This window comes from Thamnophis elegans, chromosome 7 (assembly GCF_009769535.1).
Source record: "Thamnophis elegans isolate rThaEle1 chromosome 7, rThaEle1.pri, whole genome shotgun sequence".
Classification (NCBI taxonomy): Eukaryota; Metazoa; Chordata; class Lepidosauria; order Squamata; family Colubridae; genus Thamnophis; species Thamnophis elegans.
Window position 1 is genome coordinate 62,140,878 of NC_045547.1, and position 144,179 is coordinate 62,285,056.

Below are 144,179 nucleotides of genomic sequence, written 5' to 3' on the forward strand. Positions count from 1 at the left end.
TTGGTAGCAGTTTAGCTTAAAAACACTTTCAGAAATTAAGGATATTAATTTTCTAATACTAGGATGCAAGTTGTGACCATGCCAGGGGGAAAAAAGAGAGAGAGAATAGCAATTAAGATAAACCTTAATTCTATTGCTAAATTCACAATTTTTCTAGATTATTGGTTTATTTATTTTTTGCAAAATGGGATTTTCAGATGGTTTTGATGGAAATTGGGCTCTGAATTATTATGGGGTCTTGCTCATGAAGTCATTTTAGATAACGATGGAATTTAAAAAAAAAAAAGCATTAGGCTACAACCCTAATGCTTATGCGGAAGGAACATTATTACAGTTCATTGAACTGGCTGCCTGAATGAGTATACTATAAGGTTCTGCTTGGAAAAATCACCCAGGAAATTAGGTAGCATATAAAAGCTTTGGTTGATCAACCTGCAGAACCAATACCCACAAAATAGAAATTTATTTATATGCAGTAAAAATTATGAATTTAGGATTACAATAAAGACTACCAGTAGACTCATCAATAGCATAGCAACCTTGATTTAAACAATAGGGAAGAAAATGAATTTGTATGTGTATATGGCCATACTCTATAGCAGGAGGGTCAAACTCAAGGCCTGGGGGCAGAAGTGGAACCAGTTCGTACTGGTTCAGCCAAACCGGTAGTGGTTTGGCAGCCTGGATCGCTGGAACCAACAGCAACCCAAGCTTGTCACACCCCCGAACCAGTTCCCCGGGCAGCACCATTGGTACTGCCATCTTGTTTTTCAGTTCTGTGAATGAGCAGAACAATTTTAATTGCACTGCGCATCAAACATGCTTGCACACATGGGTGAACCGGCAGTAGTGCCTGCCAGACCCCACCCCTGTCCGGGGACCATATCCAGCTCATGGGGTGCTTAGATCTGGCCCGTGGGGCCACCCTGGAAACAGTGAAGGACCAGCCAGCAGTGCCTCTTCCAGCATTTTCATTGGCAGAGAGCTGCAGGAGACCATCCCAGCCGAAACCTGAGCTTGGGAGCCCGTTTTCACTGGCAGAGCGCTTGGGCCACCACAGGTGCCCCCGACATGAGTGATATTAAGCTGTCCATGCCCATCCCAGCCACGCCCACCTCAGCCCCCCAAGGTCAAACGCAACCTGATGTGGCACTCACTGAAATCGAGTTTGACACCCCTGCTCTACAGATTCTACAGGTTGGAAATTGGCAAAAAGAAAAAAGAAAGGATGCCCAACTTGATGTTCTCCAATTAAATTAAACAAAGGAGCAAGCATTTTATTTATTTATAAAAAATTTATACCATCCATCTTGCCTGGATGATAAATAAACATGACAGTTTTGGTTACAGGGATTTGTTTTTTACATGCTAAATGCATTTTGTTTAATAATCTTGAAGTTCAATAAACCATGTTTAAGGAATCTAAGTTTCTTCAGTTTGTTAGTTAAATACCAGCCCTCTCTCCTGGGCTAATATCTAGATATATTGAAATACATGTCCCATTATTCTTCGGCAAAAGGATCTGGCTATTATGGCATTTAGTTAGACTGGCAATAGGCACTGTTGGAAGACCTGAAGAATCATACTACAAACAGGTAGTTATGGAGAAAATTTCTATGCAGTCACTAAAGTTGACAGTGACCGAATTGTAACTGTGCAACAGATACAAGTTTATTAAACAAGGAAACTCTTATAACCCCCCCTCTGTCTGTCTGTCTGCCCTTCTGTCTGTTTTTGTCTCTGTCTCTTTGTTTCTCTGTCTCTGTGTCTCTCTCTCTCTCTCTCTCTCCCTCCACCCCTACCCCAATTTCCTTCAGGTTAAATCAGTGCTTTCTGACTGTTTAAGCTACTGTAGATTCCACTTTGGCAATCATTTGCCATCGATAAGTCCCCCTACAGCAGCCATTTTACAAGAGGAGCCATGCCATGGTCCCAATGTTCAAAATAAGCTCAGCTGTCCAAAAAGTTGGGGATATTGTCAATTAATACATTGCATATAAGTTGGGGTTATGACAAGTGCAGTGCTTTCCGAATAATTGTCATGTTGCAGGCATGCATTTTCAGAACAGTACCTGTTACTGTTCACTGTCTAATTACTTCTTTTGTGCAAATAGTGGCAGAAAATTAATTGGGGATAGCAAAGAGCAGATTTTGCTAATTTGTTCCAGTCCTGTTCTTCAGCAATTTTAGCTGAGAATTTGGTGGCTATGCATAAATAGCTATTTCACCTGAGCAGTAAAAAAATTACTATGTTAGAAGAAGGGAGAAGTTGCCTGGACTGAAAGAGATTCAGAATAGGTCAAGTTAGTGACATTATTTGCTCAGATCGGAAAAGCTCAGATCTGGGACCAACAAAACACCATTCTGGTATGGTGGCCACTGCTCCCAGCTGCAACCAGTATGCCCGTACTGGGGCATACTGGCCATAACCCACCACTGCTCTAATGGCATCACCATTGCAGTTTTATTTTGAAAAGATGCTTTGCTTGAGGCTTGGTCGAATGAATTCCTTCCATGATTATCATCTCCATCCAACTACCTACCATTTCTTTTCACCAACATAATAGTTTTCTTATTTAGTTTAATGCATCAATGAGAAACCACACAGGCATACAAATGACACCAATCCCAATTAAAAGATTAGGATACAAACTCAAGAACTCACAATATCAGAATCCATACTCTAATGCCATCTAGATTCTTTCCCCTGTGCTACTATTCAAGGTGGGTAAATAAATAGAGTGTATCAAAGAAAGCAAATATAATTTCCATAATATTAATATTTTAGGATGCAGTACAATAAATCATTTAATGAAATCTTTGTCACCACTTCTTACTTCATCCTACCTAAAAGATAATGGGATTCTTATATTTAGGCATTATTATTTGGTCTTCTTAGACCCAATATGTCCCATTTCTCTCTTTTAATAGGCAGATTGCAGGCTGGAAACGTTTGACTGCTTTTCAGTAAGATGCAAAATTTTCTTCTCTTTCTGTTTTTTTTCTTTCTCTTTTCCTTCCTGCATGGTCTTTTCCCAACACTGAACGAAGACAGATACTATTATTTACCGGTATTATTTTGGCTGCAGGGAGGGAAGTATGGTATTTTTTCCAGCAAACTTTTCATGAAAGGTAAGATTCAGTTGGCTTTGAAAGAAAAAATGGCAACTTTCCTGAGCATCCCTTCTTTCTTTTTCAGGTTTTCTTTTGAAATCCTTTCATTTGTAGTCATTTGCATAAATGCAGGCATGTGTTTTCAAAAAAATGATAGGGTGTCAGTTTTAGATATTTGCATTGTTAAATGTGTTATTATAAACTGGAAATGAAATGAGCTTCAATTCTTGTCATGATTGGGACAAAAAAAAGAGGAAGGAGCTGGGAGAATTGTAATGATCTTAATAGCTTTGGAGCTTCAAAATGTCATATATTTTCCTGTTAAATGAAAAGCTGCCTTTTGTCAGGAGGCAGAGTAGATTTGTGTTTAACCTGCCCAAGGGACTTTAAAGCATTCTGTGCCAAAGGAGATATAAATAAAGACTTTATCACCTCATCACATGAAAATAGCATTTTTCTATTATCTTGGATCTATTAAAAGCTTTCCCCCCAGTTGTTTCCAAAGATAGCACCCATAAGAGATGTAATGGCCCACAGAGTGGTTGTTTAAAAATAGCTTCAGAGTCCCCGTGTCATGAATAATGGAGGTTCTGCTACAGGAGTCACACTTTTGTGACTGCTGACTCTGTGCTTTCAATTTCAACTTCCTAGGACTCACAGAAAATCAAGGGCCCCCGTCCTCAAGAGAGCACCAAGAAAATTGAAATTAATTAGGAATCACCCCGTCAGGAATAATTATCTCTTCCTCATGAAACTGAATATAATGGTAGTGCTGTTTGGTGGGACAGGACTTCTTGTGTTAGTAGCAACAAACACCAGTAGCTGTAGTCATAACAGCAATAGTAAAAAAAACAAAAACGAGTGAGAAATTATGAGAGGCAGGAAAAGAATCTTACTATCCTATGGGAATATCACTACGATCAATGGATGGAAAAGAAAGTGGCACTAAACCAACACCAAAGCAACTTCTTCGCTTTTAGAGGAACTTTTTTTTTGTAAATCTTTTATAGAGAGAGAAAAAAAGAGAGAAACATGAAGATTGGGTGAATGCCAAAAAGGAAAGTATTTAGAATAAAGGAGTGTTCCTTCATTTCTGATATAATAAAAGTACAAAAGAGATGGCTCATACTCATCCTTTTGTTAAAATACCATTATCAAAGAAATGTCATTGTTATTCAAACAGTCCCTTGTACTAACAGAAGAATATCATTTACTGCACTGACCTTTCTAGTGTTGAATGCAATGTGGTATTTATTTAATTTCATAGTGATAGAAGATGTTAAGACCATAAAAATACTTACCTAGGTTACTTTGTTAAGATTATCAAGCACCAGCAATTATCTCTCTTCTAATTATCTATCTATCTATCTATCTATCTATCTATCTATCTATCTATCTATCTATCTATCTATCTATCTATCTAGGTTCATCATACTAGTTTGCAAGATAGGTAATAACCCTTGTGTAACAAAAAATCCCAATTGCAGAAGCAATTGATTCTTCAACCTGAATATTTATGATCATATAAAGATGAAATGAAATGTTTATTTTTAAAGAACTAGGTAGGATACCAAATTGACCAGGTGATATAATCAATGATTCTAGTGAAAATGATTGGTATCATTTATGCTATTTTACAAACTTCAGATTAAAAATATTATACATTTTTCCGACCCCAGGGATATGAAAAATTGGCATAGCCGATGGCAAAGATTTCTGGGAAGTGTAGTTCAGCAAAATTTGAATGGAGAACTATAGACCTTTACCAACAGAACATATACCTGGATGTGGAAGAGTTTAAGGACCAATCATCAATATGTCATAACCGGAGTGACTAATTTGATGCAATTTTCTGTGGAAATGACTACCCAGTGAACATATAACTCAACAAATCTTATCTACAGGAATCTTATAAAATATTGAAAACCAAGGACAAGATTCTTCCCTAATTCACTGCCTTTCCTTAGCATAACCATCAATATTTGTACATGGCAATTTTTTCAGTGCACTGTTTTTATTCTTTTTTATTCGTTTTTATTTTGCCATTATTTTCTTTTATCCTTCTTTTCTATAACTATGGGAAACCACTGTGGATTTTTAAAAGTCACATATATTACCTTAAGTAAAGGCATCTGTTAATAACACATCTGTAATCTAGCATTCCCATGCGTTCTGAGGATACTAAACAGGAACTGTCATTTATAATGTACAATCTATGAAGGATTATTTTAATTATTTTACTAAAGTCTCTTCTTGCCTTTGAATAACCTCCTCTTTAAGCAATAAGGTAGTTCAAAAATACTGCTAATTTGTCAAATACTTCAGTGGATTAAGATCAGGGGTGGGTTCCTGCCAGTTCTAACCTCTTCTATAGAAGAGGTTCCACAAATCTATCATGCCATTTAAAACTGGTTCCAGCTCCCTCCCCCCACCCATCCACACCACACTTGCCCCTCCTGCCGCTCACTGATTGGCTAGCTCACCAATCATCTCACCCGCCTCTAAGAATTCTAAACCTTAAAGTCTTAAAGTTGTCAAGTTTGAACACCCCTGGGTTTTTTTTTCTAAAGGGTTAGGGGTGCGAGGGTCTTGTAACTTGACAGCTTTAAGACTTGGGGGCTTCAAATGCCAGAGTTTCTGAGCCAACATTTTGGTTGCTAAGCAAGAGCGTTGTTAAGTGAGTTTCACCACATTTTACAAGTTGGCCACGCCCACCCAGTCACATGACTGCCAAGCCACTCCCACCCAGTCACATGGCCAGCAAGCCACTCCCACAAAGCAGGCCACACCTACAGAAGAGGTTCTAAAATTTTTTGAAACCCACCACTGATTAAGATGTTCTCTTTAATTTCATTTTTGCTTTCTTCTCCCCTTCTGCTTCTTTCCCTTTCTTCTTCAATGCTTTGTAGACTTAAAAATATAGTACAGAATCATTCAGTCTTGCTAGTCTCCTATAATTTCCAGTTTCCTAGATATCTTTGCTGTATCACATTGTTCGCTAAGACTGGAAAGTTAAATCTAGATATTGTCAACATTCTGATGATACTTCACACTGTGCTGGTGGATGATTTCACCCAGCAGCTTCACATAGATATTAAATGGGAATGTGCTGAGCCTTGAAGCATTCCACAAAGCAGAGGGCATGGGTTAGACCTCTTTACTCCATCAATATCAAGTAGTGGAAGGAGGAGAGTCAATAAAACAAGCGTTGCCTAGTCCCAACATCTGAAGCTGGTCACGGAGGGTTAACATGATCAGTGGTATTGGAAACCAATGAAAGATCAAAAAGAAGAAGCATGTTTACATCATCTCTATTCCATTCCTGTCAGAGATCATTTACAATCATTGTAATCAATGCTATTTCAAGCATTGAAATCAAATAAATAGCATTGTAATCAATGCTATTTCAATCCCATACCTAGGTCCGACAACTAACTGGGAAAATAATCCACTTCTTTCATAGTTCTCTGGACCTGCTGCAAGACCATCTTCTCAATGACCTCAATGACTAGACTAGTCTAGTCTAGTGAAGAGAAGGACCATGGAAGACATGATAACAGTATTCCAATATTTAAGAAGCTGCCACAGAGAGAAGGAGGTCAAGCTCCTTCTCTCAGGCTGGGGGGACTCAGGCTGGGGGGACAAAATTTATACCCCTCAGACAGGGTCCGCAACTTGGGAGTCCTCCTGGACCCACAGCTGAGTTTTGACCACCATCTTTCAGCTGTGACCAGGGGGGCATTTGCCCAGGTTCGCCTGGTGCGCCAGTTGCGGCCCTACCTGAATCGGGAGGCCCTCACAACAGTCACTCGAGCCCTTGTGATCTCTAGGCTGGAGTACTGCAACGTGCTCTACATGGGGCTGCCCTTGAAGAGCACCCGGAGACTTCAGCTAGTCCAGAATGCGGCCGCGCGAGTGATCGTGGGCGCACCACGGTTCACCCACATAACACTGATCCTCCGTGAGCTGCGCTGGCTACCTGTTGATCTTCAGGTGCACTTCAAGGTCCTACTCACCACCTATAAAGCGCTCCATGGTAGTGGATCTGGCTATCTGAGAGACCGCCTTCTGCCAATTACCTCCCTGCGTCCCATCAGATCGCATAGAGCTGGCCTCCTCCATATTCCATCCGCCAGTCAGTGCCGACTGGCGACTACTCGGAGGAGAGCCTTTTCTGTAGCGGCTCCGACGCTATGGAACAATCTCCCCATGGAGATCCGCACCCTCACCACCGTCCAGGCCTTCCGCACAGCCCTCAAGATCTGGCTAGCCCGTCAGGCCTGGGGATAAGTCTTTACTTTAGCCCCTCCCGAATGTCGAGTGAATGTTGTGTTTTAGTGTTTAATTTATTTTTGCTCACATTTCTTTTTGTATTTGTCCTACACTCCCCTTCCCCTTTTATTGTAAGCCGCCCTGAGTCCCCTCAGGGAAAAGGGCGGCCTATAAATGCATAATAAAATGAAAAAAAAATGAAATGAAATGAAAAGCTATTTTCCAAAGCACCTAAGGCCAGACAAGAAATAATGGATGGAAACTGAACAAAGAGAGATTCAACCTGGAAATAAGGACAAATTTTCTGACAGTGAGAACAACCAACCAATGGAACAGAAGTTGCCTTCGGAAGTTGTGGAAGCTTCATCACTTGAGACTTTCAAGAAGAGATTGGACTGCCATTTGTCAGATATAGTGTATTGCTTGGGTGGGGGTAGACCTACAAGTTTCCTTCCAACTCTGTTAATCTGTTAAATCTGTTAAACCTTACCTAAAAAGAGGAAATTGGAGCCTGGATGAAAATTGTCAACCATATTTGAACCTAGGTATGGCTTCCTGAGAGTAGGTATATTATCCCCCTTTTAAGGAATGGTGAATTCATTCCCTCTCTCAAAGAATTCACCACCACTGGGTTCCAGCTGCACATCACTTCCAAGTCAATCATAGACAACTAGTTGGGCTATGAATCTAATATAAAAGTGATTGAACTAATTGTCCCAAAACTCATGTCCACTTGAATTTGAATTTATCAGGATTGGCAGGTTCAAAAATCTTTTCAGGCAGCAAAACTGGACTCAGTCTCAGTCACTTTCATTGGATCTTCTTCAAGTTAGAATCCAAGTGGGAGTAAATCTGAATGATTTAACATTGTCAACAGTGATACCTTGTTATTTTGACAGTCTTGGGTGAAAAGAAAGAATTTTTCAATCAGAAGAGCTTTCGTAAAAGTACTATTTTTCTTCTGAACCAAAAGTGTACATGATTGACTGGCAAATAAGCAGGTGTAATCCTCTCAAATTGTAAATGTGGAACAAATCAATCTTCATGCTAATGTTTAATGAGAAGTTAGTGATTTCTAAGTAATGGATCCTGGTTAGGAAAGCAATAATTGAAAAAATAATTAAAAAGTAATAAATAATATTTTCTTGGATAAAAGCACTGAAAGTTCACAAAATATTTCCAAATAGATGAAAGGACCAATAAATTGTCTTGGTCATGGGTTAGTTATATATAGCTAACTCTTGGTTAAGAACTTCCAAAGTGAATAGCTTATTAAGCTGTCGCAGCCAAAGATACAGAGTTCTATGTTACTTGAGAAGATTAATGAAATGGAACAGGCCATTTAGATAGCAATAACAATAGCAGTTAGACTTATATACCGCTTCATAGGGCTTTCAGCCCTCTCTAAGCGGTTTACAGAGTCAGCATATTGCCCCCACAGTCTGGGTTCTCATAGATGACCAAGTTAAACCCTCTTTTCTCAGTGGTAGAATCCAAATGAGACTACCTCCAACAAATTACTTTCTGCCTGCAGTGAATTATCTATCTGCCATCTCTCATAGTAGAAGTCAGGTTTTTTTCCAAGCAGGTACCCTTCAATTATTATGGACTACAATTCTTAATTTTATGAATCAATATTTAGACTATCAGGCAGGAAAAGTTGGCATATGAGTTCATGGATTAAGAAGTCATCTTTATTTGGTAGGTATCCTACTGAACATGAAACTGTTGAAATATTCTAGTCCAATAATTAGTAGTAATGCAGAGAGATGTTGCTTGATTACTTCCTCAAATATCTGTATCTATATCTATATTTAACTGAGATCTGAACTCACACGTTTTACGTGAACTCAACCCACACTTTCATATACTGTATTTCCAATTTGGGGGATATTGAACACTATTGGAGCTGTCACAAATGCTACAGCATCTGCTTCCATGGTGTTGCCAGTCCCATTTCAAATGTCAGATTTGTTTGACTTTGTCATCCAATACCTTGGAGAGAAGTTATATGAGTGTAGTGATTTGAAAGGAAGAATTTGAATTGGCAATGAAGCAACAATTTCAAGCTGATACAAATCTTTTGATAACTTAAGGACAGGTGGACTTCATGTGGGGGGAAATCCTTAACTATGCTGGCCCTTAAGCAATTCCTAGGCCTTTTAACATCAAATGTCATAAAAATCTCCAAAAGATTTTTGGATAAAATAGATAAGAATAAAAATCTCCAAAAGCACAGGACCCGAAGTATAAGGACATACCAGATGAACAAAATTGAAATCTTTATTTTATTTCATTTATTTGTTTGTCAAACATGTACAAGATAGCAGGTATAGGTATAAACATAAACAAAGGAAGTAAATACAGCAGAGATTGGATTCAAAAAAATTTTATTACTGGTTCTGTAGGCGTGGCTTTGTGGGTGTGGCAGGGGAAGAATACTGCAAAGTCCCCATTTCCTCCCCACTCTCAAAATTTCCACTATCAGTTCTCCAGAACCTGTCAGAACTGGCTGAATAACACCTCTGAAGTACAGCTAAATGGGGACAGTAAGATAGGGATGGTAGGCACATTGGTGAGCTTATTCACACCCTCTTTATGGACCTCTTTGGAATGGGGTGAGGTCCACGGTAGACAATTTGAGGTTGAAGCTATGAGGGTTTGAGGTTGTAACAACGGAGTCGGGTAGAGCATTCCAGGCGTTGACTACTCTGTTGCTGAAGTCGTATTTTCTGCAATCGAGTTTGGAGTGGTTTACCTTGAGTTTGTATTGATTGTTTGCCTGTGTATTATTTGGTTGAAGATGAAGAAGTTGTTGACAGGTAAGACATTGTAGCAGACAATTTTGTTTACTCTGCTTAGATCGGACCACATGTGGCACAGTTCCTGATTGTCCAAGCCCAGAATTTCAAGCCTGGTGGCATAAAGGATTCTATTATGAGTAGAGGAGTGGAATACTCTTCTCATGAAATACCTCTGGACCCGATCAATTGTCTTAATGTCCGATATATAGTGTGGATTCCAGGTGGATGAGTTGTATTGAAGAATATTCTAAGAATCTAAATCTAAGAATATTCTCTTTGATGAGGAGAAAAATAGTTCTAAGAAACTAATTATATGCTTCAAAAAGGAAGCTTGTACCATGTCAATGCCTCAGGTCCATGGAACTCAGTAGGAGGTCTGCTGTTTTCCTCATCCACTGGAACTCTCTCACTTTTTGCAATACTTTTTGCATTACTTCTTGCGTTCTTTTTCTTTCTTTAAAAAGAGAGAGGGGGCCTATATAAAATAACTGTATGTAAACACTTCTATATAAAATAAAAGTGTTTCAATGATGGCACTTAGAATCTTTCATCCAACAGGATTATTGGATAAGAAAACTAGTAGGTAGGAAAAGAGATTTTTCTGGAGATGGAAGGTAGGCTTTATGATTTAGTTGTAATGCAACATTATTTGCTTTGCTGAATACCCAAATTTAGTTTTATATCCTATGCATAAGGATATATAAAAAAAGGAAAAATATATAAAAAGAATCAAATGAATAATACATCTACAACAAGCTGTACTCCACGCTAGGCAATCATTTTTCTGAGTGCAGTGTTCAGAACTTATCCAGGATGGGTTGATTTCGTTTGAAAGGAAACCATGGAAGACTTCTGGAACTCTGGGTACCTTTATTTTATTTATGTATACTTTTAGGATTGTGTATATGTTGAAAATGCTTCAGGGTAAAAGCTTTGGGGTGCATGCAAGCACAGCACCTGATGCCTGTTCATTAAAGCAGCCGAACCTTTTATTTAGACTTCTGTGCAAGCATGAAAAAAATGTCAGTGCTTCAAGGAATTCATTTATTAAAGAGATGGCATCTTTAAGACCCTGTGACAAAGCCTTCTTTGCTGATGGCTTGTGCAGAGTTTCTGAGGGCAGGTTAGGATATGTGAATAAATATGCTTATTTTAATTTAGCACAAGAAGCCTTTTTTTTAAGGAGCTAAGCCTTATTGTGAGTTAGATGGGAACTGTGACTTGAAGGAACACATAGCATCAAATAATTCCTGTGCTCTGAAAAATCTTTTAAACTTATTTTCAGTCCTAAGAATGGGTCTATAAATTGAAATAATAATATAATATTAAAATAGTAAATAATATATACATTAACTTTTAATATGTGATTATCTATCTATCTATCTATCTATCTATCTATCTATCTATCTATCATCTATCATCTATCTATCATCTATCATCTATCTACAGATCTGAGAAATAGGATCACTACAACCAATATGAACAGATAAGATGGTGGGATATGAGTAAATTTTATATATTCATGGACATTTGCCAAAGTACATAGACCCTGAGGAATTTCCTTGTGGAACTAGAACTGGATGTTGTTCATGTTGTTTTCTTCAGAATTTCAGGTTCCATTTTTGAGTCATGATTTTCCTTATTCACCTTTATGATTCCCCCCTTCCTTGGCATGTCAGAACAATAATAAATTTTAACATTTTTATGAATTGGACATTGAGATAAGTTAGTAAAACACAACCTATTACTAAACCAATGGATTTTAAAAACATCTTTCTGATAAGAGAAAGATGGTTTAAATATATGGGTTGATGGGTATATTAATTATGATGATAAAGTAATAGTAAAGTAAGGTAATGTTTAAGAATAATAATAGCATCACAATTGACGTGTTTTCAACTTTTCTTTTTAATGTGATCCATATTTTATTATGAACCTCAGCCATTGCTGGATTCTTAATGTTATTCTTGTTGGAACTGTGATTCATTTGATCTCTCCTTTTAAAAAAAATAGCTAAGCCTTATTGTGAGTCAGATGGAAAACGTTGCATTGAAGGAACATAACAAATGTTCTTTGGCAAATCCAGCAGGTTTAGGAACATGGAGAAAAAAGCTTTTCAGGGGTATTATAATGCAACGTGTAAGTTGCTCTTGAATTTCAGGAATGAATGCTCCTGAAGACAGGGTGGTAGAGTTATTTCTCTTACCAATGCCACCTGCTCACTTCCATACTCTGAATGAGAAAACCAGTACTAGTTGAAAGTTCCTAAATTACTGGCAGGGCAAGAAAAATCTGTATTAAAAAGAGGCGGTGTATTTTATAGGTCTATTGAACAATAGACTTGCTTTGGTTATTGTAATTATATCACCCTTGTTCAATGTCACAGCTGTTGTGCATTATTATTCATCTGAGTACAATAAAAGAGCCTTTAAAAAAAGATTCCCTACAATTAGCATGTTGATCAGTGTGTTCTTTACAGCAACAAGAGTTTGCTTCCTTATAACCTAACATTTCTTAAGGAATAGAAATAAGTTATTCACAATGCGCCTTAAAGATGCTTTAAAACTCCACAAAGGTGCTCGGTTGGCTGTTCCTTAACATATTAATATGTGTTTGAAATGGCACCACGTACACAAAGCATTATAACTTTCACGATGTATTGATTTCAGCAAAGGTTACAAATATGATTTTATTTTGGTCGTTTAGATGGCAATTTTTTTCTCTTTGGCTTTTCTCTTCCCTACACCTATCTAATGCACCAGTCTTCCTTTTAGATTCCTTTTAGACTTTTGCTTTTTATGTATAATTTTGTTTTATATATTTTAGCTTTTTATTGATTTTGAGCCTTTAATGTATTTCTGTGCTTTTTAATTGACTATATTTTCCCTCCTTATGCTGGTCTTTGTCCATAATAAAGATTTGATCTCTTTGACTAATTGTACTTTTTTTATCCTCTTTGCCAAATCGATACAAGGCAAGGATGTGAAAAAGAGACAGAATTGGATTGAACCATGCCACATCCAGCTTTCCCACAAATCTCCTGTCTTAGCTGTCTTCAGCTAAGCCCGATTGAATCTTCTTCCTCTACAAAAAAAGAAGCATAGATTATATTGATTAACAATCAATGCAATATTGGTGATGGATCCTGAGTTGAAATAAAAATCAATGAAACCCACCTTCACTTTACTATTAAGAGAGGAGACACCTCTGCTCTTAACACAGAATCTTGATACAGGATACAAAGGCAGAAGATAATTTAATACTTTTTGTTAGTAAACGGCTACCAACATGTATCCTGCTAGTGAACATTACCTACGTCCACAAATAAAATGCTGATCAGTTACTGCTGATAATATTTATTTGATTTCTATATTCTAATTTCAGTTTCAGATGTTGGCCCTTCCCTAGTAACATGAGCCTGTGGTTGGGTACTTTTGAAAATGAATACAGTGTTTGCAAAAATATGGTTGGGTCAGCTCTTACCTCTTAGCATGCAAGCTGCTGCATTCTAGGAGATGCAGGTTTTCATGCCTATAGGCCAGTGATGGCAAACCTTTTTTGGCTTGTGTGCATAAACGGGGGGAGCGCAGGGGGGTCGTGCAGTCGTGCCGCACCGATAATGCAATGCATGACCCCCAAGTGCGCATACATGCATGACAGGTGTGACCCCCATTTTTTGCATGCTTTTTTCGCCCTCCCCAGGCTCCAGAGGCTTTATAGGAGCCTGGAGAGGGCGAAAACAGCCCCCCCACCCTCTGAAGACTCTCCAGAGGCTTCAGGAGCTTCCCTGAAGCCTCAGGAGGACAAAAAACGAATGTACGAGCAAACCATTTCCAGTTTGCTCGTAGGGTCATTTTTAGTCTTCCGGAGCATTCAGGGAAGCCTCCGGAAGGCCCCTGAAGGCTCCGGAGGGCTTAATCCGGCCCTAGGAGCAAACCAGAAGTCCATTCCCAAACTTCCAGTTTGCCCGTAGGGCCAGTTTTTTGTGCTCTGGAGGCTTCAGGGAACCTCAGGGAGGGTAGGCTGTGTTTGCCCTCCCCAGGCTCCTATAAAACTTCTGGAGCTTGGGGAGGGCAAAAAATGCCTTTAAAAAAGACTGAACTCAGCTGGCCAGCGCGCCTTGCGTACCCTGACAAATGACTCTGTGTGCCACCTGTGGCACGCGTGCCATAGGCTCGCCATCCTGGCTATAGGCCATGCATTCTATCATTAGCTTTTAAGCCTTTGGAAATTCCTGGTATCTGTGCTTATGATTCAGATTTGGTTTTTTCATCCTTCACAGTGTGCAGTAAAATTATCAAGGAGAAGGAAAAGGAGATTTCTAATATCTCTCAGGAGCAAATTGAAATATAAATATTTATAAGAACACTGTCATGACCAAGCATATAACCTTTATATACTGTTGTTGCTCTCTAGCCCCATCTATTGGCCAGCGAGATTATTACCAATTATATTGTTTGAAGCTGAGCTAACCCTTACCCATCAGCCCTCACTCTCAAAAGTGCACCCTGGGAAGCCAGACTCAATTTCCTTTAGCATTTGAAAAAGGCAGAAGCACAAAGAATCCATCTTAATCTGTGGCACATGGTCTCCAAGGACAAACCCACATCCCACACACACAGAGCACCGCTGGTGAGATTTAGATTGCTTGTATTTATTAATTGTTATGTTCAGCAGTAACCCAATACTGTCTATCTTATTTGGTTCTCATTGTATGTATTCCTATTTTCCCCAGTTTCACAATATCCTGTTATTCCAATAAAACATTCAGATCTACGCACTCTGTTTTATTGGAGGATAGGTGGGTTTAGCTACATGTCGAGCTGCACCCAGACTAACATGTAGTAAGGACAGAACAAACACACATTTGGCAAAAGAAGCAAACGATCTTGGGCATTGTTCTTTTTGCATCAAACTACTCCACTTGCACTTAGATTTTCTAAGAAGGCCACTTCAGTGTTTCGTTATCTTCCCAAAAGACCTGGGATATATGAAGGGAGAGTGGAACTTCCATAGTTATTCAGGAAAGTTCATAGCTATGCTGGGATTTAAAGACCTGGGATATATGAAGGGAGAGTGGAACTTCTATAGTTATTCAGGAAGGTTCATAGCTATGCTGGGATTTAAATTTGTATTTCCCATGTCTTCATTCAGTTCTCTAATCATGGAATCATACTGACTATATTTCACATTTTTTAAAAAATGTATTGTAAATCCAAATTTGTTCCTGTGCTAAATCCAAACTGTAAATTACTGTAAAGCACTACTTTAAAATATTTTATACTTTACCCAGGAATGGCAACATAAACTTGTAAACAGGTAAAAAATTCAGTCTTGATTTATTGCCTTGTACCATCTCACCTTATATTAGGATTGTGAACTTGATCAAGTCCTCTTTACTTAATCTAGAATAATAATTTTTAAAACAATAACCAACATAGCCCTTGTTTTGAAGACTTGAATTCAACAGGAGCCCTAGAGGATGGACTCCAGAATATATGCAGAGTGCTCAACGACATCCAATAATTAAATAGCAGCATAACCCATTTATAAAGAAGATTGCATTTATTTCTTTGTTCCATTTCTATGATTGCCACTCATCAACTGATTCTTCCAAAATGCTCATCATATATTTGTCTTGAATACCAAGTATGGGCTTAGCACAGTTATCAATCAATGCAGGCAGACATTCATTATATTTGAAGTAAATATAAATTTATTAAGATGTTTATAGGGTAAGAACTGTTTCTTGAAGACAGAAAAAGGAGAGGAAGTTTTCTTTTATCTCTTAAACCTAGAGATTCATTTAAGTAATAATAGACCAGCTGACAAACAAATGCAGGAACAACTATCTCTATTTCTATCTCGAGTAGTAAAAAAAGGGTAATGAATGCAAAAAAGGTAATAAGGTCTCCCACATTTGGCCGTGTCTTGAGTAGCAGAAGCTTTTGTCTTGATTCTCTTTCACCTTCAGAGTGTGCAGTATAAAACTAGAAAATTTTCTTTTATGAAATCTGTCACAATGGTGTACCGCGAAACACAGAACAACCTATACTTACAGACCCAACAATTCTCGATTTTAATTACCACTTTTTCATTGTATTTCTCATATACAGAAAAATGTTTGGCTTCAATACTGTGACCTTTGTGGCTAACACACCATGTAGAACTTTATATATCCTACAGAAAGAATACTGCAAAGTAAAGTTTAGCAATAGCAGTTAGCAATAGCAGTTAGACTTTTATACCGCTTCATAGGGCTTTCAGCCCTCTCTAAGCGGTTTACAGAGTCAGAATATCGCCCCCACAATCTGGGTCCTCATTTTACCCACCTCGGAAGGATGGAAGGCTGAGTCAACCTTGAGCCGGTGAGATTTGAACTGCCGAACTGCAGCTTAGCAGTCAGCTGAAGTGGCTGCAGTACTGCACTCTAACCACTGCGCCACCTCGGCTCTAAAGTTTGACAGGACCTTGCCTCTAGGTTAATGTAGAGAGATTCACATTTCCTGGCTACGTATTCTTCAGCACTTAGATTGTTGAATGCCTCAGCAATGGGATTCAAAAGATGGCAGGAATTCATGTGTAAGATTTACATACCGAGCGACCATCAGTGTTACACTGTGCCCTGAGGTAAATTATTGTTTGGGTTCGGTGCCAGCTCACAGTGAGGGCAATCTGGGAATGAAAATGTCCTTCACAATTTGAGATCCTTGCTGTCAGCTATGTGAGGAGGTTCTTGTTTACGGTTTGCCATTTCCTGACTGGCAATAAGAACTCTTAAATTTGCTTGTCATGATCAGATTAGTCATTTTAAATCAATTTCATCGCCAAATGTTGCAGAACAAATGTATAAAGACATCTTATTTCAAGATCATATGATAATTTACATTTTCATTACGCTGAAAAGTCTTTAATGGAAATCTCAAGGGGTGAGTCGAGTTATGCCTACAGTAATCAGTTCCTGTTGGCAAGATTCTCAGGGCACAAAAGGAAATAGGAAGGGAATTGCCTGAAATTATATAAAAAAAGACCAGATCTGCTAAGATGTTGGTAATCCTACCCTGAGATCTTGCAATAATACCCCCATTTTAGGCAACATCATTAAAGTGTGTCAATTTCAGCAAAAAATTAATGGGGTAAGGAATGTCATTCTGGAGCTTAATGAAATTTGTCACCCACAGAAGTTGTATTGCCCATCCTGAAATAATAAAAAGAGGTTGCATCAAAAATGTTGACGTTGCTGGTAGTAGAAAGTACCTTTATTGATTAGGCCTTATTTATGATAACTAGTGTACAGAATGCACAAAGCAGACATTATGTTCTATTCTTATACTCAAACTCAACACTTTCTCATTAAGGTTTTTCAGCAGTCCATGAAAATGGCTTCAACTTGTCAGCTTATGGAAGGAGAATGCTTTCTGCCACTTTTAGTAATAGTAATGTTTGTGAATTCAAATTCTGATTTACATACAATTTTGAGTTAAAGGCAGTAAAGACTATAGGGACTGTCTCTATAGACAAAAACTCCAAACTCCATCCAAAAAACAATTACTAATTCGACCTATCCTTTCTTTTAAGGAAACAAGTCATATGTATGTACAAGTGATGAGGACTGCTACAGTTATTCTTCATAATCCTTCATTTTACATCCTTATCATATTTGTCAAGTCCTCCTCTTCTATTTTTTTAATCTTTCCTCATAGAAAAAAGTAGATGATTCAGAAAATTAATACAATTCTAATATTTGCCTTTTTGGTGGAAAATATTCTCCTTTCATATACTGGATTTTTGAAATAATAAATGAAGCAACAAGGAGAAAGCCTCAGTCCATGGGCCTGATTCAAATTAATCTTCTGTTCTTGTATAAGGAAATTAAAATCAGAAATGAGACTAATTGGTAAAAACTGTAAGTACCATTTCCCTATCTGCAGGGTTAGAGGTGTGGATTTTTTTTAAAAGAAAATCTATTTTGACTTAAAATTGCAGTGTAATATAAAAAATAATAATTCTTAGTTTAAAATCAAATTATCTTCACCTGACGATATTTGGCTCAAAATTGTATTTGAATAGAGCTAAATTTCAAAAACAGTATTTGTTTCATTGGTAATCTATATTGCTATTTGGATGCTATTTTCTTTGTTACAAAGACAGATTTGCATAGTTTTACATTGGCTTACTTGATAGGGTTGTTGCTATGAGAATGATTTCTTATTAAATTTGTAATATTTTTAGCACTCTAATTATAATTCATGTTTGATTTTTAAAGCAATTTACAGTCTTTATTTCACAAAGGCTGCAAATTGCTTCAATCACCAAAATGCATTTCAATTAGAGTACAAAAATTATTACTAAACTCAATAATTAATCTAATTTAACATTCCAGCTGCAGAGGGATACACAGGACATCGGTTCCCCTACGTTTTAACATACATCACATCCATTTCTTTACTGATATATGGTAAAAAGGTGTTTATTTAAGTGGAAACTGTGGTGGCGCATTATTTAATTGGAAGATTTTTTTTCCTTTATACAATACAATAGCAGAGTTGGAAGGGACCTTTGAGGTCTTCTATCCAACCCCCTGCCTAGGCAGGAAACCGTATACTGTTCCAGACAAATGGATATCCAACAAATGGCTATCCAAGTCTTCTTAAAGACTTCCAGTGTTGGGGCATTCTCTGGAGGCAAGCTGTTCCACTGATTAGCAATAGCAATAGCAGTTAGACTTATATACCGCTTCATAGGGCTTTCAACCCTCTCTAAGTGGTTTACAGAGTCAGCATATCGCCCCCACAGTCTGGGTCCTCATTTCACCCACCTTGGAAGGATGGAAGGCTGAGTCAACCTTGAGCCGGTGAGATTAGAACTGCTGAACTGCAGATAACAGTCAGCTGAAGTGGCCTGCAGTACTGCACCCTAGCCACTGCGCCATCTCGGCTCTGATTAATTGTTCCAACTGTCAGGAAATTTCTCCTCAGTTCTAAGTTGCTTCTCTCCTTGATTAGTTTTCACCCATTGCTTCTTGTTCTACACTCAGGTGCCTTGGAGAATTGTCTGACTCCTTCTTTGTGGCAACCCCTGAGATATTGGTACACTGCAATCATGTCTCCCCTAGTCCTTCTTTTCATTAAACTAGACATACCCAGTTCCTGCAACCATTCTTCATATGTTTTAGCCTCCAATCCCCTAATCATCTTTGTTGCTCTTCTCTGCACTCTTTCTAGAGTCTCCACATCTTTTAAAGGAATGTATCACATAGTGAGCTTTTTAGAATGAACATTAGAAAAAAGTTATTTTCTTTCAATTTATTTTAATTTATTTTATCACTCCTTCATAGAGTACAATATATTTTGCTAATGTCTTAGCAAGCAGACCTTGCGCTATTCCCTGTGCCTTTTCCCCAGTTGACTCTAATATCAAAGCCAATGAAACCTTGCCGAAAAACCCAAAGCTGTGAAATTGTCCTTTATTGGCAGAACAAAACCCAAGAATTATTGTGAGACTGTAAATAAAGCAATACAAACTAAAAGCATTTTATACCTATTGTAAGTAAATAAGGAATAGACCAGAGAAGCATCTAAAATAGGGTGATTAAAAAGCTGAAGGCATCACAATTGTACAGTTACAAAAAATATTACTAAAAGGTTAAAAATAAACGCCCTCCAAAAGCTACACATTCCTGGAACAAAAATGAGATAACATTAGAACACCAAATTAATACTGATTCACCTTTTTCCAATCAATATAAATGAGCTAAGTCCTATTAAGGTCACGTTTCTGCTGACCTCTGTTAGTTCAGAAGTTAAATATCAGTTAAGAAAATTTTCCTCAAAATTGGATGAGGCAAGAAGCAATAAATCTTAATCCTCATCACATAGAAAGTGAGGAGAAAGATCCAGAAGTTGTAGGATGATATTGTAGCTTGACTATGTGAATGCTCAGAAAGAAATAATTTATTTCAGAAAAGAAATAAATCTTTTCAATGGTGTTATCACCTTTGTAATCAAAAAGGGTAGAAGTGAAGAAGACACCAAAAAGGACAGCCAAAATGTTGAATGGGCAAGTGTTATTCCTTTTCATCACTATAAAGTTTAGAACCAATTAAGGCAAGAAGAATTCCAGGTATATGTAACTAAAACTTGACTCTAGCAGAATTTGTAGAAAATAATTAGTACAATGAAGCTTCAATTTAATAGTTTGCTATGTGGTGAACTTCAAATGAAATGGATAAAAGTTCGACCGAAATAAGTTTCCCCCAAACAGCAGCTATTAAGTTTGCATTATTTGCAACAATCTTCTCTATTTGCATAGTGTTGTTATGCTAATGGCACATATGCCATCATTACTATAATAACAGGTTTATGCAAATCATACAAGCCATCACAAATGCAGTAAGCTTCTTTCCTGCTCTCCTTTATTGTATTATTAACAGTGCTCACAAATGATATTAATTCATATTTTCAAGAACAGTCGATCTAAAACAGTCCCCCTGAACAGTTGTTAAATTTTTGTTCTTTGTATGGCTTGGTTGTTAAAATCTGCAAACAGCCATGATTAGAGAACATTAGAAAATCAACATAACAAAAAACCTTAAACAGTAATCTGAAAAATACAGGTAGATATTGTAGGATCCATTCTGGGTTGGTCTTTGGAACCAGAAATGTAGTCTTCCAAGTTTTTGAATTCCATCCTCAGGGAATTTCACTCCAGCAGAGTATGTGCTTTAGGCTGTTCTGTGTGTTCTAGCTGGGAGAACGCGGTCAGACAACAGCAGCGAGCCAGGACTTCAAGTCAGCTAACAGTTTATTTCTAACAGGTTTCCTAACGCGGCACTTCACATTTCACACGTATTAGCTAACTGGCAACAGCTGAGCCCTGTTTGACAGCTCTTTATATACCCCAGCTGTCAAACAGGTAACCAATCAGTAACAAGGACACGCCCCCCTAGCCAAACGGACCAGAGAGGAAACTGTAGTACACAACACTGTGTGTGGTATTTATATGGTGCTTGTTGTGTGTGGCTTTTAGGTAGATGTTGTTGAGCCATTACTGGTATTCTGATTATTACAATTTTATAAAATCAAAGAACAGAGAGAAAATATATCCCACTTACCTCATAACAGGCAATTTAAGATTCAACCATGATGCCCACTATTTGTGACTGAGGCATCTTTTGGAAATGAATTTTTAAAGAGGGATAAAGTGATTGAGGATAAAGGTATAAATGGTTTACAGTTTTGGGTGTCTGTATACTGACTGTGGGTCATTTCTCTTCTATGATGCATGTGAAGTTTCTGGATGTATCTGATTGGTTGCAATGTGATTGTGATACTAAATGCTGGTCTAATTCAAAAGGGCTCTTTCAATCCTTAAATATTCATAGGACTGTAGGTGTAGGTGGAAATTTTTCTCATTCCTTATAATATGAATAGTGCAATCTCAGTAAAGAGCACCCATATTTCATTAAAATGTCTTATGTTACATTCTTAAATATTTGCCTTTCAGATTTGCTACCTAAAATCTCTGTACTGTACAATGTTTTTAGGTGGTTGCCATAGCTACAAATTTTTTTTCCTACAGAGGTCCATCAAAGTTGAACCTCAGCATGATGGGGGGGGGGGGAAAGCTGAATGTTAATAATGAGTAGGTAGGTGGTATGAACTGATTTTAATTTATAGGATCTAAACATTCCAGACATCTTTTTTTAACCTTCTAGTGTTTTGTTCAAAATAATTATAATCATCCTTGATTGGCAAATTGCATTAAAGGTAGCTTCCCTGAAATCAAGCTCAACTCTTGGTGACTTCTTGGACACAGTTCTTGGCAAGAGTAGCAGTTTACTGTTGCCTTATTTTAGGATGCTTTAAAAATCTCACTCAGGTACCTTGGTATTCTCTGGAAATCTGCAATCCAAGAAGTAATTTGGCCCAACTAGGCCCTTTCACAGTGAATAGAAACAATATAAACAGATAAATATTGAAGAATCTTGGTTCTAAATGACAACAGATTGAACACAATTAGATAAGAAGAACTTCAATTTCTAGATGCTTAGCAAAAAAATAATGGAAATGAAGTAAAGTATGGTAAATAGTTTAGTTACTTAAAAGTTGGTTATGGTCATAGATCAGAATCTGGCCATTTTTGTTTGGTTGTTTTCTCTTGAGAATGTTGATGGTGTAAGTTTCTTGACATTCACAATTCACAGGAAAATAATTTTTTGGCTGAAAGTACAAACAATCTTAATGTATATTAATATAATGTGATGTATTCTTCTACATCAAGGTTTCTTAATCTCGACAATTTAAGATGCATGAGTATCAACTCTCAGAATTCCCCATCCAGCATGAGGCATTGTCTGTCTCTCTTCCAATATTTGAGGGGCTGCCACAAATAAGGGGGAGGGGGCTTTACCTATTTTCCAAAGCACCAGAATAGACAAGAAGCAATGGATGGAAATTAATCAAGGAGGGAAGCAACCTAGAACTAAAGAGAAATTTCCTGAGACTTAGAATAATTAATCAGTGGAACAGCTTGCCTCCAGAAGTTGTGGATGCTCCAACCCTGGAGGTTTTTAAGAAGAGATAGGAAAACCAGTGGTGGGTTGCAGGCAGTATGCCCCGGTACGGGTGTACCGGTGCCTGCCGGGAGCACCGGGTACCGTTCCGGTATGGTGCTCCAGAGAGCCTGCCCGCCCGCCATCCTTACCTGTATTTGAGTTCTTTGGTGCTTCCACGCATGGACCGTACAGTGCCTGAGTAATGCTCTGCCGAGAAGCTGGAGCGTCATGGAAGCATCGTGGAGTGTCACAGGAGGTAAGGATGCATACGTGCATGTTCACGCAAGTTCATGTGTGCTGCACACATTCATGTGGTCGCCGGGCCTAGTTGCACCGTATTGGTTGCAACGGGATGTAGAACCCACCACTGAGGACAACCAATTGTCTGAAATGGTGTAGGGTTTCTTGCCTGAGCAGGGGGTTGGACTGGAAGATCTCCAAGGTCCCTTCCAACTCTGTTATTCTGATTCTTTTTTGTTTTGGCATTCAAAACCTAATAAAAATTTAGATGATTGGAAAGGAATTGTTGGAGATACAGTTCCAGAAGATAAACATATTGCACCTTGTGTCCAATTGACCAGCATAAGCATTACAAACAAAGATAGTAAACAAGGTGTATAGATTTTGTTCAGTTATTTTTCTGCTCTTCTTTTTTTTGACTGGAAAGATTTGTATTCTGAGCCCCTTCCTATGAAAATGCAGATAGCATCCTTTCTTCTTTGCATTCTTTCATTATGATAATGACAACAGCAAAAAATATTCAGAAATTCAGACTTTCAGAGCATGTAACTCCCTAATAAACTTGACATATTCCTTTGGAGTTTAAACTATATATTCATGATGAGCTTGGTTTTATTTAATTTTGCATGCTCTGCTGAATATGCTAAATGGATAAATGAACTAGAAGAATCCAAACATTTCCCTACAGCAGTATTTCTCAGTCTTGGCAATTTTAAGAAAAGTGGACTTCAGCTCCCAGAATTCCCCAACCAGCATGCTAGACAAGGAAATCTGGAAGCGGAAGTCCACATGTCTTAAAGTTGGCAAGGTTGGGAAACATGATCTACAGGAATTGCATGATACAGTGTTTGTAATAGCATTATAATACTCATTAGCCAAGGGAATCTACAAAATTCACAGTAAAATAAAATAAAAAACATAATAAAAACAAAAAAAAATAGATTTTATTTATTTTACTATAAATTTTGCTTATTAGAATTTATAACTGCCCAATAACCAAAACTTTCTGGGGAATTTATAATCAAACAGATTAAAATGTCATCTGAATCAAAGCATAATCAACCAATGGAACAGAAGTTGCCTTCAGAAGTTGTGGGAGCTTCATCACTGGAAGCTTTCAAGAAGAGACTGGACTGCCATCTGTCAGAAATAGTGTATGGTCGTGATGGCGAACCTATGGCAAGCGTGCCACAGGTGGCACCTGGAGCCATATTTGGTGGCAACCAGCTGTCAACTCTGGCATGCATGCGCTTGCCAGCCAGCTGATTTTTCACCCGGCCCAGGCTTCAGGAAAGCCTCCAGAGCCTGGGGAGGGGGTCACACATGCATATGCAAGGGGGTCATGCAGGCATGCACAGGTGGGCGGGGAAATTGAATGGGCATGTGTGTGATAGCACATGTGTGTGCAATTTTTCACGGTGTAAGAAAAAGGGTTGCCATCACTGATGTAGGGTCTCTTGCTTGAATAGGGGATTGAACTATAGATGAGGTTGCTTCCAACTCTTAATTAATTTGTTAATTAATAATATAAACTAAAATCAAAATTTAAAAATTTATATTAGGGAGAAATAGTGCAAGTCATTCAAAAATTAAGAATTAAATTAATTTAAAAACAATTAAAACTCAATTATAAAGCCTGGGAAAATAAAAGGGTTTTTATCTGATAATGTATCAGTCAAATCCCTGAGTGGTTTAGAATAAAGCACAGTAAAAAAAAAACAATTTGAATAACAACATGTAAAACACAATGCTAAATTAAAACATCATATGAAGTAGGCAGATGCAAAGTGGTCATGAAAAGGCAGTTTAAAAAATCCCCTGTGAAAATGAAAACATCTTCACTTGGCATTGAAATGACGCTAATGTGGGCATCAATTAAGCCTCTCTGGAGTGACTAAATGGGGTGTCACCACAAAAAAGCTCTGTCCCTCATAAAGGCCCACCTCCAGAGGTGGGTTGGCTACCAGTTCGTACTGGTTCAGGTGAACCGATAGTGGAAATTGCGACTGGGTTGCCAAACTGGTAGAGATGGCAGGCTCGCCATGCCCCCGAACCAGTTTCCCAGTCACCGTGGCATGTTTTGTTTATATTTGTAATGTTCTGTGCATGCACAGACTTATTTACAGGCAACTGCACACTGTTAGGTGCATGTGCAAGCATAGTGAGCATGCACATGCAAATTGCATGCACACCGAACCAGCAGTAATGCTGGCAGAAACCCATCCCTGCCCACCTCCCCTTTTTTGAAGAATGAAGGGACCTGGAAAAGGCCTTGCTGGATGATCTTAAAGGTTGGGAACATATAAGGAGAAGGCACTTTTTTGGGTAACCTGGTATTAAGCTACTTATGGTTTTAAAAAACAATAACAAAATTTTGAATTTAATCAATAAACAGACTACCTACCAGTGTAGATGGCAAAGAACTGACATAATAGGTCACATCAATAAGCCCTAGTGAACAGTTTACCCACTCTTTCCTAATTTAATTTTCCAGGCAGGCCACCACATAAAACATATAATCCAACCAGAAAGTCAACAATATGAACAACTGTTGTGAGGTTGTCTCTATCCAATTCTATCCACAAATATTAAATTAGCCAAGCTATTAAAAGGCACTTTATGCCTTCAAGGTACCAGGGTGTATAAACTGGCTCCTTTAGGCTGAGTGTCTTCTGGGATAGGTGGGGCACCACTCAACTGGACAGATGTATTACCCACAAATAGTAGTTATCTAGATTGAGTCTCCATTTATTGGCACTTATCCAGTACATTATTTTATCTGAGTCCTGGTTCAGAACACCAAGACCTCTGAAAAAGATCAGTAGATAGTAGAGGGCATCGTGTATATATTGATGACTCCTCAGCTCATATCCTCAAATAATCTCCCCCAGTAGTTTTGTGTAGACGTTTAAGAGAATATGGAATAAAAGAGAGCCATAATCCAATCACAATAAGGCAGAAGAGTAATCCAGTATCACTTTCAGAAAACAGACATCTAAGTAGAAGTAGAACCACGATATTAGTGCCTCCCACTTTGTATGACTTTTGTGGAAAAGGGATGTCATCACATCCAAAATCTACACAAGATTTCTTCTGGATAAGACTTTGACAGCTGTCAATTTGATAGTTGTCACTACATTCTATGATGACAAATTCCATAGTTTGAAAAATTATTCTTTTCTTATGAGTACTGATTTTCTTAACTTTTAGTTCCTCTGAGTACAGGTAACCCTCACTCTAGTATTACAGGAAATGAAGATAAATGTTTCCATATTTTGTATAATTTTGTGTTTCGTTATTATCTCTCTCTTTTTTAAAAACTCCCATTAAAAAGTCACAACTCTAGGACTTGCATAGGATATGACTCATTCATCTGATAACCTAATAATTTTGGACTGAACTTCCAATTTGTCCAGGGATCCATGGCTAGATAATTTGGGGCAAAGAATTTTGGTCTGATTGCAAGGCAAGACTTTAAAAAGTAGAAGGCTTTAAAAAGTATAATTTAATCCAGAAGGGAACCAAAGTAGAATAATCATAAGTAACTTCTCAAAAGAATCCAGATATTTCTATTCATTTTATGCTGCCAGAAAGTTGTGTTGCATCAAAATCTGTAATCGTGATGAATAGCTCAGCAATGCATAAGGGCATCTATATTATTGGTTTTGTAGACCTCCCCATTTCTCAGTAGGGAATTTATACCATGCTAATATTTGTTTTTTGAAGTATGCAAGAAAATGACAGCTTTATGATGGGCTAAAAATGTCAGGAGACGAGTGAAATTTACTCCCCAAAGTCCTCTGGCATGCCACCAAGGCATTTGTTTTGGATCATTTCACAAAAATAAAATATTATTTAGGGAAATCAATCATGCATGACTGAATCTAATGAAATATTTTGCTTAAATTAGGAAGTCATCCATAATGAAGTGAAAGCAAATAATGAATTGCTGATATTGCTAGAAAAGTTTCAATGTTTCACTTGGCGGATGGGGTAGGTTGATGGGTAGGTAGATAAACTGAGAAACGCTTAAAGGTTTGAAGATACATCCGCAAAACCTCCTTTGATGGTTCTGTTACTATGATAGCACCAACTGTCTGGCTGGTAATAGTTGATCAAAGAGTGTCCTCGTTTGCTGATCAGGAAATGCACATTCTCTTTCATGGCGTATGTGCTTTGAATAGAGTCTTCCCTGAGAACCAGAGAACTCCCACCTTGATGGCATTCAGGAAGGACTTAAAAATCTGGTTGTTCTCCTAGGTTTCATGTTGCCTTCTCTCTACAGTTGAGAGAGATTGATTGGTCAAAGTCACACAGCTGGCTTTGTGCCCAAGGTGGGACTAGAACTCACAATCTTCCAGTTCCTAGCCTGGTGCCTTAATCACTACACCAAACTGGCTGCTCTCTCTCTACTTTCATAGAATGTATATTGTGAGGGATATTTTCAGCTACTTTGACCACCAGGAGAGGAGGCACAACATGACTGGTTTCACCTTTGTTCAGATACGGGTGGCCGGATATTATCCTGTGGGTTTCTAACCCTGGACTGGGAATTGAATTAGAGACCCTTGCCCTTTTAGATGAATATATACAAAATATTGGTTTTAGGAATTGTCCAAGTGCTGGTACTCAGGACTCTTCCTGCCAGAAGAGATATCTAGAAGCGCTATCAGAATAGAATACGCAGACCACTGGAACCTGGATGGTGATACATAATTTCATTTTGGAAAATGGACCACAAAGGCTAGAATGTCACAAATATCATGTAAGAAACTTTTCTGAAGCATTTTATAGATGAGTGAATGAGGAATGTATTGAAAGACAGGAAAAAGAGAGAAAAACGTTTTTATTAACTTCTTTTAAAATGGCTGAAGGGAGAAGGTTCATTGATGTTTCTGTTGCTAAGCTTTGGATATATTAATTATTAATGCCTAGATCATGTTCTGAAGAATTTGGGAACAACTATTTATAAAGATGATCATAAAACACAGGGACAGATTGTCATCCGGATTATTAAATTATGCAAAAAGAAGGGGAGAGGGGTGATATCAGGGTAATTTTGCCTCTTAAGATATCAAGAAAATATCAAGAATATTCCTTTTTACATCATATCTATATAAATGTATGCAAACTTTGATTCATGAAAGTAAAATTCTTTGGCTGTTTATATTTACTATGATAGTAACAACTGGAAAACAATTTCTTGGGGAAAAATAAAGTGGCACTGTTATATGGAATGAAGATAAGGAAAGGCATGCATGGTGGCCTTTCCATCCACTGCTGAGCTTCTTATATTAAGTGGGAAGGTCTTACAAAGATTCTATCTTTATATGCTGAATGTGATTATAGACTAAGGTGACCAGATTTTCAGATTGGAAAAGAGGGACGCCCTTGACCCGGGGGGGGGGGGGGGCTTGATTAAAAAAATTTTTTTTTGTCAAAAGGTCACCCCAGGACACTGAAACCAGCATAAATACGAATCTGTTGCCAAACAAAATTTTGATCACGTGACCATGAGGATGCTGCAACGGTCGCTAAGTGTGAAAAATGGTCGCAACGGTCGCTAAGTGTGAAAAATGGTCATCAGTCACTTTTTTCAATGCCATTGTAACTTTGGTCACTAAATGTTTTCCCCCTCCTCGAGACTCCTCACTTAGCGACCATCAGAAATACGAATCTGTTGCCAAACATCAACATTTTGATCGCGTAACCATGAGGATGCCACAACGGTCGCTAAGTGTGAAAATGGTCGCTAAGTGTAAAAAATGGTCGTCAGTCACTTTTTTCAATGCCATTGTATCTTCCTGATTATTAAAAGTGCAAATTCACTCAGTGTCAATCATGACTCCTGAGTCCATTTCAAAGTATTGTGCATAGAAATTTTAAAAATGGCTTGTTTCAATTTATTTTGGATAGAATCTTTTTTAAAATAGTCTAAGACAATTTAAAAAAAGAATCAACACAGAATACCACTATTTTAAAAAATCATATGCACAATAAATAAAATATTATTTTAAAATACATTGAGCCTATACTCCTTACAGTAAATGACTCATCTGGAAACAAGCCAATAGCATTTTTTGTGCTTTCAAATTTACAGATGTTCCAAAATCAGCTTAAAGTCCAAATATTTAAAGACCACCCCCCTCAAAGCTATCTTACCAGAGCTTTAAATATCTTCTGGGGAGGCCCTGCTAGTAATCCCATTCATGACAAAGGTAGGGCTTTCTCAGGAGGAAGGTCTCAGCTGGTGTCCATCCTTTGGAAACCTCCTCCAGAGCAGGGAGCCCTAACCTGCTGTCCATTCAGGAAGGCTGTACAAATTATTCTGTCTTCTAGAGCCATTGGGATTTAATATGGTTTTATCACTGGATTTTCTTTTTATTGTTTTTGTGGAATTGTTACAATGATTTTATAATAATATAATTTTATTTGGCATTTTTGTTGCTGTAAACTGCTGAAAGCCCCTGATAGAATACAAATTATTTAATAATAAATTAAAAAAGCTGGATGCAAGATATGAAAACACTGCAAACTATTGTTCAAGATAATTTGAGAAAAGGGAATCATTCACCAAGAGTGCTAATAACTACTGCTAAGTTATATAGCAAATCAGATACTAAGGCCTAATGCCACAGAGGGGAGAGAAATTCATAAGTTTTCAAGATTTCCTGCACTGCTTCAAACATATACACTTAATACCAATGAATCCACAGCTATTATTTGATACAAGAAGATGGGTATGGAGAACGGAAAGAAATTTAAATTAATAAAAAAGATGCCACTGAAATCATCTGTTTTAAATTATAATCCCTCTTCCTGACAGTGGATCAATAAAAAAAGATTATGCCCAATTCAAACTGGAAAAATACATTTAGCTCAAAAAAATAAGATCGTCATGGTGATGAAAGAACATGGCAAGTATCCCTAGGAATTATCTATCTCCAGGCAAATAAGGAAATACCTGTTGCTCTGGCCTTTAATGCAATTCTTGCTTAAGGCAGAGCCCTCCCCCCCCCAAACGACGAGGCAAGCCACCTTGAAGCAAACAGCCTCCGCCACAATTTTCTCTCTCTCTCTCTCTCTCTCCCTCCCTCTCTCTCACACACACACTCACTCTCTCTCTCTCTCTCTCTCTCTCTCACACACACACACACACACACACTCTCTCTCTCTCTCTCACACACACACACAGATGAAAGAACATGGCAAGTATCCCTAGGAATTATCTATCTCCAGGCAAATAAGGAAATACCTGTTGCTCTGGTCTTTAATGCAATTCTTGCTTAAGGCAGAGCCTTCCCCCTCCCACCCCAAACGACGAGGCAAGCCACATTGAAGCAAACAGCCTCTGCCACAATTTTTTTTAAAAAAAAACCATGCAGTGGCAGAAATGTCAGTTGTAGGAAAGCCGGGCAAGAATGGCTGGAGGGGGAAGTGATTTTATGAATTACCTCTCTCTCTCTCACACACACACACACCCACCACCAATGAGTAAGCGCAGCTGCAACCCCAACAAGAAAGAAAGACGAAATAAAATGTAGACTCGCGCAGGCGTCCTCAGCTAAGGAGTCCAGCCAATCAGTGAGCTGGTTGGGATGGAAAATTTTCAGCACATGGCGTGCTGAAAATTTTCCATCCCAGCCAGCTCACTGATTGGCTGGAGTCCAGGCCAATTAAATCAGTGAGCGGCAGGCTGGGCTGGCTTAAATTTGTAGGTACATAACGAAACGATGAGCCAGCCCAGCAAGCTAGCTAGCAGCTGATGGGCGGGGGAGGCTCCCCCGCCAAGGCTGGCTCATCGTTTCGTTATGTACCTACAAATTTAAGCCAGCCCAGCCGGGGAGGGCGGGCGGGGTGGCGGCTGTTTTTCACCTCGCCCAGAGAACTTCCACGTGGCTTCTGCCGGGCTGCGAGAGCCGCGGAAGCCGCGGAAGCCACGTGGAAGTTGTCTGCACAGCTGAAAAACGGACTCTGTTTGCTGGGCTGGGGGGAGGAGACAGCCCCCTGCCTTCTCCCCCTTTGGCTTTGCGGAGTTCACAGCCAGCCCCTGTGCTGAGCTGGCACGGGCGGCAAGTCTGGATGGAACCACGTGGAAGTTCTCTGCACGACCGGCAGCCGCTTTTTACTCCCGAGTAAAATTTTTACTCGGGAGTAAATTTTACTCCCGAGTAAAGTTTTTACTCGGGAGTAAAAAGCGGCTGCCGGTCGTGCAGAGAACTTCCATGTGGTTCCATCCAGACTTGCCGCCCGTGCCAGCGCAGCACAGGGGCTGGCTGTGAACTCCGCAAAGCCAAAGGGGGAAAAGGGGGCTGTCTCCTCCCCCAAGCCCAGCGCCTCCCAATTCCCACGGTACCAAATAAGACAATAAGAATAAAGTAAGTACATTATTTACAAAACATGATTTATTTTACTCACCACCAGTAAGCGCAGCTGCAACCCCAACAAGAAAGACAAAATAAAATGGAGACTCGCGCATGCGTCCTCAGCTAAGGAGTCCACCCAATCAGTGAGCTGGTTGGCCAGCTCACTGATTGGCTGGAGTCCAGCCAATCAAATCAGTGAGCGGCAGGCTGGGCTGGCTTAAATTTGTAGGTAGCATAGAACAGAACGATGAGCCAGCCCAGCAGCTGATGGGTGGGAGCTGCGAGCGCCAAAAAAAGCGTGCCTTTTAAAAAAGCGGGCGGGATGCGGGAAAATGCATCAAAAAGCGGGGGTGTCCCGCCAAAAGCGGGACGTCTGGTCACCTTATTATAGACTCTCATGTGTTCCACAATCCTGTATAATCCTGCCATACGTTTGACTAGCATTGGTATAAAGCACTGGCAGGGAGGATGTCAAATCTCATGAACTGGGGAGGAATCTGTGCAGATTGTTAAGAAGTTGGTAGTGTAATTTCTTCTCCAAGCTGTCTTCTCAGGAATCTGCACTTCCTACTCCGGGTGACCCTGTTAATTGTGTGAATCCATTTGCTCCCTTTAAGAACCATTAGAACACAATCATTGTATTGCTAAGGCTTGCTTTGGCCAACTGGCCTTATGAGAACTGGTGTGATCTAATTTGGGATTCTTTCTGCCATGGTCTATTGCTTCATCTCATTCTCTCACATGAAGTCTCAGCCCATCTGGCATCCTCTCTTGCCATCAGGGCTCCTTGATGGGTTAACACCAGGGGTGGGCTGCTATGGATTTGCCCGGGTTCAGGAAAACCCATAGCTAATGTTATAACTGGTTTGAAGAAACTCCAAATCCCACCCCTGATTGGCCCCACCCAATCTGTCTCTCCTACCCCACCCCTCCCAGGAGTCTCAGTCCATTTTGGATGTGAGGTAAGTGCAGGAGGTTTGGGGAGGGGCGGGGAAACAGGCCTCACGGAAGTTCTGGAAGGCTGGAAATGGGCCTGTTTCCGGCCTCCAGAGCCTGTGGGAAGCAATTTTCGCTCTCCCAGAGGCTTGAGGAAAGCCTCCGGAGCCTGGGGAAGATGAAAATGGGGCTCTTCCATGGTGCAGGAGGCTGACTAGGACACGTCCACCATGGCCACACCCACCCAGCAACCGGGCAGAGAACCCATTGCTGAAATTTTGGAAGCCCACCCTGGTTAAGACCAATGTGTTACTTCACTGTCTACACTGTTGACCCTTTTCAATAAGCCATATGATCCTCACATTAGGAAAGAATAAATATATGATCTGGATGAAGAAGTAATTAAATAAAATGTGGTTTAATATAAAGAAAATAATTGTATTATTGTGCTATTGAGCAATGCTATTGAGAAATATGAAAAAAATGCTTGGTAGAATGATGGAGTGAAAATATGCATATAAGAGAGTGACTGCTAAAAATTGAAGATGAAAGACATTGTATATACTGCGTACAAAGAGAAGTAAGTAAGTCTGAAGAATACAATCGAAGAGAAGAAGTAATGAGAGGAAAATCACAGGAGAAAAGAAAATGCAAGGGTGATTTTGGAAATGAGTCCAAAGGGTCCCAAAAAGGAGCCTCCTATAGAATCAATGAAAATTTAAAAAATTAAAGTAATGAAATGATTTAGGATAAAACTAAAATGGAGAAATGCTGGAAGAGGTATTTTAGAGATTTATATGGGAATTATAATAAATATGTCAAAAAAAACAGCACCACTAGAACTGAAATGAATGCTTTAAATGTTAATATCTGAGAAGAAATTGACAAAGAAGTAATAGATGCTGTTAAAATGTTGAAAAATGGTAAAACTGGAGATGTAGGTATTGTGAGTGGCATTAAGGGACAAAATATCAAACATGGACATGGTTTGCTTATGGAGTGGTGTGTAATATGTTTAATGTTTGATTGAAGACTACATCTGTACATCACAAGTGGAAGAATTACATTATTTTCTCCTTTAAAAGTAAAAAAGAGAAATGTTAGATCTGTCATAGGATTAGTTAAGTGTGTCTGGGGAAGCAAAATTATCTGTTGCAGAGGTTGGAAATGTGACACTGGAGATGTCAAAAGTGCAATATCAACTAGGTAGCATCAATTCATAACAAATTTATGACAACAATGCATATAAACCCTTCATATCAATGTTCATTCCATAATCCCAAAGAGGTTGTCACCTATCTGCTCTAACACAGAGTTGAGACAGTTTCTGCTTGTGGGTAAATGACAGAATGACGACAGCCATTGCTGTAAATTGATGGATTGCATTTGTAACAAAATGTGTCATCTCCAAAGTCTGGTTAAGGATGCATTTAATTAAAAGTCATTCATGAAGATGGAAAACATTAACCCCTTAAGGAAAACTGTGCCATCATCAAGGGAAGTAACAAAATTCCTAAATTCCCTTTGAACTGTTAGAATTAATTTGATCTGTTCTATCATTCTCAGCATATCTTTCTGGGTATTATTTATAGAAAGTTCAGGAGCAAATTAATGTATTAATGTAGCAGAGTCACGTGGAGGACAGATGAAAGCCTTAGCCCAATTAGTTTCAAAACTTGGTTCATATATTTATCAATGGATCCATGCTCTAATTTGGCACAAACTCTTCATGAAATTCAGAGCACTTTTTAATGTCACTCAGAAGTGGGAATTGAGACTTCAGTTCCCTGATTCAACATTTTCTATGAACCACATCCAATACGTAGTTCAGAAGCTTAGGATGCTAAATATCCAGACAGCCCCAGCTTGTCCAAAAATCTATTTTTTTTAAAAAAAAAGTACTATCTTTTGGTGTTTGCTAATGCACTAAAATATCTTAGAAAAGGAGAAGTAGTCTGAGATTCAGAAAGTGACAAGTCTGCCTGCTCACAAATGAAACTAACACTTTCAATCACCTTACAGTTTCTTGTCCCAATGCAACATCTTGTGGATTATTGAAGGAACGTGAGAGTGAAGTTGTGCTTATTGATTTACTCACTGTTTCATATTACCCATTCCAGAAGTTGTGCTTTGCAACTGCTACATATTGTTGATTGGTTTAAGGATTGTTCTTTCTTAAATGCATATGATAAATTGATTAAACTTGCCTGCCCTCTATCCATGACAATAACCTCTGATTTATTTGCAAAGACGCTTCATTATTCCTCCCTCCTATACTTTTCCTTTCTGCCCCCCATTTATTTGACTGTAACTACCCACAAAAAGTGTATTTTGATTGATTGTGTACCATCAAGTTGGCACTGACTCTTGGAGACCACATAAATGAAATTTCTCCATGACAGTCTTTCCCTAATCTGGTTTTCCAGGGCTTCCAACAGTGCATTGATCACTGAGTAATTGAGTTCATTCATCTGTGGCGGGTCATCTTCTTCTCTTTCCTTCCAGGTTATTCAGTATTAAAGCCTTTTTCAAGACTAAGTTGTTCACATAACATGATCTGTTTCTTTAATATTCATTAAATTTAATATTCATTTGGAGTCTTGCCTATCACCAAATTTCAAAGCTTATTAAAATTCAAACATCTTGTGTGAGAGGTGATGACGATGACAATTATATGCCATCAAATTATTTTCAATTTCTAGCAACCGCATGGATAGATTTTCTCTAAGATAAACTATCCTTCGCACCATGTTGGTGAACCTATGGCACGTATGCTGGAATTGGCACACATAGCCATCTCTCTGGGTACGCGAGTCGCCTGTTGCTCTTCTGGGTTCCGGAGCACCAGCCAGTTGGTGTTCACATGAGCAGGAGTGCCAGAAACCAGAAGAACAGCCTCCCAGTGCGTATGCGCACATTGGAAGATGATCTTCCAGTTTACAGTGCATGCATGCACACGGCCAACTGGTCTTCTGGTTTCTGGTGCACACGCACACGTGAAAACCAGCTAGCCTGTGCACATATGCATGCTGTAAACTGGAAGATAATCTTCCCAGCACATGCATGTGCACTGGCCACTGGTCTTCCGGTTTCTGGCGCTCCCGTGGGTGTGAACACCATCTGGCCAGCGTGCTAGAACCTGGAAAATCATCTTCCCAGCGCACGTTTTGGCACAAAAAGGTTCGCCAATACTGCCCTAGCATGTTCTTTCAAGTCTCCAATGCTGCGCTCATTTCAACTATAACTGAGTCCATCCACCTTGCTGCCCATCATTCTATTTTTCTCCTATCTTCCAATCTTTATATAAAGACAGAATTTAAAGCAATTTGGTTTTAAAATCATTGAACTGCTTTCTTTTACTTCATTCCATCATGGCAATGTTGTTTTCCTATAAGTGAGGAGCAATTCAATGAACAAATTCAAAAAGCAAAACCCATGACATTGAGTGTGAAGTTTTACCTACTTTGCAAAATGACAATCCATCCTGGTAAAAATGAGACAAAACAAAAGTGTCTATTAAGCAATATTTGTCTGTTGCTAGACAAAGGTGAAAGATTGAAGCTTAAAGAGTTTTTGCAGTAATTGGAAGTGTAGACCCTGTTATGGGGAAGAAAGAGAGAAAAGAGGGAGTAGGAGTGGAAAGTGGAGAAAAGAAGATGCCAGAGAGAAAGAAAAGACGATCTCCCAAAATGAAATTCTGAACATGCATCCCTTGCTTTATGATTATATGTTGTATTTACAAGGAGAATAGCATTTTGAATCGGATAAGCCTCTGGATCTGGTTTGTGCTTAGTACTACTACCTGCTTATTTTTCCCTGAAACTCTTGGATGAATCCATCCACTTGAAGTTAATATATGTTGTCACTGAGATTGTTTTTAATGCTTTCAGTGCTCAGAAGAAATCTGCAAAACAAGGGTATTCGTGATAAGAGAATACCTGGGTAAAGGAGGTAATGTAAGAATCCTTCACAATATCTCATGGGTCACCCTTGACCTGATTGAAGTTACATTTCATAGGATAATAATAGAAGCAAGACATACTGTATGTCATCTATTGTGTGTCCTCATTACATATCCAAATTCAGACTGCCATGCTAGACACAATGCATAAGGATTTAAAATAAATAAACTTGAATTGGATTTAACAAATGACCTTCAGTACAGATCAGTGGTGGGTTTCAAAAATTGTTCGAACCTACTCTGTGGGTGTGGCCTCCTTTGTGGGAGTGGCTTGCCACCCATGTGACTGGATGGGAGTGGCTTGCCACCCATGTGACCGGATGGGAGTGGCTTGCCACCCATGTGAGCGGATACGAAGATCCCGACGACACTTGTCAGAACCACCTTAAATGACCTCACACACAGCACTGGCATGCATAAGAATATGATGTAAACTTTGTTTTTTAAAAGGCATCTTTGGTTTGCGTTAAAACAACTTCAACACACGCAATGTTCTGATTGCACCACAAACGCAGTAGTCATCCTTACCTTTCACAGAGGCACTGAGTTTTATAAATATGAGCATGACAGTGTAGAATAATCATATCCAAGGACCAGTGGTGGGTTTCAAAAACTTTTGGAAGCTCTTCTGTAGGTGTGGCCTGCTTTCCGGGTCCACTGGTGGAACCTCTTCTAACCGGTTCGGTAGATTTGACGAACCAGTTCTACCGAATAGGTGCGAACTGGTAGGAACCCACCTCTGGTACAGATCCTAAAATTGACATAGTGTTTTTCTATACAAAATAATGTCATAATTTGGATAACAACATTCTGGTTACCATGCCTTTTGGTGAATGTTACATGCAAAGATCAGTACTTTTATTTATTGTTAATCTGGTGCACTTTTTGGAAGCAATAATATTGACAAACATTCAATTTAGTTGATTCTTTTATTTATTTGCACAGGTGTTAGATGCTGTACTTGCGATTTTCCTGCATGTTCTTTGTATTGTATATGTTCTGTTATGCAACTCCTGACACCTGTATACTTGTATGTGTACATCATACTTACATTTTAGATGAGTGAAAATACAAATGCAGGAGCCATATGGCATGCACTGATTGAATGAAAAGTAGTTTCCAGACTGAGAGCAAACAGTTGTAGCATCTGGCTCAAATGTTTTCACAGATGCTTAGACCAGCAGAACATTTACTTTGGAAAGAGAAATGAAGTATGGAGATAGCTAGCAGACTCGATATAAAGAACTGAGATGAAGTCATCAGATGTATAAAACACTGATAGCATCAAAGCAAAGTGAAGTTTTTGATAGAGGCAGTAACCAGCAATGTAAGTAGAGCATATTCTTATTGTTTCATTAGTATTTAAAAAGCTGCAAAAATGTATGTGATAAATATTTGGGTCTTCAAACCATATAGGAGACATAGTTTTAGCTTGAGCGATATCCTCTATTAAAATGTACACAGACAAGCTTGAGACTATACCCTCATTATCACTCTTGAACATGGATTCCATGAAGAAGAGGTCAGTGTACATGTGGGTTGCCCACATAATCATCAGACATTCAATCCAATCATTCAAGCCATCAGGTCCTTCAAGGGGAGCTCTCCACACCTTCTCTTCTTCACCTTTTGTTTGTAGCCAAGCCCAGGATCCTTCTTGGGCATCCAATAGTAACAACATTATGTAGTGCAAATTTCAGGTGTGTGAAAGACCATACCCTTGTCCAGAAAATGAATGATGAATGTCTCAGGATGATTAATAATAATAGTGTCAAGCATGCCTCCTTAAATATCCAAGAAAGGAAAACCTCAACTCTATTTTAATAGAGATAAAGTACATTTACCCAGATATGAAGTGAAAACAGAAAAAGGAAAGCAAGATCTGAGCCAGAAAGGCGGGAACATATACATATCAAACGTTTACCCAGTACCCTCCCCCCAATTTCCCAACCCATTGTCCAATCTGCAACTCCCTAAGGTGTCATGTGGGGTGCATCTTCAAACAGCCTCATCAAGTTGGTATGTGAAACAGTTGGCCTTGACCAAGTCCCAACATCAGCCACCAGCATGCGCAGAAGATGGTGAGAACAAGACTCCTCCAGTACAATATCATTCCCTTCCCCATTACTGTGCACCTTCCCCCCCCCCCCGTTCCCATGGCAGCTGAAGCATAGCAAGCAAAACAGAGGCTGACAAATAGTTTCTGATGTCCTTTATACCCAATTCAGAGCAAAGTCCTTATGATTTAGATAGAATGGGGTACTGATATTGCCTCCCAGTCAAGAACACTCAATTGTTCGCAAACAAACAAAAACACTCAGACAAGTTGAGATAGAACCATGATGGCGAACCTATGGCACACGTGCCACAAGTGGCACACAGACCTCTCTCTGTGGGCATGCAAGCCATTGCCCCAGCTCAGCTCCACCATGCATGTGTGCACATGTCCCACCATCCAACTGGCTTTTGGGTCTCTGCCGCACATGCGTGGGAGATGTATGTGCATGCTGGAGGTTGCATTCCTGGGCTCTTGTGTGCATGCATGGGAGGCAGGGGGAGCGCAGGAGGATCACACACACATGCTCGGGGTGCACGTGGGGGGTTAGTAGTTCGACATATACTGCTTCACAGGGCTTTACAGGCCTCTCTAAGCGGTTTACAGAGTCAGCATATCGCCCCCACAGACTGGTTCCTCATTTTACCCACCTAGGAAGGATGGAAGGCTGAGTCAACCTTTGAGCTGGTGAGATTTGAACCACCAAACTGCAGTTAGCAGTCAGCTGAAGTGGCCTGCAGTACTGCACTCTAACCACTGCGCCACCTCGGCATGTGCGGGGGCACACATGCCGAGGTGGCGCATGTGCATTGCACTATGGGTGTGCGTGCGCGTGTGCTTTCAGCACATGGCAATGAAAAGGTTAGCCATCACTGGAATAGAAGGTAAAATCAAAACCATAGAAAGAAAAAAATATATGCCTATTTGGACTGACGGGAAAGCAGTGATGACATCCTTACTAGATATGGTGACTCAAAAGTTTTGTGCACCATATACTTTGGACCTATTTTCCAATGTATGATCCACACATTTGTTGGCCGAACAGTCCCTCATAGCTATTCTTATTCTATAATCTACAGGCAGGCTGAAGTAAAGCTCGCATAAGAACCAGTTTTGTTCAGGGATTAAGATGTTGCAGTAGAAACCAGGCGATGGTGAGTTCTAGTCATGCTTAGCCATGAAAAGTGACTGGATGACTTTGGGTCAGTCACACTCTTTCAGCCAGTAGTGAAATCTACATCATTTTGCCACTGTTTCTGTGGGCGTGGCTTGGTGGGGTCATGTGACTGGGTGGGCATGGCCAACTTTCCCCACTTTTTAAAGCATTTTTTTCTTGCTGGTTCAGACAAATTGGTAGGGAAGAAATGCTTTAAAAAGTGGGAAAAAATGGTTCTGATGATCCTGCCGCACATCTGAATGTCACAGAATCTTTTAAAAAACTTTTTAAAGCCTTTTTTTTTTTTTACTACTAGTTCAGACAAACCTTAGCATTTTTTGCTACTGGTTCTAGCGAACCGGTCAGCATTTCACCCCTGCTTTCAGCCCAATTCATCTTGCTGTGCTGCTGTTGTGGGAAAATTAGAAGAAGAGGAAAGAATATTAGGCAATGTTCATTGCCTTGAGTTATAATATAGACAGGATACAAATAAACAAACAAAATAAATAAATGTCTATCTTCTTAATTTCAGGGATTTGTTTGGCTTTTGGGTCTGGGAATATAGGCAAAGAAACGATTGTTCTTTCCTTAGCCAAAAGGCACTGTTGTAGTTATACCAATTGATCTCCCTAGACCTCTATTTCTCAACCTTGGGTACTTTAAGACTTCAACTCTGAAGAAGTTCAACTCCCAGAATTCCCTAGCCAGCATGGGAATTCCGCTGCAAGGGAATTCTGGGAGTTGAAGTCCACATCTCTTAAATTTCGCAAGATTGAGAAACACTGCTCTACATATAAAGTGAACACAGTTTAGAAAAGTCATGCACATTTTTTTAAGTTCATTGGAAAAAAATTGCATCCAGATTCAGAAGCATGCCTGAAATAGAAACCATTTCATAATAATATGGAACTCAAAGTAATCTTTTCTTTTTACTGTTGCATTGTTCAAGAAGTATAATAAGTACATCTGTTTTCTGGGGGAGAAATTATTTTTGTTTGAAGAAAAGAAAGCATAATTACAAAATGTGGAAACAGAAATTGTTGGCTTCTGAGAGCAGGCATATATCTACCCCAAGTGTTTTTCACTATAACTAAACACGATATTGTGATATTTAAATTATGCAAGTTACTTTAACTAGTTGAGTAAAAAGATGGGATACAAATAATATAAGATGTATAAACTGAAGGAAGAGGGAAAAATTATTTACTTTAAAATGTGATCAGTTTTATTTGCTATTAGTGCTTGAATACATTTTAGCAGTGATGGGATTCAACTTTTTTTACTACCAGTTCTTGTGGGCATGGCTAGGTGTGTGTGCAGGTCATGTGACTGATTGGGCATGACCAACTTGACATCACTCATGGCCACAGCCACTCAGTCACATGACCCACCACCACCAAGCCACGCCCACAGAAAAAGGTAGGAAAAATATTGAATTTCTACCTATCTACCTATTTTCTGCCCAGGCCTGGTCTAATCTGTCTTCATGCTGCCTCCTCCTGCATGTTGCCCTGCCCTCCCTTCGCCAGTCACTTAAGTTGCTCCGTTTCCCCTCCTTCAGTGGCCCCAGCCCCGCTTCCTCCCCCACCACTGACTCTTTCTTTGGGCTGCTTACCTTCCTCCCATAGCGGCTGGTTCGGACTTCGGAAGGCAAGCTGACCTCCGGTAGTTTTCAGCAGCCTCCAGTCAGCTGTTGCTGCTGGGAAGCGGCTGGCAAAGAGGCAGCGGCTGGGAGGCTTCTCACAGTTACATCAAAAAAGAGAGTTTGCAAATCGTCTGAATACCCCCTCTGGTTTTAGCAAATAAAGGCCTGCCCATTAACTCTCAGCAAGCAAATAATACAGAAGGAACAAACTACAGTTCAGGTAGTCCTTGATTTACATCCACAATTGAACCTCAAAGTTCTGTTGCTAAGTAAGAGCACTTCACATTTGTTAAGTGATTTTTGCCCCCATTTTCCAACTTTTTTTGCCACTTCTATTAAGTGAATCACTGCAGTTGTTAAGGTAGTAACATTAATTGAATCTGGTTCCCCCCATTGACTTCGCTTGTCAGAAGGTTGTAAAAGGGTGACCCGGGATATTGCAACCTTCATAAATGTGAATAGTTGTCAAGCATTAGAATGTAAATCATGTGACCATAGGTATGCTACACAGTCATAAGTGTGGAAAATGGTCGTAAGTCATTTTTTTCAGTGCATTCGAACTGTCACTAAATGAACTGTATAAGTTGAGGATTACCTGTATGGTATTATAAATATGCAGTATGTCTATTAAAAGGATCTTTAAAGTGGGGAAATGACAACTCAGCATTTTTCAAATGACAAGTCAACTTTTCAATGACTGCTTTAGGGCAGTGTTTCCCTCACCTTGTCCACTTTTAAGATGTGTGGACTTCAGCTGCCAGTATTCTGGGAATTAAAGTTTGTCGCAACGTAAAATTTCTAAGATTGAGAAACAGTAATTTAGGAAATGTATATGTGCAACTGTGTAACATTTTGCTATGTAAGGTAGTAACATCTGGAGCCAACCACACTGCATTAGGTCATGCTTACCCTTGAAGCTATAAATACCATGATCTTTTTAATCTCATCATCTGTCTGATGGAGCAGGTCTTATGCTACTGTAGCTATTTTTCCCCTTTCTTTTCTATTCCACAACATTGATTATTCCACAGCATACACACAAATCAGAGACACTGTTCAGAATTGACAAATACTATTTTCTATTTTTAGCATTGTGTTAAGTCTGCTAAAAATTAAATTGCTGGATGTCAAAAAAGGAAATTAACTAGCTGTACTACAGAGGAATTTCATCACTATAACTGCATTTGTTAAAAGAAACAAGAAGACATTAGCAAACCAGAATTAAATTCTATTTGGGTGCCAGGGATCTACTTAGATCAGCTTCACAATTCCTGCTGAGTTTTAGATTAATATTTACTTTGTCACCCTTGATAATTATCCATCAATGCACAGTTCTAAAGGCACACTTTTATTCCATCATAATTGAAAACAGTTGTGTTTGGATAACAGAAATATCAGCGCTGTTTTCCCAGACATCAGTTTTATTGTTATCTATCCTACAAGGGTGTGGATAAAACTGAATATTCAGTTCCTTTTGGTATTGTCAGCAATAACGAGAAAAAATAAATTTCAGCAACAAAGTTTTATGTGTTATTTGAAAGTGTTTTAATTCAAGTGTATGTATGTATATGTATGTCACTGAGTTCATGATTAATTGAAACTAACGTCAGAGACACAATGATCATGTGTTTTTATCCTGGAGAAAACCTTTGTCAATTTGTTCATCCTTCCATGGGCATATTGAATATCTAAGAACCAACAAAAAGTTTTTGGAATTGCAGAATAGTCATCAGGCCACAAAGCAGCTAGATGACTAAATCTAGAGGCAGGGACTGGTCTCAAGAATATTTATTTATTTATTAACATTATTGGCTGATCAGCTTGCCACAGGGTAGTGAATAGATGAAAGAGTGAAATTTTAACAAATATACAGGATGTGTATCATTTATTTCCCAGGAGCACTCAAAAATACTCACCGTTTGGACCACAGTTCTTGCCACAAAAATGGAGAAGGACCTTGAGATAAGCTCTATGGAATAACTGACCAGCCTGTAAGGACATATTAGGCGCAGACTTAGAAGTTCCTTATCTCTGGTATAGTCACGAAGAACTTTTTAATGAATTCAAGTCCAACGAAAGGTTTAAATGGAATCATCCTGTATTTACAGAATGAAAAGGGAAATGCTGTACCAAGAGGCTAAGATCTGTTCTATAAAACTTAAAAAGAAATGTTTTGATGATTTAAATACATTGATCTTGAAATGTATTTGGCAAGGGAAAAAAGCTAGAATTAAATTGAAAATGTTACATGAATCTAAAGAAGATGGATGATTTGGACTACCAGATTGGTCTTTATATTACCAAGCATGTGTTATAACATTGTTAAAAGAATGGATAACCCCCAGACACAAGAGACTGTTATATTTAAAAGGACATGATCTACACTTGGGATTGCATGCTTTCTTATGGTATGAGAAGAATAAAATTCACAGATACTTTCAAAATCACTATGTAAGATACTCACTATTATCTATCTGGGGAAAAATAAAAGCTAAGATCTATTTGAGGATCCCAGACTGGCTCTCAACGATGGAAGCATTTACATATCCAAATCTGGTGAAGTTTGAAAAAATTGTGACATATAAAAACATTTTTGACACTGAAGGAAAATTAAAATCTAAGCAAGAACTTGAAGTCTAGAGTATTAAATTATCATGGTGGCCTCAATTGCAAATATAATCTAGATATGATAAAGATATGAAAATGTGCAGCTTTTATAAAGGACAGACAGCCTTTTATGAGATATTGTTGAATTCCGATGAAAAACTAAGAAAATATCTAATTCTTTTACTAAATTGGAAAATGGAGGATGAACATATAAAAGACACAATGATACAGTGGGCAAAAAACTTTAGATATACTATAGAATTAGAGAAATGGCAAAACTTAAATTAATTTTAAATTAAATTAAAGAAACTATAAATTAACAACGGCAACTTCTTATAAGGAAAACTTATATAAAATGTTTTATAGATGGAACTTAACACCTGCTAAGTTAGCTAAAATGCTTAAAAATATGTCAAGCAAATGTTGGAAATGTAACCCCCCAAAAAGGCACATATGTGGAGGGCCTGTGTTAACGCAAAATGTTTTGGGTAAAAATACTTAATTGGCTTGAAAAGATGATAGGAAAACATGTAGATTTTAAACCTGAACTTTTTCTATTAGGTATAACACCAGAAAAAAAATGATAAACAAAATATATATTTAATATTGCATATATTAACATGCACAAGTAAGGATTGTATTTTCACAATGTTGGAAAATGAAGAAATACCAGATGAAGAGATAATTAGGAAGATCCTGGATTGTCCAGAAATGTACAGACTTACATTGAAAATTAAACAGAAAGATGATACAGAATATTACCAAACATGGAACTCATTCTACTAGTGGTTGGAAAAAAGGGGTGGAAAATAAGAATGTAATTTGTACTGCTAAGAAAATAAAAGATGTACCAAAAGATGATTGAGAAGCAGCTTGAGAGATTTGTTAGTAGGTTCCTAGAGATCTTTGGCTGCCAACAGTGAATGCAGAAAAGGTGGAGCAGGTCATCTTTGGTAGATCCCAAAGGAGGCCTTCACCTCTCTGAGAATTCTATTGGCTGTATGACTCCATCTAGAGTCAAAAGTCACCAACTGCCAGTGGTCCCTGAGGGAAGTGAATATTAAGTATTCATGAGCCATGCAAATGGCTCAGTTGGTTAAACCTAGTTCAGCACCATTGTGGAGGTCAGCAACAGCCTCCCCCGTCCTGATTGGTCGGGACGCGGAGGAGGCTGTTGCCGGCCGAACGATAGCTTGGATTGGACCAGGGACTTGACAGCTGTTGCTGCCCAAGTCCCGGGTTCCTATTGGCCGCCTTGTTCATATATATAGTTTGGCGCGCACCGCGTTTCCCTCGAATCGCTATCATACTTTACCAGTTAATAAAGAAATAGTTGTTGTTCACCCTGTGGTCGCGTCCCTCCTTTCAGTCTTCAAAACTGGCGACGAGGATGGGATTTGCGATTCCGCGACGCTAGGGTGAAAAGAGAGAGACAAGCAGTTAGCTGCCGCCGAGTAGACCGGCAACGGATACTGCCTGGAAGAAGGAAAAAAATTTTTTTGTGTGTCTTCTCATCGTCTCTCCCTTCACTACGGTCAACATGACGTCTGCTCTGCCTCCCTTTGCCCCCTTTGGTTCTGCCGGAGAATCATGGGAGGGTTTTATGGAGAGGTTTGAGTGTTATTTGATTGCTTCAAAGAATCAAGCTCAGACCGAGGAAGAAAAGTGCAGCTTCTTCCTCTCCTGCTGCGAACCGTCAATGTTCGCGTCTGCCAGAGCCCTGGCCGCTCCAAGGCCGGCGTATAAGCTGGGGTGGGATGAGCTTATGGCGAGACTTAAAAACCATTACGCTCCCACCCCCTCTGTCATCGCACGCCGTTTTGCCTTCCGCCGGCGGGTCCAGAAACAGAATGAGTCGATCAGCCAATTTTTAGAGGCTTTGCGGATGGTGGCCGCGCAGTGCGAATTTTCAAATTTAGAGGAGAACTTAGTGGAACAGTTCGTGTGCGGGGTCCGCGATGTCAACCTGCGGAGCCGCATGTTCCGGAACCACCGCATCACCCTGCTTCAGGCCGTGGAGACTGCCAGGGCAGCAGAACTGTCAGAGCAGTCCACGGCCGATATTGAGCGGCTGCAGGTATCTGCACCGGAGCGACCACCTCCAGAAGTGTCAACTCAAGCCCATATGGTTGAGGACGACCTGCCGTTTGATGACCCAGAGGAAGATGTGGTGGCACAAATGAGAACTCAGCCTAAGCGGAAGCCGAAACCACAGCCAGCGGCGCAACCGGCGTCCATGGTGCCCTGCCGGGGATGCGGAGGCCGTCACAAACACCAGGCCTGCCCATTCCTCAATGCCGTTTGCCTCAGATGCAAAGGGGAAGGCCACCTAGCAAAAGTCTGCAGGGCCCTACTGCCGGCACCCTCGTTCCTGCAGTCTCCCAGCCGTTCCCAGGCGCAGCCGCGCCGCCAGCAGCAGCGGCCCCCGCGGCGGGCTGAAGATTGCTATTCCACCTGTCAACCTAGTAATTCTGACGGTGCGGCGACCCAAGCCGGTGCAGGAGCTCGGAAAGTCTCAGCCTCCGTCCAGCTGGAAGGTCAGCGGTGCCGGATGGAGGTGGACTCTGTCTCTTCACGGTCCCTCCTGCCCTAGTCCCTTATCTCTAAACTCTGCCCCAAAGTGCCCCAGAGCCACTTGGTGCCGTCTGAGGTTTCCCTGAGGGATTATCAAGGGAGGTTGATTCCTACCTTGGGATCCTTCCCTATCTCAGTGCGCTATGGGCCATTCCAGGGGAAACTGCCCATTCTAATCGTTAGGGACGACCTGCCGGCCCTTTTGGGCCTGGATTGGTTTCCAGCCCTGGGTTTGTCTATAGGAGGGGTCCACCGGGTTGTCCCCTCGTCCATCGAAGACATATTAAGGGAGTTTGCCGACGTCTTCGATGGCCAGTTGGGTTGTTATAAGGGCACCCCCATCTCTTTAAGTTTAGACCCTCAGGTTGCTCCCATTAGGCTGAAAGCCCGTAGGGTGCCTTTTGCCTTAAGGGCCAAGGTTGACGCCGAACTGGATAAGTTGTTGGCACAGGGAGTCATCGAGCCCGTTGATCATTCTCCTTGGGAGACACCCATTGTCCTCCCAATTAAACCAGACGGGTCGGTGAGGATCTGCGCCGACTACAAGTCGACGATCAACTTGGCCCTTCAGGCAAACCCCTATCCAGTCCCTGTAGTGCAACACCTGCTCCACTCCCTGGGGCAGGGTTGCACATTCGCCAAACTGGATATGGCGCAGGCCTATCAACAGCTCCCGGTGGATGACGATGCGGCGGCTGCCCAAACCATCGTCACCCATCGTGGGGCTTTCCGTTGTCGCCGCCTTCAATTCGGCGTTTCCGTGGCCCCGGGGATCTTCCAAAGCCTCATGGAGCGGCTGCTCCATGGGCTACCGGGCGTTGTTCCATATTTCGATGATGTTCTGATCGCTGCTACCAGCCGCTCAGAACTCATCGAAGTACTCCGGAAGGTCCTCAGTCGTTTCAGGGGCGCGGGCCTAAAACTTAAACGCAGCAAATGCTCATTTGCTGTTCCTAAGGTGGAATTCTTGGGCTTCATGATTGACGCCCAGGGCATCCACCCCACGCCTTCAAAAGTGGCAGCCATTAGGAACGCCCCGACACCCACCTCCAAGGCGGAGCTGCAGGCGTTCCTAGGGCTCCTGAATTTCTACGCCCCCTTCATACTGCACAAGGCGTCACTAGCCGAGCCGCTGCATCGGTTGCTCGACCGATCCGCGGCCTGGCGCTGGGGGAGCCGCGAAGCGCATGCGTTCGCGGCTGTCAAAGAGACTCTGACGTCAGCGGCAGTCCTGATTCAGTACAATGACAGGATGCCACTGACGTTAGCATGTGACGCCTCCCCTTATGGAGTCGGGGCCGTCCTGAGCCATGTCCTCCCGAATGGCTCGGAGGCCCCTGTGGCCTATTATTCCCGGACACTCTCCTCAGCGGAGCGAAATTACAGCCAGATCGACAAGGAGGCTCTGGCTGCAGTGTCCGGGATTAAGAGGTTCCATGACTACCTTTATGGTCGGCCTTTCACTCTTGTCACCGACCACAAGCCACTCCTTGGGCTTCTGGCAGGCGACAAGCCGACCCCCCCCCCCCATCCTCTCCCCCCGCATGACGAGATGGACGGAGTTCCTTGCAGCGTACTCGTACACGCTGCAGTACCGTCCGGGCAAGCAGCTAGGGCACGCTGATGCCCTAAGCCGCTGCCCCCTGCCGGAGACCGATACCGCCCAGGTGCCCAGTCTCTCCATCCTTTCCATCGCGTCTTCCGGTTTTCCCATTTCTGCCGCGGATGTTGCGGCCTGCACTAAGGCCGATCCGATCCTCTCCCAGGTCGCTTCCTGGGTCTTGAGGGGATGGCCCACTGAGAAGGTGGCAGAGGGCTTTCGGCCCTTTAAAACTCGACAAGCGGAGCTCTCCCTCCACGGGGGGTGCCTCGTTTGGGGGGATCGAGTAGTGATCCCTACAGCTCTTCGGCCACAAGTACTATCCCTGCTCCATAAGGATCACCCGGGCATAGCGCGAATGAAGGCATTAGCCCGTAGCTATGTCTGGTGGCCCTTGTTGGATTCAGAGATAGCGGCCTATGTAGGCCGCTGCATCCCGTGTCAACAATCAAGGCCAAATCCCCCCGCCGGGCCTGCTCGCGAGTGGGGGGCTCCGAGAGGCCCATGGTCACGCCTCCATCTGGATTTCGCTGGTCCCTTCCACGGCCAAAATTTCTTGATAGTGGTGGACGCCTACTCCCGCTGGGTGGAGCTGGTCCTGATGGGCTCCACCACAGCTGAGAGTACGGTCCGGGCCTTGAGAAGGCTATTCGCAACACATGGGTTGCCGGACCTCGTAGTTTCGGACAATGGGCCTCAATTCATGTCCACCACGTTTCAGGAATTTCTGGCCGAGCAAGGGATCCGGCATGCGCCCATAGCCCCGTACCACCTGGCCAGCAATGGCCGGGCGGAGCGGGCGGTCCACTCAGCGAAGGAGGCCCTGGGCCGCATGGACCGGGGCGACTGGCAGGAGAAAGTGGCGGCTTACCTGCTAAGCCAACATTCCACTCCCTGCCCTACAACCAACCGAAGCCCCTCGGAGCTCTTGATGGGCCGGCATCTGCGGACTCCCCTGGACCGGCTACACCCGTTGTATTCAGGGGATCAGCCGAGCAACCTGGGGGTTACCCCTCCCCGTTCGTTTAAACTGGGGGACACAGTATGGGCCCGAGCATTTTCTGGGCCAACAAAATGGGTTCCGGCCACTGTAACTGCCCTGACAGGCCCCTGTTCTTTTAGGGTCGGATTGGCTGATGGATCCCAATGGAGGCGCCACCTGGATCAACTAAGGAGGCGCCTCCCGCCACCGGCCGACAGCCCGGACCCAGCTGAAGGCAACACCGCCCTTCTGGGGTTGCAAGTTGAGGCCTTTGCCACACCAGGCCTCTCCTATCAGTCACCAGAAGCTCAATCCGAAGAGTCGAATCCGCGGGCCTTCATCACACCAGGCCCGGCCTACCCGAGCGCCCCCTGCAGGGGACTCCAACCGAAATCTCAAGCCGCCGCAGAACGGGCCCCACCTCTATCTATGTCTCCCCCCTGTGACACACCTCCCAGACCTGACTCTGTCATCCAGGACACGCCACCACGGCCTAGCTCACCATTGCCGTTGAGCCCGCCTTCTGGGCCTTCTCGAGTAGGCGTGCCTTGGAGCTACACCCCCTTCCGGGAGGAGCTACGACAAGGAGGTCCTCCTCCGCTGACGACTCCAGTGGAACTGCGAAGGTCGGGGCGGGTCCGGCACTGCCCCGCCTATTTACAGGACTACGCATGCTCCACCCGCGGAGCATGCGCAGAACTGGGGGGAAGGGGTATTAAGTATTCATGAGCCATGCAAATGGCTCAGTTGGTTAAACCTAGTTCAGCACCATTGTGGAGGCCCAAGTGCGCCGATCTCGGTGTTTTTTGCATCGGGGCGTGCTGCAAGAAGAGGGAGTGTGTGAAGACCTTTTCTAGACGGCGCAAAGGACATCCCCAGACTTGCTTTGCAGCAATCCAGAAAAAGGTCTTCACGCACTCCCTCTTGCAGCCCGCCCCATGTGAAAAACGCTGAGATGTTAAGCAGGGGAAAAATCTGTTGCTTCAGTTAGAAAGGAAAGCAACTTCAGAGCTACGGCTGGCGTCTGGCCAACAAAGGCTTCCCCCCAACTCCGAGTTCCTGATAGATGGAATTATTTCAGCAACATCTCCCCCCACCACGGCACTCCGCCCCCCCCTCGCACGTCACCTCCACTCCGTTCTCCAGCAAGCCTCATGGGTTTTTTTTGCCTTTAGGAATAAGAATGTTTAAAAGGCTTTTTTAAAAAAATTGGGGGAAAAAGATGATGCAGGTTCTGCAAGAGCAAATCTCCATCGCACTGCTACGTTTTTTTCTTCCTCCAAATAATGGTCACCGCTTATTGTAGCGAGTCAGCCTCCTAACTTCAGTCCAGGCTCTGCAATTACCTTCTCTCTCCCCCCCCAAACCCGCAGAAACAGGAGGGAATTGGTCATTATCGTTAGCACTCTCTCCCACGCCTGGCCTCCCCTTCGGAGGTAAGGGTTGGGGAAGAGCAAATCTCCCAGGGACACAAATCTCACCCGCCCAGTTCCCAAACCCTCTCTTCGGAAAGAGTTCTCCAGCAGCCTCTGGCAAGGTGTTTTCCCCACCCTGCTCGGGCTGAAAGCAAATAAAGCAAATAAAATATAAAATGCTGGTTTACCTTTCTCTGCTGCTTCTCTCCCAGGCTGGAGCCGAAGGAGATCCTTGTCCTAGTCTTCCTGCTGCCCTCATGGCACGGGGAAAACGGACAGTACTTTGTCCATTCTGTATCCCCGTTGCTCAGAAAAGCAACTCTGGGAAGGTCCTTTCGTGGCAGCAGGCGTCCTAGAACCTGCCTGCTAGCAAAGGACCTTCCCAGAGTTGCTTTTATGAGCAACGGGGAGACAGAAGGGACAAAATACTGGCCGGCTGGGACTGGGGGTGGGGCAGGCTTACTTCCAGGTCCGGTCACAAAAATTGGGACTTTTTAAGACCCACCCCCCGGGACATGGGACAAATTGTGCGGAAGCGTGCCTGTCACGTGAAAATCGGGACGTCTGGTCACCTTACTGATCTGCAACCACTAACTAAAGAAATTCTAGAAAGCAAGGAAGAGAACAATCTGGAAATGCTGACAAGGCAGGAAATTCAGCAGATGTCAAGGGAGATATTTTGGGGTGCTCCTCGTTGCAATTCTGGAGAATCTTTCTTAGAATACATTTTTTCGCTTTGATAGTCTAGAAATACAGAGATGTGGGGAAAATCATAATTGGAAAATAGGCCACAGTTGGTGACAACTTTGATTCATCAGATCACTTTTCTAATAAAGCCACATTCCATACATTTGCTGTCTCCCTAAAGAGCTGACATTGTCTTCTTAAAATTAGGTAGCTTCAAAGCAAAGCGGCAGTTTTTTTTAGATGCATTTTAAAAATGACATTTACTTTAACTCAAAATGTTATGCTGCTCCTTCAGCTCAACATAACAGAAATGAAGCAAGGCAATGAGTGAATTCTTAATGTCAATTTTTCTTGGTGTCAGCAGAGAATTTCAGCTTTGGGGGGTCTCAGTCTTTTTGAGTTAATGTATGAAGTAAACAAGGTGACCTTCAAATTAGCAGAGGTTCTGTTTGGAAAATGTTATGCAAGTTTTCAAAGATATAAATGGAAGGGGTGAAACAGGGCATTCCTATATCATAGGCTGAGGATGAGAATATTTACACCATATTCTGGCACCGGGAGTGATGGGCATGCTTTGGTATACCTGTATAATGCCTCATTTCATAAGATGCACTGGTTATTAGTTTATTGCCAGGTGAAATTGAAGATGCTGACTGCCACCCATAAAGACCTAAATAGCCTAAGGGCTGGTTACTCCAGAGACCACCTGTTTTCTGTAGTATTTACTTGGCCACTTTGATCTAGCATGGTTGGCGGGCTCTGGGTTCCATTGATTAAATAATGGCATCTATCAGGACACCAGAGGTACACCTTCTTTGTAGCACTGCCTGCACCCTGCAATGAGGCTCCTTATGAATTGCCCTCACCCTCCTGGGGTTTTAAAGATAGCTGCTGCAAGATCATACAGATCTACTTTTGTCGTTACTACAACCGACAAAATAGCAAAATGGTTCAATGGGGGAGTTGTAAGAAATCCCATTTGCTTGTAAAGAAGAAGTGTTGGGAATAAACAATAGACAAAGTAACAGAAAATGATAAAGCCAAAGTGCTCTGGGATGTTAAACAAACAGCTGCCACAATAACAATTACTGATAAGAAAGTCAAAATATTTGGATATTGGACATGGCAATACCTGGAGACAGCAGAATAAAAGAGAAAGAATTGGGGGTGGGGGGAGCAAAACATAAAGACCTTAAAATAGAATGACTATGGCAAAAGAAAACAATGACAGCAACAACAGTAATAGGTATCTTGGTTGCAATCCCAAAACATTTGGAGCATAATTTCAATTCCTTTAGCACTGAGAAAATCACCACCGGTCAATTGCAAAGGCAGCTTTACTGGGAACAGCTTACATCCTGTGACTGATACATGAAACAACAGCATCTGCCTACCCTAGGCCCTTGGGAAAAACTCAGTAAGTGGATGAAAGTGCCAAATCTAATCTAAACATTTGGTTGACTGTGCAATGAACCCTAATATTTCAGATATTCTGGCCTTACAATCACTATGTGGTGAGTGAAGAAATGGGACCAGATTCCCTAACCTCCTCTGTTAAACCACTTTTACTGGTCTTGTTATTTTCTACTGATTATAGGGGAAAGAGGCAGCCAACTCTACGCATGTGGCCTTTCAACAATGTAGAGCAATCAGGGTGTGTTGTCACAAGAGCAACATTATGAACAGCAGCACAGTTGCACAAAGGTCTCAGCCATCTCACAAGAACCTGAGTAGATTTAACCTTGAGTTGTTAGTTTTGGGATAAACGATGAGCTGGTTGTTTGAAAATAATGTAAGACATTTTGGAACGTTTTTGAAAGGATGCTTTGATTAGAATTTTTTTCAATTACATATTTTTATGATCCATTATGAGGAAAACTGGCATTCTATTAAAATAATCAGCAGGGATATTACTGCTTTCAAGAGAATCTAATGTTTACTTTTTATCTGTGTTCCCCTTCGACTCTTTTCATCTCCATTCATTCACTCCCTCAGCAGTCCTCTTTCATGTGTGCCCCTTCATCAATGCCTGTCTGCCTTTATATTGTTATTCCAAATATAGAATTTGCTTCATCCTTTTTCTGCCCTTGCCACTACTGTTTCTGCTTGGGCTTTCATTCGTCTGCTTTCTAATTTTTTTCCTGTGTATTTCAATCTTTCAAATCAAAGTTTTTCTTCTCACCTTTTAGACATTATTTGCTTCAATACATACTATATATATTTGGATAGCATTATCAAAAAGATGATGCAGAGACTCCAGCATCCACCAACAGCCTTAATAAGAAAATGATAAAGTGGAATATATATTTACTTACTATAAAGTACATTCTCAGTAGTTCTATTGCTAGTAGAAACATTTATATAGCTATCTCATGCCTAAACATGGTCACTTGGTGGGCCACTATGAGATATCTTGGATCTGCCACAGAGGCATCATCATATTCTTTGTTGTAAGGAAAAAAACCCAATGTGTCTTTGCTTTAATTCAGGACATGACTTGCCCTGACTCACCATTTAATAGCTAGGGGGACCTCTCTCACCTGTTCTAGGAACAGAACAAGCCTAGCAACTATTACTATACAAGTAAAGAAAAGTAATGGTGCCATTTTACCTTTACTCGTACAAAAGCGTGATAGCTTTTCAAAGAGCTGACTCACCCTATCTCGTCCTCCCCAATTAATATCTCCGCATCTGTAATATTTGAAAAAAAAAAGTTCAGATATTTCAATATACTAGATAAATGTCACCTCCCATTACCTTCTATCAGGTAGTGGCTTTTGGTTTTTTGCCAATATTTGAAATAATCCAAAACCATATTTAAAATATATGACTTGAGACAGAGAAGGACCACAATCAAGTCCTTAGTTACTCCTATAATTCATAGGCTGTATCACTATGGGCTATTCCCATGTTGGCGAACCTATGGCACGTCTGCCACAGGTGGCACACAGAGCCTTCTCTGCGTACACACCAGCCATCGCCCAGATCAGCTCCACCGCGTATGCGCATGTGCCTCCTGCCGGTCAGCTGCTTTTCGGGTCTCTGCTGTGCATGATGGAGACACGTGCACATCCGCAGAAGGCGGGGTGCAGGGGGTGTGGTACTCCCCCCTCCGTGCCCCATTTTGGGCCTAGCAGGCCTCCTGAAGCCCCCTGGAACCAAAAACAGGCCAACAGGAACAGGAAGTGCCTCACAGGAGCAGATAGAGGTAAATCCTAGAGAGGCAGGAAATGCATCACCAAATGTAGATGAATGCTAAAGAGGCATAAAGCTGCATAAAGATCAGGCATAACACCTGTAACAGTTTCAGGGAGGCCTGCTAGGCCAAAATGGGGTGGGGAATGGGGGACCAGGGGAGTCGCATATGCATGCACAGGGGGCACAAAGAAGGGCATTGCATTATGGGTGTGGGCACGTGTGCGTGACCCCAAAACATCTTGGAGGGTACCAGAATTCAGGAGGCTGTTCTGACTGTGCTGTTATAATTTTGCATTACTTAACTTTGTTTTATTTTAGCTTGACTTTATATAAAGGACCTCTCACTTCTGTTGCAAAAAGAAAAGGTGGCCAGATGCCAGCCATACCCTAAGAGTAACTCATAATAATTCTAATCATTTCTAGATATCTACATATGGCATAATGTGCTGATGTCATGAGTTGATGAAAGTATTGCAGGAACTGAACTCCCACACAGTCTGAAAAATCAGGGCACGTTTCCCTGACATTATTTGGTCAATTATGGTATAGGTATTTCCTTTAACTTTATACTCCTGGTTTGGTTTCTGCTGAAATTTTGTTTCCCAAACCATTTATATCATCTGACTGGATGGTTTCATAGATTTTTTTTCTATCCTACATTTGCTTTTTATGTGTTTTCACAAGAATCTAAATTACTTTGTTGACAATTGACCTGCTTTTTCTTTGTAATGTTCTAGTTATTCCCTTGGTACTGGAAGAACATATGCTATTGTATACTGTCTTTTTAGAAAACATAATTTACTAGGCCCCATGTAAATATTGAAACACTTGAAATGACATGCAGGGAATTTATGCTGCCCGGTTGTCATCATGTATGAGTTTTAATACAGTTTAATAGGCTGCCTTGCAAAGCTATACGTCAAGTCCACAGTTTTATTTGCTAACTTGTTATTAGAATCAGAAACACAAACTGTCCAGAATACGCAGTTGCCTAGATATATGTCATAATATATATGTCATAAAGTACAGTATCTTAGAGAGGATGTCTCTGTATGCTGACCTACTTTTCCATTCTCATACCCAGAAGCGTTTTCTCTTCATATCTGGGTAACATAATTCTTTCCCTGTCTGTTTATTGATCTCACAGACTAGGCTGATTTTTGTCCATGAGTTCAACAAGCCTTGATAAATAAAATCCTGGAAATGTGGGTTTTGTATACTATTTTGGCATTAATAATTCTGGAAATAAAATCTATGATTATTTTGAAAAACCAAAATAGTTTATTTTACCTCTGCGTCATCTTAACCCACCGATCATTGGAAGTTATTCTAAAACTCCCAAAATTGATTGAGAATTCCATATATCATTTGATGCACTCCTATCCTAGAATGGAATATACCTGATCTTAAGGTGTCTACTCAGCCAGTTCCTGAGACCTCCTCAAGAAAAGCAATTTGTTAAGTAGCTCTGTTTATTGTTTCACTTTCTCTTTAACAGGTAAAACAGTTCCCCTGCGCTGAACCTCCAACTAAACCTGCCTTCCTTTTTGCTGATTACATCTTTACTCCTTGATTAAAAATGTCTTCCTGTCCCTTTCCAATTTACCTGGCAAGCAGTTAGGTAAATTGCATTAGCATGAAGTCAACCAACCAAGCTGTTCCACATCCCCAATTCTGGTGTATCCAGTTTGTTTCTGTTTGCTGAAAAAATTATGTATGTGGTTTCCCCCAGATTTATTATCTTCATAGTTGTTGAACCAAGAGGATGCTGGATAGGTACCCTGGCAGGGCACTGACTTGAGGAAGACTGCTCTAGCATCTTTACCATCTTCACAACAGACAGACATTAAGAAAGCAATGACACCTTTTTCTTGTTGGGTCAACTGCTCTACTATACAGCTCTGAATGTAGTTTGATAACTTGCACTACTGAAAGTAGCAGCTCCTCCCTGTTCCATTGGAAAGCAAAAGAGGTTTTTCTCTTGTTCTTTAAAAAATTAAATCCCTCCCTGCCTCCCCCCCTCCCTCCCTTCCTCTGGATATATCCTTTCAAAATTTTAATAATATTCATTTTCTTTTCTTTGCTCTATTTTCATTCTCTGCCACCCAATGTTCCAGAGGTGGGTTGCTACCAGTTCACACTGGTTTGGGCAAACTGGTAGTGGAAAGCACAACTGTGTCGCCGAGCCAGTAGGGACAGCAGACTCGCCACCCTCACCCCCACCCCCCTGAACCAGTTCCCCAGTCGCTGTGGTATTTTTTTTACATTTTTAATGTTCCACACATAATTTACAGACCTATTTATAGGCAACTGCGCACATGTGCACACCAAACCAGCAGTAACGCTGGCAGCAACCCACCCCTGCAAAGTTCCTTATAACATCCATATTATGTTATGTTACAAACATTTATCTGTTTGTCTATCATTTGGGGAGGGATCAATTCCTAGAACCTTAGGTACTGGTCCTTTCCAACATTTACCACGTGAGAATCTCTAATCTCCTGGAGATGGAATTATAGTATGGAATGTGCAAGATTAAACTAGTAGCAGAGCAAATGTTTCTGAATGCAGATGATTTGTCATTGTCAGGTACAGTCTCTTTTTTAAACTGTTGATCATCACCCTAGATTCAAAATCGTTCTCCTCTAGCTTTATATGGGTTGAACACATCCATCAGCTCTCATGCCCACTATCTTGTGGCTTTATCCTAAGCTGTCTATTAATTACCTGTCTAATCAGTCATGTAGCATATACCATGGGATACAATTCTTCTGCTTTATTCTTTTCCCCAGGGGTAGCTTTTGAAAGCCATTCTTAATCCTTGGCTGTACTTTATGCAAATGCTATCCACAGGTAGTCTTATTAAATCCCATTGTTTGCAGTATTTTTTAAAATACTTTCTAATACAGCTTTGGAACTGCTCAACAATCCGTCCCTAAAGACAAGCTCTTGTCTGATATTTCTTCAGGAATGCTTCATTGCCATCTGAAACAGAACTGAGGATTTCTGAGAGTTGTAGTAGAACAAAGAGAAAATAAAAAATATATAGCTAAGGGAAGCAGATAAAAGCAAGACTATAGAGAAAAAGAAGGGCTAGCTGGAAAAATCAGAATTTATTTATTAGAAGCCCCCCCCCCCCCATTTATTACTTTTATAAATACTCCTTCCTCCTATTTTCCCTACAAGAACTATACTGTGAGGTGGGCTGGGCTGAGAAAGAGTGACAGCCCAAAGTCACCCAGCCTGCTTTCATGCCTAAGGCAGGACTACAACTCACTGTTCTGACCTAGGCTTCCCCAGCAGCACGAAGCCGAGTTCTCGCCCCAATAAACCCTTTTAATTTAATTTACAGTGAATTCCTCTCCAGCAAAGTCTTTCAAGGTATTTCAAAATTACCCACTGTTATCAGGCTTGGAGAGTGGCCAGGCCAATAGCTTTCAGACGTGGCAATATGAATGAACATTGTCTCCTGTAAACACCCTTCCCCTTTTGCTCCTCTTTTATTCCCTATGGGAGGGGCCATTCACTGTCCACCTGTGGTTTTACTCCCAAGTCGACCCTTGTTCCTTAGCTGTTCTCTTTGTCTGGCAACTCTGTGCATGCGCACACTGGGAACAGGCTCCAGCTGTTAGTCTGCCTCACTGATGTCTGACTCTAAAGGCAGCTGGTAACCGTCAGACATCCCTGACCCCATCTCTGCCTCCGATACAGACCTCTTGTCAGAGCCTTCCCCAGACTCCAGGACTGGCCCATGTTCCTCCCCAAACTCCTCACTTTCTGAATCTGCTGCCGCTCTCACAGTCTCTTGGTTCTTATATCAGCATCCAAATCACTAGATCAAATTGGCTCTCAGGATTGCTGACAGAAAAGTAATAAACAGGGTGAATTGAGAAGTAGAGCAGAACAGAACATCTAACAAATTTCTTGACCTTGGATGCTCTATGGAACTTTTACAATTAGCCAACTTGGCCTTTGGTGAGACTCCTGAGAACTGAAATCTGTACATTTGAAGCAGTCTTGAAGGAACAGAGAGAGATTGAGAGGAAATTGTGTTATGGGGACAAGTGCAGATAAAAGTGAAACCAGTGTAGTTCCTAGAGAGTGAGGTTTAAAGAGAATTCTGGCTATGTATTAAGAAGAATTTAAATTTTAATGAAAGTGGCTTTCTGCACAGGAAAGTGTACAGCTACAACCTATGCATTTTATCTAAAGGCATAAGGTTCAAATCTTATGCATATTTAAATATAAGCCAGCAGTGTGCAGCAGCTGCCAAAAAGGCCAACACAGTTCTAGGCTACATAAACAGAGGGATAGAATCAAGATCACGTGAAGTGTTAATACCACTTTATAATGCCTTGGTAAGGCCACGCTTGGAATACTGCATTCAGTTTTGGTCGCCACAATGTAGAAAAGATGTGGAGACTCTAGAAAGAGTGCAGAGAAGAGCAACAAAGATGATTAGGGGACTGGAGACTAAAACATATGAAGAATGGTTGCAGGTTGCATGGCTAGTCTGATGAAAAGAAGGACTAGGGGAAACATGATAGGAGTCTTCCAATATCTCAGGGGTTGCCACAAAGAAGAGGGAGTCAAACTATTCTCCAAGGCACCTGAGGGTAGAACAAGAAGCAATGGGTGGAAACTAATCAAGAAGAGTAACAACTTAGAACTGAGGAGAAATTTCCTGACAGTTAGAAAAATTAATCAGTGAAACAGAAGTTGCCTCCAGAAGTTGTGAATGCCCCAACACTGGAAGTCTTTAAGAAGATGTTGGATAGCCATTTGTCTGGAACGGTATAGGTGTTGCTATGCTCTGAGAATGTCTTTTCTTTCATGCCTTCACTGTCTGTTAGCAGGCCTTTTTGCTAGGCCGTAACTTGTCCACTATTTCTCAGATACCTACCCTTTTTGCAGCCCTAATTACAAAAGCCCTTCCAGTGGAAGCCTCCTTCAACAGCTTTTTTTCTATCAAAGACGCTATAACTATCTTTGCTCATGGGAGCATGTGCCTGGCAGGAGGATGGTACATGGCACACCCAGCTCACAGAGCCACAAAAATCTGCTCAAAGAGATGAATTGGCCACTTCCTTCTTGGCCTTTCAGTTATTTGACAAACAACCGTTTAACTTAATTCTTGCTAGTCTTTATGTGACTCAGATTATAACTTCTTTGTGTGAGTCTTATCTCTCTTCTTCTGTTGATTCACAACTTTTGTCTCTGTTTCTCACTTTACAAGGTCTTGTCTCCTCTCGCTGTTATTTTTTCCATGTCTCCCATATCTGAAGTCAGCCCTTCCCTGGGCCTCTCCAGGAGGGCAATGATGTTGCTGACGCTGCGGCATCAGCCCCCCCACCCCATGTCAATGTTTGTTCTGCTATCACACCTTGGGATAGCCACTCTTACTTTCACCAGAATAAAAAAGCGCTCATAAAACCATTTGGCATTACTGCAAATGAGGCATCAGCAATTATTCAACTATGCCCCACCTGTAGCCAGCAGGCAAACCCTCTCCCTATGGGAGTTAATCCCTGAGGGACAGAGTGTTGCCAAATTTGGCAAATGCATGTTATACATGTTCAGGCTACATTATGGCATCCCCCCAAAGGGGTGAAGCCACCAAACATGTTATTAATCATTCGATTCGGACCTTTGCATCGCTGGGACGCCCAAAAGAGAAATTTGGCATTCCTTATAACAGCCAGGGTCAGGCGTTGGCTGAGCGCGCCAACCAGACATTAAAACATGCCCTGGACAGATATATTGGCAATAGGGGAAAATGCCCCCTGGCCTCCCAGCAGTGCAACACACCGGCAGCCCACCATCCTCGGCAGCGACTCGTCATTTTGCAGCTCCACCTACTGCAGACACCTCCCGTCCACCTGTCTACTATCGCTGCTTGCCTGACTTGACGTGGTGAGGACCTGCTGACCTGGGAAAGGAACTACGCTGCAATCCAATTAAAAGACAAAGTTCTTTGGATCCCAGGACGGCACGTAAGACCATATTTGCCAAAACCACCTATACAACCACCTACACAAACACAGAAGCAGCCTGACCATGATCAACCAACAGGAACCACAGCTTGAGGCTGTCTCTGTCTCTGACCTGGAACACAGAGCAGAGCACCCTCTACCCTCCACTCCCCCGACCGGCTGCCCTGTCTTTTGCCGCAGATCCCCCTACTATGTGTTTGGTTGAATGCTACCTGTTGTCATTATTTGAACCAGTCCGGACAAATTGAAACCAGTGTACGTGATACCGTTCAAACAGTTGGACAAACATACAAAGCCTTGGACTCCTGGTGGGATTGGATGACCTCTTGGTTACCAAATTTTAACTGGTTGGGAAATGTTTCCAAGACCGTTATAACCCTTGTTGCTTTGCTGATACTGTTGTGTTGCTGTATTCAATGTGTACCCTCTTTATTAACTATGTGTAAGAATATATTCTCTAGCTTGGCTCCACAGAAGAATATTCACATTGTCAACCACATGGAGTTACATGAACAGTCAACCCCTTCATGGGGAAAGCTCCCTTCCGCATGCCCAGCGATGAAGAGGGAGACGCTGCCTTTTAACAAAAACAGTGTTGGAATTCATTCCGGGTGTGTGTGTGCAGGGCAGTTTCTGCTGTCTGAAACACACATACACAGGGATGCAAAAACATCGCACCAGAAACATCCTTCCGGCCTAAACGGCCAGGACTCATTATGCAGCCTCATGTAACATGAAGTATGTGAGCCAGCAACTCCCACACATGCCCTTTCTCCCCCCTAAGCTGTGCTGTAACTGTTTATTCCCCCTTTGCCATGATGTGATTTTTTATTGGTTTATGTGTAGAATGCTGTGATTAGCCCTGGTAGATGAAGAGGAAGAGTCTCTTTGACAAAAAGATAATAAAAAGAAAAGGAGGAGATGTTGCTATGCTCTGAGAATGTCTTTTCTTTCATGCCTTCACTGTCTGTTAGCAGGCCTTTTTGCTAGGCCGTATCTGGCAGCAAAATTTTCTATAGGAAATGGTTTAAACAGGTAGCTAGATAGGACTTGCAAAGTCTGTACATCTAGCCACACAGGACGGATGTAGCCAACCACAAATTGTTCTTGACACCTGTAGAATTTGCTTGTTTTGTACTTGCTTGAAAACAGCTAAACTAGGGCGTACACGTGAAACTTAGGAAACACGCAGTTATTAATTCTGTTATTGGTCCAGATGCATAATTTGTAACCAATGACATTTGCAATGTTTGAAAACCTCATTTGCGTATGAAAGTTTATATATTCAGCCTTGCTACATAATAAAGTTGTCATGTCATTCACCCAGAGAGATCTCGTGTCCTCAAGTTCTTTCTAGGATTAGCTTCGTGGGTGACCCCCCTTGATTGTTGTGCTCAGGTGCCGCCCTGGAGCCGTTTCCTCCAGGGACGGACTGAGGCACTAACATATAGGGTTTCCTGCCTAGGCAGAGGATTGGATTAGAAGACCTCCAAGGTCTCTTCCCTCTGCTATTGTATTGTATTATATTTGTCTAAAGGTAAGATCATTGGATAAAACAGTTATCTCACAAAAATGTGGACTGCAGTCTGTACAAGATTTTATAGCAATGACAACCATTCTATTTGCAGTTCTTTTCTAATTTACTTACTATTTCATCCCTACCTTCATATATATTTAATGTGTGTTTTTGAAACCTGTGAAGTACATGTATCCTTGGCCTGAATTATGTTCTTCTGAGAAGTTCAATCTTGGCTTCAGTAAATAACAGAACGTGCGTCTGAGGTTTCATTCTAGAAATCAATAGCAGCATTGTGAAAATGCAAACATCAGCTGAATGTTGCAGCTCCACGAGCTTTGCTCGACAAACATGGCCCTGTTCTGTCTCAAGCTTCTGGATGTTGTATTGGATCTGATAGGTTTGGGCACTGTGAGCATCACTGAAGCACGCTGTGGCAACTGTTATTTACAGTAGTGCTATTACTCCCTACTCCCTCAACTCTTTACTATGGCAGGAGCCATGCCCCAAGAGAGGCATTTCCAGTCTGGAAAGTGCATAATTAATGGTGATAACATAGGATATATAAACATTGATGCTCTAGAGATCACTGAACACTGCCATGCACAAATCATGTGAACATCTGTAGCTGTTTATTAATAGGGGCTCACTCAATTCCCTTCCTTTTATTTATGTTATTTATAGCCTGCCTTTCAGCAGCAGAAGTCTCCTAGGCAACTCATAAGGCAAGTGAAAAAAGAATACAAATATAAAGAATCAAAAGCAATACCATCACAATCACAAAGTAACAGAATAAAACAATTACAGCATGGTCAGAAGCCACGGTGGAAGCAACATGAATCCTTAAATCTTCTATTTCAGATCATATTTTTGTATAAAACATGTACTGATTAAAGACTAGCCATTGGAAAACTACTTTGCCCATTGAAGTGTGAGCACTATATAGCAATGGCACTTAGACTTATATACCGCTTTACAATGCTTTACAGCCCTCTCTAAGCAGTTTAGAGTCAGCATATTGCCCCCAACAATTTTGGGTTCTCATTTTACAAACCTCGGAAAGGATGGATGGCTGAGTCAGATTAGAGCCTGGTGAGATTTGAACTGCCAAATTGCAGGCAGCCAGCAGAAATAGTTTGCAGTACTGCACTCTAACCACTGCGCCATCATGGCTCATATTAAAAGGCAATCAATCTTCACTATTAATGGGAGTGTCTAGGATAGGATCAAACATGTGAAAATGGTGGTCACAACAATGCAAATGAAACTCCAATTAGTTTTTATGTCACTGAGTAGGGGTCCCCAAACTTGGCAATTTTAAGACTTGTGGACCTCAATTCCCAGAATTCTCCATCCGGCATAGCTAGGAAGATAAAGTCTTAAAGTTGCCAAGTTTGAAGACCTCTATCATAGAGGAACTTCCATCACACTGTCATGGTTATAATCTTGACCACACCGTATGGACATCCCTGAGTATATCTGCATTTTGGAAATGAAGCAGAATATAAATAATGTTAAACAAATAGAATATTCAGGCACATCCAGAAAGTTAACAAACAATTCTCTTTTACTCTACTTATCCACCTTCATTATGTTTAAGGTCATATTTTTTCCAAGGACCCTACACCTATAAAGACTATGTTTATAAGTTCAGTTCAGTTTCCTTGGAACATTCAAAGGATATCCTTTCTGAGAGGAAAGTTCAACAATGAATTAGATAAGGTAGAAAGTGATGTTCACTCTCCAAAATCTTGGTGTCCTCTCATCTTATTCCCCCCCCCCACACACACACACATAGCTCTTCTACAGTGATATCGCTATGGCCATATATCAGGGGTGAAATACTACCAATTCGGGGGAACCAGTGTTTCCAACGATCAGCTGTGACACACGATTTAGATTACCTAGAATCATCAGATCTAAATCACGTGGCACAACAGATTTCCCCCCTCTTGTTATTCTACTTACCTTTGCAGATTCAGAAGGCTTCAAAATGTGTGGGCGCGCCTCAGGCAGCAGACTCACCAAACTGGTAGCAGACTTCGGAGGATTTCACCACTGCCATATATCACTTATGCCAACAGGCTTTAGGTCAGCACAAGGATGACTAGATGATGTTATAGGAAACATCAGTTAGGAAAATCCTTATAGGTTTTCCTCATGTGCACCTGCATTTTCCCCGCTTTGGTATTGTTTTTTGGATTGCAGTCCTTTCATTTCACTGCCTCCCACTCTACCCCCGAGTTTCCTAATATCTTTTGATCTGTGTCTCTCTTGATGATTCTGAGTCTGTGGGTGTGTGAGAAGTAAACTCAGACAAAGTCACTTGACTGAATCCTTGCCAATTCTAACTGAAGAAATATTTCTCCTTTCTAGTCTTTAACCTTGTTTCCACTGGAACCAAGAAGAATGGAATTGCTGTAGCTGAGCTAAAATTGTTGTAGGGAAAGCAGCTTTTAATCTTTCCTGTCCTACTCTTCAGCTAATGTCCCTTGGCATATAGTGACCAGGGGAGTTAAAATGCTGGTGCTTTGGGATCCTATCAATTCGAAGGAACAGGGAACTTGAAAAGATCTCATTAGTTTATTGAAGTTGAGATCTTCCAAATATTGTTGTCTTTCTCTTAGGTTGGATCTTGGATCTAAGACCCGTGAAGAGCAAACAAATCTAAGTGCAACTGTTGTGATGCCACCTGGCATTCGCCAAACTGACAGCTGTTTCCAAGATAGCAAACAGGCATCTTTGTGTTTCAGGCAGGATCTTCCTGAGGGAAGATGATGGTGTGTTGAACAGGAGACAGAGATCCCACACAATGTTTCCTCTCCAGGTGGAAAAAGCTAATGTTCTTTTGGAAGCTGCAGGTAATTCTCCAGCTGGAAAAAGGCAAGCATGAGATGGGGGAGGGAAAGGAGAGGTAAAAATTCTCCTCCAACCTCTAGTCAAATGACTAATTTACAAGCAGATGGGATCATATCTTCTTTAAAGAAAGAGGAAACATTATATAGTCAATAGTTGCCCTAAGTTTATTTTGCTTTGATGTGTGAGATTTTAAATCCAATTCTTTTTCTGTAGACTGCCTTCATATATGCTCAATCCTTATGTGTTTCATGCATTTGGGAAGTTCTTTACATTGAAAATTCTTTCTCAATAACAGCATCACTTTGGCCGCTAAATGTTGGAAATGTAATCAGATACCGGGTTCATATTATCATATGTGGTGGACATGTCCAAAGGCAAAAAGTTATTGGACTAAAATACACACATGGTTAGAAAAAATGACAAAGCAACATATTGATTTTAAACTAGAAATACTTTTGTTGGGTATATGCTCAATCCTTATGTGTTTCATGCATTTGGGAAGTTCTTTACATTGAAAATTCTTTCTCAATAACAGCATCACTTTGGCCGCTAAATGTTGGAAATGTAATCAGATACCGGGTTCATATTATCATATGTGGTGGACATGTCCAAAGGCAAAAAGTTATTGGACTAAAATACACACATGGTTAGAAAAAATGACAAAGCAACATATTGATTTTAAACTAGAAATACTTTTGTTGGGTATTTTACCAGAACAGTATAATAAAGGGAACATCTATCTAATTTACATGTGTTAACAGCAGCAAGAATTGTTTTGCACAACAGTGAAAAAATGGAGAGATCCCTTCAGATGAGTGTGTTATAAAAAAATATTAGAATGCAGGTTAACACTGAAAATAAAGGAGAGGGAAGAATATAAAATAACAGCATCACTTTGGGATCTGCTCAGGTCACTAATCCAAAGCAGGAAGTAAAGTTAGGATATATATATATACCTACAGGATTTTTAGGAGAGGAAATTTGAGAGCGGTTACTACCGCAACTTCAGCTACAATGTGAAAACATATATACACAAAACATGTAAATAAGCATATCCTATGGAAATTAATGTAATTAAATTATAATTATCAGAGTAGTAGCTGAGTGCAGGTAATCCTCAACTTATGACTATTCTTTCAGTGACACTTTGAAGTTATGACAGTGCTGAAAAGTCTGAGTTATGACTGTCCACATGCTTATGACTATTGCAGCATTTCCGCAGTCACATGAATGAAATTTTCATACTTGGCAACTGGAATGTACTGTATTTTTCAGACTATAAGACGCACCGGACTATAAGGCTCACCTAAATTTACAGGAGGAAAACAAAAAAAAATAGTTTTTGGCCTCCGTGCATCACGTTTTGCCCTCCCCGGCCCTCAGAAGCACTATGCAGTGCTCCACATGGCCCATTTTTGCCAAAACGGGCCCATTTTGGGGCTTCCAAGCCCTCCATGTGTTGTGCTTTTGCCTCCCTGGCCCCCAGAAGCATTCTGAAGGCCAAAAACTGGCCTGTTTTTGCCAAAATGTTTTTGCCAGTGCAGAGCACTGCAGAGTGCTTCTGCAGGCCAGAAAGGGCAAAAATGTGACACGTAGAGAGTTTGGGAGGCGTCTATAAGACACACCTACATTTTCACCCACTTTTAGGGGGGGAAAGATGCATGTTATACTGCAAAATTACGGTATTTATGATGGTTGCTGCATCCCAGGGAAATATGATCATCATTTATCACCTACCCAGACAGCTTCCAACAAGCAAAGTCAAGGGGGTAAGCCAGATTCAATTAATGACTCTGGCAAAAAAGGTGATAAAATTCATATGGTTGCATGTTGACTCACTTAATGACCACTTCATTTAATGATGAAAATTCAAGTGCTAATTTTGATCATAAATTGGGGACTACCTATAATTCCTCAGCAATAAAAAGCAACAAAATTATCATTGTATTTTTAAAATGTTGACATCTACTATTGCATAAAACAAGAGGAAGGTGTTCTAAAATTTTGGCAATGTGTATTCCCGCTACTGAGAGATATCTGCAATAAGGACACGTGAGAAGAGATTCAAGTAGTTTCCAATTATATCCATTCATTCATCAACCATTTAAAGTTATGACAATGATGAAAAAAGTGGACTTATAAGCGGTTCGCAAACGTCCAGTTCTTGCAGCACCCTCTGAAGATCATGTGATCCAAATTCAAGCACGCTCATATTTACAATTGCTGCCACTTCCTCCCCATCCCACAGCTCTCACCCACAGCTCTCACCCACAAACCGGATTGCCTAGGATTCTTTCCCTTTCCTGCTTAACAAGCCATGTGGGGTTATAATGGCAACCACAGACTGACAGGATTGCCATTGCTAGGTAATGCATTCACACAACATTGCATTTTACAATTGCATCACTTAGCAATAGAAATTCCAGTCCCTATTGCTGTCATAACCTGAGGATTACCTGTACAATTTTAGTCTTAACAGATTTTCTTTTAAGAGACAAATAGTTTTCCCCTGAATTATGTACATAGGTTAAGGGTGAAAATGGATATGTAGTTAAAAAGTTGGACAGATGAGCAGGACAAAAGAAAAACAATCAAACAGTACTGATGTCTTTATACAATAACTACCAACTCTATGATCTGTTATTTTTAAGCATAAAGAATGAATCAGAAGACTTCAATATTAGTAAAACAAAATGTTCTTCCATTCCTTTTAAGTTAATCTGCTTTAATGCTCAAAACAATGAAAAATATTCAGGCATGCCACCTGAGATATTTGATTAACAGTATCTATTAATAGTCCTAAGAGAATTTTTATATTAACTGCATTTTATCAAATATATTCAATGTTCACTAAGGAAAAAAACCAAAACTAATTATTTTACAGTACCTTTTTTTGCGGGGGGGGGGGGTGCCTACATTTTAGTTCTTAAGTCCATCAAATTGCCATATTTTGGGATGTAAGATATAGGAAACTTAATATGCAAGACACAGCATAATACTTAAAAATAGCAATAGCACTTAGACTTATATACCACTTTATAGTGCTTTACAGCCCTCTCTAAGCAGTTTGTAAACTGTAAACTGCTTAGAGAGTGTTGTAAAGCACTGTAAAGCGGTATAGAAGTCAACATATTGCCCCCAACAATTTGGGTCCTCATTTTACCCACCTTGGAAGGATGGAAGGCTCAGTCAACCTTGAGCTTGGTGATATTTGAATTGCCAAATTGTAGTCAGTCGGCAGTCAGCAGAAGTAGCCTGCAGCAACTGCATTCTAATTACTGCACCACCACAGCTTTAAAATGTTCTATTGTATAGAATTATTACCATAAAATGACCTTTTTACAAAATACAAAAAGAAAGAAAGAAGCGGGAGGGAGGGAGGAAAGAGACAAAAAAGGAGGGGGGAGGGAGGGAGGGAAGGAAGGAAGGAAGGAAGGAAGGAAGGAGAAAGAAAAGAATGTTGACTTTCACAAGCAAGATACAATAAATAAAATAGTTCAGCATTACTGGGCAAAATGGACTGATTCATATGAATGCACTTGCCAGGGAAGTCATGAGAAAGTGCTTCTCCCTGTGTTGAGTTACACAGTCATCAAGGACTGAGGATGGATTGCAGTCTATCAGAGTTAAGCAGAAGCACAGCAAAGACATTTCTCTCCCCTAATAGGAATGCTCTCCACTGAAAGCTAGGCTGATCCATGCTGACTTGATTTAGAGGCCAACATTAAATCAACAGTCAAATCAAAATTATACAATTGCATGTGAAGATTAACAAAATCAATCTTCAGGAGTGGTAGTACTGTAGGTCTTTAAGAACAAAAAAGCATGATATATTGTGTTGGTCACCAAAAGTACCCCCTTGAATAAACAAACTAAAATAGTGCTTAAAATCTGATGAGTTTTGTATAATAGCTCTAATTGTCCCTCACCATTTTTTTCCTCTTCTCTTTTCCCAAATAAATCATAGTAGAGATATCTCATTTTCTTTGTAATGTGCTGGGTTATGTATAAATCAGAGGTGGGTTGCTGCCGGTTCAGCCCGAATCGGGTGAACCAGTAGTAGCAGTGGGGAGAGGTTCCGCCTACCCAGCCAGATGCTTCGGCACATGTGCAAAAGCCATTGTATGCACACACGGAAGTGCACACGAAGCAGTAGTAAAAAAATTAGCAACCCATCTCTGATATAAATGAACAAATTACTTTAATGCAGTCAAGAAAATAAAGCAATCATTGATTATTAACTAACTTAGCATCTGTGAGCACTTTGGGGAGATTGTCTCAAACTAACAAGAAAATAAGTCAATTTGCCATGACTGAACTTTCAGATAACTTTACCTGGATGAGTGAGAATCTTCATCCATCTGTGAGGAGAGTTTACACACCGTACAACAGAATATTACAACAACATTTAATGACAGCATTACATAATCTTGCAAGTGAAACATACCAAAAGGCCTCACAAATTTAGATAGAGGAAGGATGAACTAAAAACAAATTTATTTGTGGAACATACTGTACATCATACATGTAATTGATTCTAAATATTAAGCTGTATTTTTTTATGTACGAGATACACTGCAAATTTGTTTCTAATTTTGATTCCATATAATTTATCCATTTTAGAAGATGAAATTTGTTTAACTGCTTTTGCTGATGATTAGTGACAACGCTTTAATGAATGATATTTCTCTGTGAATGATGGATTAATTTCTATAGCATGTTTCTTGGAATATGAGATATTAGCTTTCTGGCTAAAAGACTAAAAGCACCATAACAAATGGAGGAAAGAGAGTACATTCATGCTAATTCCACTGACACTTTGACAGGAAGAGTTTTGATTTGCATAATGAAGAAGTTACCATTTCTGTTCAGTCAGAATGTGATAATGGTTAGAGAGAGCAATTGGGATTAAAAAAAAACAAATTTTGGAAAGATCTCTGGTTTAACAGTAGTCTCAACAAAAGTCTGAAAAAAAAATTGCTATAAAATCTAGCATGTGTCTTTCTTTCTCAGGCTGCTCTTTAAGAATATATTGAAAGATCTTACTTCCCCACTTCCTTTTGCTAGAGATTTATTGAGTATAGTCATGTTAGATGATTTTGTATTCCTAAACATCAGCAGAGCATTAAAAGAATCCTGAATAATAAGTAGCAGAACATCTGACTGAAAAGTAATGGGCTCATAATGTAGCTATCATGTGGATGTAAATTTAATCCAGCTATCAGTGAACACTAAGAGACATTCATTATATGAGAAGTTAAAAAAATATTAAGAAATATTTAGCAAGGAAAATCTTACTTCTGCCAAACTATGTACTGAAGAAAGAGAAACACAAAGGAAAGAGAAAGCAAAGAACTTCCAATAAACCAGGCGAGAAATAGACTCAGGAAGAGGTGTGAAGACCCTTCCATTCTTCTCACCATTTGCCTGGTCAAAATACACTCATGGATGCAAAAATTGAACCCATCTTCAACCCATTTTTTCTTCACTTTGATCAAAAGGTAAATTTTACAACGATTTTAGTAGTGTTTAATATCTTAAATACCTAAATGGAATGTTCTCTGGTTCTCATAAAAATTTCATAGATGCCTGGAACTTTTTGAAATAACAAACTTGAATTAAGGGATTACATGTTCCTAAAATGGAGGGTTTAAAAAAAAATCTGTTGGCTTTAGATTTGATTTTAGTTCATAGATAACTGAATGTCCCTCCATGAAAAAGCTAGACAAATTTTCAATGGAGCTTAGATTCTCATTTTAAAAATGTTGACTCATTTCCTCATCAGATTGTGATTTTTTTAAAAAGAAAATCCATGCCTTTTCATGTCCCATTACTTATAACAATTTATTTGTGCACAATGTACACCTATATACATTTTTGCCAATTATTTCCCAACTGAAATATGCTTCTGAGCATTATTTTCAAGAACAGACATTTATGGGGATCTTTTCCCCTAATTTATGTATTTTTCTACAGATTTTTAATTAGAGAAATGTGTCATGATATTTGGAAAAATGTATGAACTCAAATAGCAACAATTACATTTGCAATTGCTGGAGAATCGTGAGTTGGGAAGATTTATATTAAAATATGAATTCATTGAGTTTCTTTCTATTTCTAACTTACATTAAAATAAAATTGTTTATAACCCCCCCCCCCCAATTTCAGAAGGTAGATCTACATAAATTGTTCTGCCTATAATGGAATTCAGGATAAGGATTTCATTACTATTAGCAATGAATTAGTATTAATACTAATTCTAACTCAAATTATTAAGAGTCATTTTGGGTCAGTGGTTTGAATGCAGTGTTGCAAGCTAATTCTGCCAACTGCCAGCAGTTCGATCCTGACCAATTCAAGCCTTCAATCCTTCTGCAGTCAGTAAAACAATGACCCAAATTGTTGGGGGCAATATGCTGATTCTATAAACCACTTAAAGAGGGAAGTAAAGCACTATGAAGTGGTATGTAAGTCTAGGTATTATTGCTATTAATGTATGAAGATCCTGTTATTAAGGAATATTTGTGTCCCATATTTCTGTTTATATTAATACTCAAGAAAGAAATACAAAGAAGAAAATATGTGCTAGAGAAAGCATGCAGAGCATTGCTTCTGAAATTCATCACAACTACCTTACCAGCAACAAGCCAAGAGGCTTTTATATTTCTGTGTACTGAAGCAATGTGTTGCATTATTATATCTGTCTCTTATTGTTGAATCTTTGTTTTTGTGTATACCAAGAGAATGGACTTCCATAGGCTGTTATCTGAGTCACATTATTGTGAGGAAGGAAGGTGTGAGTTAATAATGAACCAGCCAGCAACATTCTCATCTACTGCCCAAAATGTCAATGAATATCCCCCCCATGTTATTCTCCATAGCCTCAAGCTCAATTGAACCCATTTTCTTGATTTTTCTTTTACTGATTTCACCCCTCTCCATGTGTGTGTGTGTGTGCGTGTCTGTCTGTCTCTCTCTGTCTCTCTCTCTCTGTCTCTCTCTCTCTCTCTCTCTCTCTCTCTCTCACACACACACACACACACACACACGTATACATAATTAGTTCTGCTGGCAGGGTTGGGTTGAAATGAATACCAATAAAATTAGTGCACTTGAAATCCATCATTAAAATAATTACAGATTGACAGTGTCGATTAAGTAGCTCCATTCTGCTCTCCACCTAAATACTGAGAAAGTGCATTACTTACACTAGAAGCTATACAGGAAGAGGCCTTTTCACACATGTATGCTAGACCTAGCAGCACAGCATCTTCAGAGTGGCTTATTCTAGTGCTGGAGGAAATGGACAGGTTCAATGCAGGTGAGACTCTTTGGTGCTGTAGGAAATGGTTAGCTTCAAAGCATTTTAGGGGGCCCTCCTTAGTTCCCTGGAAAGTAAAAGTACAGAAAGTGCTTTCACACTTACAAGATTCTGCTACAAGAAACCTCACAATAAAGTTAGTGTTAGAACTTACGGTTTGTGCTTCTTTAATGGACTTCTTGAAGGCTAACACCAATCTTGCAAATCTGAAAGCACTTCCCTCCTTTATTCTGCTAAACTAAGTATGTGGTATGCTGTTCTGTTCTGGTCATCAGCAAGTGTTGAAGTTCAGGACACAGATTTTATGACATCAAATTGTAAAATAAGGTTATAAACATTTGTTTTCATTCATTTTTGTTCTAAGATTGAACTACTTTCAAACAACTAAAGTAAATTATGTATGCTTGTGTGTGATAGGCTTATTATTTTGTTGTTGTTAGTTGGGAAGCCATGTCTGACCTATCGTGAGGCCATGGACAACGTTTCTCCAGGCCTTCCTGTCCTCTATCATCCTCTGAAGTCTATTTAAGCTCATGCCTACTGCTTCAGTGATTCCATCCAGCCACCTCATTCTCTGTTGTTCCTTACTTCTTTTGCCCTCAATCTATCCCAGCATTAGGCTCTTCTCCAGTGAGTCCTTCCTTCTCATTAGGTGGCCAAAGTATTTGAGTTCTATTTTCAGGATCTGGCCTTCTAAAGAGCAGTCAGGGTTGATCTCCTCTAGGACTGACCGGTTTGATCACCTTGCAGTTCAAGGGACTCGCAGGAGTCTTCTCCAGCACCATAGTTCAAAGGCCTAAATTCTTTAACGCTCAGCCTTTCTTATGGTCTAACTTTCAGAGTCATACATTGCAACTGGGAAAACCATAGCCTTGACTATACACTTACAACATTCTATATCTATATTTATAGCTATAGCTACAGCTACAGCTACAGCTACAACTATAGATATATAGTTGTAGCTGTAGCTGATAGCTATCGATCTATCTATCTATCTATCTATCTATCTATCTATCTATCTATCTATCTACCTACCTACCTACCTACCTACCTACCTACCTACCTACCTACCTACCTATCATCCATCCATCCATCCATCCATCCATCCATCCATCCACCCACCCACCCACCCACCCACCCACCCACCTACCTACCTACCTACCTACCTACCTACCTACCTACCTACCTATCTATCTTGACTATAGACTTATTATAACAATATGCAATGATGCATGTTTCTAGACTACCCAAATGCAACTGGCATGCCACACCAATCCAATCCACCAAGGCTCTGAATATCTTATATTTCCTTCTTACAATAAAAGGGTTAAGCACAGTGGTGGGTTCCGGATTCCGTCACAACCGGTATGCTGCGACGGGGCCGGGCGTCCACCACGTGCATGCATGCTGCACACGCATGCGCACCCACTGCCCTGTGATGCTCCAGCTATTTGATGGAGCATCGTGCAGGTGCTGTACGCTATGTGCATGTGCGCAAATGTCCCGGTTGGCTCAAATACAGGTAAGGAACACGGGCAGGCGGGTGAGCCTTCCAAAGCACCATTCGGATACGGTGCTTGCTGCTCCCAGCAGGCACTGGTGTGCCTGTACCGGGGCATACCTGCCAGAACACACCACTGGTTAAGCAATATTGGTAATCCTGATATTGCAGAAAAATATACTGTAATTATATAATGATTCTCAAGAAAAACAATGTTGAAAGGCAATCACATAACAATAGAGAGAACTAAACAATAGAGAGAAAACAGCCTATGAACCTGAAAGGATTGATAATTTAATGTACAAAATCAACATCATAAAGCAACTCCATTCTCCTAGGATATTAGGCCAAATGAGCTTTGAGGCTATAAGAGAAAGTTACTTTAAAAGACATGCATAGTTCAAGGGAGGGGAGAAAAAAACCACCCACTATAGGGAAGTTTTTACTAAATGCAAAATATTTTAGATCACAGAAGGCTGATTTGCTTTTGAAGTGACAGAATCAGCATTCAAACAATCCCCCTTTTATGCACCAAAATGAAAGAGCCTTTCTCATGTATTCACCAAAAAAGAAAAAAGAAAAAAAAAAAGATCCCAGATCAGATCTAATATGAATAATTTCACTCCTTTCTGAATGAAAGGGGGAGGGAGGCAGATTTTCCCTGAAATTCTTTTTGGGACATGCCAGCTAAAAGCTACTTTTAAAATAATTGGTCTGTTTTAAATGTCCAAACAAAGGAAGCAACTGAAGATCCACCATGAAATGGGCTGACCGAAGTCATTTTTTTCTTCCTCATCAGTGATTTCTTATACTTTGGCTGAACTGTCAAGGAACCAGATGGTCCATGAGAAGCGTGGGTTGGTGCATCAGGTAAGGTCTGGACTTCTTCCCTACTTCATCAATTGGAAAATTCTTATATGTTGTAATATTTATTTATTTATTTATTTATTATGTATGTATTTATTTATTAGACTTATATACCGCTTCATAGGGCTTTCAGCCCTCTCTAAGCGGTTTACAATATTTTTTTTTAGCAAATTGAGTCAGCAACTTGCCCCCACACTCCGGGTCCTCATTTCACCCACCTCGGAAGGATGGAAGGCTGAGTCGACCTTGAGCCGGTGAGATTTGAACCGCTGAACTGCAGATCACAGTCAGCTAAAGTGGTCTGCAGTACTGCATCCTAACCACTGCGCCACCTCGGCTCTTGCTATTCCCACTACTCTCACTGTTTGATTAATAAAAGCATTTACTTAATGACTTGAGTGATACTAAGTGAAATTTTTTCCCATCTTCCTCAGGAAGTTAGTTTTTTTTTTAAAAAAAGACTCATAAAGAAGCAGATCTTCATAAGTGCATTGTAGCATTTTCACTTATCCGTATATTTCAGAAGAAATTAGTTTTGTTGCCATAATTGAAAGAACAAATGAGGGTGCATAAATAGTTTCAATAGTGTGCATTGCATAAGGTTATGTTAAAATCTGCCACCCAATTCTTTTGCTGTGAAAGAAGCTTCTGGTTTTATTATTTTTTCTTTTATTCTTGGGATGAATAATAAAGAGAGAGAAAAGTCTGATGTTGTGTAGTGGGTTCCCAGGAGTGCATCCCTTAGGTGTAAAAAGCAACTCAAACCAGGCCTTTATTGTATGTATGTATGTATGTATGTATGTATGTATGTATGTATGTATGTATATGTATGTGTGTGTATGTGTGTGTGTATATATATATATATATATATATATGTATGTATGTATGTATGTATGTATGTATGTAGATATAGATATAGATATAGATATAGATATAGATATAGATATAGATATAGATATAGATATAGATATAGATATAGATATAGATATAGATATAGATATAGATATAGATATAGATATAGATATAGATATAGATATATAGATATATAGATATATAGATATATAGATATATAGATATATAGATATATAGATATATAGATATATAGATATATAGATATATAGATATATAGATATATAGATATGCATGCTGTATTTGGGCTGATAAATAAATAAAGGGAGAGTAGTATAGATCTATTTCAAGCTATTTAGCTCTCATCAGCTAGCCATACCCTTACTGGGATTTGAACCTGGGCTGTATTACATATTAGGCAGATGTGTTAACCACTAAGCCACAAGGTTCTCCTCCTTTATCAGCTGAGCCAGGGAAATAGGTATGTATTTAGTGTCACAACCCCTGGTATGCCCAAATATGGGAGGAAGTCTACTGCTTCCTTTCTCTGTCTATCGGCTCGTTACAAGAGACCATCCAGACAGAAACCCAATATTTTTACTGTTGCCTTTGTTACATTTGTGTTGTATTTGTGCTGATAAATAAATAAAGGGAGACTAGTATAGATCTATTTCAAGCTATTTAGCTCTCATAAGGAGGAGAACCTTGTGGCTTCAGGGTTCTCCAGATTTAAAAACTAAGAACTAATATTTCATCGTTCTGCTACTGTATGTATAGCCTCTCCTGCTGGTGCAGAGAGTTGGATTAGATGACCTCCAAGGTCCCTTCCAACTATATTATGCTTATGTTCGGTATTCTATGTACTTGAAATCTCCCAGGCTTGATGCAGACTTTCAAACTTGGCAATTTTTAAGATGTGTGGACTTCAACTATTAATTATGATCTTTATTACTTTCCTCAGACACAGAGGTGGGTTCCTACCAGTTTGGACAGGTTCGATCGAGTAACTTGGCCGGACACGTGCCCGAACCAGTTCTACCCTTGGTGCCGCCATCTTGATTTTCTGTTCTGCACATGCACAGAACAATCTTCATTGAAAAAATGATTTTTCCCCTTTTTTAATGTTATGCGCATGCGCAGATCTTTTTAGGTGCAAATGTGCACACACACGGACCAAAGTTTTTTGGGCACCAAACCAGTAGTGATGCTGGCAGAAACCCACCCCTGCTTGGACATGATAAACTATGTCAAAATTCTCGTAAAATATGGTGTCCAGACCTGGCCACAATATTCTATGTGCAATTTGTTTACACAAAATTAAGGGGAATAATTACATCTTTTCTCCCACACTACTCACTTAATTTCAGCTGACTGATAGGCAGCAGTAGGAAAAGAGGGCCATCCCAAAAAAGTTGTTATATCGTAGTTTTGATAGAGCATTTGGAGGCAAAACAACCAAGAGGCTCATTGCACTATCAAGACTACAATTCACTTTATTTGGTACTATGAAAAATCTGGGGATAATAATTATATTAATTTTTAAAGTGCTGCAAGCCACGGTTGATTTTGCAACTAATATAGTTAATTTTTCTGGACACTGACATAGAAGAGGGAGTTCTTCACATATTTTAAGGAACAGGGAGGCAAATATGACTCTTCCATATGGAATGCACAGTCTACTGAAGGCCTTAAAAGTTAGAATCTTCAACTAAGCTGCTATTAGAACATCTGGAAGCATCTCTTTATAGTGACATTTTAAAATCCAACTTTGAGATATTGAACTTGTACTGCGTTCTGTGTTATTAGTGGCTTTTTGCTGTTGGACTCTGTTCAGATTAATTGGGTAAATGTTTCTACAATACTTAGTCCTTGCTTAACAATCATTCTTTCATTGGTCATTTGGCATCGTGGCAGCACTAAATGAAAGGACTTGCAAATTATTCTTAAAGGTCTGACCACGGTAGTGCCCCCCACCACCACACATACACAGGTGAACAAAATTCAGGCCCATTCAGGCTCATCCACATTTTGTCTTTTGGATGCCTGTCTACCCACAGTCACTGGATACCTCTACCACTGCCACACAACATCATGCACTGCTGCTGTATAAGCCAGGGCTTCTGTCATGCCTACTCCTTTTGAAGTGGTGCAGCTGGAACTTCTATCACATGCTGGCCAGAGATTCCATTTGTGTCCCACCCCAAGGCCTTCATTTGCATGCCAGCCAAGGCCGCCTTTGGCGAAACAAAGCCAGTTTGAAAAAGGAAGAGTTTTCTAGCCACGACCTTCATTCACACTCATATAGAAGGCCCTGGTCAATATGTGTATAGAAGCCCTGGATGGGGCACAAATGGAGGTCCTGGAAAACGTGTGAGAGAAGCTCTGGATGCCCATGTGCAAAGCCTCACGGGGCAAAAGTAATGTGTCATGCAGTGGCAGGATGGGTGGTGGTGGGCAGCTGGCATCAGTGGGCGGGGAGGTGACCAAAAGAGCAGAGATGGGAGTAGATAGGGGCAGTGAAGGCAGTATATTATCCAGTTTGGATCCAGGCTATGTGCGTAAGTCCTTGCCTAATGACTGCATTCACTCAAAAGCAGCAACTGAGTGTCAGGGTTCCAAATAGCATCCAAAATTAAATCAGAGTCCAAGGCAAAGTATTGCTCAAAGTCCAATTTATTAAGAGAGCCATGTCAGCACACCTGGGAAAACCCGAATCTGAAAGTTTCCAGGTTTTCCCCACCTACTTGAAAGTTCAAGATCTTGCCTCCACACCCACCGGTCCATCACATGGTCCAATCTCCCACTGCAATGCTGGCAGTTCCACCCATCCAGTTCTGGTCAGGTGCAGAGGTGCAGAGACAAAGGACAGCCTTGGCTTTCTAGAAGGAATTTTGTTTTGCCTATGTAGCAGCTAACTCCTTAGAATCCCTCCTCCCATTTTCCCACAATAGAAAATGCATAGTAGAATAATAGAAAGTGTGGCAGGCCAAAGATCCAAAAGAAAAGATGGCTGCAGGCCTGACACTGGGATTGATGGAAATGCCACTGCTAAATGGAGCACTCACGGATATGCCATTTAATAACTGCATTGCTTAATGATGAAATTGCTGGGCCCAATTATGGTCATTAAGTGAGGCCTATCCGTATCAGTTATTATATAAAGGTTTGGTATTCTACCAGAAGGGATTTAGAGTGAACGAATGGCAGCATATGCCTTCTTTAAAAAGCTTTCACCCATGTATTCTGCTTAAAGTTTAATTTAGTGTGTTATGTAACCATCAAAACCACAATTCTTTATTAGGCGCCTGAACATTTTCTCAGAAATATCACTGTGTTCATGGGATTTACTGCTACATCAAATTGACAAAGAATTTCTGTGTAAATTTGTTGTAAATTAGGCTTCAGAGTTCTTAAAAAAATATAGCAAGTTTTAATCCTACACCTATATTTTTAAAAATTGCTTTGGTAGAAATGTTGAAGTCAATATAGTTGAAGACAGAAATATTGTGGTGTTTTATTATTATCAAGTTATATAATGTTAATATATTATAATGTTAATGTATTATAGGTAGTCCTCAACTTACAACAGTTCAAAAAGTGATTTATGACCATTTTTCACACTTATGACTGTCATGGCATCCCCATGGTCACTTGATCACAATTCAGACCCTTGGCAGCTGACTCATATTTATGAAGTTTGCAGTGTCCCAAGTTCATGTGATCCGTTTTGTCTCCTACTGACAAGCAAAGTCAGAGGTGGCGCAGTGGTTAAATGCACCACTGCAGGCTACTTCAGCTGACTGAAGTTCTGCAGTTCAGCTGTTCAAATCTCACCGGCTCAAGGTTGACTCAGCCTTCCATTCTTCCAAGGTGGGTAAAATGAGGACCTGGATTGTTGGGGGCAATATGCTGACTCTGTAAAACCGCTTATGAAGCCCTATGAAGCGGTATATAAGTCTAACTGCTATTGCTATTGCTATTGCTATTGCTATTGCTATTGCTATTGCTAAAGTCAATGAGAAAGCCAGATTCACTTAACAACAATGTTGCTAACTTAACAACTGCAGTGATTCATTTAACAATTGTAGCAAGAAAGGTCGTAAAATGAGGTAACATTAACAAAAGTCTCACTTAGCAACGGAGATTTTGGCAACCACCCTGTGGAACATTATCCCCCTTGATGTGAGACTTGCTCCATCCTTGATGTCCTTTTGGAAGCCCCTCAAAACCTGGTTATGTCAATAGGCTTGGAAGTATCACAAAATTGGGGATTTAATGAGATGCTACACTGCATGTTCTCCCTATCCCTTTTGTTTTTTCACAATAATAATCATATTAATCTTTTAATTGTGGTGTTTTTGTAATTACTGGTTTTTATGATTTTATTGTAAGCCTCCCAATCATATTTCTGTGATATAGGCAGTATATAAATATGATAAATACATATTAATTTATTAATTATTAATATTAATAACGGTCCATCAAATACATAGTGAGGCTGTGTAACCTTCGCTCTGATCTCTTGATGGCAGAGTGCAGCTGCTTCCATTTCTTAACTGGTTTCCAGAACATGAGAATGCAGGCACAGAAAGCTCACGTGCTGACATGTATTGCTAACAACTTTAAGAATTTCTCTCTCTCTCTCCACATGAAATGCAAAATTCCAGATATCTCCAAATGGAGATAGATCAAGGAAAAAACAACAACCTGTTGCTGCCATCTAGTGGTTGTCTCTGTTTTTGCACCTCAGATATATTCTATCCCAGGGGTATCAAACTCAATTTTATGGAGGGCTGCATCAGCGTTGTATTTGACCTTGTGGACCAGGGTGGGCGTGGCCAGGGTGAGCTTGGGCAGCTCTATGTTATTCATGTCGGGGGTGTCTCTGGTGTCCTCAGCGCTCTGCCCGCAAAAATGAGCTCCCAAGCTCCGTTTTCAGCTGTGATGGCCTCCTGCAACCCTCTGCCAGTGAAAACAGAGCTCGGAGTGGGTGGGGGGCACACACAGTCCTCCCAAGTTGCTCTAAGCACCTTGCAGACCAGATTCACCCCCCCCCCAGGCTTTGAGTTGAGATCCCTGTTCTATCCCATATCTGATAAAACATTCAACTCTTTCCCAGTCATAAGTAAATAGCCATATGACAAATTTTACTCTCCAAACCTGTGCATATGTATCAGTTGATAAGCACCACTCATTCCACACCTGACTGCAATCATATACACAACTTATATGGAAATAAGCCTGATTAAATTCAGTGTGACTTTCTTCAAAGTACTGTAGACATGTTATTCATAGAACTGGGTGTGAAATGCTGTTTCATAATAGGAAATCTGTGCTCTTGATTGTTAAATGGAATACAGTAATAATTAATGGTTTGCACTCTCTTCCGTTGTATTTTCACATTATCAGTACGTTATCCTGACACTCTTGTTCTCACTGCATCTTTAATTAAGACTACTATGCCTGGCTTCTAACTACAAATGCGACTGTATAATTCTACCTGACATTCAACTTGTTTCTAGAAGAGAGGAAGCTGTAGCTGCAGCAAATCCTGGCTTGCAAATCAGCAATGTCTCCAAAATATCTCAAAATTCACATACATTTAAATGAAATATCCAGCACGCGACCTAGTGAGGAGTTGTACTAACAAAAACAAAGCTTACAACTTTGTTTTTGATGCCTTTTCAGAGCAATAATATTTTAGCAGAAACATGTTATCCAGTCAAATGGCACATTGAAAAACATTGATTAATGCCTTAATTTTTGTAATGGGATAGCAAATGATTCTGATAGTCTTTCAGTGTGAAGCTACCAAATATTTTATGTGCATTGATATGTGTATATATATCTGCTTCATTATAAACCATTCAGCTGTACAGGTTTTAGATAGTCAGCACACACAAGCAGTAATTTAACATTCAAATTCTGTTTCCAGAAATACATTTTCCTTATGTCAACAATTACTGCTAATCCAAACAGTCTCTCTCCTATTTTCTCTGCGCTCAGAACATTTTAGTTGATTTAATAGCAATAGCAATAGCAGTAGACTTATATACCGCTTCATAGGGCTTTCAGCCCTCTCTAAGCGGTTTACAGAGAGTCAGCATATTGCCCCCAACAATCTGGGTCCTCATTTTACCCACCTCGGAAGGATGGAAGGCTGAGTCAACCCTGAGCCGGTGAGATTTGAACCGCTGAACTGCTGATCTAGCAGTAGCCTGCAGTGCTGCATTTAACCACTGCGCCACCTTGGCTCTTATTTAAAAACAAAACAAAAAAACTTTTATAAAAAATTGCCTCAGTGTTCCTTCATTGCTAGCTCCAGTATTTGAGTTTTTGTTAGAAAGGTATTGTCTGGAAGAAGAAGAGTTGTATTTAGTTTCCATGACAACTATATTATCTCACTATTGACATGTTTTTATTAAAGAGTGCTGAAAACTGAAAGTTGAAATGCATTTAGCTATAGAGGAAGTTTGAAAATATTTATTTTTGTTAGTGGTAACAGCAACATTTCCCCAGAGAGTAGATGAATCATCATACTTCTGAAATTTTTGGAAGTCTATAGACTGATACAAATATGAGATTATTGGATTTGTATTTTTTAATATATTTATTTAAAAAATGTATATGGTGGCCTATCTAATATACAGTGAAGGCTAAGCTGGAGGGAGGGGCAAATATCCTCAAAGAGAGGTGGTAATATAAGTACAATAGTCATGGCAGAGGTGGTATTCAGCAGGTTCTGACTAGTTCTGGAGAACCGGTAGTGGAAATTTTGAGTAGTTCGGAAAACCGGTAAATACCACCTCTGACTGGCTCCGCCCCCAACTATTGTCTGCCTCCCGAGTCCCAGCTGATCAGGAGGAAATCGGGATTTTGCAGTAACCTTCCCCTGCCACGCCCATGCCCACCAAGCCATGCCACAGTTACCAAGCCACACCCACAGAACCGGTAGTAAAAAAAATTGAATCCTTGAACTGTGGAGTCCTTGGAGCTCAGAGAACCCCCAAAACCCCTCAAATTGATTAATATAGGGACCATATGATCAGAAGATGTTACGATAGCATGGAGTATTTTCAAAATACCAGCTTGTTATTTACTTTTGAATGACCTCAGTTAAAATATGTTTTAAATGCTATCACACAGCCTTGTTCCAAAGAAATTCTTATATTAATTAATTCATATCAAATACATGGAGTTAAACTAACTATTAATGGAAACAAACAACAGTGCAGGAAGTCAAGGAATCTAAAGAGCCATAGAAATGTATCTCTGTCCTCCCTCTCTCTGTTTATTTGTGTATGTTTGGCACATGGGTGGGATGGGAAACTAGGGAGAATGAAAATAAAATCTGCAGTTACTGAAGAGGGCTTGGTTGACTAACTGACTGGAATATAGCATCTTAGAATGTTTTCTTGCATGCTCTATTTGTTCTTTTCTATTCCTGCTTATCATGCAACTTCCGGAGATTCAACCATTTGCATGGCGGGAGAAATCACTGCCATTGCAATTGCTTATTTATAATTTAGCATGATATTTAGAAAAACATTATTTCTGATCTTCAAGCCAGAACTGAGATATTGAAAAAGTGTTCTTTGCAATTGTCTCAGAAATTTGATTAGGATCTTGTAGGTAGAAAGATGGTTCTTTACTCACTACAATTGCTTTTTTTTAAATTTAGTTTTGTTTCCAAATAATTTACATAGGTTGAGGGGGGAAAAACAACCCTATGCACAGCATATTCACATAAATATACGGTCTTCCCAAATAACCACAACTAGATGAATAGGAAGAAAGAAAAAGGATTTTATGTGGAAAAATAAATATAGATTAAAAGGTAATGTTGAATTTTCTTTTACATTTTCTTTCTAGAATCTCTCCTTTGCTATTTAATTGGTAGTCCTTGATTTACAACCACATTTGGGACTGAAGACTTTGTCATTAAGCAGTGCAGTCATTAAGTAAGAATTGTTGGAAGAAATATCCACCTGGTTCAGTTCCAAACTGGAAGAAAAATACTGGAAACATTGAGGCTGATTGGAAAGATTGATGAAGCAGAACTACATTAGTTCTGGGCAGCTGATGACATGGAGTTGAGAATGGATGACTTTTATACCTTCTCTTGGGCTTTGCGCTTGAACTTCCTGTTCCTGTGCAAGAACATGTATTCTATTGGCTGTTGTCAGACTCCCATGGGACCATATAGGGGTTATGCAGAGGTCCTAGCTGGCTCTATAGGCAAAATACAAATCCTAGGTGTTTGTCTGAGCTAGGTTTGGTCGAAGTTTCTGAGGGGGATGCAATGAAGGGCCTTGTGTTTTGAAAGGGTGTTGGGTAACTCCTATTGTGGCTTAATGGCGTTGTCCTGCGTTGGATAATCCCATCATCCTGGAGCTGAAGGTCTTTTGTTTTGGAGATAGGCTGGCCCAGTCTTTCTTAATGGGTACAAAATCTGCTGAGGGGGAGGGACTATTAAAAGTGAGTCTGCTTCCTGTCTCTAAAAATCACACGTTTCTCCATTTCTCATTTAGGGAAATATAATATTCTTCCTTTTTAATATTTCTCAAAATATTTCATTCTTCTAGAAGCGGGGTGGCTTTGCACAGAATCACATGACAGTGACTTAATACCTTCCCTACTGGCTTGTCCACAGATTTTATCTGTCAGAAGTCTGCTAGGAAGGTTGCAAATAGAAATCACATGATCCAGGGATTTTGAAGCCATCACAAATGCTGTCAAGCACTTGGAACATTAACACACGACTTAGGGATGTTGCTACCGTGTACTTGTACTCTTGTGTGGTCTAGCTTATTCCTGCCTTATATAAAAATGTATTATATTGCATACGGAAAGAATAATATAGCTAACTTTAAAGACCATGAAAATAAAGAAGAGAGAAGAGAGATGGCACAATGGTTAGAATACAGTATTATACAGAATTGCATGGTATGATTCTGCTCACTGCCAGCAGTTCAATTCTCACCGACTCAAGGTTGACTCAACCTTCCATCCTTATAAGGTCAGTTAAATGAGGATCCAAATTGTTGGAGGCAATATGTAAACTGCTGAGAGAGGGCTGTAACACATTGTGAAGCAGTACACAAGTCTAAGTGCTATTGCTACCGTCATGTGTGAGGACTGGTCATCAGTCACTTTTATCAGTGTTGTTGAAACTTTTAAAAGTTGCCAAATGAATGGACATAATGTGAGGACTATCTCTACTTTCAATCTCCAATATAACATAAAATTCCATTTAAGATTAAAATCTTGGACGTGAATTCTCCTAGAAATTTCTCTCCTATTTTGGGTGGTTCATTGCACATTAGCAGAAGAGGAGAAAAAAAAGAATAAACACATCCATGCACATTCCTTGGCAAAATATGGCAGTACTTTGCTGTCTTCTGTGACTGTTTTCAACTTTGCATTGGCCCTCAGTCATGAAATTTTCTGGCCATCACCTGAGAATAAAAGTTGTTCTGTGACATTAAAAGAATTTAAGCATGAAATCCTTTAAATCAGGATTCACATTATAGACGTCCCTCTGGAGTCCAGTAGATTTACAAAGTCTTTTTTAAAGGTTGAAATTAGGAGCCAGTTTGGTGTAGTCGTGAAAGTGCTGGCTTAGAAATCAGAAGACTATTAGTTCTAGGCCTGCCTCAGACCTGGAAGGCCACTGGCCAACCAGTCATTCTCTCTCAGCCCAATGCATCTCCCAGATTTGTTGCTATCGGGAAAATAGGAAGTATATTAAATATGTTCACTGCCTCAAGCTGACCAAAATATAAAAAAGTGGAATAAAATTGTGATAAGAATTAAAATAAATTTGAAATTATTAAGGGAGAGAGACAAAAGCTAATGCCTAGGAGTTAATTCACAATTGCAAATTGATTACTGCTCCAGCATAGTTCAACTGCTTCCCCCCCACCTACTGATGGAAAGGAAAAGACATTCTTTCCAGACCATTATATCACAGCTCCAATGAATGTGACACGTTCCTTCATTGCAAATGCTTCATTCTGTATTGTGTTTTGGAGAAACCTGTGGGCCATTAACACTGTCCATTTGCATCAGAATGTGTAGCACACACACCCTTCTTTGAAATGCTGGATTCTAGTTGGAGAGTGGCATCCAGAAAAGTTGAGCAGTTTACAATGTCAGCATATTGCCCCCAACAAAGAGTCAACTTTGACCTGGTCAGGATTGAACTACAGAATGGGGGCAGAGTTAGCCTGCAATATTGCATTCTAATCATTATGAAATTTATTTGTTGCCCATCTCTTATCCAACAATTCTGAGAAGCTTTAGATAACCGAATCCCATATTTTATATATATAAATCATAATAAACTTGCATAATTCAGAGGCCAGAATACTCATGTTCCTAGTTATAGCTAAAAATAAACAGCAATCTATTATCCAGAATTTTAACATATTACCTTGGGATGTTTCTGAAAACCAGTGCAACATATGATTGTTTAAGTGATTGCATACCATCAAGTCAACATTTAGGAATAACAAAAGTAGATTTAACAAATATATGTTTTAACAAATATACAACTAAATGTTTTATCATAAATTTTATTTTTAGAATTAGACATTGACATGAACCCTAACCCTATGAAGTGTGTGTGTGAACAAAAGTCTTGACAATTTGCAAAATTTCATCTGGAAACGGATGGGGAAGAGGCTACATTCAAACCTGAAACAAACATTGGGTGAAAATGGTGCTTTTAAATGTTCAAGACTGCAACATTTTTGTTAGTCTTTTTAAAAAAATGTATTCAACTGTTAATTGTACTAAAAATGAAACAATTGATTTTAATAGAATTGACCATGCTAAATTGGGTGGTACCACTGCAGTAAAAATCAAAGCCTTGAATCCTAAGCATAAAAATCCCCCCTGTTCAGTGAACACTTATTGTCTGTCCCATAAACTGAACAGAAACTTCAGGGTTTCCCAGGAGTGAGCTTTAAAAATTTCAGCAATGGGTTCTCTGCTGGTTGTGGGTGGGCATGACCATAGTGGGCATGACTTGGTTGGCCCCCTGCATCACAGTGGGGGAAGGGCACTTCCCCCACTGTGGGCCCTGCACTTACCTCGCATCCAAAATGGGCTGTGTGGAGACTCCTGGAAGGGACAGAGTGGGAGGGAAGGGAATTTGGAGGTTCTCTGAACTGGCCATAACATTGGCTATGGGTTCTCCCGAACTCAGCCGCACCTATAGCATCCCACCCCTGGTGTTTCCTAAAGAAACTTGCAATTGTTGAAACATACATAAATGGAATTGAAATAACCTTGATTAAACTTCAGAATTACCCAGTGCTTAAATATCCAATTCATTTTTATAAAAACATTATTATTATTATTTTTAAAAAGATCTTTGTTGTTTCTACTAATGCATTGTTGGGCATGCATTTTTTTCATAGCAAAATCAGCAAAAGATCTAAGGTATCTCACGTGTTTTCCCCTGGGCCCTTTCTGAGTGGGTCTTACTCATTTTGAAGGACATTGTCTCTCAAAGATACCAGTGTTTTCTTTCCAAGAGTAAATCCTTTGCATGACTCTTATTTAACTACCAGTTTACCTGAAACACTCTGACAATACCATTCTTGTTTTCTTTTTATTTTCTTGGTAAGAAACTGTTTTTTGTCCATTTGTTTTAACATTAAATGTAGTGTTTCTAATGCTGGCCCTTTATCTTGTCTATTTCATTTTGTTGTGAGAGTTCATAACTTTTAAGTTGCGCTTTAAATTGTTGTAAGTCATCCTGAGAGTAGGAATATATAAAAGTAGACATTTCTCCACTGATTTGATGAAGATGCTGTTTTGACAGCTTGAAGAGTTGTTTTTAACTGTAAAGGGTTAGGTTCAAAATGAGAAACTTGCACAGTTTTAAGATAATCTAATTGATAAGCATTTATGCAGTAACCTTATGAAGGTGAAATTTTGTTTTATATTCTACTAGATGACCTAGATAAACCCTGGGAAAATAGTTTACATTCTTTTCTAATCTTATTGGGTGAATGGGTTTGAAACCCATCATTCTTCCTTGAAAGTTGATAAATGACTGTAGATTTCCTACAAACATGTTGTAGTTGTTGTTGTTTTCCATTTGTATCATACATTTGGCCTTGGCTTCTATGATCACTATTATGAGTGAAAGACCCAGGGAGATGAACTAAGGCAGGGGTATCAAACTCGATATCACAGAGGGCCGCATCAGGGTTGTGTTTGACCTTGGGGGGTGGTGGTCGTGGTTGGGGTGGGTGTGGCCAGGGTGGGCATGGCCAGATCATCACTCGTGTCAGAGGTGCCTGTGGCGGCTTGAAAGCTCTGCAGCAAAAACAGGCTCCCGAGCTCTGTTTGGGGCTGCTATAGCCTCCTGCAACCCTCTCCAATGAAAACGGAGTTTAGGAGGGCTGCAGGTGGCCCATCTGAGCTCTGTTTTTGCTGGCAGAAGCACTGTGGGCTGGTCCTTGTTTCCAGGGCAGACCCATGGGCCAGATCTAAGTACCCCACGGGCTAGATCTGGCCCCCAGATCTTGAGTTTGACACCTCTGAACTAAGGCTATGCTAAGCTTGCTTACATACTTTAGTTATGTTCACAAGGAATGCTGAGCTAGGATTTATTTAGTCTTTTTTTTTTTCCTTAATTGAACGGTAGGGACTTAATTTACAGACACCTCTAGGCAATATGTGTGATTTTTGTAGAACATGGTAAGCATAAGCCCCCCCCCCAAAAAAAAAATATCAATATGACTTCCTCAAGAGGGGATACTTATATTATGAGGAGTTCAACCTATTTCCAAAAATCCTATGAAAGATGTCACTTCAGAGCTCAGAATAGCCATTTCTTTTTTCTGTAGCAGAAAAGAAAATATGTCTAAAAATTAAAAATAAATAAATAAAGGAGGGGGCAGTGAAAATCAGTATAGATTTCTTGTCTGTATTTCTACTTCTGTTTCTGTTATTTAGAAGCCCTGTAAAATAAACAAGCTAACAAACAATGCACCTCACAAATTGGTTATCTCTGAAGAAATGTATTCCTCATCAGAAAAAAAAAGTTTGCTACCTTCTAACTTAATACAAGGTTAATGAAGTTATTTAAATCAATTTCATGATAATTAAGATTAAGTATCAAAACTACTATAATTAATGGAAAACTGAACAACCTTGACCTTTCGTAGCTACAGACTTTGTGTCTTTGATGATTCTACACATAACGCACTCCAGTTAAACTGCTTCCAGTATTTTTAGAATAATGCCTGATCCTAACTGAAAAGCACTTATCAGCCATCCATCATCTGTTAGGCCATTTGTTCAATCATAATTACAACTCTAATTAAATGTTTGCACCTTGTTTTTAAATTGCATGCCTATAACAGTTCATATCAAGATTCATAGCTCATTCTGACATTTATGCTTTTATTAATCTTATGCTTTCCCAAAATATCTTCAATAATATTGCATCCTTGAGATTCAGTTAAAATAGTATTTTACTCACTGAGCTGTAACAATTTCCTGCCAATTCGAGTATTTTAAATAAAATATTATCAGCGTGCTAACTTTTTAATCCACATTAGCATTCATGGGTAATACACTTTGCCATTCTTCATTTCCTTTTTTTCTTCCCTTTTTCATTAAGGAAAATCGGTTTAGGAATAAGGGAAATGCTGATGCATTGGTCAATGTGCTCTGATTGCTGGTATAATTACTAAAAGGACATACTTTAATTGTTGATTGTATTTTATTGTTGGCTACATTAAAAATACTTTTTATTGCTATATTTATATATTGGTGCTTGTAAGCCTGTTAGAGTTAGCATAACAGCAAGTCTGAATGAATGAATGAATGAATGAATGAATGAATGAATGAATGAATGAATGAATACAGAGAGAGTTAATTAATTTAGTAATGGTAAAAGGCTTTAGAAAAAGGTTAAAATTAAGGATTGACAGCAGAAGGCCCTCAATTGTTCAGGAAAAAAACCTTCAAAGTAAATGACTGTTAACTATATGATGATTTTACTAAAAATGCAAAAAGCAATGTATTTCCAAATGGGCTGCCAGAAGAATTTTGATTGCATACAAAATCCTAACACGTTGTTAGTAAAACTGCAAGATGATATCTCTTTCAGTACACTGTCGTTGCTCATTCCATATCTAGATCCATGCATCATGAAAATGGGGCTCCCTTTGAACCAAATGACTTTTATCATTTCATGGAGCAACAGTGGGCACATTTGGAATCCCTAACACTCCCTAACAACACCAGACTTGAAATTTTGTGCTTGGACAATCTGGAACTGCGTCTCCTGCAGTCAGATCTAAGCATAGTACACAAAATTGTCTGCTACAACGTCTTGCCTGTCAACGACTTTTTCAGTTCAATCACAATAATACACGGGCAAACAATCAATACAAATTCAAGGTAAATCTCTTCAAACTCGATTGCAGAAAATACGACTTCAGCAACAGAGTGGTCAATACCTGGAATGCTCCACCTGACTCCGTTGTTACAGCCTCAAACCATCACAGCTTCATTCTCAAACTGTCTACTGTGGACCTCCCCCCATTCCTAAGAGGTCTGTAAAGGTGGGGGAGTGCATAAGCGCACCAGCATGCCTACCATCCCTGTCTTACTTCCCCCACTTATCTGTATTTACTTCCTTTGTTCATGTTTATGTTCATACCTATACTTGTTATCTTGAACATGTTTGACAAACAAATCTCTCCAAGTGATCATATTGAAGAGATTACCTCCATTAGAAGTCATTACCTAATGGAAACTTTAAGTAAACTATGGGTAGCTGCAACAATTGTCCTATTAGTAAAATTGTGGAGTGGGGGAAAATACGTTGCATAATATACCTACTTTTGTGTTTATGATTGTTTCTAATGGCTACCACTTTTCTGGACTTAGTTCATGTTTTGCTAACCATTTTATTATTTCACCAAGGTCACCTCTGTGGTTTTCTATACGATCCATGTGGTTGTCTTGACACATACCGGAATGGTTTATCATGGTCTTATATCTTACAGAATGGAATGATGCCTTTGCTGTTGTCACTGCACAAAACATTGTTTGCAGCATCTTCCTATATTGTTGCTGCCCAGATCCTGCTTGTTTTAGTTTGATAGTTAGATAAAAACAGTGGTGGGATTCAACATTTTTTACTATCAGTTCCATGGGGATGGCTTGGTGGGCATGGCTTGGTGGGCATGGCAAGGGAAGGATACTGTAAAATCTCCATTCCCTCCCCACTCCAGGGGAAGGTTAGTACAAAATCTCAATTTCCTCCCAATCAGCTGGAACTCAGGAGACAGAGAATAGATGGGGGCAGGGCCAGTCAGAGGTGGTATTTACCAGTTCTCTGAACTACTCAAAATTTCGGCTACTGGTTCTCCAGAACTAGTCAGAATCTGGTGAATACCACCTCTGGATAAATGTCACACCTTAGATGACATTGTTGAGAGTTCAACAGGTGTCTTAGTGTACACATCTGGCATAACCTCTCAGAGGCCTCTCATCATCACCCTGTTAAGATGAGGTAGCACAGCAGGGCTTGATGAGGAGAATTAGGCATTAACTAAAAAATAAAAAAGATTTACAATACAATACAATAGCAGAGTTGGAAGGGACCTTGGAGGTCTTCCAGTCCAACCCCCTGCCTAGGCAGGAAACCCTATACCATTTCAGACAAATGGCTATTCAACTTCTTCTTAAAGACTTCCAGGGTTGGGGCATTCACAACTTCTGGAGGCAAGCTGTTCCACTGATTAATTGTTCTAACTGTCAGGAAATTTCTCCTCAGTTCTAACTTGCTTCTCTCCTTGATTACTTTCCACCCATTGCTTCTTGTTCTACACTCAGGTGCCTTGGAGAATAGTTGACTCCCTCTTCTTTGTGACAACCCCTGAGATATTGGAACACTGCTATCATGTCTCCCCTAGTCCTTCTTTTCATTAGACTAGACATACCCAGATCCTGCAACCATTCTTCATATGTTTTAATCTCCAGTGCCCTAATCATCTTTGTTGCTCTTCTCTGCACTCTTTCTAGAGTCTCCACATCTTTTCTACATTGTGGCGACCAAAACTGAATGCAGTATTCCAAGTGTGGCCTTACCAAGGCATTATAAGTGGTATTAACACTTCACGTGATCTTGATTCTATCCCTCTGTTTATGTAGCCTAGAACTGTGTTGGCTTTAGCTGCTGCACACTGCTGGCTCATATTTAAATGGTTGTCCACTAGGACTCCAAGATACCTCTCACAGTTACTACTATTGAGCATGGTATCACCTTTACTGTACCTGTGCATTTCGTTTTTCTTGCCTAAATGTAGAACCTTACTCTTTTCACCACTGAATTTCATTTTATTAGATAGTGCCCAATTTTCAAGTTTGTCAAGATCCTTCTGTATCTTTAGCCTATCTTCTGGAGTGTTGGCTATTCCTGCCACCTTGGTGTCATCTGCAAATTTGATGAGTTCCCCATTTATTCCTTCATCCAAATCATGGATGAAGATGTTGAAGAGTACTGGGCCCAAAACAGAGCCTTGGGGTACTCCACTGCATACTTCCCTCCCTGAAGATGCAGTTCCATTGAGGACTACACATTGAGTGCAGTTGGTCAGCAAGTTACGAATCCATCTGGTGGTGATGCTGTCTAACCCACATTCTTCTACTTTATCTAGTAGTAGGTTATGGTCTACCTTATCAAATGCCTTACTGAAGTCCAAGTAAACTATATCGACGGCATTCCACTAATTTTGTCACTTTGTTGAAGAATACAATAAGATTAGTCTGGCATGATCTTTTTTTGACAAAGCCATGTTGGCTTTTGGCTATTACTTTGTTTGCTACTTTGTTGCTTGATTATCTTTTCCAGAATCTTTCCTGGTTTGAGGTCAGGTTGATAGGTCTTTAGTTTCCTGGGTCCATTTTTTCCCCTTTTTTGAAGATGGGAACCACATCAGCTCTTTTCCAGTTCTCTGGCAGTTCCCCGGTGCTCCAGGATCTCTGAAAGATATACATTTCAGTGGTTCTGAGATCTCGTCTGCCAGTTCCTTCAGAACCCTGGAGTGTAATCCATCCAGTCCTGGTGATTTGAACTTGTCTAGGGTAGACAGGTACTCACTTACCATTTTCTTCCCTATTTCAACTTGTGTTCCTAATCTGATTTTTGTGGTGCTGTTTTTGATAGGTTGGACTGTTTTATCCCTTTGTGTAAAGACAGATGCAAAAAATGAGTTAAATAGTTCTGCTTTCTCCCTGATGCTTGTCACCGTCTTGTCACTTTCTCCCAGCAATGGACCAATTGTTTCCTTAACCTTTTTCTTGTTTTTAACATGTTGGAAGAAGCTTTTTTTGTTGTTTTTTACTTTTGTGGCAAGCCTTTCTTCATTGTGAGCCTTAGCTTTCCTCACTTCATCTTTACAGGCTCGGGCTATTAAATGTTTCGGGCTATTAAATTTAAATGTTTCCCTTGACAGTCGCAACCGACTTAAGGGGACATCTTTAATCTCCAATTCTCAGACAAAGGGGTCTGCATTATCTGAGAGATGTTTCCATCACCATGTGTCCAGCATGAAAATACAGAACGCAGTAACATTCCCACTGAAACAATACCTATTTATTTACTTGCATTTGCATGCTCTCAAACTGCTAGGCTGGCAGGAGCTGAGGCGAGTAACAAACCTCACTCTATCATGCAACACTGGGTCTTTAACCCAGGCTGTCACTTTCCAACTGATAAGTTCAGCATCTTAAGCACTGAGACATCACAGCCCCAATTAAAAAATAAAGTTGCCTTTAAATCCAGTTGAACTCTTGGTGACTTATATATGGGCACACCCATATATATTTTTTCTTGACATGAGGTTGGTTGCATTTGACACTTTCCAAGATGTTATTTTGATTTTTCAATCTAACTACATAATTCCTTCCTTCCTCCCTCCCTCCCTCTCGCCCTCCCTCTTTCTTTCTTTTTCTTTCTTTCGAAAATCAAACACAGTATAGAACAAGATTATAGCAAATAAGAAATGCAATAAACTTTGACCCTCCTCCAATATCATTTTCCCATTACCAAACTATTTTTGTCCCTCAGGCTGCCATTATAGCTACTGACAGCTTCAAGGGCAAAAGATGAAAAAAAACACCACTCAGATTCCAGAAGAAAACATGGGCAAAGAACAGGTTTGATTTCACTGCCCATAAAAGCATCTAGCAAGTGAATCAACATCCATGGTTGAAATTGCTTGCAGTAGCTTTTTCTTTCTAGATGAATGTAATTGAGAACATTTTATTTACATTTATCAGAAAGAAATTTTCAGAGCAATAGCTGTATAAATCTGCAAAAATTATTATTACAGCATATAAAGGCCAGCTAAGATAAATAAGCACCACAAGTGTTCCTAATCAGCAAGAACCCAAGACACTTAAAGTATATTTTCCAGCAGCTAAATAATATATTTTAAATTCCATAACTAAAATAGTGACCAAAATGTGTTCACAGTTGAGATTTGTAGAAAACTTTGCACTGTCACTAGTTCTATTTTTGTTAAAAAATGAATTAAAAGTTTAATTTTTAATCATTCCTAGCATGGACTTCTCCCCCCCTCCCCCCAGTTTGACATGCTTTGTTGACATTGAACTGTGTTGCAAAACCGTTGATGCAGTATTCTTAATGGCTACAAACTGCACAAACCATGTGATCAAAATTGTGAGAAATAGACTGAGCCTATAATCTGGATTGGTTCAAGTTCATCCCTTTACTGAAAGGAACAATGAATGCATACAACATATTTTTGGAGTTCCTGATGGGAAATGTAATTGACACATAGTAGTGTCTATTTGTCAACCATTGCTCATTAAATATGCTACCATTTTTCACATTCTCAATTAGGGGGCCATAGGGAGAAGATGTGAGACTAGGACTGTTGGTGAGCCAAGATCAAATTTTCATTAATTGGTATTTTCAGACCAGTCATTTTCTAGCAGCCTAACTATTTTAAAGGAGGGACATATCCCATCTTGAATACTTTATATGTGATAGATAGAATAACATCTATCTATCACCACTTACCTACCTACCTAGCACCTACCTAGTACCTACCTAACTACCTACCTGACTGACTGACTTCTCCAGAGGAAGGCTAAAATTATTTTTATAGAGATTTGACTGTTATAACAGAATATTGTAAGTCTGATTGTACTCTTCCTTATAATTTAGTGAATTAGGGACTATTCTGGTCTGAGCTGCTTCTGAATGTTATCTGGACATTTTGGACTTTATAAATGCTTCTGCTTATCTCTGTCAAGGTAATTTTCCTTACTCATCCATTGTTATCTATCTATCATCTATCTATCTATCTATCTATCTATCTATCTATCTATCTATCTATCTAATCAGTCTTATTTTTTATATCTCATCATAACCTGATGTCTCTTGGCAGCTTAAGGAACATATATCAAAAAGTAAAACATGCATGGTATGACTAAAAATGACATTAACATCAGAACAAATACTTGTACAGAACAGCAAGGACAATAAATGAAAAATAAAATAATTAAAGATGGCACAGTATTAATAGAATATTGTCTAGAACATGGGTGTCAAACTTGATTTCATTGAGGGCCACATCAGGCTTGTGTTTGACCTCAAGGGGGCTGGAGTGGGCATGGCCAGGATAGATGTGGCCAGATCAACATCACTTCTGTCAGGGGTGCCTGTGGGGCCTGAGCACTCTGCCAGAGAAAATAGACTCCTCAGCTCCATTTTTGGCTGTGATGACCTCTTACAATCTTCTGCCAGTGAAAACAGAACTTGTGACCCTTCTGAGCTCTATTTTTCCTGCCAGAGGGACGGCGGGCTAGTCCTTTGCTGTTTTCAGGGCAGCCCCGCGGGCCAGATCTAAGCACTCTGCGGGATGGATCTGGCCCCCAGACCTTGAGTTTGACACCCTTGCTCTAGAATAACTCTGCTTTCAATATTTTCCTGAACATCAGCAAGAGGAACACCAGCCTGGTCTCTCTTAAAGAGGGAATTTCAAAGTATTTGTTCCACCATTGAAAAGCAGTATCTTCTAGTTTATACCCCTCATATCAGAAATGTGGGACTCTGAGTAGCTTTTCTGTATAAAATGTAGTAGATTTTGGCTGGAATAAAGGGATCTTTAGATATCAACAATATTTTTAATGAAATGAACTCTGTTGTCTAGTATGATTACTATTCATTCCACATCAGAAGACAGATCTTCTACTTTCTTAAAATTTCATTAAAATGTCAATATTCCCAGAAGTCTGCTCCAATTATATCATTCATTCCAGTAAATTGTAAAGCTTTTCTAATTCTTATAATAGGTCCTTATCTTCAATATGTATATCTTATCTTCTCATAGGCCATCACCCACAAATCCACTAGCAAACTCTTTGCCTTGATTTCTGCTTATTATTAGTAATTAATGAAGCACTAACAAGAATATAGGGATGTGGTGACTAAGATGCTCAGTTTTTTGATCAGAAAGGTTGGCAGTTTGGCAGTTCAAATAGCACCGTGTAACGGAGTGAGCTCCTGTTACTTTTCTCAGCTTCTGCCAACCTAGCAGTTCAAAAGCATGTAAAAATGCAAGAGGAACATGGTGGGAAGCTAAGAGCATTCCATGCGCCTTTGGCGTTTAGTCATGCCGGGCACATGACCACAGAGACATCTTCAGACAGCTCTGGCTCTTCGGCTTTGAAACAGAGATGAGCACTGCCCCCTAGAGTTGGGAACGACTGGTGAATATGTGCGAGGGGAAGCTTTACCTAACAAGAATATATTGTGAAATATGATTTTGACCAAATCATCTAGCAGAAGTCTTAAAGATAAGGAAACACATGGATATTTCTATAATCAGATTATTTCCAGTGCATTCTGTTCCCATGCAAAACTATTTTTCTTTTTGTACATCATATTTCAAGATTGGAAAACTAAGAACATTATATAGTTTAATTCTATAATTGTATGTACACAAATAGAGTTTGCAGATTCTGCTTTACTCTTTAGTTGTTTGGGTGAGTAAATAAAATTCTATAATTGTTTTATGATCAGGAAGTCGTCAGATCGATTCTTTAGACATCAATAGATTATCGCTTCATGTTTGCCTGACTTCCAAGATCAAATAAGAGCCATCAATCCAATATCAATGCCGGTCGAAATTTGCACAGCATATTCAGACTTACACTTACATATGGTATCTGGGAGAATATTTCATACTTATTTCCTGCATCCATCAGTTTTAAACTTTCCTGGATTCTGATTTATTGAGAACTTTGTAATTCCATTGTAGTATACCTAAAACCAAAGTTCAGAGGCAGAGGCTTTCTAGAGTTCCTATTACAAAAAACTAATTTGGGCGAGAGAGTTATTGTCTATATGCATTGTTTTTAGTTTCCCAGAGGAACCTGGTTCAATAACTGTGGGAACCAAGAAATTGAACTAAAGGAATGTTGAATTTTCTCCACCAGTGAACCCTTTATCATGATATTCCTCCCCATCATTCTTCCTGGATCAATAAACATCTAGTCTTGAATTACAGGAGTAAAATATTTGGCATCACTTATTTCTGGCAACCTAGCAGAATATTTATGTTTCCTTAACTTACCCATTAAACATAGCAATGCCTCAAAAAAAAAATTCAAAGAATTTCAAGGAAGGAATACAGATTAAGGGTTCCAGAAACACTACAATACATTTGCAGTGGAAATTAGGGTCCTGCACAAATACCTCTTTGCTTTGAATTCCAGTGCTTATGAAAAAAAGATGCTTTAGTAAGGATTTAGCTATTAACATTTACATAGCTGAAAAGAAAAGCTTTTACAGAAAGAAAGTTTTCTTCTGTAGAGTGAAGTCTTTGCGATACCCACTTGAGATATTCATCACACCACCCTGTGTGATGACTTTCATCACTTAGGGAACAAAATATGAGCTGTGGGAAATATTACATAAGAATTATTGATGTCAGGAATGGAATTACCCAGGTCGAAATAATAGTTTTTTGGTCTATGTAATCTTTGCATTGATTCATTTTGTTTTAAACTCTTACAAAATAACTCTATATTGTTAATACATTTAGAATAGAATAGAATAGAATAGAATAGAATTCTTTATTGGCCAAGTGTGATTGGTGATCGGTGCATAAGCTCTCATTGTACATAAAAGCTATAAGTGATAAATCATGTTCATAGTCATCATAAAAAATACATTCATCATGAAGGAGGAACAACTATATGGACAGGAATAAAACATATTTATTTGAACCACAAACTTGCTATAGTTTAAAATATGCTTCCTGTGAGCATCAGATATATATTCACATTCAAAAGCCCTCTGCAAGGTATAGTAGGAATCTCAAAGAATGAAACAACCCAGGACAAGATTCTTCTCGGTAAATCTGGAGGCCTGTAATAATGTCAAGCAATGCAAGAATACGGACCTGTCAAGATTAATAGGAATCAGGCAGTGAAAATTAAAATAATTCACTTTTAATTAAATTCATAAGCATGGTTACATGAAAATTCATCCATTAATGTCATCCATAGAACTTCCATCGCATGAAATGTGATTGAGATGAGACCACTAACGTGAAATGTGTCATATTTTTTTAAATTTACATATCTAATGTGACATAAAATTTTCCTGCACACATAGAAGCCAATCTTGATTTTCAATATACGACCTGCTCTTTTTTGGCAGAAAGAAGGGGATTGAGAAGAGGATTTTGATGCTGCTGCCACGGAACACGTATTTAAATTGTTTATTTACATTTCTCATTTTTATTAATGCTGCCTAGAGATCCATCAAGATGCTCCTTGAGTTTGAAAAATCAGAATAAATGTGTTCTCCCTCAGGGATTCTATCCAACTGTGAATCATCCTGTGTGGGTCATTGAGGAAGATTATATATAGCTGGAGACAATCATGAAGCTTGGAAACCCCCTGCTGCTTATTGACCTCCTTTGCGAACATCCTCCCAACCTTTCAGTAATAGTTCTGTGTGACCCAGCATAATCTCTGTTAGGTCCAAGCTACATCTTAATTAAAATCTAGCAAGTTGGGAGGAAAAGAGTCACATCTGTTCCATTTGTCCCTATTTGCTGGCATAAGCTCTATTGTCTATTTCCTGGTAGAATGTTGATCTTTCTTTCTTTCTTTCTTTCTTTCTTTCTTTCTTTCTTTCTTTCTTTCTTTCTTCCTTCCTTCCTTCCTTCCTTCCTTCCTTCCTTCCCTCCCTCCCTCCCTCCCTCCCTCCCTTGATTTATTACACATTTAAAATGAATAAAATTGTATTCAGCATTTTATTTTCATTATTGGAAGGCCAGTTAACTGTGGAATCCTATCTTTTTCTTCTCTTTTATTATTAAAATAACTGCCAATCCAGAAGCATATAGAATATAGAATGAATGTTCAGAAGAAGGAAGGAAGGAAGGAAGGAGAGAAAGAAAAGAAAGGAAGAATGAAAAGAAAAAGAAGGAAGGAAGGAAAGAAAGAAACTCTCATTTTGGCACTGTATTTACATGTACGAAAACAATGAGGCCACAATTGCACTTTCACAGCTGCCACTCTGCCTTTTCAGATTCACACAAATGCACACACCCTGTTGCTACCAGTGCATTTGTGTCAAAAGGAGCTTTTTCCTTAAGGCTCAAAGATAGATAGATAGATTTGCATTATCAGAAGACCTTGGAAAATGATTTGCATTGCCTGATTTTTCCAGGCTAGTCATTGGTGCCTTCATGCAGTGTGTGAATATTGGCCTGACTCTTACATAAGAGGATATAGATTTAAGTTTGCATGTGTGTGCTGTATATACCTGTTTGTGAGTTATGGGGCTATGTTGAACTTTCCATTTTAATCACGGCTTGAATCATTTGCAGATGTAATTTGTTTAGCATATTTTAGCAAGAGAAATACCAATATTTTTAAAAAGCAGAAACATTGTAGTTTACAATGACGTAAATGAACAGTACATATAACTTTAAGATTCTACCACTTCCTTTTCCTTTTCATTCTCTTCTTCCTCCTCCACCTCTCTCCCTCTCCTTCCCTTGAATTCTTTGCACTTTCATCTTTCAAAGTAAAACACAGTCGTTCTTGGAACAGGAATAAATTGTTATTGCTGTGGGACTTTCTTTCAATGCCATAATAATATGAGGGATAATCTGACATTTATAATCAACTATAATCTAAAATTGTCAAGTCAAGTCTCTTTGGGCAAACAGGTTCAGAATAAAGGTTGCACTAATTAAGCTTAATTGTGTCAGCTTGAGGTGACTTGCTTGTTCACTATGGATTTTATGAGATTAAAACATTCACTGAATCTCTAAGGATTCATAGTTAAATTAGTGTCAGGCTTGTTCTGATTTTCTTTGGCAGCTTTAGAAAATCTTTTTTAAAAAGGGTTTTAGGTAGGAAGTAGGCATAATATCATGTATTCGTTATGCTCATAGAGGATCATACAGTAAAAGGGCATGGGATGACATGTATTTCTTTATCTACAATCAGTTTGCATCAGTTTCCAAAATATCTTCTACCAAGATCTTTGTATGTCCTATAATTTTTGCAGCACTCACAAAGCAAGGGAGAGTCTTCTGGAATTCCTACTCCTCCCTGGATTTGAAGATTTTTAAACACTACATTTCAACCAAACTTGGTACACAGATTACTTTCTCTCTGAAAAAAAATCCTGTGGGGTAAGATACCTCTAACACCCTCATGGTGTGTATTCTGTTAAGATACAGCTTGTTGTGCCTTACAATGGATTCTACTGTACAGAGCAGTGGAGTTCCCATGGTAATGGCTTCACGGTACTCCACAAGGGGGCTCCCTCTGGTAAGAGGGAAAAATTCAACATTAGAAATTATGTTTGGTCGGACATTTTCCCCCTATAAATAAATACCCAACAACGCTGGGTTATCAGCTAGTAGGATATGAAAACAGGTATATTAGTCTTGTTCATTTTTTCATGATTTCTCAAAGATTCCATATTCCATACTATTTACCTTGACTTGAATACATCTTTCTTGGTGTGATTATTGTTTTCTTCATGTAAGGGGGATAAAGGAATGAAAAAGGCAAGGAGAAAGAGTTTGGGCAACTGTAGGTAAAGACATCAGAAAAAATCTTCTACTCTCCAGAATTATTATTTTTCCACTTTCTCCTTAATATATATTTGTGGCCTTTGAGATGTACTATCAGCCCTTGAATACATCCTATTGGTGAGATATAATGAGTATTTGAGAGGTGTACACCTAGTCATTTGATAATATCTTTTTAAAAAAATAATAAAGGTTTATATAAAAGAGAACAGTATTGTTGAAGTTGGAAGATTAGAACTCCACATACTATTTGTATTATTATTGTTAACATTGTTTAAAAAAGACTTGACCCAGTCATTACACTGTCCATACAATATGTTTACATTAGAAAAAATTTAAAAAATATATTTTAAAAAAAGATAATAACTTATTGACTCATTTTACATGTCGATGTTTTGTATGTCCCTGTTCCTTAGGATTAAAGGAAAAACCAGATTGTGTTTCAAGTGTGGGGGTTTTTTGTGTGTTTTTTGTTTTTGTATCTTAGACCAAGGACAAAAATAAGTCAGCAAAGATTTGAGTTTGAATTTGGCACTACTATAGATATATCAGTGTTTCTCAACCTTGGCGACTTGAAGTCCTGTGGACTTCAACTCCCAGAATCCCCCAGCCAGCATAGCTGGCTGGGGAATTCTGGGAGTTGAAGTCCACAGGACTTCAAGTCGCCAAGGTTAAGAAACACTGAGATATATGATTTCAATTTAGGTCAAGAGAGCTGAACAACCCCCTCCCCCATGTTTAGGCTTTTCCCCTGTACATTTTTCAATTTAATCATGTCTGTGGGGGGAAATGTATAAAAACTGCTTTATTTCTTTACTAGTGCTAGAAGCAGAAAAAGTGGAAATAGTTAGCATGAAAGAACTACAGGAAGGTGGCATTCCACTTTTCCTTTTCAATGCATTTTCGCAAGGTTTATTAAAATCAGTAAAATCAATAGATTCAGCCCTGTTCCAGAATTTTGCCAAACCTAACTTTTAAAAATCAACTGCTAATCTACAGCATTACGTTCTTTATTTTGGGTATGACAATACTTCGAGGAGAACTTTGTAAACTGCAAAGTTTATCATTCAACCTAGCCCAGAGGCAGAGTTGCAGAACTGTCTGCCATTCTGTAAGTCGACACACTGACACTGCTTCTCTTCCCATCAATTATTTGCTATGCATTCTTTATTCATCGGTTTTTCAGTAATGCAGACACCAGGAGACAGCTGGAGAAGCAGCAGCTACTTGGCATTACTGTCAAACCAGCCAGGAATCATTTTAAAAAGACTGAAACTGACTTTTCCCCTTGAGAAATAGAAGGAGATACTCTGCTGTGTTCATAAGACAATATGATTTGTAAATATATTTATACTTGGGATCAATTAAACTTACAATATATGCATATACTGTATATCCCATGACTGAACCCAAATTAAAATGAACAGCTACTGTACATTCTATTCTGAATGAACATGGAGTAAATACGCTTGGATTTGGGATATGCCTGTTAGAAAGCTTCTATTGCTACTGCATCCTAACACGTAGTCCTTGATTTACAATGTTAATTGAGCCCACAATTACAGTCCTAATGGTCATTAAGTGGGTTATCATATGACCATGCTCAATTTTACCAATTTTTTTTGCAGTGGACATTAAGTGAACCAGCAATCAAAAAGTGAATGCCACAGTTGTTAAGTGAACCCATTGCTCACAATGGGTGTGGGATTTTTTGGTCTCTTTTTTTTGGGCCAAACCCTGGAAATAAAAGCTGGCTTCTGTCAAAAACACTGCAAATCACAGTAATATGATGGCAAGATGTTTCAAAATGCCCTAGATGCAATCTGCTTGCTGAGCACCCAAAATGTGAACTGGGGGCAGCAATCAGAACTTTGATTTTGGATCATAAGTACCCTTTGCGGGGGGGGGCAAGCATAACTTCAAATTTTTCAGATTGCTAAATGATCATTTGAACAGTAAATTGAGTATGTAGAGTATATGGTTTTGTTGCTGCCCTCTGATGGTATTGCCTGACTGGAATTTTGGAGACTTCAATCTGATGCCCTTATTCTTCGATTATGGTAATGAATTAAGCACTGTGGACAACTGGTCTGACCTAGCATAACATAACTTTCTATGTGTCAATCTCCTAATACTTCTGGCATACACAAGATCAAGGGAAATTAAAACTAAGCATTGTTTAGTCCCTTCTTTAGACAAAGATCAAGTGGAGCTCTACAGGACAAATGAGTCATTTGAATAAATGCCTTTAAAAACTTCCAGGCCAATCAGTTAATGTACACTATACAAAGACTTAAATAATGCCATGCTGTGAATCTCTGTTTTTAAAATATTCCACTCTTGAATTTTAAAAATAATGTATCACTTTGCATTTGGCACATAAAAAGAAATGCTTCTGCAAAAAAATAAAATAAGGGAAAACATTTATAAAAATGTATGAAACATAATAAAAACATTTCCTGGAAGTCATTCAAAAATGAATATATTCTGCAGATTTAAATTATTCACCATTATCTATCATCAGTGAGGTTGGTTTGGGCTCTATAAACAATACTAATTAAAACAGTTGAAGCTACAGAGAGGGAGTTTTGTATATATGGTGACCGTAATTTAAAATATAATCAAACTTTAAATGTGATCATCTGAATTTATTTGCTTGTTTAAAGGTTGACAACATGGAAATTCTGCAAATGTTTTCTTCATTCAGCAGCACAAAGGCAGCCCAGTGAGAGATGAATAAAGTAGGTGATTACCCTAATCATCTATTTTACTTCCCCAGTCAAATTTTGTGCCTTTTGTAGGAAGCATTTCCAATTAGATACCTGCATATGGAATATTGCCTACTCTTTCCCTGGGCTTATTAACATGAGGTTTTCTGAAAAACAAGGTTCATGCTGGATTATATGTACTTTAGTTTACAGAAATATTCAGAATTCCATTATGACATAGTAATAGTTCTTCTCTAAACCCTTTGAATAACTCTTGTCTATTACTTAAGATTAAGACAAAGATAGCAGATCCTACTGTTATTTCCTGCATCTTCTATAAGCCTGCATGTGATTAATTTGTTGAAAATCCCATGCTGTTCAGTAGTTTATCTCCCAAAAGATAATGCGACAGATGAACCCTCCCATTAATAACAGAGAATGGAAATGTCAATGCTCTTTCTCTGGAGTGGGTATTTCAATTTTATTCTGTTATGGTGATCTGTAACCCACAACAAGCCTCAGTGTCTACATTTCTCCTATCTCTCTATATAAAAGCCAAGTACCACTCACTCATCACAAAACCTCCAGAACTGTAAAGCCTACAAACTTGAAATTTGACATGTATGTTCCTCTTGGCTTCTAGGTGCTCGCTAAGAAAGGATTTTTTAAAATGGTCATCAGATGATTAGTATTTCTTATACAATAATTAACACACTCTGATGCTAAAGAGTTCTCCCCCTCCCCATCTGAAAATAACTCTGTTCCAACTGCCAGTTGCCTTATATTAACATGCTCTGATGCTAAGGAGTTAGACATTCTACTCCCCCTCCTCACCTGAAAAGAACTCTGTTGCAACTGCCAGTTGCCTCACATTCCATTACCTCAGTTCAAAGTGGCAGACATTCCACTCTTTTACTCAGGAGCAGTCTGGGGCTTCTTACAGTACTAAACATCAGTACTTTACCAAACTATCTATATCTTTCACCTATGGAACTGCTTCCAGACTCAAGGTGGCGGGAGTGATATTCCCTTATGTATTTCAATCACCAACCACCACTGAGCCAACTGATTGTGAACCAAATTTCTCCTGCATAGCCCAATCACATATTTCATCCCAAAGCAAGGGTATCCTATATTTTTGCACATGCACCTACAAATTGCAAGAAGGTCCTGCTATTTTAATTAGCAGATTGTTGATGGTTGAAGAAATAATAGTAACAAAGAAGGCATTCTCTCTCAGCCCTAGGAAGGAGGCAATGGCAAACAAATTCTAACAAAAAAACAAAATCCAGGGTATTGTCCAGGAAAACTTCAAGATCAGACACAAATGATAAAAGAAAAAAAATGGTTCAACCACAGATTTGGAAAAGAAAATGCCTTATTACTTCCAATGTGTATATTATGTTAATGTCTGTATAATATTAAAAAGGGAACTTAATAAAAAGTTGGGTTCCTTTTTTGAACATAGCTTTCTTCTTCTCTGTTATGTTCTCTGATTCATAATACTTCATGAAAGTACCTCGGTGGATTTAAATTAGTAACTGTTAGGTATGTGTTTGTTTGATATTTTCCAGTGTGAATGCCTCTTTTTTCTTCATGCAGAAGTAGTTTTCATCCATTTGTGTTTCATTATTTGGTATCTACAGTTAAAGAACACAAGGCACTATATGTGTTATAACTTTTTCAAGTCATACTGGAGGTATGGAGGGATTTGCCTGTCAATATTTAAACACTTTCATGTGATTTCTCTTTATATCTCTGCTGAATTACCAGTTAAGCAGATGGCAAAATTGTTGGGTTCTAAGACGGATTCACTAAAATGTGATACTACAAAAAGGGTTAAATGTAGTCATATTCCTGCATTATGTAGAAATAAGCAATAGTTAATGTTAAATCTTCAGAGGAGACATTATTTCTGTTGTATAGTCCCTTAGTTGTGTCAAATATGAATCTAATGAGAAACATAACAGAAACTTTCCTTACATTTTTGTCTATTCCAAAGCACTCATCTTTAGAATTTGAAGCATTGTACATCCCTATTAGGTTTTAGATATATTGATAAAGGGAAAATATATAATGAAAAACCTACAACTTCAGTAACAGAGTGGTCAATGCTTGGAATGCACTACCTGACATTGTGGTTTCTTCCCCAAACCCCCAAAACTTTAACCTTTACTGTTGACCTCACCCCATTCCTAAGAGGCCTTCAAGGGGAGTGCATAAGTGCACCAGTGTACCTATCATCCCTGTCTTAATATTCACTTGTGTTTGTATTCATTTCAGGTATACATAATCATGTTTATACTTATATCTGTTATCTAATTCATGCTTGATGAAATAAATAAATAAACATCCTTTCCTTTGCATTTAAATAATAGATAATTAATAAATAATTGCACCAGTGATGTTTTTTGCAAAGCTTTGTGTGGACGACTGAAAATCAACATTGCCAAGAAAGATTTTCTGCGATAGACGTAAATAATAACAAGGATTGACTATGCAGGGGGAATGTGAGTCAGCTTTATCAATGATTCTAAGTACAAGATCAGCCGACAGCTGGAATGGATGGCTATCACATCATAACCCAGAAACCTCATAATTTAGAGCAGCCCAGGCATACTGAAGGCAGATGCTTGCGTGGTTGGGAAAGGATAAGTGGGTTGGTTGCCATGGCCACTAACCTCTGAAGTGTCAGCTTCTCTGTGTCAGATGTTAACATATGCTCGCAGGATCTTTTGTCACATGCATTTTACTGTAATATTCCAAGTTTTCTATGCCCTTGTCAAGGGTTGAGATTATAGGTTGATGGCCTATGGGAATGGGGAGAAAACCATAGCATCATGGCTTCATAGTCTTGCAAATCTATAATTACACAGTATTTAATATTAATCGAGTCTGGCTTGGGATTTTTGATGCCTAGACTTTCATTCCTTGCAAAATATTCCTCATCTGTTTATTAGGACAAATCTGTGTATTTCTGTGAACTCATGGTATCACTTTCTGTGTGGAAATAAATTAGAAATGTCAGAAAATCTGTACAGAAAAACGTGAGATTCATAAATTTGGAACAATATGGGTTTCATATGTTTGGAGCAATGTGGATATCTGATGTCCACATAATGTGGCTGTAATACAAAATGTTGGTTATCATATTTAAAAATCCCACTGGTCTTGCAGCCTGCTTATCTATGAGACCACCTACTCTAAATAGGTGTATTGGATAACCATTTGTCTGAAGTGGTGTAGGGTTTCCTGCCTAGGCAGGAGGTTGGAGAAGAATACCTCTAGGGTCCCATCCAACTCTGTTTTTCTATTCTATTTTGTTCTGTTCTATTTTATTCCATTCTATTCTAAATAGAGTCTTTTGTGTAGGAGCTCTCATCCTATGGAATGCCATTCCATCTGAACTGAAATACTGAACAGGATCTCATTTTTTAATATCTGGAGAGCTTGTGAAAACAAGGCTATATCAAGTACATTGATGTCTGGTTCCTGGCCTAATCCTAATAATAGTTATTGGACCTGGTACTTGATGACTACATTTATATATTTATATGAGTATTGATTTTGTATTATTGAAATAATTACAATTATTATTGTATTACTATGGGAACAACAATTGTATTACTATGAAACAGCTTTGGTAATGAAATGAAATACCCTTGAAATGTTATTGTTGTTAGAAATCTCTCTCTCTCTTCTTCCAAGAGTTTAAAGAAGAAACTGAGGCTCATGTCCCAAAAAACAATGAGCAAAGAACAAAAACTGATAGATTCATTTCTGAATTGTCACCCATTTTGTAATGCAGGATTCATTCTGTATGGTGTGTCATCAAGCTAATGTAAATAACCAGTCTGACTCACTGAAAAGATTAAAGGAGCCTCAAGGTCAACTTATTTAGATGCATAAGACAAAGCCTTTGTTTACACATATTATTTTCTCAAGGACAGTGGTCTCTCACTTCTTCATCTTGGGAGACAAACTGTTCCAATAAGTTAAAGGATTATTTTTTAAAACAAAAATGAAAAATAAGAAATATATCTATGCTATGTTCTCCTGTATTATGTATTTCCTTTTGTAGTGCTATCACGTTTTTCTGTATCTGACTCTTACTGTGGAATAGTGATGCTGAACAAAAATGATTGGATTAACAAAACATTTAGCTAAAGCACATCTTGTCAAAAAAGCCAGGAAATTAAAATCTAAATTGAGTTTGAACTCATGACTATTAGAATCTCAATGATGTAATAGACAATCTGTGAGTCATTCAAGCTGTTCTGGGATGCAAGATTACATCAATGAACTCTATGTGAAAAGATCTCTAAATCTTCTTCCACAATCATAGTGCACCCTCTCCACAACTTTTGGAAGCAGTGGATTTGGTAATATCTAAGTGGATTTGGTAACAAGTCACTTTTTTTCCAGAAAACTCCCTTTGCCTTGAACTATTTGAAAGGTGGCAAGTGGCAATCTTCCTTCCTCTGACTGGATCACAGGATATCTGCTAAAGGTGAACAATGAGAGATTTTCTAAGGCTAGATTAGACTAGGTTAGTGTTTCTCAACTTCACAAAGGTGGCTGGGGAATTCTAGGAGTTGAAGTCAACACATCTTCAAGGGGCCAAGGTTGAGAAACACTGGACTAGGTATAGTCTGGTTAGCAAAGGGAAAAAGAGAATTTGCTGAATGAGTCTGTTCATACTCCAAATTTATAGCTATTCTAAAAGTTAAAACAATTTCTTTCTAATGTTTTCATTTTGAATTTGATATTGCCCCTCAAAACACAGATCTTGCAGGGAGGCTTCTAACAATTGAAAAATTATTTTTTCCAGTCATAGTGGGAGTAAATCTTCATAGGTTGATCATTCACAACACTACATAGTTACAACACTATTTACTGCACCAATTTAAACTTGTTTTTGATTGTGTGGCAGAAATTTGCTGTGGTGGTAAGGGAAATCCCTTCATACAAACAGCTTCTCTTATGGTTCAGTTCCCATGGGGTTGGTTTTTACACTGCTGCCCATGCAGATGATTAAATGTGGCCTTTGGGAATGAGACTTTGTAGGTGGAAGAGACTTCACACAGCAAAAATAGAGTCTTGATTCTGTTTGTATATCTATATGGTTAACCAAGCAAAACTGAAAAGAAAAACCTGAATAGGTTTGCGTTTGAAGGAAAATAATCTTGAATAAATTAAAAAGATAAAGGAAAGTATACTTGAATGAAAATCACAACGTTCACCTCAGAATTTACCAATTTTTGCTAGGTTATCTGCTCCTTCTAGTAAACAACTGAAAATATAAGGGTGTTAGTTTGCTTCTTATTTTAATTCTTCTGCTGACACTTGATCCATTAATTTCAATGTCTCTATCTTTCTTAACCGACCGGTTGGCCATTAGTCCATCAAGTACTTGTCTCTTGTTTCTCTTGTTGGATTTGAAGTTATAAAGGTCTGCAAATTCTGCAGAAAGCACACTGAAACTTTTTTTTTTACATCTGCTTCCTGAGTCTCTCTTAAATTCAGCAGTAAGGGAGATTGTGGAAACTGACAGGATGTTCAGAATGACTGATTAACCATCTGATTGAAAGATATATTAAACAAAAGATTATTTTCAAAACAGTGTCTTCTGGTGATTCATATCAAAAATAAAAAACAAAGGTTTTTCATGTAACCATAGAATTGGAGGACAATGATAGCTGTCAAAGTGAAGGCTTGTATCTTCACAGAAGTTTCTTTTTCCTTTTGATTTCACAACTCTTGTGGAAGAATTCAGAGAGCTGCTAGCAGGTGTTTTTTTTTAAAAAAATGTGGCAGTTCTGATGAACTGAGAGCTTCTATGAATTCAACTCATCTCATCTCACTCAACCTTATTTTTCCTACACCAGCCTTTTTATTTTCCTTCCACCAACCATCACAATCCATTAAAAGAAAATGTCAAAACAGAATGGAAAGGCATATATAGGAGGCATGCTCATGGAGCTGTGCCTCAGCCTTGAATGATACAAACATGGGATTTTCCATTATTTTTTCTTTCTGATTAAGCAGAGTCCGATGGTGAGGTGGCCTAGGTGACCCTAGATCAGGAGTGAAATTCAGCAGGTTTTGACAGGTTCTGGAGAACCAGTAGCGGAAATTTTCAGTAGTTCAGAAAATCGGCAAATACCACCTCTGGTTGGCCCCAGAGTGGGATGGTAATGGAGATTTTTCAGTATCTTTCCCTGCCACACCCACCAAGCCAGGCCCACAGAACTGATAGTAACAAAAATAAAATATGAATTTCACCATTGTTCTAGATGCAAGTATGGAACTCTTCCCTTAAGGTACCCCTGATTTCATTGGGGTGAGGGAACATTTATTTGGGGAATGATGGGTGGTTTTGTACCTATACGGGGAAGGGTTGGAAGGAAAGTGAGATGCAAGATTGTGAACTTTACAAAATGGGCTGGTACAGAAGATAAAGTTACCATGTGTTCTACTTTACAAAGGATACTTCTCTATTTGAAGCAATCCTCTTTGACTATCCAATCCAAACCTATGTTCTGCCTTGTTTGGTTTGATGCACTATAAATCAACCACACACATTCTTAGAAAATCTGTTACAATGCATAGACTGATTTAGTTCAAATTTATACACCAAAATGTTCCCACCTGTTCTGTAATTACAACATAAATACACAGGAGGGCAATGTACATAGCATCATCAAGGGGGAAAAAATAAAGTCAGGAATAATTTCAGAAAACTCATGCCATCAAATGTAAGGCCAGCATTCTTTAAAGCAGTCCCTTGTATCCTTTCTTTGTTGTCTAATCTGCTTGCATGTTTGAGGATATGTTTGTTCATTATCCCGATTAAAATAAACACCTTTTATTGCTTGAAAAATGAACAGACAGGCCATGATGCTTCCATGAAATACTTCTTTAATCTGAATCTGTTACCTAGTTTGCATAACATACAAGTTATATATTCCAAGCAGAACTAAAAGTGTGGATAATCAGTCACGTTCTGTGTGGACAAGATATTTCCAGTACAAGAGAAATACTGTGATTTCTTAGAATTGTAATATTACCATGTTTCCCTGAAAATAAGACAGTGTCTTATTTTCTTTTGCCCCCTGAAATAAGCACTTGGCCTTATTTTCTGGATTGTCTTATTATTTTTGAGGTGCAGGAGATGGCATGTGCGGTCACCTCATGGCTGCTGCTGTGTTGCAATTTTTTCGGGGAGGGCTTATTTTAATACATGTGCTCAAAACCCGATTGGACTTATTATCTTGGGAGATCTTATTTGGGGGGAAACAGGGTATTAGATGCATGATAATTAGATGCATAATATGATGTTCATCATGTTATTGCACTTTTCTTCATGGCTATTTTTATATTCTTTATATAATAATAATGCAGTTTTGTTCTAGAATTTACTGAAGCCAGCTTTGCAAAGAAAAGGATTTGTGAAGATGTGTAAGTCTATGAATCCTTCCTTCCTTCCTTCCTTCCTTCCTTCCTTCCTTCCTTCCTTCCTTCCTTCCTTCCTTCCTTCCCGTACAGCTGAACCATCTTACATTTGTGAGTCTTTGCAGCCCTCATAAACCTTTATCAACCTTCCATAATCAGAGCTTTGTGCAATTGCACATTCAGTGTATTTTTTAACATAACTGAAGGAATTATGTAAATTGACTTAGCTGTGCAATCTATTAAAGGCATTTTCTCTGCCATACAGGAACAATATCAATGATCATATAATTGTCATTAAAGGTGAAATAATCTCATTCTTCATAAATGATCCCAAAGGCACTGCCCTGACAACCTTAATTTTCACTCAGTTGAAAACCTGATACTAATTTTTCATATTCTAATAAATGCAGTAATGCCTTGTCTCAGGAATAAATTGCTGCAGAATGTATGTTATTTTAAAAATGTGTTATTGATTACGCTTAATGAATCTCCACAATTCTAATTCTTAATTGTCTTGACATTTGGGGGAAAAAATTAAACATACTGTCATGAATAAAACCTGAATATAAAAATGTGAAAGTTCATTGCCTCTCCAGATCAAATTCTCAAACTTGGTAACTTGAAGATGTGTGGTAAGCTTGCTAGGAAGTTCTGGAATTTGAAGTCCACATATCTTCAAGTTACCAAATTTGAGAAACACTGCTTCAGATGTTCAAATATAGTTACATTAATGAAAAAAAACTCTCAAAGCTGACATGAAAGACTATTGTATCTGGATGTGAAAGAACTGTATTTCAGCAATAATTCAATGACTATAGGTCCTTTCTTATAATATCAGGGATTACATAGGAGGTGTGTTATAGATGGAGTGTCAATATAGTGTCTCTCTGTGTGATAAGCAGATATTCCTAGTTGGCCTGTAAAATAATTTGAATTCAGCCAGTACTTAATACCAGCAATAGCTATTACAGAATGGTATGAATGCATGAATGTAGCAACTTCAATTCACCAACTTGGTTATTTTCAAATGTTTTGCCTGTAATGTCCATAATTAGTAGTCAAAATGAGATTTATACAGTGAAAGGTAAATGTTTTTCTTCCTCTCTTGCAACACTGGCACTCAGAGTAATTCATTAAATTTAAATGTGGGGTGGGGAATTCAAGACCAATGAAATTTCTCAAAGAGCTCATACAGTAGTTATAGATCATGTTAAAATAGATTTAACAGATGTTATGTGTTATCCACGGTTACCAGTCTGAAAGGTCATTTACTATGTTTAAAGTCCATCTGTGAGGGAGATGGCAATTAAAAAGTTTAATGAATAAAGAATAAACAAAAAATAAGATATTAATATTATTTGTTAGATTCAATACTGGGAGAAAGTTTTTAGACTATCTATATTTGTGAGCTATTTGAATATAACCAGTTTCCCGTGTTTGTTCTATATCCAGTTTCCTATGCGTGTTCTAGATCATCAAGCAGGGTTCTTCCTGACTTCCTATTTAACATATCTGAAGGTCACTGAGTTGAGGAAATTATTTAATAGAAAACATGTAACAATGGCCAGTTTATTAGAAGGTAGTCCTCAACTTATGATCACAATTGAGCCCAAAATATCTGTTGCTAAGTGAGAAGTTTGTTGAACGAGTTTTGTCCCATTTTAATGACCTTTCTTGCCCTGGTTGTTAAGTGAATCACTGCACTTGTTAAGTTAGTAACACATTTGTTAAGTGAATCTGGATTTCCCATTGAATTGGTTGTCAGAAGGTCTCGAAAGGTGATTACACGACTCTGGAATACTGCAATCATCATAATTCTGTCTTCCAGAATTTAATGATTAATTGCTATTAATCCTTTGTTTTTATCAATTTGTTCACAAAAATAATCAAATGTTTGCCACATAATTTAAATTTGATTGTATGGGGTATTATATTGATCCTTTAATTATAGGGCTACATGACCTCCAAAAACATTTTCAGACAGCAGATTTCCTACAATGGGTTCTGGGGTATCCTTTTCTAGAATTCTATTCATTCCTTTATGCTTATTTATTGATCCAGTATCATTCCTTACCATGAGTCAATATTCAAATTAGAAATATTTCAAAAATTCATGTATATATTTTTAAAGAAGGTATCTTTTATTTTACTTAGTTATGCAAGATAGTAATTTGCCTATTTGTGTAATTCTTAGCTGCCACTTTTCCCATTTAAACTCAATACAATTATAGCTCAGGTTCTGGGATTTGGTTGAGAATAAGAAGATAAGACTTCTGCTGCTCCTCCGTAATTTCAAAATATAAGCACCTAGAGCAGCAATGGCAAACCTTTTTTGGCTCACGTGCCATAAGGAGGGAGAGTAGGGGGATCATGTGTGGGCATGCCACACCCATAATACAAGGTGCGACACACACCCCAGTGTGCATGCACACATGAGAGGCACTCCCCCCATTTTTTGCATGCTTTTTTCGCCCACCCCAGGGTCCAGAGGCTTTATAGGAGGATGGGGAGGGTGTAAACAGCCTCTCTGCCCCCCCCCCCGAGGCCTTCCAGAGGCTTCAGGGGACCTTCAGGAGGCTTCCCTGAAGCCTCCAGAGGACTAAAAATGATCCTACGAACAAACTGGACTTCTGGTTTGCTCGTAGGGCCATTTTAGTCCTCCAGAGGCTTCAGGGAAGCCTGAAGATCTCTGAAGCATCCCGAGGGCTTAAACCGACCCTACGAGCAAACCGGAAGTCCATTCCTGAACTCCGGTTTGCCCATAGGGCCGTTTTTTTGCGCTCTGGAGGCTTCAGGGAAGCTCCTGAAGTCTCCAGAGCGCCTCCGGGAGAGGGGGAAGGTCTTTTCACCCTCCCCAGGCTCCTATAAAGCCTCTGGAGCCTGGGGTGGGTGAAAAATGGCTTTAAAAAGGCTGAACTCAACTGGCCAGCATGTGCATGCACGATGGCCAGCTGACAGGGCAACCCTTTGCATGCCCTGACAAATGGCTGTGCGTGCAACCTGTGGCACACGTGCCATAGGTTCACCATCCCGGACCTAGTGTATAGCAGCAACTGAATGATTAAAAAGTAAAATGAAGAGGAAAGAATGACTTATATTTTTAAAGAAGATATATTTTATTTTACTTAGTTATGCAACTGTATATGTTATTCATTTAGTTATTTTATCATTAAATGTTGCATGTAAACCAACATCTATATATGTTATCTGTTGTGGCCCAGCAGGAGCCGTTGGAGCTGCCGCCAGACTCTGACAGCGAGGGGTCTTATGAGTCGGCCCTGGAGGAGGTGGAGGACTCTGGATAGGGTGCTGACTCCGAGCAGGGCGAGGAGAGACTGGTTGGCCACCTGGTGGCGCCGGAGCCTTGGATCAGAGGGAGTGATCAGGAAAACACTTGTGAGTTGTTTCAGGATGCACGCCGTCGAAGGGCTACTCGGCGGCAAGAACAACTGCATAATTATATGAGATTATTACGCTAGGCTGATGCTTATTAAGATCCTCTCCTGATTATAAAAGAGACTGCTTGTGCCACGGCCTTTTGCAGAAGTCAACGTTCACAATTAGGAGAAGCCAACTTGGAGAATTGGTTTACTGTGAGAGCTTGTTTGCATTGGCCTAGGTTTGTAGGACTTGCTGCCAGAGTGCTTATTTCTTTGTTTATTTTGGGCTTGCAGCCAACGACAGTCTGGACTGATTAAAAGTATTCTTATTTACATTTACTTGTGGCTTTCGTTCCTGGACGGAGAAGTGGGGGTCAGAACAGCTATCCTACTTCAATAATATTTTTTACTAAGTCCCCCCCCCCTTAATCTGGAGAACTTGTCTTTACTTCTTCTGCTCTTGAAATGTTAATCTTCCTCTTCATTTCCCTTGTTTCTATATAATACAGCTCTGTGTAGGACTTGTTATATTCTGCTTCATGATTAGGTCATTATATATTTGTGGCTTCCCTTTCAATATGGATATATGGATTGGTTTTTCTCTCTCATATGGATTGAATGCTAATCTAAAACAGCATGTCAGTCAATAAATGCTTCCCAGACCTTTTGAGTCAAGGTTTTAAATTGACATTTTTTTCTGAAGAAATTCAGCTGATATACCTTGAAATATTTTGACTTGATCTCTTAATATGTTTTCCATTATAATATTCTAACCTTTTGTATGGCTAGATTTTTAACATGGTAGTGTGAAAAGTTAATAGTAATGTCTCTCAGGTTTTTTTTTATATTACCCAGGTGAGTATAGTATTCTCTAACACATCCGATGTCCTCAGGGCTAAAGTTAATCTTTCTGAATAAATCACTTAGCTAATTTATTGCAATTTTTAAAATAATAATAATGCTTATAATGCCATAGTGATAACTGGCATTTTCCAGTTGCAAGAATGTTTCACGTAAGTTTTGAGAGTCTCTTTTCATTAATGTAACTATATCTCAATTCCTTTCTAATGTTTTACCTGTCCATTTTTTTAACTATATCAGAGGACAGTTTGGACATCTCTTCTTCTAATATTTTAATTACTTATTTAATCATTTGATTAATTGCTGTCAGAGACATTAAAACATAAGTTTACTTTTGCCTGTGAGCAATGAAAATATGAATTGCATTTGGGATACTATTAGGTGAAATGTTCCATGAGTCAACATTCATTACCTTAATTAAAGGCCCTCATAGCCCCGCCTGTTGTCAGAGCTAAAACAAATATTGCAAATATTTGGCAAACTTTTGAAGTTCACCAGGCAGCTTGCAAATGGAGGATTTTAAATGTGAATCCCTAATTTGCATATTTCTATGTCACTTTCACCTTCCGATTCCGATACTTTGAAATCTACATTTCAGTGCAGAGAGTGTTTAAATATAAATATACACAGGTAGTCCTCGACTTACTATAGTTCTTTTAATGACTGTTCAAATTACAACAGCACTGAAAAAAGGTGACCTATGACTGTTTTTCACATTTACGACCATTGCAGTCTCCCCATGGTCATGTGATCAAAATTTGGACCCTTAGCAGCTGATTCATATTTATGATAGTTGAAATGTCCTGGGCTCGCCCTAACCTTTTGTGATCAATGAGTCAATGAGGAATCCAGATTCACTTAACAACCATTTTACTAATTTAACAACTGCAGACGTTCACTTAACAACTGTGCCAAGAAAGGTCATAAAATGGGACAAAACTCACTTAACCAATGTCTCGCTTAGCAATGGAAATTTTGAGCTCAATTGTGGTTGCAAGTCGAGGATTACCTTTATTAGCCAGAAAATGTCCAATTCTCATCCCAAAAACTGTCCATGAAGACCGAACAGTATTTATTAATGGTATAGCCAATACAGAAAAAAATAACACAACTTGCATGGCTAATAAACAAGATATGCAATTATTAATATTTTAATTAGATGCCACAAAGGCATTTGACAACTTTTGTTGGCCGTTTCTGTTTTCTACCTTAAAATACCTGAACTTGGAAAATCAATTTTTCTAGAACGTATAGAAATCTATACTCAAATAGTATTTGAATTGGTAAATTGTATAATCTCTCCAATTTTTTATAACAAGAGATGGTCAACCAGGATGCTTTTTTTTTTTGCCTTATTGCTTACTATCTGAATAGTTTTATTACCAAAGAAAATAAATAAAAGAAGCAGATTTACATAAGCATCTAAAACAGCAGGACAAGGATGCCTATATGGGAACCAGACCCTGGAACAAAGCCAAAAGTCTGATTTGCCCCCACATTTACACCAATGGCACCATCACAGGCCCAACCAGTACATGCAAACGATTGGAGGTGTCCCCACATGCTGTTCCTCTAATATGACATCTGCCATCATCTGCCAGCAATGGATTCTGTATAGGAAAAAAGGGACAAACTTTGCACAAGTTAAATTTGACATCAGACTCCAAAAGAAGAACAAAGTAATATCAAAGCACTTCAACCTCCCAGAACCGTCTATAGCAGACTTCAAAGTGACCGTTTTGAAATAATGGGACTTTACAGAAAAGGAGATATTGTTGAATTCACACACATAAAATGTTTTAGGGACTCTCAGAAAGCCTCGACAAATACAAAAGATTTTATAATACATTACAACTGTGAATTGATAAGGTATTTGTATTTTATCTCACGTGGAACCCATATCTTCATATTCAGCCTATCTTCCCTTTTATTTCTTCTCTACAAAGCTCTTTTGTGAGGTCTACAGCTCACAAAATCCATGCCTTTAATAAAATTTCCTAGTCAGAAAAAGTGGTACCAAACTTGTTTTTTTTGTACTAAATGTTAACAAATGGAAATATTTTTTTAATCACATAGATTCAAGAAAACAAGATTACAATGTATTGTAGGGCTAAAAAATTACTAAATGTCTGAGTTAAGAGGAATGTATTAATTTATCCAAATTTAAGAAATAGAAATCCATACATTATTCCAGATATGACTGAGCTTCTGTAGATTTCCTTAGTGGATTCAGCATCACAAAACTGCAGCAGAACATGAAACTGAAGCAGGATTTCTTTCTCAAGAATCTTTCTCAAGGATCAAAATTGGTTTATGACTCAAAGAGCCACAAAAGTCCTAACCAGAAGCCCCCCGTTCAATTCTGGAGCTGACTGGAAGGCTGGTTCTCGCAGCATCTTTTTTTCCTGTACCAGTCCTAATTGAAAATCCTATCAATTATGGAGCCGAGTGGCAACAGGGAGCCACAGCAGAGGGATGAAAGAGCGACATGCGGCTCCAGAGCCATGGGTTGCTGACCCTTGGTTTAGGGTTAAGTTACTAGATGAAATCCATATCTATTTATATAACGAAAGCATCAAAATTAGTGTCTTGTCCAAAAGGAACCAAAACTGTACATTTGATTGCTAAACCTTGTGCAGAGAGATCCTATACTGATTCAATATTTTTAACAAACAAGTTGTGTGTTTTTTTAAAATTAGAGGAAGAATCCTCTGCCTACTATGATGCTAACTCAACAGAGAGAATACAATAGATATAATAACATGCTAAAGTTCCATCAACCAACCAGCAGAAACAATGGCAATGAGTCAATATCTAAAGAGCCATTATGTTTTTCTGCTTCTGCTACAGGCAATACACTGTATTTAACAAGGAATGAGATGTTCTGATGGGTATAAAGGGGTACCCCCAGATAGTCATCCTGTATCTAGCAACAATGTTTAAAAAGCAGTCACAGTCATATTGATCCATGTGGAAAATCCACAACTGACACCGTACATAATTAAGGCCAACTAAACTGGAACTCAAAAATTCAAATTTTCCAAAGCTCTTCATCAGGTTTGATGTTAAGAAAACAGAATGGGAAAGAAGAATGTTTTGATACCCCTATCATGTAATTATGGGTTTATGTATATTTTTATACTTTTACTGTACTACTGATAAATCTATCCCAGGGGTCAGCAACCAACAGCTCTGGAGCTGCATGTGGCTCTTTCAATCCTCTGCTGCGGCTCCCTGTTGCCAGTCAGTAAAAGGAAAAAGGATGTCATGCTAGGAGGAGACTCTATGGTGGGGAAACCCAACTTCCAGTCAACAGAGAAAAAAGGATGTCACACTAGGAAGAGACTCTATGGTGTAGGAACTGGACTTCCGGTCGGCTCCAGAATTGAATAGGGGGCTTCCAGTTAGGACCTTTGTGGCTCTTTGAGTGTTTAAGGTTGCTGATCCCTGATCTATCCATATAAACCAAATAAACCAAATAAACCAAATAAACCAAATAAACCAAATAAACCAAATAAACCAAATAAACCAAATAAACCAAATAAACCAAATAAACCAAATAAACCAAATAAACCAAATAAACCAAATAAACCAAATAAACCAACCAAATAAATAAACCAAATAATAAACCAAATAAACCAAACAAGCAAACAAACAAATAAAATAAAAAATAAAAAAATGTATCAGTCTAAGACCATCTAATCCATCCTTTGGGGAAAATGTGCTTGTAGTTTATCTTGTCTTCGGAATGCTCTTTCCTTTCTGTGTCCTCAGAATGTCTTGCCAGCTTTATGGAAATCAGCTTAGCTCCAGCCATGCCAAAGCAGCTTGGCGCTCTCTTGCATATCCATGTCCCATTTCCAATATCTTTTATGGAAATGTGATCAACCTTATCTAATAAGAAGAGACAGGCTTTCAGAAGGTGTGCCATTCTCCACACACAGAGTTGCTAGGCTTTCCATACAGCTTAATCTGCATTCCGACAAGGGGAGCTGACTTCTTACATTCTTTTTGAGGAGGTTGTGCTGGTAAATTGGAAGTCATCATCACACCAAAAATAACACGTTTTTTACTCTAATGAAAACATGTCTTGTTCCATATTATGCCCAGAAGAATCCACACTTGATACCCGAATTATGGATATATAATTGATAAGATTGGGGTTATCGCCTATTGCATGGTGTCTAAATGCTAAGCAAAAATGGGGCAGAAAGGATTTATTTTGTATTTGGTAGGATCGATGTTGAAATAAAAAACAAAAACAAAGCTGCTTTGCCCAAATTGTTGGGAAGATTAGCCATTTCTCATTTGGAGGTAGGATGCTGGTTTGTACCTGTATTTAGATATTCAACTGACTGAACTCTCTCAATTCTATTCCTTTCTTCAAGCAGAAGGGAATGGAATTTCATTTCAATTACAACATTAGCTCAACTTGAGGTAATCTTAGCCGCAGCACGTAGACAAGTCTGTTTGGCCACATGCTTTGTTGTGTTGAGATAGTAAGAGACTTAGTACTGCTGCTATTTTTCCTGATTTCTTAAAAATGTGGCCATAGAACATGCTCTGCAGATTAAAATTACAGGTGTTTCTCCACACAGGACTATTTAAAGTAGTTGCTGTGCTGAAGATTATGAACCTATCAAGATCAATTCATTACTCCCTACACCTCTGTTAATTTTGCATTTTTTTCATTTCCATATTAATATTAGGTAATGAGGGTTTAATAGCTGCCAGCTGATGTAAGATTGTAAGCTGTAAATTGTAAACTGATGCAGTGAGGATGAATCAGCAATACAGGTATAGCCAGTTTAAGACTGATAGTGTCCACACAAGGCTTTTACTGTTTTAAGACGTGTCTATATATAGGTGGCCATTAGAGGACATCTCTTTCTCTTGTCATGTATTTCATTTCTCTCCTTGTGTCCGTGTGTGTGTGTGTGTGTGTGTGTGTAAACCACTATTAATTGTCTAAAGGCTCTGTATGCTGTGTGCTGTGTTTTACTCCTGGGTTTATCTCATAATAATAGTCATGCTGCCAAAACTCTGACTATCAGAATTTGCCATAAAAGAGGTGCATTTCTTCTAAAAGCAGATTCTTATCTTCCCATTTTTGTAATACATACAGTACAGAACAACAGAGTTGGAAGAGACCTTGGAGTCCAACCCCCCACTCAAGCAGGAAACTCTATAACATCTCAGACAAAGCATTGACCAATCTCTTTTTAAAAATCTCCAGTGTTGGCATATTCACAACTTCTGGAGGCAAGTTGTTCCAGCTGTCAGGAAATTTCTCCTTAGTTCTAGATAGGTTCTCTCTTGATTAGTTTTCATCTATACATTTTGACATGTTCCTCTCAAAATCCATGCCTAATTTATTTCCACCCACCTCCTTGGCTATCGCCTAAAACATTAGAGAACTTACCCACTCAGAATAAACCACAAGTCATTTTAGAAACAGTATAAAACTTCCTATTTAATTATTGCCAAATACATACTTCTAGCAGCCCCTACTCTTAACCACGGTGGCTGAAGCTTCTTGGTTGGGAAGCAAAGATCTTCAAAGAAAAAAAGAAAGTCCAGTTGTCTCTTGAAAAAGCACCTTTGGGACACACAGGCTGATGCTTCTGAGAATTATGGTTTACAATATGTTAAGGAGCTAAGACTATAAAGTACATAAAATAGTTTGATATAGATTCAGATCAAAGAATGCTCATGTGGAAGAAACACTGATCCCTGACTATTTAGAATCTATCTCTCCTGATATGTTTATTTAAACATGACCCCATGATAGAAAACCATTTGCAAAAGCAAAGCAGGCCCCAGTGCATGAATTATCTGCTTGCTGTGCCATCCAGGGATTTGAGCAGAGCATCGTTCATATAGTGAAATAAATTGGTTGAAGAATCTGAACTAACCCAAGGGCAGTCTACGGGCTTATCCAAGCATGGTTCCACATATATATACACACAGACAGGAAATTCCATTTCTGAAACCTTTTAACTGTGATAATAAAGAAGCACACAACCTTTCTGAAGTGCAACTCTGAAATTCCTTTTCCCACACTACTGAATTTTCTTCCCATGGTAGAACGACAGACTATTGAAAAATGAATTCTATGAAGCAGTTCTGTTATTAGAATTCCCTTATATTACAGGCAGATGTTCTTAACAGACATAGGAGGAGGCAGTTGGTAGAAAAGGAAAGTGCTTATGCAAGCTTACTTCTTTTCAGGTGGAAGTACTTCTGCTGGAGGTTTACAGGGGTTCGGGATAACCTCTAGCTAAGATTCTGTGCAATTCGGAGAACCCCCAAATCCCACTCCTGGCTTGTCCTTCCCTCCCCTCCCAAGGGTCCCCAAGTGGCCAGTTTTGGATGCAGGTAAGTGCAGAGCGTGCACGGAGTCTTGGGGATGGTGAAAAACAGGCCTACTGGAAGTTTGAGAAGTCCAGAGGCCCTCCATTGCCTGCGGAGGCCGTTTTTGACCTTCCGGAGGCTTGACGAAAACCTCTGGAGTCCCGGGAGGGCAAAAACGCTGCCACCACTCCACTGTGGTGCAGGAGGACAACTAGGCCACGCACCCACCTAGGCCAAACCCCACCGGCAACCAAGCAGAGAAGCTCTTGCTAAAATTTTTGAAGCCTACCCCTGCTTCTTTTCCAACAATCAGATTTGTTGTGGTGTCCCTCTGTAGGACTTCCTCTTCTAATTTCATCCCATATCTGAAAGTAGATTGAGTCCAGAGAAAGAGACTGGCTTAAAGTCAACCAGCAAGCTTCCATATGAAAGTAAAGATTTGACCTTGGGACTTTCAAGTCCTAATCCACCACCGTATTTAATTACTACATTACAGTATATGGTCATACTTTGCTGAGGGTAACAGAAAGTAAAAATTAAAACCAATCTGCCAATCACCGTACAGATAGGTAAAATGAAATAAAAACTGAACAGATTTTAGGATTCATCTTTAATGCTGTCTGTGGTAAATCAGAATCTCGGCAACCGTAAGAGGAAATCTCAGCCTCGGTTGTTTTGATTTAATTAAGGTGGGTTTTCTTTGAATCTTCATGACACCCGAACTACCTTTGAAGATATAAAATGTCAAATAACTGACTGCTGATACGTCTTAGTTGTTTATATCTCTGTTCTCTGCCATTTCTTTCCCTGTCTAACAATCTCTCACCCAGGGCAAACACACACCACATTTGACTGCTTATTGATACTTTGCAGGATTTAGGATTAGTTATCTCTATCCTCAGCTGTCTTTGAAAGACAATACAGGAATATTCCTACCCAGAGAGAGGATGTCTCTGTGACTCCTCCAATGCCCATATTACAGAGGCATCCCTACTAGCCCCATATCAACATTACTTCATAAATACCCTGGGCACACAGGACAATTTTGTGTCCCTTGGTACTTTTAGATACCAACCCTTCTATGACAAAAAAATGTTGTCAGGTTTTCTGCAGAAGGGCAGAGGGCTTAAAATTCATCAAATGATAACCGGTGCCATGAACTGGATTAAATGAATGTCTCGTTCACTATAATATTCTATACTGTACTATACTGTACATTATAGTGTTCTATAATGGCTCAGTGGCTAAGCCGCTGAGTTTGTCGATCAGAAAGGTCGGCAGTTCAGTGGTTCGAATCCCTAGTGCTGCATAACAGAGTGAGCTCCCGTTACTTGTCCCAGCTTCTGCCAACCTAGCAGTTCAAAAGCATGTAAAAACTCAAGTAGAAAAATAGGAGCCACCTTTGGTGGGAAGACAACAGTGTTCTGTGCGCCTTCAGCACCCCCTAGAATCAGGAACGACTAGCACATATGTGTGAGGGAACCTTTACCTTTACCTTTATAACCATCAAATGTTCCTTCCTCTTCTTTTAGATTCTTGTTTCTATACAGATACCAAACCCAACAATTGGGATTGGAATGTTGGTTGCTAAGCCATGTGGCTGCTAAGCAAGTCATTATATAACAGGACCCAATTTTATGATCATTCTTAGTGGGTCTGTTAAATGAATCACTGTTACATATATTTTATTCATTTTCACATTCCATTTTACAATCACTTATATACAGAGTATTTGCTATAAGAGAAAAATAAAAAATAAAAAAAAATAAAAAAAATAAAATAAAAAGAAAACACAACTCATCATTCACAACCCCACCTGACACTTCCATCCTCCATACACCCCATCTACCTCCTCCAACTTTCCTTTCCTCCCTCTAACGCTCCCCTCCTACTTCCCTTTCCCCTCAAACCTTCCTTCTCCCCTTACTCCCAACACACCCTCCTTGCATTCCCCTTACTCCTTCCTTACTCCTCCCTCCTCTTTCCCTCTACCTCCCTCCTTGGTGTATTCCTTTATTCAAGTGTTGTTTATTATAATCTGATAAAAAGTAAAATAAACCAAGGGGGAAAAAAAATTTAAAGAAAGAAAAGAGTAAAAAAAGGAGAAAAAAAAGAACAACCGTATATAAGTGCATTCTTGTTCTTATTGAGACTATGTTAACACCCACCCACCCACCCCCAAAAAATCCCCATCCCTACTCCTCCTGACTTCCCAGGGCCCACACCTGGCACTGCCTTCTATCTAAAGTATCTTATATTCATATGGATTAAAAATAAAAATAATATATTAAAGGAAAAAAAAAACCAAAAAAAAAAGAAAGAAAAGAACAAAGAAAAAAAGAAAAAAAAAGAAACTCTTTGTGTTAAGCTCAGCCCCCCATCTTTATCTATGCTTAAATAGTGTAAATCATTCTATCTATATTTTATTCTCGTCTCTTGCTTCTTTGTTATTTACCCCGACCTCCTGTGGACTCTCCCGTTCCTCTTCCTTAACCTTGTATTCAGATAAACATTTATCCAAATTTATAAAATAATTACACCAAGCTTTCCCTTCTAATAAAAATTAGATAGCATAGATCATTCCACATATTCAAATAATACTTTCAACAAAAATCAGTTTACCTTCCGTTTTAAAATTATCTCATCCAGCTTTCCCTTCTAACAGAATTTAAACAACATAAATCATTCTGCATTCATTTTACATATATACATTCAGTATCACCCCACCAATATACGTAAATCATTCCACATGCATTTTACCCTCATCCCTTGCTTCTCTAATATTTGCCACTATCAAATTTATGCAAGCATTAGTTTAAAATCTAGCTCAAAATAATTAGTTTCAACAAAAATCAGTTTACCTTCTATTTTAAAATAATCTCTTCAAACTTTCCCTTCTAACAAGAATTAAGCATCATAAATCATTCTGCATGCATTTTACATATATACATTCAGTATCACCCCACCAATAAGTTCCCCTTTTTCTGCCGGAGAGAGGTCGCAAACCCCCATTCAATCCACAACTTTGGTGAATATTTTAGAATGTCTAAATCCTCAAACTCCGCTTTTCTGCTTCTCCGAGGGAGGGGGAGCTACCCCCTCCATCTTGCAGCCATGTGGTCTGTTGCTTGCCTTCTCCTTCGGCTTGTCTCTCCTCTTTTCCAAGTGAATCAGGAAGTCCCGCCTTCAAAGTCTTGTAATAGAAATCTCGAGCCTCCGAAACAGAATTAAGACGAAGTTTTTGATTCTCAAATGTGACCGTAATGCCGGCTGGGGCCTCCCATCTATATTGAATCTGTTGATTTCTAAGCTCTTTAGTTAAGAAGGTATAGTCCCTTCTTGCCTTTAACATCTGGAAAGGTATTTCTTTGAAGACAATCAAGTTCTGGCCATCAATTCTCAAACTATTATTGTAAAATTTTTGCACGATCGCGTTTCTGGATTCTTTTGTGGAGAAATATATAATTATGTCCCTCGGGAGCTGTCGCTGTTCTGCTACCAACGAATTCTGGCGATAGATTTTCCGAATCTGCCAATCAAGGTTAAGTCCCGGGCTTCCCACCGCATGGCTGAGGGCTTCAACAAAGGTCTATTTCAAATTCTCTCGCTCCTTTTCACGAAATCCTCTGACTCTTATTGCGAATGCCTTCTTATTAAAGTTTATCATAACGAGCTGTTCCTGAGTGTCTCTAATTTTTTGTTGTAAAATTTGAATATTAGTAGTCAAATTAGAATTAGCCTCCTCCAAACTTTCCAATTTATTCTCTATTTCAGCGGTATAATCTGACAGGGCAGACACGGCTGCAAACGTATTCGCCTTCATTTGGTCAATTTTAGACTTTAAATCACCATATAGCTCGAATACAAATTCCTTAATTTCTTGTTTAAAATCATTAAAGATTTGAAAAAAAAATTCCTGTGTTAAGAATTCTCCAGTAGAGGGCGTAGGAGACAAGGGCTGCGATTCCAGTATAAATTCTTTAAATTCCTTCACAGATTCTTTAGGCACATTTGTAGAGAGACGCTTCGATTTTGACCTGGGGGCCATTATAAATCAACAAATAAACAGTGCTTTCGCTCCCCTCTGTTTCCAAAAAAAACAAAAAAAAACAAATTATTTTGTTAAGGAGCGGTCTGCAGGAAGGTAAAACCGGCTACGTACATCCCCTATCAGTCACCAACGGAGAGAAATCGCCATTTTGAAGTCCGTTTAAACAAAGAAGGCTCTAAGACAAATGGTGCTGGTATTTAAGATAGTAGTAAAAGCATAAATCTCACAGGAGTGGGACCCGCCCGTATTAATCCTAGCTTCAAACAACTTTGCTTTGTCCTGGGGGGGGGGGGGGGGTCGTCTGTCTGGGGCTGCAAAAAAAGGCAGCTGAGAAGAACTGGCTGGAGATAAAAGCTCCGCTCACGCTGGATCTAATCTCTGTCCACAGCCAAAAAAAAGGAGAGAGGCTGTGAATTACGAATAGACCCTAGCACACAGAGCTACTTCCTGCCCCTTTCTTAGCCAAAAAGGGGTGATATCTATGATCTTAATTAGATATACAGACCAGATCTCTGAGAGGAGCTCGGTTGAGCTCTCCTCGGCAACAGGCTCCGCCCCCCGGATCTGTTAAATGAATCACTGAGGTAGTTAAGTGACTTCTCTGATTGTTAAGCAAAATCCATATTCACCAATTGTTGTTGCTTGTTGGAAACTGCTGGTTGCTATGTGTTTTGGTCACATGATTGCAAATTGCAACCATGTGACTACAGCATACTGCAACCAGTTTTCAATGCAAGCATCTAAATTACAATCACATGACTTCGAGGGTGGGGTGACTGTTTTAAATCTGGATTTGCCCTTATCTGAATTGTGAAGCCCTGCACACAATCATGTCCTGGTCATCTCTCATTTGGATTGCTGCAACATTCTCTACATGGGGCTACGCTTGAAGAGCATTCAGAAGCTATAGCTGGTGTAGAATGCAGCAATGTACACAGTTCTTGGGGCCCTTAGAGTGGCACATATAACACTGCTTGCATGAGCTAGATTGATTACCAGTTTGTTTCTGGGGTCCATTTCAAGGTGTTAGTTATTACTCTATATGGCCGGGGTGTCAAACTCAATTTCATTGAGGGCTACATCAGGGTTGTGTTTGAACTCAGGGGGCCGGGGTGGGCATGGGTGTGGCCAGCTCTATGTCACTTGTGTTGAGGGTGCCTGTGGTGCCCCAAGTACTCTGCCAGCAAAGACAGGCTCCCAAGCTCCATTTTCAGCTATGACAGCCTCCTGCAACCCTCTACCAGTGAAAATGGAGTTTGGGAGGGCTGCGTGCAGCTCTCCTGAGCTCCGTTTTCACTGCCAGAGGCACCATGGGCCAATCCTTTGCTGTTTCCAGGGCGGCCCCAAGGGCCAGATTTAAGCACCCCACGGGCTGTATCCGGTCCCGGGGCCTTGAGTTTGACACTCCTGCTATAAGGAATGGTCATATTCCCCAATGGGATTAAGCCACAGTATTTGTTCCAGCCAGAAGGGATTCCATCAGCTAAAGAATCCAGCTGATGGAGTCAAGGAAAAGAGCCTTTTCTACTGTGGCCTTGTTCCTATGGAACATTCAACCACTGGAAGTGATAACTGCTCTCCCACCTTTCAGCGTTCTGGAAGGCTATCAAAACTTGGCTTTGTCAGTTGGCTTCAGGAATGCTCACCACTAGAAATGGTTGGCAGATAATAAGATCTTATCCCCATGCCATCCATCTCCTTAGTTCTGGTTTTTATATAGCGCTATAATTGTATTTATTTTTTTACTTTTTATATTTATCTTTTTACTTTTTGTAAGCTGCTGAAGTTGCCTTATTGGTAAGAAGGATGGCACATGAATATAATGAATAAATGAGTGAGAAGAAAAGTCATGAATCACTTTTTTGTGGCTGTTGTAACTTTAAACCATCATTAAACAAGAAGCGTAAGTTTAGGACTACTTATACTTTCTGTTTTCATACATATATCTTCTAGCTTTTCATAATGTTTTTTAGAGTCCGATTTATCCTGTATGCGTTTTAATTGCCTGCACTCCATCTTCTTTACGTTGCTCTATGACAATAAAGATTTGATTTGATTTTAGAATTAGTTATTAACAATCTTCTCCCAATAAAGAGTAACAAAGGAACAGATGTTCCTTATTGTCAGGCCATGCTCAAAACACTAGAGCCAATGTAAAAATTGAATCTTTGGCTGCTACAAAATATTATTCTGACCAGTATGGGTTTGTTGCAATAATTTTCCTTTAGTACTGGCACAACTTTTGTGTTTAAGATGCTATTTTGGAACTATAAAAATGAAACTGCTTTGATTCCAAAATCACATTCTGGCTTTATTTTTTTTCCTCCTGAAAGTGAATGAAATCATTTGCAGCAGGTGAGACTGACAAATTACAACGTCTTTCTATGGCCCCTTATTAAATCTTATTTCAAACATTCCACTAAGTGTGATTTTCTAAGCTTTAATCAAAGTCTGAGATATGAGCAAGTATAGTGCAACAGACTACATGAGACTATGGAGATAACATTGATGAAAGAAGGCTGGAACCATTAAAAGAAACTCAGTTCTAGGAATGGAGAAAGAGTAAGAAAGACATTTATGATTCTGTTTAAATGAACTGAAGGATACTCTGGCAGACTTCCAAAGTTCAGTTATTATGTTCTACAAAATTTCTGAAATTTTTGTCTATTACTTGATCCTGCCTACCTTAAAAATATGACACTGAGTTTTGAATTAAGTGTTGAATGTCTTCAATTTTTGAATTAAAAGCTTACTAATCTGAAGTTGTTGAGGCAATTTTATGGATATTAAAGGTAAAGGTTCCCCTCACAAATATGTGCTAGTCATTCCCAATTCTAGGAAGCGGTGCTCATCTCAGTTTCAAAGCAGAAGAGCTAGCACTGTCCGAGGACGTCTCCATGGTTATGTGGCCAGATGACTAAATGCCGAAGGTGCACAGAATGCTGTTATCTTCCCAACAAAGATGGTTCCTATTTTTCTACTTGCATTTTTTACATGCTTTCGAACTGCTAGGCTGGCAGAAGCTGGGACAAGTAATGGGAGCTCACTCCATTACGCATACTAGGGATTTGAATCGCTGAACTGCCGACCTTTCTGATCGACAAACTCAGCATCTTAGCCACTGAGCCACCGTGTCATCTTGATATTATGGATATTATGGATATTATGACTGACTAAATGTATTTTGACTTGGTTCCCAGAAGATATAATTAACCTCCCAAGGCAAATGGTCAAAGTTAATTGTTATTGTAGTCCAATAGAGTTGGAAGGGAACTTGGACATCTTCTAGTCTAACCCCCTGATCGAGCAGGAGACTCTATACTATTTCAGATAAATGGTTGTCTTTTTTTGAAAGCTTTATTGATGGAGTACCCACAGCTTCTGAAGGCAAACTGTTCCATTAATTGTTCTCACTGTTAGAAAATGTGTCCTTAGTTCTAGGTTGGTTGTCTCTTTGGCTAGATTTCACATCTTGCCTTTTGGTGCTTTGGAAAATAATTTGACCCCTCATCTTTATAGGAGTCCCTCAAATATTGGAACAGTGCTATCAGGTCTCCCTTGTCCTTTTCATTAGATTAGACATACCTCATTAGTCATATATACCTTTTGGGATGTACTTGGAGACTTTCTAGTCCTGATTTAATTCCATGAAAAGGCCTATAAGTATATATTAGAGCTTTCCATTTCTATATTTCTCACACTTGATTGTTCTACCCTCCATTCTAATCTACAACTAAGGAGAAATTTCCTGAAAGTTAGAACAATTAATCAGTGGAACAAGTTGCCTCCAGACGTTCTGAACGCTGGAAGTTTTTAAGAAGAGACTGGGGAACCTTTTGTCTGAAATGATAGGGTTTTCTGCTTGAACAGGGGATTAGACTAGAAAACCTCCAAGGTTCCTCCCAACTATTATTCTGTTAATCTATACTGTTCAGTAATTTGCAATTTCTATTGTTCTGCAATATATTCCCACATATTTCATATTTCAGTTCAGTCAAATCCAATAAGTTGAACTGAAGCTACTTTAATCTTCAGTAATTTTATAATCTTAAGAATTTTCAGATGATGAAAGAACTTTATTTTTAATACACATTACTACAAACCGATCTGACATTTTCTGACAGTAGGGATATGTTATCCATTACATTTTGATTTTGAATGTTAGGGTGTATTTCTCAGCTTAAAATGTACCAAAATGTATTTGAGAATATATGTATCAAGATCAAATATTTTAGAAATCTTGAAATTTCAGCTATATGCAAATTTTCCTAAAGAAATTTTTCATATCTTGGAGTAATGAAGAGAAGGAAACAAAATTTTGAATGAATCAGTCAGAAATTTAATAGCTAATCTTATAGCGTCACTTAGAGAGCCAGTTTGGTGTAGTGGTTGAGGCAGGGGTGTCAAACTCAAGGCCTGTGGGCTGGATCCACCCTGCAGGGTGCTTAGATCTGGCCCATGGTTCTGGCCTGGAAACAGCAAAGGACTGGCGTGTGTCGTGCCTCTGCCAGAGAAAACGGAACTAGTGGAGGAGCATATGTGTCCCCTGTGCCCCGTTTTTGACCACGATGACCTCCTGCAGCCCTCTGTCAGTGACCACATGCACCCCCCCAACTCAATTTTCGTTGGCAGAAGGCTATCAAAGCAAACTGAAAACAAAACAAAAGAAGAAATGTTTCCCCTTTTCCATTTAAGCATGTAAGAAGGGACAGGAAAGGAGAAAGGGAAAGAGGAAAGACAAAGAAAAAGAAGGAAAGATGGAAAGACGGCAAGGAAGAAAAATAAGGAAAGAGGGAAAGGAAAAAGAAATGAGACTGAGGAAGAAAGGAGATTATAATGAGAGCGAAGGAGGCTCTCAGGGAAGTCCTTAGCACTTGACCACCACAGGTGCCCCCAACACAAGTGATGTTAGGCTGGCCATGCCCACCATGCCCACCATCACCCCCAGCCATACACCCCCCCCAACACAACTCTGATGCAGCCCTTAATGAAATTGAGTTTGACACCCCTGGGTTAAGGCATCAGGCTAGAAACTGGAAGACTGTGAGTTCTAGTCCTGTTTCAATCACAAAGCCAGCTGTGTGACCTGGGAGAAGTGACTTTATTTCAATTCAGTGAAAGAGCCAATGGAAAACTATTTCTGAAAAACCTTGCCAAGAAAACTGTAAAGAGTTGTAGGCAGTCTCCAAGAATTGGATGTGATTGAATGGAATAAAAAAAATGGTTCAATTACGCCAGCCTAATCCAGATGTTTTGGAGGTTAACATCCATAATTCATGGTCAGTTTGAGACAAACTGTGCTTACTACTCATTCTAAAACCATCTTTTTTGACACAGCAATTAAGTAGATTCAAAACACATTTTACAAATACATTATTCTTCGAGTCTTATATTACAGAGAAACACACACACACACACACACACAAATTCTAAAGATTATGCTTTCTAGCAAATCTATTTCAATGGACTTTAAGCATTTTTCTTCATTAAAATTTGTTGCTGCCTCACTTTCCAAATCAATACTTATTTATATGTTTATGTATAGCAGAATGAATCGACCTTCATCTTTACTAGGATACTCACCAGGAGTGGATTCCTGCCAGTTCTAACCTCGTCTATAGAAGAGGTTCCACAAATCTACATTGCCATTTAGAACCGGTTCCAGATCCCTCCCACCACCCGTCTGCTAATCATCAAGATGAAGAGCGAGAGGAGGAATTCTGGGAGTTGAAGTCCACAAGTCTTAAAGCTGTCAAGTTTGGACACCCCTGGGTTTTTTTCTAAAGGGTTAGGGGTGCAAGGGTCTTGTAACTTGACAGCTTTAAGACTTGCATGCTTCAAATGCCAGAGTTCCTGAGCCAACATTTTGGTTGCTAAGCAAGAGCGTTGTTAAGTGAGTTTCACCACATTTTACAAGTTGGCCCTGCCCACCCAGTCACATGGCCGGCAAGCCACTCCCACCTGGTCACATGGCTGGCAAGCCACTCCCACAAAGCTTGCCACACCTACAGAAGAGGTTCTAAAACATTTTGAAACCCACCACTGATACTCACTATATCAATTGCTATTTAGCAGCAAACTCTACCCCAGTCTTCATGGCCCTGACACAACCGCTCCTCTTGCTTTTGGCACAAAAGCTGTGCAAAGGCCAGTCATCCTTTGTATAACCTTTCTCAAAGGCCTTTCATGTCTAATGTCAGCATAGCTTTAACTTTTGATGACTGCCCAAGCTCTCCATTTTGAAGGGTCCTTGGTGCTCTCTGATCTTGGTTTCATTACCCAAACTTCAGTGCCAGCATTGATGATGTCACCTAGTTTGAATGATGAAGCATCTGCTAGAAAACCAAGCTCAGAAAGCATCAAGAATCCCTCATTTCAACCATGAGCAAAAATAGTCTCCTTTATTGGCTCTCCATTTTAGACATCGTACTGAGTCCAGGTCTTTATGCTAACCATAGCAGAAAGACATCAAAGAATGTCAATGTAAGACCAATGAAAAGATGGAAGGACCCATCAACCTGTAACTGTCAGTAAATACATTTCTGGTTCAGCCTCTTTGATTCAATATTGCATGGCAAAGAGGGACAGTTTGCACTGACATTTGGAGAGATTGTGCAAGAAAACAACTACATTGACATCAGTCCTGATAAAGATGATCACCTCACCAAAGATAAGAATGAAATGAAAATAAAGTCATAGGAGCCTATCAGAAAAAAAAATGTTTGGCTGTTTGTACCACAGTTAGGAAAGACCCTAAATTTTCTCTGTCCTTTCTTTAAAATTCAGGGGTGTCAAACTGGCAGTTTGCAGGCTGGATGCGACATGCACAGGCCATGCCCATCCCAGTTTCGCAAATGGGGGAAACGTTGCAAACGGTAATGTGACGTCACGGGTTTGACACATAATGACCAGGCAAGAGGAGACAAGGAATTGGATTTATTGCAAGAGAAATTCTGGAATGAGTTGCCATCTAGTTCAGGGATGTCAAACTCGTGGCATCACAGCAGCATCATGTGACATATTGGGATTTCCCACCCTTCACTAAACTGGCCAGGGGCGGGATCAGCACGTGATGCATCCGGCTCGCGGGCCACAAGTTTGACACCCCTGATCTAGTTCGTGTCCTTGCTTTTGGGAAGAAGACTCCAAGAGACCCAAAGACCTTAATTTGAGGTAGGTTTCTGCTTTGTTATAGAAAAAGCTTTGCAGAATAGTGCAGATACTAGTCCATGAATAATGAGCTATGAAAGCTTTGCAAAAATATTGTCAAAAATGGTTTAAAAAAGCAAAACTGTTAAATAATACATTAACCGTTATGGAAAGTAAATAAACCAAACTAGCTTGCAAGCTTTCTCCACTGATAATTGGGGGTGATATGTGGTGAAAGTGGTCATGAATTGCTCAGTTGAATGCCAGACACATTTTTATAATAATTCCATATATTCTTCATAATAACCCCATTAGTTGCTTCTTACTAAGCCATGGGGAAGCTTTCCATTTTACAACAGTTGCTATAGCTACAGACCTAATTAATAAAGTTGTTGCAAGGTAAGAGGGCCTTAGCCAGACAAACAGTAAATCTACATCAAGAAAGGAAAAACACTTCACCTTGGTTTTATGTCCCTTTGTGAAATGCCTGCATCACATACAGCTGTGTCAGCTCATTACCGCGTATCAAGCACAGCTTTCTATCTTTGAGTGGATACAACATTCCTGGCCTACTTTAGATCATTGTTATAATGACTAGTAAGATTAGGTAGGTGGTCATAAAACACTGGGATTATTTCCTATTGGATTCACCTTCTTAAAGAATATTGGCTTTGCTGGAAGATACCTGCTGCTATTTCATAACACAGAACACTGCTTGTTAGTTGCTTCACAGAGATGACGTGTAAAGAATAGATAATAATGCCTGCCTCTTAAGACAGTATAGATTTCTTTCTTTATTGGATTCAAATCCTACTTCCCATGCAGGCACTAAAAGCAGCCTATATCACTCCTATTTTTCTCACAACAACCTTATGATATAGATTTAGTTGGAAGGAGTCATATCCCAAAGGCACCATGCCTGCAGATGGATCATTAGAACCTGGGAATCTATTTATGAACAATTTATTAATTTATCATTAGGAAAATTAAGTTTCATCTATGGAACTGTGGCTCAATGGAATCTTAGAACAAGAGTAGCTAGTAATCCATTGCTTACGCCGTGCATTTAGTAACTACTAATTTACAATGTAAGAGTCAGTTTGGTATTGTTAAGGCATCAGGCTAGAAGCCAGGAGATTGTGAGTTCTAATCCTGTCTTAGGCACAAAACCATCTGGGTGATCTTGGGACAGTCACTTCCTCTCAGCCGAACAAAGGAAACAATGGCAAACCATTTCTGAAAAACCCTGCCAAGAAAAGCTGTCTAGACAGCCTCTGGGATTCAGTTTAGATGGAACAGAAGGGGGAAAATACAATGTAGTTGTATCACAGAAGAACATCCCATTGAGCTCAGTGGGGATTATTCTAGGAATTATCAAATGGCATCTCTAATGGCATTCCATACAGGTAGTCCTCGAGGTATGACAGATCATTTAACAACTGCTTTGAAGACACAGCAGGTGTTCCAAAAGTTACACATGACCCTGTTTCAGAGTTATGATGCCTGGAGTGCCCCAGCAGTCATTTCCCCTTATAACTGACCACAAAGACTTTGCAATATGTCCACCCAACTATTAGCCTCCCCTCCAGCCTGCTCTGCCACATCCTTGCAGGTATTGGGTGAACGGGTTCTGTAAATTCTCCCCCTTATCACTATCACAATTTGTGGCTGCTCTCAGAAAGCGATGCCACTTGTGGGATTCTGCCATGTGGTCCAGCATTAGAACAGCCTGCCTCCCTTCCCTACCCCCTCCTCCTGAGCTCTCCAGAGTCTTCAGAAGATGAGTGATTGTGATAGGAGCAGAGACCTGAGCAGCTATGGGGACGCAAGGCAGGGATGGGCTGCTGGGGTTCACATGGGTTCAGGTGATCTCTAACTAGGATTTTGCCCAGTTTGGCAAACCCCCATTTGCCAGCCCTGGCTGGCCACACCCACACACCCCACCCCTCCCCTCCCAAGAGTCTCCAAGTGGCCCATTCATCATGCCAGATAAGTGCAGGGCCTGCATGGAAGCTTGGGGATGAGGGGGGAAATGGACCTAGCAGAGGTTCCGGAAGTTCAGAAGGCTTCCGGAGCCCGGATGAAGCAATTTTCACCCTCCCAGAGACTTGAGGAAAGCCTCCGGAGCCGTGGTAGGGCAAACCATACACACATCCCATCATGATGCAGGAAGATGACTGGGCCATGCCCACCATGGACATGCCCACCCAGCAATGGGTCAGCAAACCCATTGCTGTAATTTTTGAAGCCCACCCCTGACCCATGGGGGAGGGGAAAGCAAAACATGGCAGAACTCAGAAGGTGAGGAAGGCCTTGGGAGGCCCGAGGTAGGTGATCTTGTACCTGCATTAGGCCCTCCCAGGCAGGGGTGGTTTGCTGCTGGCGTTACTGCCAGTTTGCAACCCATGCATAAAGTGTGCGCACACTGTTCAATGTAAATTGTTCTGTGCACATGCACAGAACAATTTACAGTGAACTGCGCATGCGCAATCACTAAAATCCAAAATGGTGGTGGCCAAGCGGCAGTGAGGGAACTGGTTTGGGAGCATGGCAGGCCTGGGTCACTGCCGGTTCTGCGACCCAGGCCTGAATTCCACTACCGGTTCGGCCAAACCAGACTGAACCAGGCCAAACCGGCAGCAACCCATCTCTGCTCCCAGGGTCTGCCCCACCCAAGGCACCCCATGCTCCACTTATTGACCCATGTGTCGGTTTAACAAATGCATTGGGGAGAGCAGGTTTGTTAAGGAGGTGATTCCTGTAATGTTCATCCTGACTTTCGACAGTAATCAGAAGTCTCTGTTGTTGTCATAACTCGAGGATTATCTATAGTTACCTTTCCATGGCATTTACCTCTTAAGGTTTAACCTAAATTCATGGATTACTGGGACAAGAGGCCTGTTTTTTAATTTATAATTTTTTAAAAGAATTTAGTTCAGAGATTTTGACTTTGAAGGAAAAAAACCTTCTCCCTTCATTTTTTTCCCTTAGCCCATTTGTTCAAAATTTTCCTTTTAAAAATTCAAAAACGGGACTGTCTTTAAAAAAATAAGAAAGACGATGGCAGGAAGGATGGTAATCTCTGCACAGCAATTGCAAAGAAAGTGGTAAAAAAAATTCTACTGACTTTCTTGTCTGGCAGGCAGAAAACTACTGCATTGTTCACCAGGAAAGTTCTATTTTCTCTTTGTTTTGAAGTATTTATCTCCCATGCCAGAAGCTCCTTGGGAAAAAAATAAAGGCAAAATACTCTAGATTCAAAAAGCCTCTACAGAAGGGAAATTCTTTTTTATAGATTATTTTAAAACTACATTTCAGTTTCAGTTCTTGAAGGCCATCCAATTCTGTGACATCTTATTATTGTTTAAGCACAGGATTTAAGAAGATAACAAATACAATTGGGAAGCCAATGCTGTTAGTAAAGAAAATCAGGTTCTCCGAGATGGTTCACAGATTAGGTACAAGAATGAAGAGAAAACAAAAAGCTGCCTCTGTCTGTTTGTAGAATATCAAGTCAAAATGTTAATTTCTAACCTTAAAAAGGAACACCCAAAATGAAGGGCTTGGAAAAGTAAAAGTTATCGGATTCAACACTGGGAAACTGAGCTTCCCTGGAAAAGCCATTCCCAATAAGTACGATTATTAAAATGCCCATCTTAGATAATTTAAAAAGCAATCCAGAAAATAACCTCATAAGGCAGGTAACCCTTCTTTTAGTTTGCACTATGAAGTTGGTGGATAGAAATGATGCATCCATCACTTTAGACCAGGCTTTCTCCAACTTGGTAACTTTAAGATGTGTGGACATCAATTCCCATGGCTGGCTGGGGAGCTTGTAGTCCACACATCTTAAAGTTGCCAAGTTGGAGAAACACAGATCTAAATCTTCAATCTTGTCTGTAGAGGCAAGTTTGTTCAGAAACCATTCAAAAGATTCAAACATGCCTTGGAAAAATAGCCCAACTACTATTTTGTTTAATTGTTCCACGCCTACTTAAGCAGATATTTTGTGTTGAGTGTGTAAAGACGACACATTCTTCATTTCCCAGTTTGTTAAAACTGTTGATAAACAAGGCAAGAAAGTATTAACCTCTTATCATATTGCCTTTATTTTGACTAATTCTTGGTGAATAGCATGTCAGTAGGAAAACTCCTTTCTTTCATTACAGTTACTTATACTCGCTACTTATTGTTAAATAGTTCTGGGAGGTATGATGAGTACCACAAACGAGTGCCAAACCATTTTCCCATAAGGAATAATATAGTGAGTCATGAGGCAGCTGACACTGACAAGTTCTAGCTTGTATGTTGAGTACAAAACAAATGATGAGCACCAGGACAAAATTTTCATGTCAAAATGTACTGAGTACCAAATTTGATGAGTTTCAAGGCAATTGAGTACCAAGGTACCACTGTAATTCTGTATCTTGTTTTATTTACCTGAATTTTCATTCCTGCCTTCTGAAAATAAGCTATAAGATTTTTCCTTTTAAAGGTAACCATCTAGATTTACTGGGCAAGAATGAACTTTCAACAAGTTGCCAAGAAAGAAACTTGCAATCAGTCAGGCTCCTGCAAAAGTGAATTAAGGTTAACAAATTACAAGGTTTTGTTTCTAGCATGAAGAAACAAAGCATAGTTTCTATGCTTAGAAACCTATTTATGAAACAGGGATGAAACATGGTAGGAAAACTAATCATATTGCCTTGAAAGGAATAAATAAACAACATACTGGATTGAAAACACTGCAGGTTTTCAGAAATCAAATATTGTCATGTTCTTAGGAATATTATATCTAGCCACAAAAATCCAAATGAGCACTAGAGGCACACAAAGAGATGCAAATAATTCTGGCTTTTTGCTGAATTGATCAGAAATTATTAGCAAAACCAATATTTATTAAAATAGCAAACATTTTATGTCTTAGATTTTAGCCTTAAGCTCACTTAGGATTAAAACTCACTGAATTTAAGAGAATATTCAGTAGGATAATGTCAAAAGCTGATTTGTGTTGTAAATGAAAATAAAGCCAGTTAGAATCATGATAAGGCAAATCCATAAACATGTTCTAGATCAGGTTTCAACTCCCATAATCACTGTGTCATTCTGAGAATTTTTAATAGGTAAATGGAAACGTGTTAAAACGAATGACATGATTACTTTAAAAAAAGAAAATAGTTGTCCTTTATTGTTTGATTGTTATATTTGTTGTAGGACTTTATTATAGTCACAGACAATCATATATGCATAAATCCATCATAAATCATAGATAAAACAGACCCAAGGAGCAACAGAAATGAATGTGTCTAAAAACACATCATAGAAGTGGAGTTAGACAAAGAATTTGCCAAATTATTGAAATTATTATTTTTAAAGGGTTGTTAACTTTGGGTTTTGGATCAAATTTGCTGCAAATTTCCTCAAATCACAGTTACTAGACAGATCCCCAAAGTAAGTTTCTTTATTAGAACAGTGTTTCTCAACCTTGGCAACTTGAAGATGTCTGGACTTCAACTCCCAGAATGCCCCAGCCAGCATTCGCTGGCTGGGGAATTCTGGGAGTTGAAGTCCAGACATCTTCAAGTTGCCAAGGTTGAGAAACACTGTATTAGAAGATAGTGTTATGAGTTTGTCCATTCCTTTTTGCCTCTCTCTCTGACCCACTTTCTAGCAAAACAAAGCAAAATCTACAAATTGGACTGAAAGAGAAGGCAGCTTTTTGCTGTCCCCAGAAGCATAGTTAAAGCATTGTTATGGTCCCAGTTCAGCACTGATTGTTTTGTAGGACAAAGTTCAGCTTCAAAAATAGCAAAGGCACTTTAAAGCAACTTCAACCCACAAGTTTTTTTTTGCTGGGCCAATGTGTAGTAATGATTGTATGCTGTGCTATTGTAAACTAGCTGAATTTTTGTCAACTTCACTTTGCAATGGGAAAGACGAATTACTTTTCTCATATCAGGAGAAATCAATAAGGAAGCAGAAAACAAATGTACCTTTTGTCCAAAATCAGAATAGCCTATAACTAAGTTTCTCAACTAATTCAATAGTTGCATGATTTCAAAAAGTTATTTTCCTTATGTTCCTTAATTATTTACTCATTGCTACTGTTGGGTAAGTGCTTGGTAGATTTGTATATCTACTACCATACTTTCAACAAAAAGCACATGCAAATATTTAAACAGAGCTAGCCAGTTTAGTGTTGTAGCTAGAACCTAGAAGACTCTGAATTCTAGTCCTGTCCAAGGCATGAAGCCAGTTGGGTGACCCAGTCATTGTTCACTCAGTTCTAGCAAACCCCTTCTAAATATATTGCCAAGAAAACTGAAAGGACTAGTTCAGGCAGTTGTCAGAGTAACAATGATTAGGCAAACACACAAAATTAAACATACTGTACATGTATCATTTTAATGGCCTGAATTTGTCTCTCTTATAGCAATAGCACTTAGACTAATTTACAGCTTCACAGTGATTTTATAGCCCTGTCTAAGTGGTTTACAGAGACAACATATTGCCCCCAATAATTTGGGACCTCATTTTACCCACCTAGGAAGGATGGAAGGCTGAGTCAGCCTGGTGAGATTCAAACTGCCAAATTTACAGTCAGCCAGTGGTCAGCAAAAGTAGCCTGCAGTACTGCACTCTAACCACTGCACCATGACTCGTATATCAGAGTCATAACTCTCATTTCGTCTTTATTAGCTTTCACTGAAGTCAAGCTACCCCATTTTTTAAACTAGAAAAATAAGATTTGGAACTCAAAAGGGACCAACATTGCCTGATCTTTTCAGCCTTTCAAAAGACTTAATAAGAAAGAAAAAAACAACACCTGACGATTACTCCTGGGCGGACAGCTGTGGAGTTACTTTTGGCTTAATTATGATGGCTTCTTGTTGCTGCATTTCATGCATTTCTCCTCCTCTTCACCCAACACCCAAACATCTCTCCACCTCTAGTACAGTGGTGGGCTGATACCAGTTCAGACCGGTTCGGGCAAACTGGTAGTTCCAATAATCAGCTGGCCCCAGCCACCACCCTATCCTGTCCTATATTTCCTTCTTTCTGGCTCAGCCGATTTGCATGGCACAGCTGATTTCCATGCTTCCGTTGTTCTACTTACCAGGACTGTCTTAGAAGGTAAACAGCTGAGCTTTAAATTGCTGTATTTTGAACACTGCGCACAAGCGTGTTAGCAAAGCTATTGCAGCCCAGACCTCTCTGGTACCTTCAGCAGCAGTCTGAAATTGATGCATGTCTCATCTTCTGATGAGCATGAGAAATAGGCAGTCTCTGGTAAGTCTTGGCAGAAACAGTTGATGTTAAAGAGAGGGACTGCAGGTACCTTTGGCGAGATGTGCAGCCAAGTAATCATTCAATTTACATCGACTAATAGCAAAATGATAATGTCCGTTTAGGGAGAGAGATAATGTTCTTTTTCCAAGAGTGACTCCTAAGTATAGCGAAGAGGTTCTATCAAAGAGATGAGTGCCAATAAATAAATAAATAAATACCTTGAGGCACAATGAACTTTACTGTTCCTAGGTCACCAATCATGTGAAACAAAATGTGCCTGAATCAAATGCCAAATGGAAATCACGCTCAGACATAAACCTTGCTAGAAACTCGGGTTTTTGAACCTTATCTAACTATAGATCAAGTGATCTGAAATCTGGAAAGAAGGTTAAAGTTCAACCAGTTAAAAAGCTTTCAGAAGTTCATTATAAATGAAATACATGCCATGGGTTATCTGTCAAATGAAGATAAAAAACATAAGTCTAGGGAAAGATAAAGTTGCATGTTGGAGTGAAAACTGTGTTCAATTACATAAAATATGTTGACTGTATTACATATATTTTCACTCTGATATATACAGTCAGAAATTGAGTTTATCAGATTTTGGGGGTGGCATAAGACTTTATCTACTTGCAAGTATTGTGTGACTGTTTTGTGTGACTTTGGACATATTATACTATTTACAAAAATGTCATGGAGCAAAGGTACATGGAAATGAAGCTCTTAGGAATAATGTACACAAGAGCTTCTAAATATCTTCCCAGCCAATATTTACTTTAAAAAGGACAGTTCACAAATGACACCTGTGACTATTATACATTCAAACAAATCCATTAAAGGACTTCCTTCCAGAAGATTATGGTCTGAATTGGGTAAACAATCTTTTTGGGTAACAACCATTTTTTCTTTTAATTTATAAAAGCCTATAATAGGGCGATTCACAAAACAGCTATATAAGGGCAATTGTCTCTACACAAAATAGCTCCCCCTGGGCACATACAAGTCATAAAAATCTTGTTTAACTAAAGGCAAATCAATCCTAAAAGTGGCTTTCAGCTGTAATAAAGTCATTTTTGCAAACAAATGTGGCATTAGAGACTGAGGTTCTGTTTTGCAGCAGATTATTTTTCTAACTACAACGTTTATTTATCGATTTAAAGCCTGGTGAGGTACTGCCTATTCATGACTTGGTGGAAAGTCATATCCTGTGACCTGTAATACTTCACAACCAATGCAACAAGCACCATAATTTATTTCAAAAAGAACTTCCTGGAAGCACATCCTGTTTCATACTGTGTTATTGATTATTATAAATATTGTAGGATATCCCGGAGTTGCTGTCGTGAGATGCACAGCTATATAAGTCAAATAAATAAATAATAGCATTGATTCCTTAATCACAGTAATAGAGCACAATTACGTCAATGTCCATACTTCCAAGCCAAGGTTTTGTAGTTTAGAGACATCTATCATCTTTTAGTTGGACAATCTGGAACAAATCCTAGGCCGATTTGATAGGCTGCCATATAAATTGTTTAAAGAAATAAATCATGGTTTTATCAGCTACCTATGTTCCTGTTTTATAGCCCTGGCTTGTCAATGAGTCAGAAAACAGGAGCTTGTGAAATAGCCCCAGAAAAAGAGGGTCTCACTGTCTACAGTTCTTATGCTATGAAGACAGAGGCCAATTTTAAGTTTGCAGAGCTCACAAAGCACAAATTAGCCAACTGCACTTCAACCTAGTGCAGTGGTTCCCAAACTTGGCAACTTTAAGACTTGTGGACTTCAACTCCCAGAGTTCTCCAGCCAGAAGAGCTAGCTGGAGAATTCTGGGAGTTGAAGTCCACAAGTCTTAAAGTTGCCAAGTTTGGGAACCACTGACCTAGTGAATTGTTGAGATCCAGTCTCTTGATTAGCATTTAACTAACTATTTTCTGTGGAAACCTAGATGTTTAATTGGGGTAAGGTGAAAAGGGTTAAAAATAATAAAAGCCAGTACATAAAAGCCACCACTTATCAGCTTATATCAACAATATATAATTCTCATAGCAGAATTTGAGGTCCAGATTGGATAAAACTGGAGTTTTGTGAAAATAGTCCATTTTTAGCTTTAAAAGTTCGAGGAGGGTGTGCGGTTAATGATCACCATATCAGACCGTACAAGTAAATCCAATCTACAATCTATTTTTGTCTTTCTGGGTTACATTCTATGCTATCTAGTCCTATGTTATCAAAAAATATTGGACTTGGTCGATACTCGTGATATGTTAGAAAGACTCCAAGGGAGATCAATCTGGACTCTTCACTTCAAAATCAGATGACAGTAAAATAATATTTGACCTGCAGAACTGTTTCAGATGAAAATACCAATGTGAGCAGGACATTGTGAAATTGAATTGATCATGTGGAAAATAAGGTTATGGTATCATGTGTGGAAGAAGGAAAAGCTAAGCTAATCTTTCCAGAAGAGTGTATGGAATGGGGGCAGAGACCACAGATCTCACTGAATGTTTCCAATATAAATACTGTCTTTTTCAGTGTCCTAGAAAAAAAATGATACTACTCTTGTATGACCCTTATAGGATAGAATGCTTTTCAATTTTCATTCTAAAATTTATAAGCAGCCAATTGCAATTAGAATTTTTAACTTCAGTTTTTATATCATGAAGATGAAGAGGACCAAACAGCTGAATTTCAGAGTCCCATCAGGCAGAAAACCCATGAAAGGTGTAGTGCAATCTTTCTCAAGTTTAGTAACTTTAAGATATGTGGACTTCAATTCCCAGGATTCCCCAGCCAGCATGGCTAACTGGGGAATCTGGGAAGCTGTAGTACACCTATCTGAGAGTTACCAAGGTTGAGAAACACTGCTGTAGTGTAAGCCCAAAGAGATGCAATAAAGAGAAGGAAGTACCCTAAATTCCACCTTAAGAGCTTCATTCCCAGCCCAACCCACTATCACCTTCAATCTCCTCTCAGGTAACATTAGGACTACCAAATGTGCCCAAGCCTGCATTAAAGCAAAATGATGCTCAACAATTCTTAAGAGAATCCCTTTGAGACAGTACTATTGAAAAAAGGCAGGCAGGGTAGGAAAGCACAGATAACTCTTCAATTCTGTGGCAGGTATTTAGTATATAATTCCAATAAAGCATCTTTTTGCAAATAGTGCTTAATAATAATGCCAGGGTTTTCTATGTAGGTTGTGGGTTGGTTTTTTTTTTATTTGCCTTTTCAATGGAATCTGTAAATTCCATTGCTTGTTTAGACAAGTAGAAAACAAACTGTACCAATTATGAACAAAGAGTAGTAGATTTAAGTGATTCTGGATATTTTTCAGTTTCTGTTTTCTCTGATGCATTTCTTCTCCTACAGCTACTTTCTTCCTGAACACATTTAGCTGGAATTTTACATAATGCTCCTCAATTTACTCTATTTCATTTACACCATGATGCAGACATACCCTGGTAATATCATTTGTCCCCCTGATCCTTCAGCCTAGAAGTGAGACAAGACATCAACTGCATTGGACTTAACTTTCCATGTTGAGCTGATAGCATCCAAGGACAGCCTCAAAGTGTGTAAAAACTGTTATACTTCATCACCTCTTACACTGGAGGCAACATGAGAGGATAATACAGAGGGCATCATTTCCTTACTTATTGACCACTTCAGATTAATGCAAGCTTTATTTATCAAATGCATATGGCTGCCAAACTCGCACACAGTGACTCCCGTCAGCTTGCAAAATTTAAAAAAAGATCAAACAGAGAAGAAGGCTGTAAAATCAGAGCTCAATATGGAAACACAATTATAGTGCACTAGATTAACTCATAACAGCCAATTTGCCTTTATGTTTTTTTATTGTGCAATGCTGTTAAATTAGGCAGAATGTGGCTTAAGATGATCATTAGAATTCTGAGCCTAAAAACATTAATTCTGGACATCTAGCACAGTTCTTGTAAAACAGAATCATTGCACTGAGTTGGACTCAGATGTACGTAAATATCTGTCTGGCTCTAACAGCCCTGTTTTTCCCCATCACGTTTTCTCCAATACACGCATGCCATGCACATATACAAGGTACTGACAACCTGAGTCATTATTAAAAAAAAACACCTTGAACTCACCTAGTGTGGAATGTAATTTAGAAAAAGGATACTGACCTTAAATACTAATCTGAGATAATAATACATAAATTGAAGGGAAGTAGGCTAGAAAGAAGAATGGGCTGCATGGTGTTCTATAATTCCACCGATTCCAAATTAGATGTGCCCAGTCTCTATGACACGTATATCATGTTAAAGATTTCTGAGATCCTGAGAAATCAGCTGTACTTTCATACAGGGTTGGTAGCATCACTGTGACGGCCATTGCCTTAGGGCAATTGATAGGTGATTCAGGGTATGAAGATTTGGGTACATATCAGTGGTGGGTTCCGGATCCTGTTGCAACCGGTAAGGTGCAATGGGGCCAGGCAGGTGCTCACCATGTGCATGTGCGCTGCATGTATGCAGTGCACACATGCGTACCCACCACCTGCAATGCTCCAGCTGCTCGGCGGAGCATTGCGCAGGCGCCGTATGCTCTGTACGCATGTGCAAATGCCCCGATTGGCTCAAATAGTGGTAAGGAGAGCGGGCGGGTGAGTAGGCCCTCTGGAGCACCGTACCAGAACGGTACCTGGTGCTCCCAGCAGGCACCGGTATGCCCGTAT